The sequence below is a fragment of the Molothrus aeneus genome, chromosome 2 (genome assembly GCF_037042795.1).
Source record: "Molothrus aeneus isolate 106 chromosome 2, BPBGC_Maene_1.0, whole genome shotgun sequence".
NCBI classification, from domain to species: Eukaryota; Metazoa; Chordata; class Aves; order Passeriformes; family Icteridae; genus Molothrus; species Molothrus aeneus.
Window position 1 is genome coordinate 114,804,912 of NC_089647.1, and position 112,210 is coordinate 114,917,121.

At 41.0% G+C, this 112,210-nt stretch overlaps 3 protein-coding genes across 4 annotated transcripts; 2 read left to right on the forward strand and 1 right to left on the reverse strand.

Moving 5' to 3' along the window:
- The first annotated feature begins 7,467 nt into the window (after positions 1 to 7,467).
- VPS26C (VPS26 endosomal protein sorting factor C) lies at positions 7,468 to 26,376 on the forward strand. Of its 2 annotated transcripts, none has more exons than XM_066545562.1 (8): positions 7,468 to 7,575; positions 11,463 to 11,606; positions 13,121 to 13,270; positions 15,986 to 16,066; positions 17,864 to 17,938; positions 18,747 to 18,897; positions 20,844 to 20,996; positions 23,306 to 26,376. In XM_066545562.1, the coding sequence occupies exons 1-8, from the start codon at positions 7,519 to 7,521 to the stop codon at positions 23,386 to 23,388; spliced, it is 894 nt and encodes a 297-aa protein (XP_066401659.1). In that variant the 5' UTR covers positions 7,468 to 7,518; the 3' UTR covers positions 23,389 to 26,376. The 2 variants fall into 2 exon arrangements, with proteins under 2 accessions (XP_066401659.1, XP_066401660.1); XM_066545563.1 differs by having other exon boundaries at positions 7,489 to 7,542.
- TTC3 (tetratricopeptide repeat domain 3) lies at positions 24,467 to 102,760 on the reverse strand. Its single transcript, XM_066545561.1, has 47 exons — positions 102,690 to 102,760; positions 101,627 to 101,715; positions 98,105 to 98,150; positions 94,901 to 95,033; positions 88,557 to 88,641; positions 87,152 to 87,205; positions 86,379 to 86,502; positions 82,931 to 83,016; positions 82,323 to 82,417; positions 79,569 to 79,631; positions 78,016 to 78,070; positions 77,230 to 77,392; positions 77,092 to 77,137; positions 74,561 to 74,687; positions 70,947 to 71,004; positions 59,807 to 59,867; positions 57,997 to 58,063; positions 56,292 to 56,408; positions 55,883 to 56,020; positions 54,229 to 54,318; positions 53,319 to 53,431; positions 48,974 to 49,100; positions 47,343 to 47,465; positions 47,104 to 47,205; positions 46,660 to 46,752; positions 46,210 to 46,274; positions 45,480 to 45,616; positions 43,074 to 43,385; positions 41,694 to 41,957; positions 41,434 to 41,480; positions 40,182 to 40,238; positions 39,078 to 39,154; positions 38,819 to 38,968; positions 37,827 to 38,655; positions 36,540 to 36,605; positions 35,393 to 35,542; positions 34,264 to 34,403; positions 33,508 to 33,576; positions 33,126 to 33,222; positions 32,222 to 32,322; positions 29,829 to 29,922; positions 29,192 to 29,290; positions 27,283 to 27,695; positions 26,735 to 26,846; positions 26,435 to 26,647; positions 26,145 to 26,234; positions 24,467 to 25,591 (listed from the first exon to the last, which is right to left on the reverse strand). Exons 2-47 carry the CDS (start codon positions 101,702 to 101,704, stop codon positions 25,481 to 25,483), a joined length of 5,937 nt encoding a protein of 1,978 aa, XP_066401658.1. The 5' UTR covers positions 101,705 to 101,715; positions 102,690 to 102,760; the 3' UTR covers positions 24,467 to 25,480.
- A 191-nt stretch (positions 102,761 to 102,951) lies between these two features.
- On the forward strand, positions 102,952 to 105,559 carry PIGP (phosphatidylinositol glycan anchor biosynthesis class P). Its single transcript, XM_066571703.1, has 4 exons — positions 102,952 to 103,185; positions 104,413 to 104,485; positions 104,942 to 105,060; positions 105,334 to 105,559. The coding sequence occupies exons 1-4, from the start codon at positions 103,104 to 103,106 to the stop codon at positions 105,462 to 105,464; spliced, it is 405 nt and encodes a 134-aa protein (XP_066427800.1). The 5' UTR covers positions 102,952 to 103,103; the 3' UTR covers positions 105,465 to 105,559.
- The last annotated feature ends 6,651 nt before the right edge of the window (positions 105,560 to 112,210 follow it).

Genomic DNA, 112,210 nt, shown 5'->3' on the forward strand with positions numbered 1-112,210 from the left:
GCAGGGAACGGAGCTGGGCAGGGGCTGGAGAATCCCTGAGGGAGCTGGGCAGGGGCTGGAGAATCCCTGAGGGAGCTGGGCAGGGGCTGGGGCTGGAGCAAAGGAGGCTCAGGGGCCCTTGTGGCTCTGCACAAGTCCCTGCCAGGAGGGCACAGCCGGGGGGGTCGGGCTCTGCTCCCAGGGAACAGGGACAGGAGCAGAGGGAACGGCCTCAGGCTGGGCCAGGGCAGGCTCAGCTTGGACAGCAGCAGCAATTTGCCCATGGAAAGGGAGCTCAGGCCTTGGCAGGGGCTGCCCAGGGAGCTTTGCAGTGCCCAGCCCTGCAGGTGTCCCCTGCAGGTGGCACTGAGTGCTCTGGGCTGGGGACAAGGTGCCCATGGGGCACAGCTGGCACTCCATGGGCTGGCAGGGCTGTGCCAGCCTAAATGATTCTACAATTAGGACTAAATTCAAAGAGATCTTACAGCTCATCCAGTCCCACCCCTGTGGGAACTCAGCACATCGCTCCCGATGTCCAGAGATGCCAGGAGAACCCTTGGGGGTCTCGAAAATCCTGGAATGTTGCCAAGAGTGTTTGGTGGCTTGATTTTGATCCATCCACAGAAGTGACAGCAGTTTGAGGACATGAGAATCACTTTAGAGTGAAGGGTGTAAAAGGGACACATTTAGAGGGTGAAATATAGACTTTAAGGTTTTTGGTACAGGGGGGTTATGGAGACAAGATGGAGGGATCAGGGCGTGTCTCGTCCTTCTTCTTTCTTCTTCTTGTCTTCCATCTTCTCTGGTGATGTTGGCACTTGGGGATTGGTTTATGATGAAAGTGTACTTGCCAACATGGGTGAAAAGTATTGGAAAATAAAAGTAAATATCATGTATGTAGATTTTAGTATAAAAAGACATGACCGCCCCGTGGGCGGTCAGAGTGCCCTTGGCTGCCTTGCAGATCAGACCTCTGTTGGGCAGACAGAAAATTTTGTAGATAAGAAACAATAAACAATCTGAAGATCGAAAAGCTGAAGAGTCCAGACTCGTCCTTTGAAAGGCGTGCCACCCAAGAACCACCCTACCCGTGTCGGGGCAGAGACAGACAGCCGGACCCGACACACGTCCAAGGCCATGGACGCCTTCCACTATCCCAGGCTGCTCCAAGCCCCAGCCTGGCCTTGGGCACTGCCAGCCACAGCTGTGCCAGCCCCAGGGATTTGGGGTTCTGTGGAACTCTGGCACTGTGAACTCAGAGGCAAGAACAGGAATTTTGATTTCTCTGTGATTTTGCTTTCTCTGTGTGTTCCTTTAACACCTTGATGCTCTTTGGGCCCTGCCCACTCTGCTCCTGATCCTGACAGAAAGGATTTGGCTTTGGGAGCCACCCCAAGCTCAGCTCAGAATTCACAGAGCCATGGAATGGTTTGGGTTGGGAGGGACCTTAAAGCCCATCCAGTGCCACCCCTGCCTTGGCAGGGACCCCTCCCACTGTCCCAGGCTGCTCCAAACCCTGTCCAGCCTTCTATGAAAGTTAAAAATAATTTCCATACTGTCCCTTACTCCAATATAAAATACTGAAAACATATCATTAAAAACATTAAATCAACAGTTTTGCTTGGTGTGCCCTATCTATAATGGAAAAATCTCTTTAAAGGGCTGAGTTACACAGTTTTCCTCCTATTTGACAAGAAAAAGCCTAAAAAAAAAATGTGTTCACTGCCTGAGGAAGCTCCAACCACCTGAGCAGGGAGGGTGGAAATACCCTGCCATTAGCAGCCCAGTTACACACTCCTTACAACCAGGAGGAAAAACTGAGCCATGAATTGTAACCTTACACTTGGAGTTTCAAAAGCTATTTATGTCACAAGGAAATGTAAACAGCTGAGGGTGTGCAGATCACTCCCTGGTACAATTTTTTTCCCCTGGTATCAAACCAATATTTAAAAATAAAAATTAAAAAGTTATTTTTCCATTCCAGTCCCCTTTGAGGTCACTACAAAACTTTGCTTCCACATAAATGTTGGGCACCACAATTTTTGTTTAATACACCTGCCGATGTTTTCAATATCTGCATAAATCCCAAATTCTTTTTCAAGGGCTATCAGCACTCAAAGAGTCAGTCAATTTTAATTTTTCATTCAACTTTTCATTATTATTTTAATATTATTTGAAAACACAAACACCTTTTTTTAACACTGTATACTATAATTCATTGCTGCTGGCAGAATATACAAGTTTTAGTTGGAATGTGCACTTATTTTGTATTTATTTGTGGTTTTATTCTCCATACCTGTATCCTGACATGGATTATTTAAAAAATATATCAATAAATACAAATTATAAAGATAAATATAATTATATAAATAAAAATATATATTATTTTATATATTAAAAATATAGATATTATTTTATATATTTATATATTTATAAATACATATAATATCTTTATATTTATAATTATATTTATATTTATATTTATATTTATATATTAAAATATAGATATTATTTTATATATTTATATATTAAAAATATAGATATTATTTTATATATTATATATAAATAAAATATATATTATATAAATATATATATTTATAATATATATATTTTTAATATAAAATATAAAAATAAATATGAATTCCCAAACGATTTCTCCGTATCCATCAGTTCTCACACACAAGCCTGCAAAATTCACTATTTTGTATAGAGTTTATTTTACCACGACATTTTTAAAGATATCAGCTTGCCCATCATCATTCAGAATCTCTCAACATCCAGTAACAACCTTTTACTAGGAAAAATTACCTAATTAATACCTAATTATTTAATTCTTTAATATTTTTTTCTGATTTCTAAGTACTTTTTATTCAGGATATTCAGTCATTATTTTCTTTCCCTGCCAAATATACTTTTTCTTTAATGTCTAAACCACTTGTTTTACCCACTGTTTTTGTCACCCCTGCACGTTTTATAACATTATTTTCCTTATTTGCTAATTCTCCTGAGTGGCAAGTGAAGCTCAGTGCAATTTTCAGTCAGTCCAAGCCCTTTTTAAAGTATGTAATGACAGTTCCTCTGAGGGAATTCCCTTCTGTAAATCTCTGTATTTTGGCTGGAAAATTAGTTCATTATTAAATACCTTTAAAAATCCTTCACCAATATCATTATAATTTATGGGTTTTTTTCCTTTTATTGTACCTCTCTCCATTTAAACAGTTTCTTTAGACTTTTTTTCATGCATGTTCCCCCAGCTTTGTTTCATCCCAATCAGCTTTTCTCACCTTGCTATGTGAATAATTAAGTTTATTTTGCTGCCTTCTTCAGTATTTTCTTACTAGATCTTTGAAGTCTGATCGACTTTAAAACATCATTTTTAAAGAACAGGAAATTTCTGTGCAGTGGGGAAACATTTTAGAAAATATTGGTGAGATTTAATGTGTGTGCAGTCCCTCTATGTGGTGCAGAGATTTTAATTTCTTTTTTTATTACCTTTCTTCTTTCTTCTTTCACTTGTGTGGTGCAGAATTTGTGGGATTTGCTGATTTCTCCACCAAAAAGAATAGATTTCCATTTATTTCCTGTTCTTCAGGGCATCACTTTTCTTCTCCCCTCTCCTTGGTGTAAAAACAATTTGTCAAATGTGCTTACAGAAACCATGGAATGATCTCAAAATTGTCCAACACATCAACAAGATTTGAAATTACTTTTTTATTAGACTTAATAATCTCTGAGCTCCTTAAAAGTGTAGTTTTGAAATGATTTTGTATAAACTGTAGAACTTCTCCCACTGAATTCCTGCAGTTAAATCCCTTCCAATCCAAACCATTCTGTGATTCCACACCACTGTCCTCTGAGCAAAGATTTCAAAACTTTCAAAAAAACCCCAAAACCAAGGAAAATAGGTTCTGGGTACCCAAAAAAAGTTTGGGTAACCCCAGCTTCCCTAGGTTATCCCAAATGGGGAATGCTGTCATTCCAAACCAATTAATCCATCCATTTCAGCTCTGGGTTGAGACAAATACAGAAATGGAATTATTCCAAATAATTTAAATCTATTTCTTAAATGATGCCCCAGAAACAATCAGGTAGAAAAGTGGAAGGGTTTGGAACTGGATGGTCTTTAAAGTGTCTTCCAACCCAAACCATTCCATGAGGATTCTGTGATAATCAGGAATAAAAACAAATGTATGGATGGTTCTAGGTCAATACATATTTTCCCTTGGCTTTCAGTTTAGGTTCATTTGTTACTGGAGTTCTTTTATTCAGTTCTGCCTCACCAAAACTGAAAACAACAAATGAAGATCCAAGTCAAGTTTGGATCTGGTTGACTCCACGAGTGCAGTTACATCCAAAATGGATTTGAGCAAATTCTGTACCCTCCTGGTTAACTCTTTGTGACAAAGTCAGGAGTAACCAGAATATATTTATTTAATCCTGCTCTTGCAGCTGAACACAGGAATGAATGCAGGAACCAACAGCAGTAACAGTTGGAGAAATGAAGTGATTAAGAGCTGCCAACCATTTCTTCATTAATCCAGAGCTCCTCATCACAGAATCCCAGAGTGGTTTGGGTTGGAAGGACCTGAAATCCCATCCAGTGCCACCCCTGCCCTGGCAGGGACACCTCCCACTGTCCCAGGGTCCAGCCTGGCCTTGGGCACTGCCAGGGATCCAGGGGCAGCCCCAGCTGCTCTGGGAATTCCATCCCAGCCCTGCCCACCCTGCCAGGGAAGGATTTTTAATTCCCAAGATCCCATCCAGCCCTGCCCTCTGTCCATTTAAAACCATTGCCCATGGCCTTACAAAAATGTCCTGCCCAGTAACAGGATTTCTTTTCTAAATTTGCAGGGTATCCACCTCCCACTGAATTATTTTGGAAGATTTCAGTGAAATCAGTGGAAGAGTTTGAGCATCAGAGCAAAAGCTGGAATTGTTGGCACTGAGCCCTCTCATTGTCAGGAGCCTGCTGCATTTGTCCACTTAGAAAATCCACCCCAAATTTGGGCAATTTGAGACTGACAAATTTAGCTTGGTTTGGGAATGGCAGAAAATCAAAAATAAAGAGGGAAGGGACTTCTCAGGGGAATACTGGTGCCCCCAGCCTGGAGGTGGGAAGGGAATTCACCTGTCACTGCATCTGGGCTGACACTGATCACCTGTCCCACATGGGGATACTTCTCTCCTTGAAGGACATGTATTATTCCTCCTGCTTTCTGGGTTTAGGGGTTTTTTTGTGTATATGTTTTTTAATTTTGGGTGGGTTTTTTGTTTTTGTTTGGTTTTTTGTGTTTTGGTTGGTTGGTTGGTTGGGGGGGGTTGTTGTTTTGCTTATTTGGGTTTTTAGTTGTTGTTTTTGGTTGGGTTTTTATTTTTGGAGGGTTTCTTTGGTGTGTTTTTAATTTTTGGGGGGGGGTTAGTTGTTGTTGGTTGGGTTTTTATTTTTGGAGGGTTTCTTTTGTGGTTTTTGTTTGTTTGTTTTTTGGTTTTGTGGCTTTTGGTTTTTGTTGGTTTTTTTTTTTTTTTAATAATTTTATTTCCTGCACCTGCAGAGCTGCCCCAGGCCTGGGCCCAGCCCAGGGAGGAGCTGGAGCTGCTGCAGAGAGCCCAGAGGAGGCTCCAGGATGGGCAGAGGGATGGAGCAGCTCTGCTGGGAGGAAAGGCTGGCACAGCTGGGATTGTTCACCTGCACAGGAGAAGCTTTGGGCTGAGCTCAGGGTGGCCTTGCAGGGCCTGGAGGAGGTTTTAAAAAGGAGGAAGATGGACTTTTTATATGCAGGACAAGGGGGAATGGTTTTAAACTGCCAGAGGGCAGGGCTGGGTGGGATCTTGGCAATGAGGAATTGTTCCCTGGCAGGGCGGGCAGGGGCTGGCATGGAATTCCATCCCTGGCAGTGCCCAAGGCCAGGCTGGACACTGGGGCTGGAGCAGCCTGGGACAGTGGGAGGTGTCCCTGCCATGGCAGGGGTGGCACTGGGTGAACTTTAAGTCCCTTCCCACCCAAACCACTCTGGGATTGTTTCTGCAGAAGAGGCACCCAGGGGGTGCTGAGCTCTCTGGGTCCCTGGGTTGGGACACAGGTTCCCTGTGTGCTCCCTGGTTTGTTTGTGGGATCTCTGTTGCCAGGCACAGGGGCAGCTCCTGCCTGCTCCAACAGGAGCTTTTCCTGGACACGAGGTTCCAGTTCCTAGAAATGAGTAACTCAAGTATCTTGGAAAAAGTTTCCCAAGAAAAACAGGTGATTGTGAAAGTGATGGCAAAACAAATCTTCACACTCAGAAGCAGCTGTGCTGTCCAGGCTTTTATTTTCCTCTGTTCCTTGAATGGGGTAAAACGTAAAACAAACAAACAAAAAAAAAACCTCTTTATCTGCCCCACACTAATTAATGACAGTAATTACCTACCTCAGCTACTTAGCTGAGGTACCTGAGTCCTGCCATTAATATTCAGTGATCCCGGTTAAATGCTCCTTTGGTTTTACAGTGACCACTTTCCTTTCTCTCTCTTCCCTGAAATGTGGGACAATTTGAGATCTCAGTTTTTCCCCCAAAACAGGAGCTTGCAGTGGGTTTTGCCAAGTTTTCCATAAGCACAGCAGAGGAAAGGACAGGGATGGGTTTGGGTACTGAGGGCTGAGGAGGAAGAGGACAGAACCATCCTCCAGGAACTCCCACCACTGACAAGGTTCTGTTTATTTTAACCATGTAAATCTGAATAAAATCTAATTTAGTGAACAATGTGTGAAGAATAAGTGAAAATAATGCCTCAGGAAATCAATAACATTCAGAACTCGACTCCTGCTGTGGAGATTTCCTTCAGGACTTGCAATTCCACCGATGGACGAGTCCCGGTTCCGCTGAAATCACGGGAATTCCGGCTGAGGCCACACCTGGAGGAGAAGGCAGCATTTCCCTCAGCCCTCGGGCATTCCCACACCGAGCATTTCCCTGCTCCGGCTTTTCAAGGGGGAATTCCTCGCTGCGTGCTTTGCAAAGCTTTGCCTTCCTGAATTTATCGGACAGGCTGGGGGAGCTCTGGGCACCGCGGCCGGGCCGGGTTTGGGAACTCAAAGCGATGAATCCCGGTGGAATTAGAACGGAGACAAGTTCGCTCCTCGTTTATATGGGTGCTTGCGGCTGTGCAAGACACTCAGAGGGAAACATTTCAGGACAGCGAAGCCTTTCCCGGGCTCCCATTGTCACCGCCCCACAGTCGCGACAGGCGACATTCGCGGGCCTCGTGAGACGGCGGCGGCCTCGCCTACAACTCCCATCAGCCCACGCGGCGCCCTGGGCCGCAGCGGGCGCTGTCGGCGCGCAGAGCACGCCGGGATCTGTAGTTCCCCGAGGGTGACGGCGTTGCGTCACTCACCCCGCCCGTGCGTTGCTAATGACAACCGGGGGCAGTGGGCGGGGCCGCGCGGGAAGCGGCGTCAGCGGCTGGGAAGTGACGACAGCGAGGACCCGGATGTGGAGGAGGCGGGGCTCCCGCGCACCCCCGCCCGCGGGTCACGTGAGGCGGCGGTCACGTGACGGAGCGATGGGGACGGCGCTGGATGTGAGGGTGAAACGCGCCGGGAAAGTCTATCGGGATGGGGTGCGTGTGTCGCGACAGAGCCACCGCGGACAGCGGGGGACAGCGGCCAGGGAGGGCAGGGCAGGGCTGTCCTGGGTGCATCGGGATGGGCATTGCCAGCAGGTCAGGGCTGATGCTACCCCTGTGCCCAGCCCTGGGGGCACCTCTGGCTGCTGTGTCCAGCTCTGGCTCCTCAGCACAGCAGGGCCAGGAGCTCCTGGAGCTGAGCAAGGGCCTGGAGCAGCTCCGTGCCCAGGAAAGGCTGAGGGAGCTGGGGCTGCTCAGCCTGGAGAGGAGCCCCAGGGAGAGAGAGGGGCCTCAGCCCTGCCTGGCCCTGGGTCTGTCCCTGTGTCTGTCCCTGTGTCTGTCCCGGTGTCTGTCTCTGTCCCTGTGTCCGTCCCTGTGTCCGTCCCCGGCTGTCTGTCCCTGTCTTAACCTGGAGGTTCCTGGGGGTCCCTGTGTCTGTCCCTGTGTCTGTCCCTGTGTCTGTCCCTGTGTGCAGAGGTCAGAGCAGGCCCAGGCTCTGCTCCAGGCCCAGCAATGGCCCCAGAGCCACGGGCAGGGCCTGAGCCCAGCAATTGCCCTGCACAGGAGGCAGCGCCCTGGCACAGCTCTCAGATCTCCTTCCTGGGGACATTCCAGACCCCCCTGGACGCGTTCCTGTCACCTGCTCCAGGTGCCCCTGCCTTGGGGAGCTCCCAGATCATCTCCCGCGGTCCCTTCCCAGCCCAGCTGTTCCGGGCTTCCCTGAGCCTGTCGGGGACACCTCGGGGTCCGGGCTGGGCTCCGGGCTCGGCCCTGGCAGCGGGGACTCCTCGGCGGGCGGAGCCGATCGCCCTCTCCTGTCGGTGCTGCCGCGGTGTCGGCGTCTGGCCGTGTGTCCCTGTCCGTGTGTCCCGGAGCTTTCCCTGTCCGTGTGTCCCTGTCCGTGTGTCCCTGTCCGTGTGTCCCTGTCCGTGTGTCCGTGTCCGTGTGTCCCGGAGCTTTCCCTGTCCGTGTGTCCCTGTCCGTGTGTCCCTGTCCGTGTGTCCCGGAGCTTTCCCTGTCCGTGTGTCCCTGTCCGTGTGTCCCTGTCCGTGTGTCCCGGAGCTTTCCCTGTCCGTGTGTCCCTGTCCGTGTGTCCCTTTCCCCCGCTCCCAGCTCTTCCCCCGTCCCTGCGGGAGCTGTCCCGATCCCGGGGGTTTCCCGGTGCTCTCTCCGGGATTCGGGCATTGCCTTAGAGCGCTGCTTTTTGTCCTTCTCCATTTCCTGGGTACCGCGGGAAGATCCTGACCAGCTCTGCAGAGCCCGATGTGCCTTGAAAGGGAAGGAATATTTTTAACTTTTATCGTTTTTTACCTAGAAATCCCGAGTTGCTCAGCAGCAATGTTCAGGCCTCTCTTTTTCCTGCACTTGTATCCTAAAAATCCTTTCCATCCACCGGAATTCCATTTATTGCATGATTTTAATCCTGGAAAACTGGATTTGAAAGGAAGGGTGTGTAGCATCTGTCCTGCAATTGTCAGATTATCTAGAGAATGGCTTTGGCAGAGCTGAATTATTCCCTTTAGGAATGTCTCCAGAGGGCTAAATACCGTCTGTGTGTCACTTTCACATCATTTGTGCATTATAAAATTATAAATTATTAGCATTTTGTTTACTTATCTATTTCAGTTTCTCAGTGCTGTGTCCATTTTTAATTCGACTGATCTTGACTTGCTTTATATCATTTTTAAATGGATTTTTTTAATAGAAAGGAATATTCCCTCTGTTTTAAGCTGAAATTAGGATATTTCTGGTCACTCAATCTGTCAGTTTTGTTTTTGCCTTTCACTTTAACTCCACATGGAAAGGTTTGTAATTTTAGTTCCTTAACTGGGCCTGGAATGAAAACACAATGATGGGAGAGCTCTGCACCAGGGATACAACATGGATTTTTAGTAGGAATCTCCTAGGGAGAGAAAGGAGATGCAAACTTAATTATGCATGGAAGGGACCCTAAAATCATCCATGGCAGGGACACCTCCCACTGTCCCAGGCTGCTCCAATGTCCCCAGTGTCCAGCCTGGCCTGGGCACTGCCAGGGATCCAGGGATGGAATTCCATCCCAGCCCTGCCCACCCTGCCAGGGAACAATTCCTCATTGCCAAGATCCCACCCAGCCCTGCCCTCTGGCACTGGCAGCCATTCCCTGGGTGCTGTCCCTGCATCCCCTGGAAATTGTCTCTCTCCAGCTTTCCTGAGGCTCCTGCAGGCCCTGCAAGGCCACCCTGAGCTCAGCCCAAAGCTTCTCCTGTGCAGGTGAACAATCCCAGCTGTGCCAGCCTTTCCTCCCAGCAGAGCTGCTCCATCCCTCTGCTCATCCTGGAGCCTCCTCTGGGCTCTCTGCAGCAGCTCCAGCTCCTCCCTGGGCTGGGCCCAGGCCTGGGCAGCTCTGCAGGTGCAGGAAATCAGAATTTTGAGCTGTTTATTGCATTTCTGAAGAAATATGGAAAGAAAATTTGATATTGAACTTCCAGTCATCCTTCCCCTTCCTGCCCCCAGGCCGTGCCCCCTTCCCACGTGCAGGCAGCAGCTCTGAAGGGGTTTGTGCTGTGTGACAGGAAACATCTCCTTGGTTAAAGCAGTTCACGTCTTCAGGGTTGTCCTTGCTTCTCAGAGCTGAGCTGGACTCATTTTTGAAAGCAATAACCTAATTGCTTGTGCTAATTAAGGCCCCTTAGCAGAGCAGTGCAGAATTGAGGTCAGCTTTTCTTTGCTGTCCCTTTGTGCTCCCGTTCCAGCATTTCCCACTTGCTGCACTTCCTCTTCCCAGGCTCTCAGGATGCCACCCTTGCTTGGATGTGGATGATTTCCTGCTACCTCAACTCCCCTGACCCATTTTTGCCATCCTGCACCACCAGGAAAGACAAAAAATCTGCCAAAATTCCCATTCTGCTGGAGAGATCCTGGCCTGGAGAGGTGGGGTGCAGAGTGAGAGTTGGGATTGTCCCATGGCTGGAGGGAGCTGTTCCTTGGGGCCAGTTGGTCTGGGGCAGGAGCTCAGGGAATTCTGCAGTTCTCAGTCCTTTCCAGCTGGGAATATTTCAGGACTGAAGGAGGTTCTGCAGTGTGGGAGAAGGGAAGGATAAAGCATGGAGTGTGTGGAGGGAGCTGTGTGCTGCTCTCCTGCAGTTCACCAGCTTTTCAGTGTTAAAAAGCCTGAGCTGGCACTTTGAGGATGAAGCATTTTTGTGCAAAGGGTTTTTTGTGGGCAGCACATCCTCCATGGGATGAGTGACACCTCCCTGGAGTCACACAGCTCCTGCCTTTCATTCAGATTCACTTCAAAGCTGTTTCTTTGTGTTCATTTTTTCTAGTTTAAATCTCTTCTGCTCCCCTCTGGAGGTGAATCTCACCCTCAGCTTGGCCATCCCTCTTCCATCTGTGCCTTTTCTTCCCCTCTCCTGTGGCTGACCATCCCAGTTTTCATGCAGCAATTCCTCCTGGCAGGTTCTTCCCACACCAACACAACCTGGCTGTTCCAGCTGACCCAAAAGAAAGGGTTTTCATCTTCCTGGACAGGAAAACCTTGAAACTGTGGGAAGAAGTTGAAGCTCAGGTTAATACTTCAGCCAAGAGGAGAATGGTGTTTTTAAGGAAAAATCAAAAGTGCAGAGCTCTCATCCTGAGCTTTGGATTCTGATCCTGAGCCCTGGGATTCTGCAAATCCAGGAATTCTGATAGAGTTGAAATGTTGTTGTTTCTCTGTCTCATCCTAAATCCCTTCATCAGGAAGGAAGGAATTTTTTCTGTTTGTCTGTCCTGACAAAGTGACACCATTCTTTGGGCACAGGATTTTCTTGGAGTTTGGAGATCAGTTCCAGGCTGTTTAGATAACAGCTATGAAAAAAATGGACTTAAACAAATGTTTTCCTCGTTCCTCTTAGGAAATTCTCTCTGGAGTGGTGGTCATAACCAGCAAGGACACGGTGCAGCACCAGGGAATCTCCTTAACCATGGAGGGCTCAGTGAATCTGCAGCTCAGTGCCAAAAATGTGGGGGTGTTTGAGGCCTTCTGCAACACTGTCAAGGTAAGGCCTGCCCAGGTGAATGTTTTCAGCACAAAAAACTCTTTTCTCAAATGCAACCTTTCCTTCAAGGCCTTCAGGTGTCAGAGCTGCTCGTGCTGTGGGAGTGATGGAAAGCAGGGAAAGGCTCAGCTTTGTGTGGAGATCACAGAATGCCAGGGTGGGTCAGGCTGGAAGGGAGCACTGAGGGTCACTGGTGCCACCTCCCTGCTCCAGCAGGGCCATCCCAGAGCACAGGGCTGGGTCCAGAACACTCTGGAATATCCCAGGGAGGGATATATGAGGACATTCTGGGGAAGTAAATCACACTGGTAGGAGATTTTTATTTCAGGCTGAAATGCAGGGCCATAAATAGGTAAAAAGGGTTCCTGGATGATGCACTGAATCTGTGATTTAAAGAAAAATAATTCTTGTGGGATGTTATTTTATTTTTGTTGAAGTGACTGGGTTGAACTGGACTCTGTCACTGTCTGTGGGGGCCATGGAGGGGTCCCTGGGTGTGAGGGACAAGCCTTGTCAGATGGCTCTGGGGAGAGTGGCACCTGTGGAGCTCCTGGAGGGGCTCTGAGCTGCTCCCCAGGGACAGGGCTGGGCTGGGGCAAAGGCTTTGGTTAAGTGAGGATGGCCTTGAATCAGGGAATCACAGAAAGGTTGGGGCAGAAGGGACCTTAAAGCCCACCCAGTGCCACCCCTGCCATGGCAGGGACACCTCCCACTGTCCCAGGCTGCTCCAATGTCCCCAGTGTCCAGCCTGGCCTTGGGCACTGCCAGGGATCCAGGGGTGGAATTCCATGCCAGCCCTGCCCACCCTGCCAGGGAACAATTCCTCATTGCCAAGATCCCATCAGATCCTACTCTGAAGCCATTCCCTGGCTCCTGTCCCTCCATCCTTGTCCCCAGTCCCTCTGAGCTCTCCTGGAGCCCCTTCAGGCCCTGCCAGGGGCTCTGAGCTCTGCCTGGAGTTCTGGAGTTTTCCCTTCTCCAGGTGAGCACCCCCAGCTCTCCCAGCCTGGCTCCAGCCCTGGGATCAGTTTAGGGGCCTCCTCTGGGCTCACCAGCAGCTCCACCTCCTTCTTGTATTTGGAGCTCAAGAGCTGGGGACAAGAGTGGCAAAACTGCAGAGAGAAAAGAAATGTCCTGTCCAAGGCAGCCCCTCACAGTTAACTCTCTCTGTGGTGAGAGACCTTCCCCAAACAACAACAAATTCAGAGGCCGGGGGGTGGCTCAGTGTCAGATGGCTTGGACAGCCCTGCTGCTTTCCAGGGTCATAATTTAGGAAATGAAGCTCCTCTTCCAAAGCTGGAGCTGCTCCTGGTGAGCTCCCTTGAATTCTTTGGTCATTAATGTGATGCACCCTTAAAACAGAAATTGTTTTCTTGAGCAAAATATTAATGTTTCTATCCATTGTAAAAAAATATCCCAGCACTTTGTGTCCTGAAGAGGTCCCTGGGATTGTGGAAATCCAGGAATTCTGCTGGAATTCTCAACCCAAACCTCTGTGATATTTCTCCTTGCAGCCTATCCAGATTATCAACAGCACCATTGAGATGGTGAAACCAGGGAAGCTCCCCAGTGGCAAGACAGAAATTCCCTTTGAATTCCCACTGCAAATGAAGGGCAACAAGGTTCTGTATGAGACATACCACGGAGTCTTTGTCAACATCCAGGTGAGGAAGTCCTGTCTGGAGAGAAAACAGGAAATTTCATCTGCACCATGTCTGCTGAAGCAGCTCTTAATCCATGGAAACTGAGGGTGAAGTTTGGTGGCGTTTTCCTTTCCCACTGGCTGAGCTTTCCACCCTTCATGCAGTAAATCTTTAAGGAATTATGGCACAAATAAGATGTTTTACCTGAAACACCTCAGCAGAACATCTCTAACCTAAATTTGATCCATGGAAAAAGGCAGCTCTTAATCCATAGGAATTGAGGGTGAAGTTTGGTAGTGTTTTCCTTTCACACTGACTGAGCCTTCCACCCTTTATCCAGTAAATCTTTAAGGAATGATGGCACAAATAAGATGTTTTACCTGAAACACCTCAGCAGAACACCTGTAACCTAAATTTGACCCATCCTGATATTGTGGGAAACTGTTTCCATTCCCTTTCTAAAAACAAACAGCACCCCAGTGTGGTTGTATTCCAAATAAATGAGTAATTTCACGTGGTGTTGAGAGCAGCACAGATCAGGAATTGTTTGGGATGAGGAGGAATGACATTCCCTGCCCAAATCTGGGTGGAATACCTGCTTGGACACAGTCTTGTGGAAGTGCAGTTCTGAAATTTGATCTTTTTTGGTTAAAACTTGCCTTACCATAGGTGGGTTGGGTTGTTTGGGTGATTTTTGGTGTTTTTTAGGGGGAAAGTCTTTTTTCAGCCATCTCTTGAAGGTAAAATCTGTGTTAGACAATGAAGTTTGATATCCCTGGAATGAAAAAAACAACCTAATAAACCAAATCACCCCCCAGCAGCCTATCAGAAGTAACTAAAAGAAAAAAATCCTTTGGTTTTTTTTATCTGTTTGGATGTTTTTTAAATCTTTCAATTTATTGGCTCAGTTTTGGCTTCTTCCCTCATGCAACAGCTGTTGTTTGTGGTAGGGATGTTAAAAATGGTGCAGCACTGGTTGAGTTGCTTCCCATACCCCAAATAACTCGCTGTGATCAGTCAGTTTGAGCTGCACTTTAATGAGGAATATTTGTTTTATTTTGTCATTCCTTCTCTCCTGTGTGGAGCTTTTCTTGAGTAAAATACCATTAAAATTTAATGATTTAAATTTCAGCCAAACTTTGAGAGTCCTGCTCTCCTGAGGAGGGAATTGTGACACTTCCTAAACCTCTGGGCAGTTTAATTGAGCCTCTGTCTCTTGATTTGGGGATGAATTGTGGGTTCAGTCTCAGTTTAACCTTTAATCAGACATTGCTGGCTGGTTGTGGCCATGAAGCAGAAGTAAGGAATGCAAATCTCTGATCTGAGGGAGGAATTAAAAATCAAACAAAATTAAATTAAAAAAAACCCATCCCAACAAGTTCCCTGTCCTGTAAGGACACTGAGAGGCTTTGTTGGAGATGAAGTCTAGGATTTCTGGGATAACCAAATTCTTACTAAGCAAATTCACTTTCTTGTCTGATTTTGGTGCTGCTCGGAGCTCATTTGTGTGGCTGAAGTTCCCCATGAAATGTCCCAACAACTGGGAATTCAATCCCACAATAAAACCAAAATTAGAGGGGCTGAAGACAAAAATACAAAATGCAAAGCACATCACACTGATAATCCCTTAACCAAAATGCTGAAAAATCACCCTGAAGTGCATTTAACAGCAACAGCACTGCACAGAGGCAGAAGGGGGGTGAAAAGTTGGGAAGGAGGGAGGAATTCCAAATTAAAGCTTTTCTTTTCCCCCCTTTTTCCCCCTTTTCCCCCCTTTTTCCCCCCTTTTTCCCCACTTTTTCCCCACTTTTTCCCCCCTTTTTCCCCCCTTCCCCCCCCTTTCCCCCCCCTTTCCCCCCCCTTTCCCCCCCCTTTTCCCCCCCTTTCCCCCCCTTTTCCCCCCCTTTTTCCCCTTTTTTCCCCTTTTTTCCCCTTTTTTCCCCTTTTTTCCCCTTTCCCCCCCTTTCCCCCCCTTTCCCCCCCTTTCCCCCCCTTCCCCCCCTTTTTCCCCCTTCCCCCCCTTTTTCCCCCTTCCCCCCCCTTCCCCCCCCTTCCCCCCCCCTTCCCCCCCCTTCCCCCCCCTTCCCCCCCCCTTCCCCCCCCCTTTTCCCCCCCTTTCCCCCCCTTTTCCCCCCCTTTTTTCCCCTTTTTTCCCCTTTTTTCCCCTTTTTTCCCCTTTTTTCCCCTTTTTTCCCCTTTTTCCCCTTTTTTCCTCTTTTTTCCTCTTTTTTCCCCTTTTTTCCCCTTTTTTCCCCTTTCCCCCCCTTTCCCCCCCTTTCCCCCCCTTTCCCCCCCTTTCCCCCCCTTTCCCCCCTTTCCCCCCCTTTCCCCCCCTTTCCCCCCCTTTCCCCCCCTTTCCCCCCCTTTCCCCCCCTTTTCCCCCCTTTTTCCCCCCTTTTTCCCCCCTTTCCCCCCCTTTTTTTCCCCCCTTTTTTCCCCCTTTTCCCCCCCTTTTTTCCCCCTTTTTTCCCCCTTTTTTCCCCCTTTTTTCCCCCTTTTTTCCCCCTTTTTTCCCCCTTTTTTCCCCCTTTTTTCCCCCTTTTTTCCCCCTTTTTTCCCCCTTTTTTCCCCCTTTTTTCCCCCTTTTTTCCCCCTTTTTTCCCCCTTTTTTCCCCCTTTTTTCCCCCTTTTTTCCCCCTTTTTTCCCCCTTTTTTCCCCCTTTTTTCCCCCTTTTTCCCCCTTTTTTCCCCCTTTTTTCCCCCTTTTTTCCCCCTTTTTTCCCCCTTTTTTCCCAGTACACCCTTCGTTGTGACATGAGACGTTCCCTGCTGGCAAAGGACCTGACCAAGACCTGTGAGTTCATTGTCCACTCCCTGGTGAGTGTGCTTTCTGGTCATTTTGCAATTAATTAATTTTTTAATTGATTTTTTTTTTTCTCCCCACTTCACTTTAAGGGGGAAAAAAACCCCAAGGATACCTGTGGAAATTGTGATAGTGACATAGGGATTACAGAAGCGTAGGTTCAGAATATCCTGAGTTGGAAGAAACCCCAAAAATCATCAAACCCAACTCCTGGTCTTGCACAGGACACCCCAAAATCCCACCCTGTGCCTTAGACCTTTGTCCAAAATGTAGGAGTAAAGGAAATCTGCCCCAAAACAAAACCACCCCAAAGATGTTGCTTGTGATTAGAAAAACCCATCCCTCTCTCAAAGAACAAAGAGGAGTTGGATTTTCAGATGTTTTTACAGTGCCCTGAGTTTATTCTCTTGTTCATCCTTGGAGTTCTGTCACAGTGGGGTGGCCACATTAATATGATGTCATTTTTCCAAACACTGCTTTGAATTATCCCAGCAGTTCTCAGCCAAAGCTTCCAGGCTCCCCCGGTGCTGGAAGTGGGAGTTGGGTGGTGAAAATCCCTGATTTCTGTTCTTCAGGAGTTCTCATTCAGAGCCCTGACTCCAAACTATCTCAGCTGGCTCTGCATCCTGCTGGAAATCCTGGAAATGTGGGGGAGAGACCTTCAGGATGACCCAGTCCCCTCCTCACCCCAAACCATGTCCCACATCCAGCACCTCCCTGAGCAGCTCATTCCAATGCCCGACACCCCTACAAGGGAAACAAGGGAAAACTTGGTTCTAATTTCTAATTCTAGAATTTCTAATCCTTGTTTCTAATCCTAATCCCTGTGGGAGGAGGTTGGACTCGCAGAAGATGCTTGGCTGGTTCTTGCAGAAGTTCCTGTGTTGGATTTGGGGTTGGTTAAATTGAGCTGAGCTGTCCAGAGCAGTGAGGACAGGCCACGCTGATGAAATGTCCCTTTTTCCATCTCTGACTTGCTGGAACACCCTGCTTCTATCATTCCTTTCAACTCTTAACAGGACAGGAAATATCAAAATCCTTTGTGTTACTCAGGACTTGTGGTGGAAATGTTATTTTACTTCTAAAGTAACTTTTAGAAAGGTGTAGTTTGGTGTTACAAACAAGTTTCCTGTTGGTAAGATTTCAATATTTTCTGCAATATCTGATGCTACATTTTATTGGTCCATTATTACATTTATGAGTGAGCCACACCTGTCAGAGGAGTGACAAATGACATCTCCTGCAGTTTTCCTGGGTTCCTTTCTTGTTCCCACTGCAGCACTTCTGAGCTCAGCAGTCAGTAAATCACGGATCTCTCAGTCAGGCTGAATTAATGAGGTTTTACTGAACAGATAATTCTCACTGTCAGTGCTCAATGTACCATTTCCCTTCAGCCTGTTCTGTGCCAGAATTTGTCATTTTGGGAAAAATGCAGCCAATCTTTTGCTAATCTCTTCCATCTTGCAGCTGGGCAGCAGCAGCTATTTTGGATTCTTGAGCAGTGAGGGCAGATCCTCACTCAGAGTTCCAGATCAGCCCCTTGCTGGTGGAGAACAAGAATTTATAAAGCAGATTCGACCCAAGTTCATTTAGAATCTCCACTCCCCAGATTTAATAATGAAAGGAAACTTTCCAAGGGACATGGACAATGAACATACAGAAATGGGAAATTGAACTTTTTTCCCTCTCTGCTTCAGATGGGGAGGGTATTCCTGCTTTTCCAGGTGGTTTAGGGCAGCCAGCTGTTGTGTTTAATGTTCTCTCTCTGTTTTGGGGATCAGATTTCAGTTTAACCCTTCCACTCCCTGCAGTCACAGAAAGGGAAGCTGCTGCCGAGCCCTGTGGACTTCACCATTACTCCTGAAACTCTGCAAAATGTTAAAGAGGTAAAAGGATTTTCTTATTATTTTATTTTAAATGTGACGTTTGTGTGTTTCTGAGTGAGACCAGAGTCATGATTAAGTTCTGCCTTGTAGATGATCAGGCAGATTATCTTGGTTTTCTTTTTCCATTTTCCTTTTCACTTTTATAAGCAATCAAATGATTCTGCCTCATCTCTTGCATTGTGGTGACCATTGAAGGTGGAATTTTGCTCAGGAGTGGTGAAATATTTTTGTTCCTTTCCTGAGTGAAAGATGGATGGGAGTGGAACAAAGGAAAACATTCTATACATGGACAGCCAAGAGCCTTTAAAAATGTTTTGAGCCTTGTTTGTGCCTTTTTTACAGGGCAGGCTTAGGTGGGGTATTGGGAATGAGGAATTGTTCCCTGGCAGGGTGGGCAGGGGCTGGGATGGAATTCCCAGAGCAGCTGGGGCTGCCCCTGGATCCCTGGCAGTGCCCAAGGTTGGACCCTGGGGCTGGGGCAGCCTGGGACAGTGGGAGGTGTCCCCTCCTCCCTCACCACACAGCTCCAGCTCCTGGATGAATTCTTACACCAAGTTCTGTCAGTTCTCCCCAGGAAATGCCCATCCATGGGTGGATGGAGGAGCAGGAAGGACACATGTCAAGAGAGAATACTGTAGGAGAAACCCTGATACAGAGTGCCAGAAATCAACTTGAGCTCCATCAGGAACTTCTGAACTCTTGCATTCCCAGCTTTGGAACCTTTGACTAATTCCCTACTTGTTTTAAGATTTTTTTTTTTCCTTAACCTGCTCTTCACGGTGCCATCCTTTTCCTCCAACTATTTCAGAGAGCCTCCCTGCCCAAATTCCTGATCAGAGGGCACCTGAACTCCACCAACTGTGTGATCACGCAGCCGCTGACGGGGGAGCTGGTGGTGGAGAGCGCTGAGGCGGCCGTCAAGAGCATCGAGCTGCAGCTCGTGCGTGTGGAGACCTGTGGTGAGCCCCTGGGCAGGCACCAGCCTGCAGGAACTCCCTCCATCCCTTCTGACTGGCTCTGGAAAGCCAGGTGTCTGCTAAGGAAGGGCAGGAGCCTCCCCTGAAATGGGAAATGTAAACGCCCTCCCTCTGAATTGTTATAAATTTGAAATTACGGGGCTCTCAGGGAAAGATATGGGAGCAGGAATGACAGTTCTTTATTAGGGAAGACAAAAAAAATAAAATTGTGGTGTTTGTGAGGGTCCCCAGGACGAGGTGAGAGATGAGAATCTGACTCCATGTTCTCAGAAGGCTGATTTATTATTTTATGATATTAAATTATAGAAAAGAATGCTATACTAAAACTATATTAAAGAGAGAGAAAGGACACAGACAGAAAGTTTAACAAGAATGAATAATAAAAACTCGTCACTGACTCCTCAGAGTCTGACACAGCTGATGGGGATTGGTCATTAAGTAAAAACAATTCACATGAAACCAATCAAACACTGACAAGTTGGTAAACAATCTCCAGCCACATTCCAAAGCAGCAAACACAGGAGAAGCAATCACATAATTCTTGTTTTCATTCCTCTCTGAGGCTTCTCAGCTTCCCAGGAGAAGAAATCCTGGTGAAGAGGATTTTTCAGAAAATGTGACAGTGACATAAAATGAACAATGCAGTATCCCAAACCAACACTGCCAGAGTCAGAGCAGTCCCTGTCCCCCTGTGTGTCAGGGGGTGGCACAGCCCCATCCCATGGGGGCTCAGCCCTCCTGCAGTGCCAGCTGTGGCTCTGCTGGAGCAGGGATCCTGCACAAGGGGGGAGTTTTCCTCTGCAGCTCCAGGGCTGCTGGAGATGGGCCTGGGCTCCCTCTGGCAATGCAGGGCAGCAGAAGCTGCTCCTCTGGCAATGCACTGGGCAAAGGCTGCTGGGCTGTCCCAGCACCTCAGATTGGATCCAGGTAGGAATGCTTGGCTCCTCCCCTGGGCGCAGCATCTCCCCATGGGATGATGGGATTGGATCAGCCCTGCAGGGACACTCAGTGGCCATGGACAGCAGAGATCTCCTGCAGGGAGGATTGGCTGTGGGAGAGAGAAAGAAAAAACTGCTCCATGGACAGCAGAGAACTGCCCCAGCTCTGACAGATGAGAACAGAACACATCTTGCCTTGCAATCTGGGACACCTTCCCAGGGAAACGGGCCAGCCTGAAGGAAAGGCCACAGCTCTGAGGCCTTGTAGGGTTTGCACTTTGGAGGAACAGCCCAAATATAATTTAAATTATCTCCACGATCCTTTACTCTGTGAAAACTTGCAGGGTGTTTTTCCCTTTAATCCTGGTGGATCTTTGCTGGTTCTTGGCTTCTTTTTTCTGCCTCTGTCAAGGTCAGGATTGAAGCTCTCAAGACAATGTTTCATGTTCAGACTCAGGTGTTTATTATTTCTTCTCTATATCACAGACTTAAAAGCCCTGAGTTCTGCAGTATTCTATTAACAAGGTACAGAATTGTTAATTGTTACCATCTTTCTGTACAAGGTCTTGTAAGGATAAACTGTGCAGTTAAGAAATGACACTTAAATTATTTTTACTTTTAACCCAATAACTGATCACTTAAGTCTGCAATGAGGACTTTTTTATCCAATTGCACAAAACCACCCCAACCCATGGAGAAGAAGGTGAAGAAGAAAAAAAAACCTCCATCTTGCTTTCTATCTATTCCTGTATTCTAAACCCTTAAACTCTGAGTTTCCCACTCTGTGATATCACACACTTCCATTCAAACTCCACACCTTTAATCTCAGTTTTATTCTTGAATTTTGGAATCTTCTCCATGGCCTCAGGTCAGTGCAGTGTTCTCCTGGGGGTCAGTGCCTGGAATTCTCAGTAAGCAGGGTTCCAGCACATTTCCATTGTGAATTTTGGCTGCTGCTTTCTCTCACCTCCTGCCATTTCCCTCCTTCAGGGTGTGCTGAGGGCTATGCCAGGGATGCCACGGAGATCCAGAACATCCAGATCGCCGACGGCGACGTCTGCAGGGGCCTCCCCATCCCCATCCACATGGTGTTCCCCAGGCTCTTCACCTGCCCCACCCTGGAAACAACCAACTTCAAAGTGGGTGAGTGGGGAGGCCTTTTCCTGGGGGAGGAGTGGCCACGTTCATTCCTTTTCCATGGGCAGTGGGGGGATAAACCCAGCAGCAGCTGCAGGAGGAGCCCAGGACATCCCCGAGCCCGAGTCCTGCTGCATTTCACACTGCAACACAAACTGCTAACAGAATTCCAGGAGGAGCAGTGGAATACAGGTCATGCCATTAAACACCTGAGGAATAGTCCCAGAATGAAATTCCCTCTTTTCCTTACCAGTGAGAACCCCCCCTTCCATTTCTTCTCCTTTTTGTTTGCCTCTCTCCTGCTGAAAGCCCTGGAAGGAACAAGCTTGGTCAGGGTGTGATTCTCTCACCTGCACCATGTGCTGGGCCCTGCTGATTGTTGTCAAAATCCAGTGTTTTTATCAACAAAACCAAGGATCAATCCACCAATCCTTAATTAACAAAAATTGAGTATTTTCCTCACTTGTTCAAATAAGTACTCCAAGAATCCACTTGGCTGGTTTGTATTTCTTCCCTCCATCCTGCTGGAAACTGTTGGCACAGAATGTGTGCAGTGATTTTCCCCAAAATAATTTGGTTTTGCCATTTTAAGCTTTTCACTAGCAATTTACAATGAGAATTTGAATTTATTTTGATTTCTGCTTCCCTTCATTTATTAACTCTGCCTGGCTTTTTGTTCTGTCTCTATTTAGGATTGATTTTTGATCTGATACTGATTTTTGGCTTTGAAGGACACAAAGAGCAGATTTTTTTGGAATTTTTGCTCCCCAGTTTGCAGGCCTGTTGTATTCCAGTATTTCATTTCCCAAGGCTGTTACATGCTGGAAACAGGCAATGGGGCTGTCCTGGAACTCTCCCATTCCATGCTTTAAGCACCATCCTGGTGGAGGTGTTTTTCCCAAAACATTTTATTCTGTCATGTCTGGATCTTCTTTTCCAGAGGATTGTTTGCCATAATTTATCAGCTATAAAACAATCCAGAGGAATCCCAAAGATTCCAACAAAGCAGGATTTTCTAGGAATGGTCCCAGGGCTGGCATGCCTGGGTGAGGTTCTGATGGAATCTTTCAGGAGCTCCTGCCTCATCCTGCTGCTAGGACTGAGCTTTCCTGTGGAACTGAAGCAGGATTGTTCCCAGGACTGAGCTTTCCTGTGGAACTGAAGCAGGATTGCTGCTAGGATTCAGCTTTCCTGTGGAACTGAAGCAGGATTGTTCCCAGGACTGAGCTTTCCTGTGGAATTGAGGCAGGATTGCTGCTAGGACTGAGCTTTCCTGTGGAACTGAAGCAGGATTGTTCCTAGGACTGAGCTTTCCTGTGGAATTGAAGCAGGATTGTTCCTAGGACTGAGCTTTCCTGTGGAACTGAAGCAGGATTGTTCCTAGGACTGAGCTTTCCTGTGGAACTGAAGCAGGATTGTTCCTAGGACTGAGCTTTCCTGTGGAACTGAAGCAGGATTGTTCCCAGGATTGAGCTTTCCTGTGGAATTAAAGCAGGATTGCTGCTAGGATTCAGCTTTTCTATGGAGTTCAAGTAGGATTGCTCCTGGGATTCACTTTCCTGTGGAATTAAAGCAAGATTGCTTCTAGGATTCAGTTTCCTGTGGAATTGAGGTAGGATTGCTCCTGGGATTCAGTTTCTTGTGGAATTGAAGCAGGATTGCTGCTAGGATTCAGCTTTTCTATGGAGTTCAAGCAGGATTGCTGCTGGGATTGAGCTTTCCTGTGGAATTGAGGTAGGATTGCTGCTAGGATTCAGTTTCCTGTGGAACTGAAGCAGGATTGCTGATATTATTCAGTTTCCCATGGAATTGAAGCAGGATTGCTGATATTATTCAGTTTCCCGTGGAATTGAAGCAGGATTGCTGATATTATTCAGTTTCCCGTGGAATTGAAGCAGGATTGCTGATATTATTCAGTTTCCCGTGGAATTGAAGCAGGATTGCTGATATTATTCAGTTTCCCGTGGAATTGAAGCAGGATTGCTGATATTATTCAGTTTCCCATGGAACTGAAGCAGGATTGCTGATATTATTCAGTTTCCCATGGAATTGAAGCAGGGTTGCTGATATTATTCAGTTTCCCATGGAATTGAAGCAGGATTGCTGATATTATTCAGTTTCCCATGGAACTGAAGCAGGATTGCTGATATTATTCAGTTTCCCATGGAATTGAAGCAGGGTTGCTGATATTATTCAGTTTCCCATGGAATTGAAGCAGGATTGCTGATATTATTCAGTTTCCCATGGAACTGAAGCAGGATTGCTGATATTATTCAGTTTCCCATGGAATTCTCTCTCTTTTTCCCCTCTCCCAGAGTTTGAGGTGAACATTGTGGTGCTCCTGCACGACGACCATCTCATCACAGAGAACTTCCCCCTGAAGCTCTGCAGGATGTGAACATCCACAGGAGAAGCAGGGAAGGATTTTCTGGGAATTCCTCAGAGGGAAAGTGGAACTTTATCCATGCCTGACTTCAGCTGGAGCCACCACACTCCCTTCCTCCTGTGGGCCCTTCTTGTGCTTCCACTTCCCTGTTAACCTGGCCAAGACTTTGCCTCTCTGCATTTCCCAATCCTGCTGCCTTCAACAATCATGTTTTTCCCAATTTTTCTCAGGCAGAACCTGAAGGAATCATTCTGTAGCTTTCTACAGCTTGTAGCAAGTTCCTCTCTCGGTTTAATTTTGTAATATTTGTTCCAAAGTCCTTTGAAGACCCCTTAAAACTCATAAATCCCATTCCAGCCACCCTGGGAGGGTATGGGAATTGTGACAGAATGAGAAATAAGGTCTTTGAAGGTCTAAAAAATGGTGCTACAACTCTGGAAGGGGGTGCTGTGGGATCTGGCCCAAGGTGGATGGGAAATGAGTGATTTCAAATCACACCAAGGAAATTTAGGTCAAATTGGGAGCAGGAGGAATTAATTGGAGGAATTAATTAATGTGTTTGTGACTGTACAGCCTAAAGGAAGATTAATTCAGTAAGAAATAACCTTCCCAGCACAAACAGGCTGTGGCTTTTCATGTTGTTTTCATGGAAGAGCCACAACTCGTGGATTTTCCATTCATTTTCCATGTGGGGCAGAGGCAGGCTCAGGCTACATTATGGACATTGGAAGTGTAAAGATCAGGACCTAAAAATGCACAATTAAGAAAACGAAGAAAAATCATTTCCTTTGGTTTGTCCAGCAGCAGTGCCAAGCAGGAGAATGTAATTCCAGCTTGGGCCCTGCTGTTTTAGGAAGAAAAAGCTGAAAATTTCATTTCAGTGTCTGGGAAGGGGGAGGAAAATGGTATTTACTGCAACTCAGCACTTCTCCCTGAGACCAGGGGGGTTTGGGGAAGAGCTGAGGCCCCCCCAGAATACAGGAAGCTGAAAAGGATTCCAGTGCTGGGATTTGAGGCCTTAATGCTACAGCAGAGTAGTTACTCAGCCCTAACTCAGAGTGAGCAGAAATACTACACAGAAACAACATGGTTGGCTGCAGAAGCAATTTTATTGTTTATTCAAGTGGTAATTAATAGACTGATGAATGAGAGAGGAGTTAAACACTTCAGCTGGAGGAGGCCAAGCAGTGTGGGGAACAAGGGATCCCTGGAATTAGCCAAGAGCTCCTAATCCATGTGATGCTCCCTGGACTCAGAATATTGGGTTTAATTTCAAGATTCTCAGGCTCTGGTCCTCACCTTTGGCTGTTTGGGACGAATTTGTCTGTGTTGAAAGTTCTCTGGCCACCTCAGACTCAGAAAACAGTGGGAGAAAATTCCCTGAGTTGTTGGAATTCTGCCCCTCCTGCTACTGGTGACCATCCCTGCACAAAATACAGATGAAGCGTGGCTTAAAAAACCTTTTAAAATCCTTTAAAAAAATCCTTCCCAGTTAAACAGACCAGCTTTTCAGCAAGGAGGGAAATTCAAATTTCAACCTTGAGATTTAAAAATGGATCCAAATGAAGAATTTAAAATTCTTGCTTCAAAATGTGACTAAAAGCCATTATTTAAACAATTTGAATTCTCAGCTGCAGATTTATGCAGAGAGAGGAGCTGCAAAGACCACACCAGGCTTGAATCCTGGACTGTCCATGCCAGAGGCAGGGAATGTTTTGATTTCCAACTCTCTTGGTCCATCCTTTGGGTCACCTACTTGTTTTGATACTGCAATAAATCTGAGGGAAAAGCCCCCTCTCTTCACAGGAATTATGCGCTGGTAACAAAAATTTGGTACTTTCAGTGTCCCTTAGCCAAAAATGCAGCAGTTTTGTGTGCTGCCAGCCCTGGAGTGCACAGCTTCAGGCAGGAGCCAGGAGAAACCCTGGATCTTGGAGTGAAACCCCAAAGCTGTTCCCATGGCCAATGAACCCAGGGGTCTGCCCCGTCCCCCAGACCTGGCTCGGGCTCCAGCCCCTTGACAGCTCCAGTTCTGCAGGGAGGGAGGGAGAGCAGGGGAGAGCAGGGGAGCAGAGGAGAGGAGGAGGAGAGCAGGAGAGCGGGCTCAGCTGGGCTTGTTCCAGGCAGGAAGCTCCGGGAAGTCCTCGGGCAGCAGAGCGTGGACGCGGCACATGGGGCAGGTGCTGGAATGCTGCTTGAGCCACGTCCGGATGCACTGCGGGGACAGGGACAGGGACAGGGACAGGTCAGACACAACGGGAACAGGGAACCAACAGGGAACCAACAGGGAACCAGCTCCAGTGTCCAGCTGGAGGCTGGAAGCGATTGGCACTGCTGGGGAAGCTCTTCAATGAGTTGCACAGCCCCAGGTCTCAGTGGTGTGGAACTGTGCTCCCGCTCTGATCACATTGATTAAATCAGCATTAAAAAGGTAAAGGGGGAAATGTGGAGTTATTCCAACACAACCCTGGCTTTTTACTTCGTGGATTTCCACTAGCAGGAGGCAAATACAGAGTTTTCAGGGATAACCCATTCCCTGAGTGTGCTGCCAGCAATCCCAACCAAACCCATTCTCTGAAGCATCATCAGAAATCCACTCTGATGAATCATTTTATTTTAAAAACACCTGAAGCTTTCTGCCAGGCTGCTTGTGGTCCAGTCTGGGGGGCAAAGGCTGGAAAAGGGGACTGTGCCCTTGTTGTTTCAGGGTAAGGGGAGGCAGTGGGGTTGTTTCTGGGGTGCAGATGAGGAACAGGAGCAGAGCTCACCTCTCTGTGGAAGCGATGGCCACACTCGAGCTCACAGCAGTCTCTGCTCAGCTCATCGTGACAGATGCTGCAGGGATCCTCACTGCAGGCCTGGCCACGACAGGAACACTCAGATATTTCAAAATCAGCAATTAACCAGCACGTTCTACTCTATTAACAAGGTCATTAACTTTAGCCAAGTCTATTGAAGCTTTTGTACACAAAATAAACGAGGTATTTTTTTTTTCCAGGATTATTTTGTGTCTTGTACAAAGCACATGGAAACAACTGCACTGAAACAGCAAACTTACAGCACTGTCCTGCTTCCTCCATCTGGCTTTAGGTGCAGCTCCAGCCTTGCCCCAGGGCTGCAGGTTTGGCTGGGAGGGGTTTTTACTGCTGGAGGCGTTAGGGGCGGGCGCTGCCCGGGGGGAGCCGGGGCCGATTCCATCCACGGGCGCTTCCCTGGCCCGTGCTGGGGGAGCAGGGCCTGGGGAATGCAGGGCTCTGCCTGCTGCAGGGGCCTGCACAGAGCAGAAAGGAGCTGTGTTCCTGGGGCTGCGCTGCTCCAGCTGCCACGGCAGGAGCAGGAGCAGCTGCAGCCCCAGTACCTTGAGCTGCTGGTCCAGGATCAGCTCCGTGGCCCTGCTGAGGATTTCATCGGGGCTCAGGCTGCTCCCGTTCCTCCTCTGCAACTCCCTGATGGAGCCCATGAGCTCTGAGCTGCAGGGACAGGAGAGGCAGGGTCAGGGTGGCCCTGGAGAGCACTGCAGGATCAAAGCAGCTTCCCCAAGGATCTGCTCCCAGTGACCCTCGGTATCCAGGATGAAACCCCGAACCACCACCACAATTATGGAATGGGAAAGACCTGAAAGCTCATCCCATCCCACCCCTGCCATGGCAGGGACACCTCCCAGTGTCCAGCCTGGCCTTGGGCACTGCCAGGGATCCAGGGCTGGAATTCCATGCCAGCCCTGCCCACCCTGCCAGGGAACAATTCCCAATTGCCAAGGTCCCCTCCAGCCCTGCCCTCTGGCAGTTTAAACCATCCCCCTTGTCCTGTCACTCCATCCCTTGTCAGCAGAACAAAATCAATTCTTGCTGCCCTTCATCCCTGGCTGTTGAGCCCCTGTTTCCCAGCACTCCTCCCATCCAGTACCTGCTGCAGTTTGGGAAGATACTCTGGAGCTGGGCTAAAATATTTTCAATTCTTTTTGGAAGCTTTTTGTTGGTTGGAATTCTAGAAGGCCTCGGCTGCAGAGCTGAGGGATCCTGGTGGGTCTGGTTGGGCTGGACATGCTGGGAGTTACTTCCAGAAGTGCCTGATGGGCAGGAGGGTGAGGTTTGAGTGGAATGTGATCCCTCTGGAGCTTTGGGCTGTGCTTTCCCAGGTGCAGGAGAAGCCTCAGAGGTGGCAGGGGCTGCCTTGGCTCCGGTCTGTGCTTGCAGAGGAGGCTGGGCTGGAGCTTTTCCGTCAGAGCTGGAAAATGCAGGGAGGGCACAGGGAAGTGCAGGTGCTGAGGAATAGGTGACAATGGCAGGGTCACACACTGGAGGTCTGCCTGGCATTGTCTAGGAAACAAACACATTTCACAGGAAACAGTGATTAAAACAGATTCAGCATTTGCAGTGGGAATTGGGGCAGGTTTGCTCGTGCCCAGGACCTCAAAGGTGACACCAGCTTATCTCAAAAACTCCCTGGCATCAGGGCAGTTGTTTGATCTCATGGCTATTGCTCTTCTAAAGGGTCAATCTGGTCTTACTGCAGAAAAAATAAATTCCAAATGCAGAACAAGAGGCACAAAAGTTGCTCTTTCCCAGAAAATTGGTGGTGATTAAGTTGTCTTCATATTCTGTGTCAATAAATAGAAAGGACAGACCTAAAACATAAGTGGGGAATCATGCAGGAGAGCAGGAGTGGAACTTGCAGAAGCCCAGAAAAAGTGAAATAACCATCTCAAAGATTAGACCAGAGCCTGGAATCTAAATTACACCCAGACCAAAAAAAAAGAAAAAAAAAAAGAAAAAGAAAAAGCAAACAAACAACAAATCACAAACCAAGATTTTCCACAGAGAGAAAAAAAAACAACTTAAAAAGGAGCAATTAGAGGGGTGACAAGAAACTGCTTTGGCTTGAAGGAAGCTGGAGGAGGAGCTGTTGGGCCATGAGAAATGTGGATGTTCCATCTGTGGATGGAATTTCTGGGGCTGTGCTCATTCCAGGTGCATTCCCAGAAATGGCTCAGCTCCTGCTGCCACACCTGGCTGGGAGCTGAGCTTGGTGTCTGCAATCAGTGGCACAAGAGCTGCAGGAATTCCTTTGGGAAAGCTTCCCATGGAAAGGGAGCTCAGGCCTTGGCAGGGGCTGCCCAGGGAGCTTTGCAGTGCCCAGCCCTGCAGGTGTCCCCTGCAGGTGGCACTGAGTGCTCTGGGCTGGGGACAAGGTGCCCATGGGGCACAGCTGGCACTGCATGGGCTGGCAGGGCTGGGCCAGCCCCGGGGATTTGGGGATTCTGCACAATGGGGCTCATCCCAAGGATTTTGGGGCTGTTCAACCTGGAGAGGGCTCCAGAGAGCCCCTTCAGTGCCTAAAGAGGCTCCAGGAGAGCTGGGGACATACTGGGGACAAGGGATGGAGGGACAGCACCCAGGGAATGGCTGCCAGTGCCAGAGGGCAGGGCTGGGTGGGATCTTGGCAATGAGGAATTGTTCCCTGGCAGGGTGGGCAGGGCTGGGGTGGAATTCCATCCCTGGATCCCTGGCAGGGCCCAAGGCCAGTGGGAGGTGTCAGGGCTGGCACTGGATGTTTGAAGGTCCCCTCCAAGGCAGACCATGCTGGAATTGCAGGATTCTGGAGCTGCAGGAAGCCTCCAATGAACAGAGCCATCAGGGAGCCCCTTCCAGCTTTGGGCAGCTGGAGCCTCTCCAGGAAGGTGCTGGGAATTTGCTGCTCCCTGAGCTCCCCAGCTCCATCTCCTGCTCCTCTGGAGGCTGCAGGGCCAGCGTGGAGTGTCCCAGTCCAGCCCCCAGAGCCCTCCCGCAGCAGGGCAGTGCCGGGGGACACTCACAGCAGAGCCCTGGGGCCAAGGCAAATCCACGACTTCCACTCTGCTGAGGCAGCCGCGCGCCCCTCGCTTCACCTGCTCAATCTTCTCTTCATACTCAGCCTGCAGAAGGAACAACAACCATCAGCCTCCACTGAGCTCCCTCCTCATCTAAAAGCACATTCTACACTCAGCTTCTCCCTGGATATTTTATTTTTATTTTTGTTTTTAAGAAGTTCCACAGATTTTGAAAAATAATACACTTTTTAATGTGGTGTAGTGGTTTGGAATAGGAGGAAATCTAGGGAAGTGATGGAAAAATCTTAAATTGAAATGAAATTAAAATGAAATTAAAAATTTTTTAATAAAATTAAATAAAATATTAAAATTTGTAAAATCTCAGATTAACAAACCAAAACCACTACATTTGGAGACCCAATTTTGCAGCAAGTGTACAAAGGGCAGATTGTGCCTTTAAAAAAATTAATATATCCACTAGAAATTATCATCCTGACTCCAAACTGCATCTTTCTTTTGTAATTGAAAAAATTCCCCTCAGCACGTGGAGGACCAGCTGCTGGCGTGTTAAAAACCAAAGGCATTGAATGCTTTCATTTCCCAAGTGCAACTGAGAAGCCGGTGGACAGAAATGAAGTTTTACCTCGACTTTTTCCAATTGTTTCTTGACATCTGAAATAAATATTTCCCAGGAATCAATCTGGGACTTCAACACAGGAGGTGCAGAAGCTGAGCTGCTGGAATATTGAGGATTCACAGTTAAAAATAATGGGAATGTTGGAGTGCAAGACCAGTTCCTCCCTCAACAATTAATCCCAGTTCAAGTGTCCAAGGGATTTCAGGTTAAAATCAGTTACACTGCAGCCCTTTTCCAGGGGTGCTGGGCAGGAATTACTGGAATTATCATTATTATCATTATTATTATTATTATTATTATTATTATTATTATTATTATTACCCAGATAATCTGATTTTCCCAGCTCAGAAAGACACGAGGATAAGGATGAGACTCAATTTTCAGCTGAATTTTGTTTGGGGCATTATTTACCCCCAGCTCTGTGCACTTATTATTATTATTAGTAGTAGTAGTAGTAGTATATTTCATATAAGTACTATATATCCACTACAACTACATAAAATAAAAACTACAGTTGATGTAATGATAGAATATAAAATAAATATTATATAGTAACTAATTAACAATTAATCCCAGTTCAAGTGTTCAAGGGATTTCAGGTTAAAATCAGTTACACTGCAGCCCTTTTCCAGGGATACTGGGTAGGAATTACTGATATTATTGATATTATTGATATTATTGATATTATTATTATTATTATTATTATTATTATTATTATTATTATTATTATTATTATTATTATTATTATTATTATTATTATTATTATTATTATTATTATTATTATTATTACCCAGATAATCTGATTTTCGCAGCTCAGAAAGACACAAGACAAGGATGAGACTCAATTTGCAGCTGAATTTTGTTGGGGCAATATTATTTACCCCCAGCTCTGTGCACTCTTATACTCCTACTGCTATTATTAATATTATTGTTCTATTTCATATAAATGCTATATATTCAATATAACTACAGAAAATAAAAGCTATAGTTGATATAATTATAGAATATAAAATTAATATTATGTAAATTAATAAATAGTAAATAATTAACAATTAATCCCAGTTCAAGTTTTCAAGTATAGTAAATACTATATAGTAAATAATAAATATATAAATATAGATTAAAAATAAATCTATAAATATATATAGTAACTAATTAAGAGTTAATCCCAGTTCAAGTTTTCAAGGGATTTCAGGTTAAAATCAGTTACACTGCAGCGCTTTTCCAGGGATATTGGCAGGAATTAAAGAAATTATTGATATTATTGATATTATCGATATTATTATTATTAGTAGTAGTAGTAGTAGTAGTAGTAGCAGTATTATATTTCATATAAGTACTATATATCCACTACAACTACATAAAATAAAAACTACAGTTGATGTAATGATAGAATATAAAATAAATATTATATAGTAACTAATTAACAATTAATCCCAGTTCAAGTGTTCAAGGGATTTCAGGTTAAAATCAGTTACACTGCAGCCCTTTTCCAGGAATACTGGGTAGGAATTACTGATATTATCGATATTATTATTATTATTATTATTATTATTATTATTATTATTATTATTATTATTATTATTATTATTATTATTATTACCCAGATAATCTGATTTTCGCAGCTCAGAAAGACACAAGACAAGGATGAGACTCAATTTGCAGCTGAATTTTGTTGGGGCAATATTATTTACCCCCAGCTCTGTGCACTCTTATACTCCTACTGCTATTATTAATATTGTTCTCTTTCATAGAAATGCTGTATATTCAATATAACTACAGAAAATAAAAGCTAAAGTTGATATAATTATAGAATATAAAATTAATATAATGTAAATTAATAAATAGTAAATAATTAACAATTAATCCCAGTTCAAGTTTTCAAGTATAGTAAATAATAAATATATAAATATAGATTAAAAATAAATCTATAAATATATATAGTAACTAATTAAGAGTTAATCCCAGTTCAAGTGTTCAAGGGATTTTAGGTTAAAATCACTGCAGCCCTTTTCCAGGGATACTGGGCAGGAATTACTGATATTATCGATATTATTATTATTATTATTATTATTATTATTATTATTATTATTATTATTATTATTATTATTATTATTATTATTATTATTACCCAGATAATCTGATTTTCCCAGCTCAGAAAGACACAAGGTCAAGGACGAGACTCAATTTGCAGCTGAATTTTGTTGGGGCAATATTATTTACCCCCAGCTCTGTGCACTCTTATACCCCTACTGCTATTATTAATGTTGTTCTCTTTCATAGAAATGCTGTATATTCAATATAACTACAGGGAGCAGGAAGCTCAGCTGGTGCAATTGCAGAAAATGCAAGGAAGGTGGTGCAGCGCATCGTTCTCAAGCAGGAGCAGCTCCCAGTACCTGCCCAGCGTCCTCAGCACCCTGAGGTTTCCCTCTGCCTTGGCAAGGGCCCCTCTGAGCTTCCAGCTCTCCGTCTCCTTCCAGCTCTGCAGCACTGACACCTGGGACAAGAAAGAAGAAAAATAAACAAAACAAACAAGCCAAACAAACCCAAACAAACAAACAAACAAAAAAGCCAAAAACCCCCCCCAAAAAAACCCCACAAAAAACCAAACCAAAAAAAACCCAAAAAAAAAAACAAACCAAAAAACAAAAAAAACCCCCCAAAAACAAAAAAAAACCCCAAAAAACAAAACAGAAAAAACCCAAAAAATCAAACAGAAAACAAAACAAAAAGCAAAAAAAAAACAAAACAAAAAAAAACACCCCAAGAACAAAACAGAAAAAACCCCCCAAACTCCCCAAAAACAAAAAAAACCCCAAAAAACAAAACAGAAAAAACCCAAAAAATCAAACAGAAATCAAAACAAAAAACAAAACAAAAAAAACAAAACCAAAAAAAACCCCAAAGAACAAAACAGAAAAAACCCCCCAACCTCCCCAAAAACAAACAAACAAAAAACCCCAAAAAACCAAAACAAAAACAACAAACAAACAAACAAAAAAACCACAAAAAAAAAACACAAAACCCCCCAAAAAACCCCCACCAAGACCAAGTTAAAAAAAACCAACCAAGAAAAAAGGGATAAAGCCTTAAACCAGGTTTTAATAAGAATTTAAACGAGTTTGAGGACACAAAGTGCACACACACTTCCTGCACTGAGGAGTTTTCAAGTGGAATTTCCACCCCTGGCATTTCCAATATTTAATCCAAACCTTTGATATCATTTCCCCACCTGCAATCAGCACAACCCCAGCTGTAAATAAAAGGGTTTTTTAAGGATATTTTTGGGGTTTTTGGTACCTCTGCTTTAACAGCTCTTTTCTCACACTCCTGGCTGTCATCTTGACTTTTTTTTATCAGCTCTTCCAATTTGCCTTTCTCACTGGCAAATTTATTACTGTGGAAGGAAAAGAAATGAAATGTTTGAGTAACACTCACAGCAAAGCAGTATTTAAAATTTATGCTATTTTAGGGGTTTTTTTTTATAGCTACTCAGTGTCATGTAATCAAGGGAAATGTATGAGAGAATGATTTTATTTATTCTAAATATTAATATTTACTCCTGGCAAGTAAAAGCAAACTAAGAGTAAGAAATTTGGGGTAAAGTGCTGATTTCCCCCTAAGCCTTTCCCAAAGTGAGGCAGAAAAATGGAAATATTGCTGGAAGGGACACGAGTTTTACCTGGTCTCCAGAAATGTATTTAAACTTGCATTATATTGCTTTTCCTTCTCATCAATGGCCTTCAAATACCTACAGGAATGAAACATTGACTGAGTTTATTGTGGAAAAGTTTATTGGCAAATTTGGGACCTGCTCCTCTATAACAATCTGTAGGGTTTAGATCCTGTTCAATCCCTGAGGAATTATGGAATTCCCAGCCCTGGCAGTGCCCCTGGGACAGTGGGAGGAGTGGAAATAAATGGTTTTTAAGGTCCTTCCCAAGCCAAACTATTCTAAATACATTTAAATGGATTTAAATGGATTCTATTCTAAATACATTTCAATTTATTGCTAATAAAGCAGTGATTAGGATAAAACCAGGCTGATGATTTTGCAGGAGAGGTTTGGCCCAAACTATTTAAAGAAAAAATGTTAAAGTAAGATAAAACAAAGATAAAACTATTAAAGATAAAACAAAGGCATTCAAGGACCAAAGTCAGGGCTCTATAAACTGAGAGAGGACATACAGCAGGAATTGTCAAATCTGATGAGGAGAATTGCTGCTGAATCAGGTTCATCAGTTATCCAAAAGCTGATTTAGATTTTACCTGCAATTTCCCAAAAATTCCCAGTAAGGAAGTGGCCATGTCCACATTCCAGCCTAACACTGGCAGGAAATGCCTGGCTGGTTTCACAGCCAAGGACCCAATTTCCTTGGAAAGTTCTGAGCCTCTCAGGCTGCCAGAAAGAGGGGGGTGAATCTGTTCACAGCCCTACCTCTCATTGCTGTCCGAGTGCTTTTTAACTGTGCCCCTCAGCGCTTTCAAATTCTCGCGGTTTTCCTTCTTCTCCTGCTGCCATTTCTTCATTTGTGCTTCTGAGTCCTGGTGGAACCAATGCAGCTCATTCTGGGACACCTGAAGGCAGAAAGGAAAACTCCAGCTCTGGAAATTGTGGCTCATTCAGATAAAACTTGGAGCAGACTGAGGATATTTGCCTCTTACTTAAAATACTCCAATAGGAACTCAACCCAAAGCAACAGTAACTCTTGATATTGCATTACCAATAAATATAAATAAACAAGATACATATAAAAAATACCTTTTAAGGGTTTTAAGCCAATACTTACTATCCTTTAGAGAAAAAATATCAATAATAAACAACACATCTGAGTAAAACAGCTTCATATTACAAGTATAGAAAAGACAAAAACAAACATCACTCTGATTTCTCACACGTTTTAACCAAACAATTCAAATTTACTAACACCCATAAGTACTCTCCCAAGAATTAGAAGAACTACCTTATATCTATACAAAATACCTTAGATACCTTATATCTATACAAAATAAACTCCTAATTACTGTTCCAAATCCTAAATCAGGGATCAGGGATATTAATTTTTATCTACAATAAATTAATAATTGATAATACATTAATAATTGCTGAATCATTAGCAATAATTGATATATTGAATAAATTGATAATTGCTGTTAAAAATCCCAAATCAGGGATCAGTCAGGGAATGCTGGAATGGCTGGGGTGAGGAGGACAAAAACATGTCAATTATAGATATAAACATACCAACAATAGATATAAAGATATCAACAATAAACAATATAACACACCTCAGTAAAACAGTTCATAGTGCAAGTACACTAGACACAAGAACAAACATCACTCTGATTTCTCACCCATTTTAACCAAGCAATTCAAATTGACTAACACCCATAAGTACTCTTCCCCCAAAAAACTAGAAGAACTACATTTTATCTACAAAATAAATTGATAATTGCTGTTAAAAAGCCCAAATCAGGGAATGCTGGAATGGCTGGGAAGGGGAGGACACTTGGACACTGCAGGGACCCCAGGGATTCCACAGCCCTGACCATGGGCAAAGCTTTACCTCGGTCTCTTCAATACTTTTTTTCAGGAGCTCTTCCAGAGCAGCAATTTCCTCCAAGCTCCTGCTCTGTGACTGCTTGAACTTCTCCTGTGCCTCTCTGAGCTGTTCCTGCAGCACCTGGTGCTCCTTCTCCACACGCAGAATATCGCCCTGCAAACGAAGTGGGCACAAAAACCGCTCTGGCTGCTGCCTGCTCCCCGTCCAAAGGGGACTCTTTCTCACTTTGATCTCCTGCCACAGGCACAAACCTGCCCTGAACACCCTCTGAACTGTCCCTGTGCCCAAATGGAACATGGAAATCCAGGTTTTGAGAGGGGAAACACCTCAAACATTCGGCATCTGCACAGCTCGGAATGAAACTGTCACTGTCACATTTTCCTCCCAGGATTTCTTCGCCTGGGACGCTGAGAAGCCTCAGAGAGAAATTAAAACAAGAATTATCTGATTGCTTCTCTCTGTTTGGCTGTTTTGGAACGTGGTCTGGAGATTGTTTGATTGGTTTAATGTGAATTGGTTTTAATTAATGACCAATCCCCATCAGCTGTGCTGGACTCTGAGGAGGCAGTCAGGAGTTTTTCATTCTCATTCTTGTTAAGCCTTCTGATGTATCCTTTTTCTTTAGTACAGTTTTAGTACAATAATACAATAATATAATATAATAAAATATATAATAAAATAATATAAATAATATAATATAAATAATATAATATAAATAATATAATATAAATAATATAAATAATATAATATATAATATAAATAAAATAATATAAGTAATATAATATATGATATAATGTATGATATAATGTATGATGTAATGTAATGTAATATAATAATATATATCAGCCTTCTGAGAACGTGGAGTCAGATTCTCAATTCCTCCTTGGTCCTGGGGACTCCTCACAAACTCAACATAAAACAATCAGAACAAATATCAAATAATCAGAGCAAAGCTCAAAAACCATTTCCTTGTGAGGCTGGGTGATGTTTCCAAGAACATCACAGAACACAAAAACAGCCAAACAACCCAAAATACAAAATATCTGTTAAAACCTGTTTTTTTGGAAGAACTTTCATTTGACTATTCAGTTTTTGAGCATTCCTTTAACCTTCCTCATGAGAAATGTACACCAGGCTGTAGGGGACTTACTTGTTGATTTTCAAATGGGTGGAAAGGCAAAGTATTGGTTTCCCTATTAGCAACTTCCTGATTTACCTAGAACACAAAAAAAAAAAAAAAAAAATTAGAATTTGATTAAAAATCTTCTTGGTTCATAGATGAGCTGCTCTGGTTTGGAGCTTTTGTACCTCGTCCTTACAAATCCAACTCTAATCCAGGCCCATAAATGTTGTAGGAAAGCACTGGGGAGGTGTTTCTGAAAGGGATTTATTGTTTCTTTCTTTGGTTTCATTGACCACAGGCAATTCCAGGGAGTTCTGTGAGTCTTTAAACAAAGCCATGCTCTAAGAGTCTGAAAAGTGAAGTTTTGCAGGAAGTGTCTCGCCCTCCTAGAGAGTGAGAAGGACCCCCTGAGCCTCCTCTTCTCCACAAATCCAAATGCTCAAATGTGGAAGTGAAAATAAATCCCTGAACTCATCACAAAAGGAAAAAAATAACAACACAGAATGACTTTGCTTCATCTCTAAAGTGAAGGTGAAACTTTTGTGCAGCAGCTCCCTGTGTGACACCCAGGGGAAAAAAAGAGCTGCAAAAACTTCAGGAACAACGAAATTCAGTGAGCAGCTCTGAAGAATTACAAATGAAAAGTGAGTGACCACAGAAACTGAAAGCTCTCAGGAATCATGGAATGGTTTGGGTGGGAAGGGACTAAGGCTCAGCCAGTGCCACCCCTGCCACGTGGAAAGGTTTAATTTCAGTTCATTCACTGGGCCTGGAATCTGTTAGTCTGGGATGAAAACACAACAATGGGAGAGCTCTGCACCAGGGATACAACAGGGATTTTTAGTAGGAATCTCCTAGGGAGAGAAAAGATGCAAACTTAATTATGCATGGAAGGGACCCTAAAATCATCCATGGCAGGGACCCCTCCCACTGTCCCAGGCTGCTCCAATGTCCCCAGTGTCCAGCCTGGCCTTGGGCACTGCCAGGGATCCAGGGCTGGAATTCCATCCCAGCCCTGCCCACCCTGCCAGGGAGGAAATTGTTCCTAATATCTGATCTAAACCTGTAATTTTTCAGTCTGAAGCCATTCCCTGGGTGCTGTCCCTGCATGCCCTGGAAATTGTCTCTCTCCAGCTTTCCTGGGGCTCCTGCAGGCCCTGCAAGGCCACCCTGAGCTCAGCCCAAAGCTTCTCCTGTGCAGGTGAACAATCCCAGCTGTGCCAGCCTTTCCTCCCAGCAGAGCTGCTCCATCCCTCTGCCCATCCTATCCAATGTAGGCTGTAAAACCTCCCCAGCATTTTCCCCACTCCTTACCTGAACAGCCACCATCTTTGTGTGAGGATTGCTCTTCACCCTGGCTTTATTTTCCTTTCCTTTTTCCTTTTTAACACATTTATCACCCTCAGCTTCATCTGAACCATTTGGAAAAGCAGAATCCTTTCTATCCAAGTTCTCCAAGCAGCCCCAAGGGCCTTTGTGCTCCTGGATTTCAGGTGGCACAAAAGCCCCAGGGCTGCATTTCCCAGCTGGAATTGCTGAGTGCAGATTTTCCTGAGGAGCTGCAGGATCAGCATAAATAAACCCAGCCGGTGCCAGGGGCACTATTCCATACTGATAACCCCAGGAGCTCTGAGGTAAAAACACAGCGGGGCCTGCAGGCTCGAATCCCTTCAGTAAAACACCTGAGAATGGAATCTGGTTTTCCATGGAATCAATATTTGCATTTTCCAGAGGATTGCCAGCAGGGAAGGAGTAGGGGAAATATTGTTGGGTGTGATACTCTGGTAAATCAGGAGCTGCTGCCAAAGGGGCGTCCACGGGGTACGAGAGAGGCTTGAACTCCTGGGCATAGGGATTCAAGGGCAGCTTGCTGTGGGAAGGGTTCCCCTGCAATTCCCCAGGTGGATTTTCGGGTTTATTCTCATTTCTGCTTGGATTTCCTTCAAAAAGGACCGAGTGCTTCCTCAGGCCAATCAGATTATCCACCACGATGAACCGAAGGGATTTCAGCAGGAAGGGCTCCAGGCCGCCCTCATCCTCCACCACCTTCCGAGTCTCCTCCGGGAAATTTTCATATTCCCCAACCAGTAATTTATTATTAATTTCCAGAGGGCCATGTTCTTCCAAGATTTGAGAGAAATAACTTTAAAAAACAAACAGAATTATTATAATTAATTCAAGTTTTTCATCCATTCCTTCACAGACACGCCACACCCACCAAGATTCCAATTAATCCAAAAAATTATTAAAATTACAAAGTAAAATTCAACCCCCTGAAGCTCCCAAATACAGAAATTTATACTCACTCATATAAATTCTCAGAGATTGGATCTGGATTATTATTCATTTGATAATTGTTACTATTTGCAATATTATAGTTGGCTTCGAATTCCTCCAGTTGCTCCTGGAGATATTCTGGGATTACAAAGGGATTTTCATTTGGAAAATCTCTGTACCTTAAAAATCAGAAAAAATAAAATCAAGTTAAGCCAGCCTTGGTATTTTTAAGGGATTCTTCTGCAGCAGTTTGGAGTTTGGGCAATAAAAGCAGAATCAAATACTCACAAATTATTTTCTTCTATAAATATCTTCTCTTCTTCTCGTGGTGCTGTACTAACTCCACTGGATAATACTAAAATAGACTAATTAAAAACAGATTTCTTTTAGTTTTTACCTCACAAAAGCTCATGTAACATAATCCACTGCAAAGACCAGGACTAACTTATTTACACTGAATTTTGTTCTTTAAATTCATCGTGTTCGTTATGAACTGCAAAATTTCCAGGTAAAATTATCAGTGCTAAGACACAGCTTAATTAATTCTTAATTTAAAGATATTAATTCATTCTTCAGAATGTACTTGGGAAAAAGAAACTGGGATATTCAGCCCCAAATCCCTCCTTTTTTACCAATTTCATCAAAATTTAATTAAACTTTCTTTTAGATTTGAGGCTGTAACAAATTTACCACAAGCAGGAGCTATCCCTAATTCCACATGTGACTCTGGTTATTATTATTATATCTGTCTACACCATTACACACATTTTAGTTGTCTTTATTTTTATTATCAAATAATTTAAAAATTCACAAATAAATGCACCCTAGTCATAAAAATAAATCCTGAGGAAAAAATCTGAAGTTTACTAAAAATGACAAAAAGGTGAGGGCATGAGGTTTTCAATAAAGCAAAATCCTCCAAAAGGCAGCAGAAAATTCAGGCAGAATAATATTCCAATAAAATCTATAAAATAATGAATAATTAATAACATTTCTGAGCATGAAATGGAGTTTCTGAACCGAATTCCCATCTTTCCACATAGAAAATTAAAATCACAGCAATAATTCAGATTGAAGCCAGTGGAAGGTGACTCCAGGCAGAGCCAAAGTCAGTCATAAACAAATTTTAAAATAGCTTTTATACTGATAAATGTTACAAAAAATGTATCCTTTACATCTTAACAGCTTAATTTCACTTCAGGAAAAGCTACTTGAGTAAGGAGTCTCCTCAAGATATTTACAGAAAATTTTTACAGATATTTACAGAAACAGCTCCCATCCACCCACATGGCAGAAATTCTAAGAGAATCTCAATTTTCAGGGGGGTTTTTAGCAGTAAATCAACGGCCCCTGCTTGGTAAAAGCTGCTTTAGCACTCCCAAAGTTACTGACCTTTGAATCTTTCAAATTCTTCTTCCTGTTTTTGTTTTTAACTTTGATTTCATTATTCTGAAACAGAAAAGAAAACGAAGGCACAGGATTGGCAAATGTTGCTTCAGTTTTCCAAGAAAGACAAAGATGAAGGAACTGAAATTTGAATTATTCTCTAAAAGGATTGAGATTACACAAGAACAGAATAATTACAGGTTATTTTAACACTGAAGTCAAAGCAGTTTTTCATTCTTGGATTTCCCAATTCATGAAATGAAAAAGCAAAAAAAAAAAAAAAAAATCTGCATTTTATTTATGTGTACATTTAAAAATATGGATTTTATTTATGTGTACATTAAAAATTCTGCATGTAATTAATGTGTAGACTTTTAAAAATCACCATTTCATTAACATGTACATTAAAATTCTGCATGTAATAATTGTGTAGATTTTTAAAAAAGCTGCATTTCCTTAGGATGTACATTAAAAAATCTGCATTTTATTAACAAGTACATTTAAAATTCTGCATGTAATTAATGTGTAGAGTTTTAAAAAATCTGCATTTCCTTAAGATGTACATTAAAAATTCTGCATTTCATTAACATGCACATTTGAAGTTCTTCATTTTATTAGTGTACACTTTAAAATTCTGCATTTTGTTAATGTTCACATGTAAAATTCTGCATTTTATTAATGTGTAAATTTAAAAATCTGCATTTTATTAATGCAGAATTTTTATTATTATTTTAAACTGCATTTATTAATGTTCACATTAAAAATTCTGAGTTTTATTAATGTGTGCATTAAAAACTGCATTTAATTAATGTGTACATTTAAAATTCTTCATTTTATTAAAGTGCAAATTAAAAATTCTGCATTTTATTAATGTGCACATTTAAAAATCTGCATTTTCTTGATATGTACATTCATTAACTCTAAAGCTTTATCCTGAATCAAAAGTAAATCTTGGATTTGTAAAGGTAAATTTAACTGCAGACAAGAACTTCAGTGAGGTTGCCTCAAACACAGAATTAACTGAAATCCAAATTCTATTTCTGCCCATCAGGATGGATTTTAATGATGACACCAATCAAAAAGAGATTCAGAATGAGGCACACTTGGAAAATTATTATTAAATAATTCAAATATCAAATCATTTAAGAAAAGGGAGCTAAAGCAAGAGATGAAATCTCCAATTAGTCTGAAGGACCAGGCTGCAAAATATTTCCTTTTCTTTGTGAGCTGAGGCTAAACAGAAATAAAATTCACTTACTGATAAATTCTCATTTCCCTGCTTCTTTAATATAATGGTTGGATCATCTGTGGAAAGGATAAAATTCATGGTGATTGATGGAAATAACAGTATTTTAATTAATTTACAGTTTAACTGTGAATTCACAGGAATTATTGCTCTGTTCCTTCACCCAACACCACCAAAGCAGCTCCAAACCTGCAGCTGCACAACTTTAACGCTAAAAATTCGCAATAAAAATCAATTTTTACAGGAAATGTTTGCTCCCTTTGGCTACTCACCCATTTTATCAAAGAATTCATCTAAAGCTTGGTGGAGCTCTGGGAAATGTTCTCTGTTTTCTTCTAAAAGCCATATAAAACAACGGGATTTCTCTAGGGGAGGGGTGAGAAAATAATCACTAATTTCTTGCTTTTCACCATCAGCTGCCACGTTACCAAATTTACTGCCATATCTCTGGTTCCACAGGGGGGTTAATAGAGAAAGGTCAAGCTCTTGCAGAACTTGGCCATATTGAAGGAGAAAGTTTTTTGTAGCTGTCAGACCTGAAAAAGACGAAAAAAAGTCCCAATGTTTCATTCCAGCTTTAAATTTTCAATGCTTAAAATGGGATATTCCTCTTCAAAGGGCAAGAGTTTGGTCTAGAAATTCAATGTACAGGTGGTGTGAGAGCTTTTGTGTCCTGGAAATGCAAACAAAAAATGAGCAATGGGGTTGATATAAATTCTAATCTCACCAATTATTGTTTGTATCATAATAACAACAAGATGGAAAGGAAAGGAAAGGAAAGGAAAAGGAAAAGGAAAAGGAAAAGGAAAAGGAAAAGGAAAAGGAAAAGGAAAGGAAAAGAAAAAAGAAAAGAAAAGAAAAGAAAAGAAAAGAAAAGAAAAGAAAAGAAAAGAAAAGAAAAGAAAAGAAAAGAAAAGAATTCTAGGAATTCTTGGAAGGACATGGATGTGGTAAAGCAAAATTAACAACCCCAAAATCCCAGGGTTTTTTTTCCATTATAAACCCAACAGGAAACTGCACAGCACCAACATGAAATTATTTCCAAGTTCCATGGCAAAACCCCACCGTTATTTACTCTCCAAAAGCAGATTATTGCTACAAATACCAGCATTTAAACCCATTCTGGAATTTGAGGACCACTTAAAAATTGCTGAATTTTCTCTGCTGAGCTCCTGGGTCACCCAGGCTGTGTTCCCCTCTGGAGATCAGGGAAAAGACAAAGAGGACAACTTCTACTTTGCTGTTTCAAATAAGGAAAAAGAGAATTTTTTGTCCTGTGCTGCTCTCAGAACCCACCCAGGTGATCGAGGTGCTGCAGCCACTTGTGCACTTTGGGATCCACCTCTCCAGGCTGGAGAATTGTAAACCCAACAGGAAACTGCACAGCACCAACATGAAATTATTTCCAAGTTCCATGGCAAAACCCCACCGTTATTTACTCTCCAAAAGCAGATTATTGCTACAAATACCAGCATTTAAACCCATTCTGGAATTTGAGGACCACATAAAAATTGCTGAATTTTCTCTGCTGAGCTCCTGGGTCACCCAGGCTGTGTTCCCCTCTGGAGATCAGGGACAAGACAAAGAGGAGAAGTTTCACTTGGCAGTTTCAAAGGAGGGAAAAGAGACTTTTCTGTGCTCTCAGAACCCACCCAGGTGATCCAGGTGCTGCAGCCACTTGTGCACTTTGGGATCCACCTCTCCCAGCTGGCTCAGCACGTGCAGGAAGCCCCTGCTCCGCACCCGGCTTTTCTCCTGGACCAAGGAGCTCAGGAGCTGCTCCAGCACCTCCTGGGCAGTGCTAATTTGGGAATAAGAGCTGAAATCCTCCTCTCTGATCACTCCCCAGGCCAGCAATTCCTTTAATAATTTGGCAGTGTCAGGGACAGCAGCTTTGATCTGCTCGGAATTGCGCCGGATGTGCTGCAGGATTTGGTCCCCAGAGTATAAATCATGGCCAGGACCTGGAAAAGTCAAAATATTCCAATGAAAAAAAAGCACAAAACCAGCAAGATTTCATGTCCTTACCACAATTCCAACTTAAAAAAAGCTACTTTAAAAAACTTAAAAACTTGAAAAAGCTCAAAAACCTTTAAAAACCTCAAAAACAACTTAAAAAGCAGGTAATTTGGGTTAGTGGTGTTTCTAATTGTTTTACACTGAGAATTACAGGATTTAAAGAATGATTTCTTTTTTCCATACAACCTGAGCCTTAGGAATTTGATCCAATTTGATTTGATTTAAATTTCTGTCTAAAGAAACAAAGTCCTTGCCCAGATTGAAGGATGAGGTCACAGTGACCTGCAGTGGCTCCAAGGATCACAAGATGAGCCAGAGAAGAGGAGAGAGCAAAGACTTAAAACAAAACCAACAGGAAATAAATGAAGCTATAATAATAAATGATTTTACAAATCCACAGGGAAGCCAAAATCTCCACAATTTTCAGGATATGCCATTGAGCAGGGAACAGGCACCCAGAGAACACCAAGCATGGGATTAAAACAAATACACCCAGAGTATTTGACAGGGAATCCTAGGCAATGATAAATTAATTATATCCCTAATTGGTAATACAGACAAAAAAATAAATTTTCCAACATCCCCCTTTTTCTTTGCCCTGAGAAGCTGCAGGGGAAGTTCCCAGCTCTGGAATGTGGAGCAGCCAACATCCAGCAAGGAAAAGCTGAAGCTTTAAATGCCTACAAAGTCACAGGCTGAAGTATTTTTATTTTCCTCAGTCATCTGGAATGTCCTTTTCGAGATCACTCTGTCTTTATTTGAGATTTTTTTTTTGTCTAACAGGGTCCCCAGGTGCTTTTCCTGAAATCCCTTTCCAATGGGCTCACTCAGAATTGGAGCCTTTCCCCTCTCCAGGCTGATTCTGCAGGAACCAGCCAAGGGAAAATTGAGGTTTCCTACAAGGAGTGAAACCACACAGGAGTGAAACCACACAGCTCTCACTGTGATACTTCATGAAAAACCCCTTCACCAGGATTTTTCTCCTGAGAAGCCTCAGAAAAGAAATGCAAACAATAATTATGTGATTGCTTGGAATGTGGTGTGGAGATCATTCACCAACAGCTGCAGCTTGGATTGGTTCCATGTGAATTGTTTTTAATTAATGCCCAATCCCAGTCCAGCTGTGTCAGGACTGTGGTCAGTCAGGAGTTTTTATTATTCATTCTTGATCAACCTTCTGATGTCTCCTTTCTCTTTCTTTTGTATAGTTTTAGTGTATCATTTTCTTATAATATAATAAATATAATAAATATAATAGATGTAATGTAATAAATATAATAAATGTAATGTAATAAATATAATAAATGTAATGTAATAAATATAATAGATGTAATAGATGTAATAGATATAATATAATAAATGTAATAGATATAATAAATGTAATAAATAGAATATAATAAATGTAATAAGTAGAATATAATAAATGTAATAAATATAATAAAATAAAAATTAAATAAAATATAATAAATGCAATATGATAAATATAATATAATATAATATAATATAATATAATATAATATAATATAATATAATATAATATAATATAATATAATATAATATAATATAATATAATATAATATAATATAATATAATATAATATCAGCCTTCTGAGAACCTGGAGTCAGATTCTCATCTCTCACCTCAAGCTGGCACCCCCAACACCCCAACAATTAATAACCAATAACCACACACAGGAACATCCCCCAGCAATAGAAACAGAAGTGAAATAAAACCTGTCTGAAGTAAAAACACCAATTTTTCACAGGGGTTGATGCTCAGTATTAGGATTTTGCTGGGATTGAGCTGGGGATGCTCAGAATGCTGATCCCAGTGCTTTGTGCTGACTCAGAATCCCAGAATCCCAGGAAAAGTGAGGCTGGAAAAGCCCCCCAGGATCATCAAACCCAGCTTTGATCCCTCCCTGTCCCAGCCCAGAGCTCCTTCCTTGGACACCCCAGGGATGGGGCCCCCAAACCTCCCACTCCCGTTCTCACCCTTCCCGTGGAGAAACCAGCCCCAAAATCCCCATTTTCACCCACCCCTGTGCTGGCTGAACTGGGATTGCTCATTGCCCTCCTGCTTTTCCTCAGCTTTTTTCCTGGCAGAATTCCTGGCCTCTTCTCGCGCTCGTTTTCGCCACTGTTTCTTTTCTTGCTTCATTTTTATCTTCCTAAGACTGCAAAAAGCAATTCAGCAGCCAGCCAAAGGTTAATTGAGGTGCAAATATCACACTGGAAAGTACAAATGGAATAAAAGTGGTCTTCATTTAGGAGCAGAGACCACAAAAATTCATACAAATATTGCTTTCCTCAAGGTGGAACAACTTTTACTCCCATTAAAGATGTTTAAATTAGGATTGGTTTCAATACTCTTATTCTTAATTTATAACTCAGCATTTTCAACCAAATATTATCATTTTATTCCTTTCCTTTTTAAAAATCTGTTTTGTTTGTCCTCTCAGCTTTATTCCTCATTATTTAAAGGTTACTTGACTAAAAAGTTGCCAGCTCAGTTAAGTGAAATATCTGAGCATCAGTAACTACAGCAGCAGCATAAAATACATTTATATTTACACTTTCTAAACATGCACACAAAATAAATTCTGTGGAACAATTTAAGTGCTTTTACCATTGGATTATAATGGATTTTGCCAGATATTTTTGGTTGATCAGGCAAAGGGCAAGGGTAACCCTCCCAAAATATTTGTAAAAAGGCAGGAAAATCCCTCCTGCTTTGCTCTAAAATCGATTCAAAGAGGACAAATCTTACCTTGAACATTTCTGTTTTATACAGGCCCTTGGTGGTTCCTTGAGCTTTGGGATTTTTTGTTCAAACTACCAAAGCAAGGGATAGGACAGGAATTAAATTTGGGTTATGACACAACAAACCCCATAATCATTTCTGCTTCTCTCAGGTCAATATTGCCCTGGGCAGAATTCTCGATTTTCCTGTGTCTCTGGGAGTTACTCCTGAAGGAATTAGGATTATTGAATTCAATATGATTCAAGGATTATTGAATTCCTTGAATTCCATTCCCATCCCTGACAATGTGACCAACACCAAGGCAATTCCTGCTCCACTAAACAGGAAATCCATATTCCTAAATAATCCTCACAATCTCTTAAGGCAGTAATTTTTTTTTTTGCAGTTACATTCTCAATTTCACTTTATCCCCCTTAACATTCCAATTAATTTCATATAAAACATAACCATACTTACTTCACATTTTACCAGCCCAGAAGAACTGAAAATAACTATTTTTGAAATAAGGCCTTTACAATCAGGAGTAAAACACCTTTCCTTAAGGAAATCCTGCAGGAGAAAAGGACACACACAACAAAGGATTTAAACCCACACATGATTTATACCCTTGCACAAATTAATTCCTCAATTTGAGGTAACCAAAGCAATCAAAGGAAACACAATCCCAAACTCTTCCTGGGATGGGCTGAAAAATCAAAAATCATGGAAAATCTGTGCCATCTTTTATTCTTTTATTCCCTCCTCCAACTTCACACCCAAAATTCAACTTCCAGAATAATTTTAGGAGCTCCAGATTTCCCTTCATTTTATCCTGGCTGCTGAATTTGGTGGAATTTCTTGACATATCTCAATGCTATCATCTTAAAAAAATTAAAAATCCCAGTGTGGCAAAGGCCTCACCTTATCATTTTTATCACTGTAGCTTGTTGTTTTCAGCTTTTTCCAGCAGCTGATGTGGAATTCCACTCTGCACTGCTGACAGCAAATAACTCGCATAAAACCCTAAAAATGGCAAAAAATGGAACATTTTTAAATAAAACCACAACAAAAAGCAGTGCTCAGCTTTCCAGACCATATAAAAAAGGGGCAGAAAATACATCAAGTTTTACTTCTCAAACCTTTCTCAACTGAAAATTTACCTTAAAGTCTGGGTCTGTAAAATATATTTGGATTTTGGAGTAGCCATGGCACTGCTGATACCGACAAACAGCATCTGGCTCTGGAGGGAATTTACATTCCTCAATATAATTCCTTAAAGCCATCTGGAAAACACAGAATGATCAGAGGTAAAGTGCACAGAACCAGGAAAAGATTCAACTTCTACTCACAAACTCCTGGGGACTGCAGGGAAACACATCCCTCCAGGCAGAGCAGTGACCAATCCCAAAATACAATAAACTCTTTTCTAGTCAAAGCCAGGCAAGATTGGCCTTTTATGGCCAAAATATTCCAGGGGTTGCTTGAAGCGCTGGCAGCTGAGTGCTCAAACACCCAGAAAAATGCAGGTTTGTCCTGAGCCAGTGTCCCAAATCCTGCCCCATTCCAGAGTTTTGTCACTGTCTAAATGGTTTTATCATTGTCCAAATGATTAAAGAGATTATGGGGCGAAAAATGGGGTTTTTTTGGTCATTTCTGAAGATTCCCAGCATTCGCAGAGGGTCTCACCTGGCCCCTGGGCTAAGGCCCAAGCTCAGAGCTGGCCCTGGGGAACCAGGGAGGTGTCCCAGGGCCATTTCTGAGGGAAAGACTTCATGTGAGATCAGGGCAGGGCTGGAATGAGCCTCAGGTCTGAGCATTTTTATATTTCAGACTCTGGGCTGCTTTAGTGTGTGGGGCTGGCCTTCATATTATGGGATGCTGAGCCCAGAACACCCCAAGAACAGAGCCCTGCTGAAGCCTGGCAGGGAATCTGCATTGTCCAGAGGCCCCTGACCGTGGCTGGAGGGATCCACAGCCTCTCTGAGCAATCCTGAGGGTGGTTTTTGAGAGCAAAAAGCCCAAAACCAGAGTTTCTGGGGATCTGGCCAAGTGAAAAACCCTCCCAGTTCAGCTGTGCTAGAAATGCCCCTGTGCAGGGCAGCTCCTGGTGCCAGATCTTTCCAGTCAAACAGGGAATTTTACCACATAAATCCCAATGTTTTATCCAGGAGCCATGTGGTCAAAGTCTCCTGGTTTGCTTTTAAATTATCAAATTCTTGGTTTTGCCAGCTCAGATGTTGAACTGGTTCTCCCCAGAATTCTGCTGTGTGTTCACACCTGAAAATTTGGGAGCGTGCAAGGAAAAGAATCAAATAATATCCAAAATCACTGGGGCTGGAAAAGAGCTCCAAAATCCAACCTGGGACACATCCCCAGCTTGTCACTGAGTGCCACACACAGGCCCTGCCTGGCCAATTCTGATAAAGGGTAAATAAAAAAAACGAGAAATGAAAAATATGGTAAATGGAAAAATGAGAAAAAATAATAAACAAAAAATGATAAACAAAAAGTGATGGAAAATGATAAATAAAAAATGATAAAATGGAAAAATGATAAATGGCTACACCTTGTGAGCTCAAACAAAGCTTCCTCTCCAAGCCCACTGGCCTGTGGAAACTGCACAATTCCCACTGTGGAAAAAGGAGAACTGGAATTTCCCCAACAGGAATTTCAGCTTCAGTGCCCTGCCTGCTGCTCCCCATCCTTCCTGTATCCCCCATCACCCTGGACCTTGGCAGGGAGGAGCAGGACAATTTTCTATTTGTAGTTTTTTTAATTTATTTAAACATACCTGTAAATTCTCTATTCGTGTCTCCTCGATGACCTGACTTGTTCCTGGCCAGGTTAAAACTCCAGGGACAATCTTGAAATCAATCATCAGCTTTGACTTCAGGAATTGGTCGAGGGCATGAACAAACCTGGAGTTTGGAACAGGTCAAACACACTCAGATCCCCTGGGAGCAAAAAATTTCCTAAAATTTCCACCATCAATTTTATCCTGCCAGGAGCAAACAGTGGTGACTGAGAGGATGGGGAAGGAGAGATCAGCTGGCTCATTAAATGCTGGGTTTTGGGGTTTTTTTATTTTTGTGAAAGTTGGGATTGAATGTTTGAGATGGTATTTTATGTTATATTTAGATATTTATTATTTTTATTTATAGTTTCATAAGTTGTGAGATCTATAGTATTACATGAATAAGTTACAAAATGGTTAATTTTTTTTCCTATAAGCTCTTTTAAGGTTAAATTATCTAATTAAGAAATGACACTTAAATTGTTTTTACTTTTAACTTAATAACTAATTATTCCTGTCTCGTAATGTGGACATTTGTGTCTAAGTATAGAACACTACTTAAACTGGAGGAGGAGGAGGAGGAGGTAAAGAAGAGGGATCAGCTTCTGCTTTAAAACTTTTCTCTTGTTCTATATATATTATTATATTCTAAAACTTTAAATTCTAGGTTTTCTACCTTGTGACATTACACACTTCTAATTAAACTCCACACTTGTAATTATAGTGTGTTATTAATTAATTCTGGAAGTCTTCACTATGGCTTTAGGTTAAATGCAGTGCTCTCCTGAGGGTCTGTGTCTTCCAGCACAGGAAGTTTCAAATTCTCAGCACCCAGGGTTCCAGCATTTCCATTTTCTGGTCGTTTGGAGGGGTGAGGCAGGCAGGGACGAGCCTGTGATCCCCAGGGATGCAGGGATGTGGGAATTCAGGACACAGCACTCTGCCTTGGCTTTCCCCTGAGCTCAGACATGGGAATGGCTCTGCCTGGCCACAGCTGGGAAATGGATTTGTGGAAAATGTTTAAAACTTGACAGAAGGTTTATATAGCATGGATTTGTATGTAAGGTTTGAGGTAAGAGATGCTGGCTTAGAAATGTTATGGAATTGGATAGATACTGTTGAGAGAGAAATGGAATTAGAAATGAATAAATAAATAAATTTCTGTAAATAAAACTAGATGTTTTGGAGAAATTGAACAATGAAAAATGGATTGTAGTAAGATTTATGAGGGGTAATTTTAGATAATTGTTTTTTAGTTGGCTTCTGACTGTGATGGTGTGCATTATAACACTTAGGTTGTCTCAGCCTTCACATGAGCCTGAAAGTGGAATAGAAGTTTTTTAAACACCTCTCATTTGCCCCACCTGTGGGTCAGGAAAGGGCTTTATCCAAGAGCCAGAGGTGCTGTCACCTGTGCAGGGCCTTTTCTGGCAGTCAAGGCTGCCAGGGAAATGAGCCACGAGCACAGGGCTGGGAAGCAGCTCCCAGGCAGGAGGAATTCCCTCAGAGCAGCCACCAGCCCTGAGCAGGTGCTTGGAGCCAGCCCCAGCAGGAGAGGAGAAGGGTCAGCACCAAAACTCCTTTATTTGGCATTGCTTTGGCATGGCAAGGGGGGCAGGGAGAAGGGGCAGGAGAGGAGAAGGGTCAGCACCAAAACTCCTTTATTTGGCACTGTTTTGGCAGGGGATGGGGGGCAGGAAGAAGGAGCAGGAGAGGAGAAGGGTCAGCACCAAAACTCCTTTATTTGGCACTGTTTTGGCATGGCAAGGGGGGCAGGGGATGGGGGGATGGCAGAGCTCCAGGCCCAGCTGTGCTTTATTCCCTGCAGGATAAAGGGAAAAACACCCTGCACAAAACCTCCTCTCATGGTTTTGGAGGGTTCTCATTCTGAGTTCTGTGTGTTTCTTTTATATATTGGAAATTATTAAGGTTTTTTCTTTGCTCTATCTCTGATCACACCTCACAGTGGGCACCAGGGAGAGTCATTGTCATGGGGGCACCGAGGAGCAGTGAGAAAACCTCCCCCCTTCCCCATCCCTGCAGGCAGCACAGAGTCAGGAATGAGGGAGTGAATTCCAGCCTGGGATAAAGGAGGGCAAGAGAAAGGTGATTTCAGTTGTTTTACTCTGTTTCCCACTCTCCAGTTCTGTTTCAATGGACAAGAAATTATTTTAAATTATTTTTCCTGACTTTGAGTGTTTCCTGTGAGTCATTAGGAAATGCTCTCCCTGTCTTTCCCTCCACCCTGGAGCTTTTCCATGGAATTTCTCCCCTCTCTCCCAGAGGAGCAGGATCACAGCTGGGTAAGGAGCTCCAGGGATACCCCAAAATCCCCCCACCAGCTTCCCACAGCCAGGATTCCACGAGGGAGAAACTCCAGCAGGAAACCCTGGATGGGTGGGAGCAGCTCCAGCTCTTTGCTCCCAGTTTCTTTCTTGTCCTGGCCCTGCATTCCAGGCTCTCCCTGTCCCTCTGGGATGTGCCAGCTCAGGAACACATCCCTGCTTATCAGCTCCAGGGAATTTGTGACTCACTGGAGCCTTGTCCCAGCCCAAGGCCACCCTCAGCTCCCCTCAGGCAGGAGATAAAGCCAGATTTCTTTAGGATGCATTTTTCCCTCAGAACAAAGAGGGTTTGTTCTTTCCCCCTGAGCTCTCCCCCACTGCAGGGCTGTGATCCCTGAATCCCAAATATTCCCTCAAATCCGCTCTGCTCAGCAGCTCCCATCAGTTCTTCAGCAGGAATAAAATTCCACTTGCATTAAATCCATTGGATTAAATTTATTGGATTAAACCCACTGGATTAAACCTATTTTACTGAATCCATTGGATTATACCCATGGGATTAAACCCACTGGATTAAATCCATGGGATTAAACTAATTTTATTAAACCCATTGGATTAAACCCACTAGATTAAATCCATTTTATTAAATCTATTGGATTAAACCCACTTGAATTAAATCCATTTGATTAAACCCATTGGATTAAACCCACTTGGATTAAATCCACTGGGTTAAATCCATTGTATCAAATCCATTTTATTAAACCCATTGGACTAAACCCATTTGATTAAATCCATAGTATTAAATCCATTGGATTAAACCCACTGGATTAAATTTATTGTATTAAATCCATTGGATTAAACCCACTGGATTGAATTTATATATATAAATTTAATTATCAATTATATATATATATATATATAATTTAATTAATAATTATATTAAATTTTAAACCTATTGTACTGAATCCATTGGATTAAACCCACTTGGATTAAATCCATTGGATTAAACACATTTGATTTAATTTATTGTATTTAAACCCACTGTACTGAATCCATTGGATTAAACCCACTTGGATTAAATCCACTGGATTAAACACATTTGATTTAATTTATTGTATTAAACCCATTGTACTGAATCCATTGGAGTAAACCCATTAGATTAAATCCATTTTATTAAATCCATTGTATTAAACCCACTGGATTAAATTTATTGTATTAAATCTATTGGATTAAACCCACTGGATTAAATTTATTGTATTAAATCCATTGGATTAAACCCACTGGATTGAATTTATATATATAAATTTAATTAACAATTATATATATATATAATTTAATTAATAATTACATTAAATTTTAAACCTATTGTACTGAATCCATTGGATTAAACCCACTTGGATTAAATCCACTGGATTAAACACATTTGATTTAATTTATTGTATTTAAACCCATTGTACTGAATCCATTGGATAAAACTCATTAGATTAAATCCATTTTATTAAATCCATTGGATTAAACCCACTGGATTGAATTTATTGTATTAAATCCATTGTATTAAACCCACTGGATTAAATTTATTGTATTAAATCCATTGTATTAAACCCACTGGATTGAATTTATATATATAAATTTAATTAACAATTATATATATATATATATAATTATATTGAATTTTAAACCTATTGTACTGAATCCATTGGATTAAACCCACTTGGATTAAATCCATTAGATTAAACACATTTGATTTAATTTATTGTATTTAAACCCATTGTACTGAATCCATTGGATTAAACCCACTTGGATTAAATCCATTGTATCAAACCCATTTTATTAAACACACTAGATTAAACCCATTTTATTTAACCTATTGGATTAAACCCATTTTATTAAATCCACTGATTAAACCCACCTGACAGATGAATTTAATGATTAACACAGCAAAATTAAAGCCCCACCACGCTTCAAATAAAAAATTTTTTCTTCAAATAAAAAATTTTCAAATTCTTCAAATAAAAAATTTTTTCCCAGCAAACCCTGAAATTCTCCATCAGACCAACCTGTTTTGCCTGAGGTAAACCCTTCCAATTCCATAGTGTGCCAAACAAAAACAACTTTCTTCTGGATAGTCCTCAATTATTTTCTTAAACTGAACTTCAGCTTTTGCCAATGCCTTCAAAAGAAATGTGAGACACAAATAAGGGAGTTTTGCCAGAATATTTTCACTTTTCCTGGGTTTTTTCCTCCTTTGGACTGGGTCAGTGTGCCCTATTCCTTGATCAGTCTTAGGAACAGTAAATGGAATTACACACCTTTGTGATCACAGGCAAAACTTCCCTTTCTTTTTAAAAAAAAATCCCAATTTATTCTGTAAACATGGAGTTGCTGTAACCCAAAGGAATGAAATTCCTGAGCTCAGCTATTTTTAAATTCATTTTAAGACACTGAATATTACCAAACACTGAAGGAAGAAACATCCCAAAAAAACCCGACCCCCACTTCTGGTTTGGCATTTTCCAGAACCCAAAGCAATTCCTGGCTCTTGTTTTAGGAGCAGGATATTTCTGTCCAAAACACCAGCTCAGGGCAGAAATCAAAGTTATTGACTGTCAATTTTTGATATTCAGATGCTCATTTGAAGACTTACAAAGAAATTTTATTTGATAGCCCAATTCCAAAACTATCAAGGATTTAGTCCCAAATATTCAATTTGGACAATTCCAAAATGTGTCCAGAGGTTTCCCCCCCCTCTCATCTTCCCAGTTAGGAAAATACAAAAAAAGGATGGGAAACTGCCTGAGCTAGAAATTGGAATTAAGGGAATATTTATATGTAAAATAAATTTTAGAAAATATATACATTAAATATACATAAATTGGAATTAAGACAGTATTTAAGTACAAAATAAATAATTAAAAATATTTAAATAAGTATCAAAATAAATGAAAATACAAATAAATTACATCCTACCTCAGGATGTCCCAGTCCCAGGAGGGCAGTGGCATGTCCATAGAGGAATATAACATAATTTATATTAAGAATATTCACACTATTCACATGCTAAAAAAAAAGAAAAAAGAAAGTTAAATTATAGTCACAGCACAACAAAGACACATGGTAAAAAGGTAAAAATACTGTAAATTAATGAAGAGAAATCCAGGATGACTTTTGGGTCAGTGGCTGATTGGGTAAGGCTACACAGACAGCAAATTTCACAGAATTTGCCCTCAAAATCCTTTTTACCCTTTGTTCTTATAAAATCTTTTTTACCCTTTGCTCTTATAAATCAAAGTTGATTTGACAATCACAGAAGAGACCTTTAAGATCATCAAAAGTCCAACCAACAAGAGGGTTTTGATTTAAAAAACCACAATGTTTGATGCAAATATTTGAGGAAGGGGGAAAGGAAAAGGCGAAAGGAAATTTCAAGGAAAGGAAAGGAAACTTGAAGGAAATTTCAAGGGAAGGTTTGGGAAGGGAAAGGGGAAAAGGGGGAAAGGGGGAAGGGGGAAGGGGGAAGGGGGAAGGGGGAAGGGGGAAGGGAAAGGGGAAGGGAAAGGGGGAAGGGAAAGGGGAAGGAATATTTTGGAACCACAGCTCTGTGTGTGTGTGTGTGTGTGTGTGTGTAACACTCCTAAAATCTTTCCCTCGGCAGCCACCAATCCAATCCAGTCCAATGCAATGCAATGCAATGCAATGCAATCCAATGCAGTCCAATCCAGTCCAATGCAATGCAATGCAATCCAATGCAATCCAATGCAATGCAATGCAATGCAATGCAATGCAATCCAGTCCAATGCAATGCAATGCAATGCAGTGCAATCCAATGCAGTCCAATCCAGTCCAATGCAATCCAATCCAGTCCAATGCAATGCAATGCAATCCAATGCAGTCCAATCCAGTCCAATGCAATCCAATCCAGTCCAATGCAATGCAATGCAATCCAATGCAATCCATTGCAATGCAATGCAATGCAGTGCAATCCAATGCAATGCAGGGCAATCCAATGCAATCCATTGCAATGCAATGCAATCCAATGCAATGCAATGCAATCCAATCCAATGCAATCCATTGCAATGCAATCCAATGCAATCCAATGCAATGCAATGCAATGCAATGCAATCCAATGCAATGCAATGCAGTGCAATCCAATGCAATGCAGTGCAATCCAATGCAATCCATTGCAATGCAATGCAATCCAATGCAATGCAATCCAATGCAATGCAATGCAATGCAATGCAATGCAATGCAATCCAATGCAATCCAATGCAATGCAATCCAATGCAATCCAATGCAATGCAATCCAATGCAATGCAATCCAATGCAATCCAATGCAATGCAATGCAATCCAATGCAATGCAATCCAATGCAATGCAATCCAATGCAATGCAATGCAATGCAATCCAATGCAATGCAATGCAATGCAATCCAATGCAATCCAATGCAATGCAATGCAATCCAATGCAATGCAATCCAATGCAATGCAATCCAATGCAATGCAATGCAATGCAATGCAATGCAATCCAATGCAATCCAATGCAATGCCATGCAACCCATGATGACCATTCTGGGGCAGGGAGCGGGGCCCAGGGTGGCGCAGAGGAGGGAGCTGTGCTGCCTTTACCGCGAGGCTGGTGCTGTAGAGGAGGTGCAGCAGCGAGGAGAAGGCTCGCTCGGCCCCGTGGCACTGCTGCTCCTGCAGGGCCCTGCAGCCGTCCCGCGCCAGCGCCTTCACCTCCTCGGGCAGGGCGCTGAAATCCACCTGCAACGCGCAGCAAAGCCAGTCAGTCCAACAGAAAACTGCATTTTCCTCCTTCTTTAATTGAATTCTATTTTTTAAATTAAATATGAATATTTTGGCTTTTTTTTTTCCTTCTTTCTCACATTGCACCTTCAAATTTTTTTTACGCTCAACCCAGTGTGGTTGGGTTGTTTTTCCACACAAGAGTCAGGATTGTTTTGGGGGAAGGAAGGTGTTGAAGGCATAAATTTGAATTTCTGGGATAAAAACCAGGTTATTTCTCCGAGTTTACCTTGAATTCTGGAGCATTCAAGGCTTTCAGCAGGGGTAATAGAATGGGTTTATCCCTGGCCAGCAAGGCTCCATCACCCTCCAGCCCAAGGGATTTTCCATCAGCACTGAAATCCCCCTGAAATGGTGAACAGACAGCAAGCTCAAAAAAACCCAACATTTTCTTTTTTTATTTATTTTTAATATAATTTATAATTATATAAATAATATATATATAATTATATATATATTATAATATATATTATATATAATTATATAATTTTTAATATATAATTTATTTATATTTTTTTTTTTTTGTTTGCTTTCAAAAGCAAGCAAAAGATTTAATTCAGAAAATAAATATTTGCTAGAACACTTCTGAGACAGCCAAGTGGAAATTCTGCAGCCTCCTGAACTGTGTCACCACAATTTCACTTTTCAAGCAGCAAACCAGGTGCATTTTTATAAAACTCCTGCATTAGATTTTCATGGAGCTGCCAATCTCTTAAAAATCTCATTTTTATTCTAAATTTCTAACTTACTTTTATTTTTATTTCTAATTTCTAATCTCATTTTTATTCTAAATGTCTCTCCAGAAAGCTGCAACTTTAGTTCAAGCACCATTTAAATTTTTCTCACATATAAAAAAAACCCAAGAGCACCACCCAGACTTCTGCATTTCCTCACTTTTTGTATCCAAATGTTTTTGGAAGAGCTGAGAATTATTTCATTTTTCATTTGTGTCCAGCTCAGCTCATGCTGGAAGGTTTCACAGTCCATTATTTTACTATTTGTTATTATGTCATGCTAAAATTATATTTTGTTTTCACTACTGGTACTTCCTCAAAGCTGCAGGAATTTACATTATTATGTAAATAATTAAGATTTATTTTCATTTCCTGCAACTCCTGGGTTAATGCTGTCCCAACAGATCAGAATAAATGATATTATTTTAATGCTAAATGACATCCAAAGCAGATCAAAGGACTGAAAATGTCCCTTTCAACACCAGCAATGAATTAGCAAAACAAAGAGAAGTGTTTGATAGGAAATAAGGGGCAGAACCTGCACTTTCTCCTAAATTCAGTTTTATCCTGTGAGGCATTTAATGTATTTAATCTGAATAAAGATTTTTGGTATCCACATCCCCCAATTAACAGGGATGAAAGAATTACTTATTGAATTAATTAATACAATAATTTAACTAATTAGTTAAGCATTGCCATTATTTCCTTCAGGAATTTATTGGTGCTTGACCAGAGAGGGAGAATTTTCCCCCCAGTGTATGAATTTTATAAAATTTGTATGAATTTTACAGCGTTTCCAACAGCCAATCCATACAATTGGTTATTTCCAAATGTATCCAACACTGGAAAAAAAAATTTAGGCAGAAATTTGGGAAGGGCTTTTTAAATTCCTGAATGATCCCAGCCAGGTTTTAAATTTTTGATTAAAAATTTAATTAAAAATTTAATTTAAAATTTAATTTAAAATTTAATTTAAAATTTAATTTAAAATTATCCCAGCCAGGTTTTACAGCAGGAGAAGAAAGAGAAACCAGAAGAAAATCAGGATAAATCAGAATAAATCAGAGTAACCACAGAATTCCTGCCTCTGATCAAAGCCACACAGAGCACAGAGAGTTAAATTTTGGAATCAACCAAGATTTTGTGCAATGTTCCTAAAAATGAGAAATCATTTCCAGTTTAAGGCTGGATTCCCATTACCTGTGGCACAGCACAGAAACCTTTATCCTCCATGGCTTTAGATTCCCTCTTCAAATCCACATGGTCCCTACAACAAACAGCACAGGGGCACCAAGGGTTTCTAAAGGTGCTTTCAATCTCAATTTATTTCCAATAAATGTGGTTTTCTTAGCTCTGCTCATCTCCCCCCAGCAGAGAAGCAATTTTGGAGCTGGTTCAGCTGCTTTACAGAGGATCTGTTCCACAATAAATGAAAATATCACCCCTCCTTGAAGTGATAGGAAAAGGAAGCCACTGATAATTCCATTTAATGACCTCTCCTGGGGCAAAATTTCAATTTTTCTACCTACACTGGTGCTCAAAAAAATTACAGGAAAACAACAGGATTGTACTGAAATAAATATTGATTTAAAGAAATTTGGGGGTATGGTCACACTTAGATTAGGACTGGGAACAATCAGGTTTCCTAAAGAAACCTGAAATCTGCCTCGGAAAAATTCTCTTGAATGGAAACCTCCCTATTTCCATACAATAAAAATCCTGTTTTGTGGGATTTTTTCCATGTTTTGAGCCATCCTAAACACAACAAAAATCCCCAGAGCGTGGTGCCCCCAGCACCACTGGAAATATTCAATGATTTCCTCTGATAAATTCTGTTTTAAGTGGAACAATAAATATATTGTTAATATATTATATTAATAATCATTAATATAATATAATAAATAAATATACTATATATTTAATATAGAATTAAATATATTAAAGTATACTAAAAATTAAATATAATTTTAATATAGACTTATATATTTAATAAATATTTAAAATATAAATATTTAATATGATAAAATCTATAGTTTTACCTGAATTTATTGAATTTTAGCCCCAAGTACAACCAATAATTAACATATTATAACATATAATAAATAAATATATAAAATAATACATTTAATATAGAATTAAATATATTAAAATATACTAAAAAGTAAATACAATTTTTAATATAGAATTATATAGCTAATAAATATTTAAAATAGAAATATTTAATATGATAAAATCTATAGTTTTACCTGAATTCATTGAATTTTAGCCCCAAGTACAACCAATAATTAACATATTATAACATATAATAAATAAATAAATAAATAAAATAATACATTTAATATAGAATTAAATATATTAAAATATACTAAAAAGTAAATACAATTTTTAATATAGAATTATATTTAATAGATATTTAAAATAGAAATATTTAATATGATAAAATCTATAGTTTTACCTGAATTCATTGAATTTTAGCCCCAAGTACAACCATTCACACTCCTGTTCTACAGGAGCATCCTTGGCCTTAAAATCAGACTTTTGATTGGAAATTGGAGCCAACAAACAACTGAAGGACTCCAAGTAAAGTTCTTTCATAAAATAAAAACCACAAAACCAGATTTCATTGTTTTTCCTGAGCTCAGGGAGTGGCAGAGGAGTTTGAACAATTATTTGGTGCAAGGGAGACCTTGGAAAGGAGGTAAGAGTTACAATTATTGCTGTGACTTTGGATGTAACAACTGCAACAAAACTCCTGTCCCCCCTCTCTGCTTCAACAGCAAATATTCCAATTATGCCTTCATGCACTAAAACTCAGCTGGGCATGGAAGATTTTCAGATTTCAAGCAGTAACTGTGGAAAAATTGTAATTTTGGGGAATTTATCCACTATCAGGATGTAAAAAATTACACAAAGCCATTAGCAGGGAGCAAGCAGCGAATCCCAGTTGTATTAATTTTACCTAAAATAGCTCAAAATAGGAATAAATTTAAAAATAAATAGTATTTCTTACCTCATTTTTTCATAGTCACAAGTTTTGGTTTTTGGCTTTCGTTTGTTTTGCTGACTTTGGTCTGTAAAGAGGAAAAGGATTTTAAACAAAATGAACATTACCTGAAACAAGCAAACAAAAAAATGCACTTGGAACTCACATTTGGCTCTGTAACTCGTAGATCTTAAAAACTGACAAGGTCAAAAGTAACACAACCAAAAAGTGAATTTGAATTTAGTTTTGTTCTATGGTAGATAGGAATAAAAAAAAATGCTAAAAGGGAAAGATTTTAAACAAATAGAAGAACCTTAAACTCCTGCAGGATTGCAGGATTTTAATCTCAAAATTGTGATTAAATAATCACAAAATTGTGATTATTAAAGTGGACTCCAGCCTGAAGAAATCAGTCTGTCCTATAAAAGAGTAATTTATATATATATATATAATATAGATATAAACATATAAACAGTTTATATATGATATATTTTATGTAGGATATATTATATATGCATAAAATATATAAAACCAGTTTATATTTATATATTGTAGATATTAGAAATTATATATATATATTTCCAATTCTTATATAATTATGTATTGTGTATTAGAATGCATACATTGTATGTTAGGTAATGCATTATAAAATGACATTATGCAATATTTTATATTCAAATTGTTTGGGTTTTTTTTTCCTTATACTATTATTGACCAATCAGAATTTTCAAAGGGAATAACAGATCCCTATGCAAGTCCAAGTTTCTCTGGAAAAAATCATGAGGATGAATTTTTTTGCTTCAAAAGCCCTGAGGTAAAGCGAAGTTCAAGCCTTGTCAGTGTCAAATGGAAATAAAAAGAGGCAGACAACTCAAAGTGGAAACACTGGATGCCAAGGCCAAGGAAGGATTAATCAGGTGAGAGCAATTCACATTTAACTCCCAAATTTCACATCAAAGACCTCACGTGGAACTCACTGGAGCACTCCAAACCCCCAGAGCTCCCGCCCTGCTGTGGAACAGCACTGAGGAAACAATTCCTGGGCACCACGGAAGGAGAAAATGAAAAGCACTGAACATGTGCTTTAATGCTTTGTTGTTATGACAAACCCAGGAATTCCTGCCATTAACTGCAAAAATCATCTTTTTTTTTTTTATTGGACACACCCACAGGGAAACAATGCAGCACCTGGATTGAAACTCTTGGGCACTGGGTTATTGTTCTGCTGAGCTGCCAGAAAATCAGATTTGAATACAGGAGAAGTTATTCACGTTACAGGTGAAATTTTAGCAAGGATCTGTGCTTAAAAATACTCCTCAGAGTATTTTAAACAGGAAATACTGAAAGGCACCGAGTGTGTAAAAACCCAGCTGAGCCCTGAGTGCTCTCCCTGCAGGCAGGGGAGGTGGCCCATGGACATTCCTGTGCTAAATCCCACCCGGGGGCAATTAAAGCCTTGGGCCAGGAGCAATTTCTCATTAGGAGCTGCTTAATGACCTGAAACTTAAATGAGTCAGCACAAAAATCAGGAGTCACCACCGGGACTGAACATGTTCAGAATTATTTCATGGACCACTCCTTGAGTGGATGGCGGCTGGAACTCATGGGAACCCCAAAGCTGCACTAAAAATCCCCACCAATTCCTCTAAATGGAGACCTTGGAATGATGGAAAACCAGAATTCTCCTGAAAGCCTGGAAACACCTCCAGCACATCATCCTTTAACCATCCTGAGACTGAGATATTTCACTTTCTCTTCATTTCATGTGTTGCTTTCCCTAAAGGAACCAATCTAACAACAAAACAAAATCTTAGTGAAGAGAAGAGAAACCATCTCAGCATGGAAGGAAGAAATCAATCTGCATTATTTTGCTCCAATTTCAAAAGCCATTCAACAAAAATTACTGCAGCAACAATTCCCATAGAAACAACTCCTCCCCTACAACACCCAACTTTAAATGCTGCTTCCAGATGAAATAAAAAAGCTTCTAAAACAAGGTAACAAGCAAAACCAGCTGATTTACTTAACTGATTTAATTAAAATACTTAAGTCAATGTATTAATTCCACAGAAATCATCATTTACTTACCCAACAAACACTTAAAAATGTTAGGAGAAGGGAAATGACTTTTCTTAGCACTTTCCATTAGGAGTGACCAAAGATATTTAATAAAAACATACAGGAGCTCAAAGAAACAGTACATGAAGACCAAAAATAGGAAGTAGCAAGAAAAATAAATCAAAAAGGCCAACGATTTTACAATAATATAATGTGGCATTAAGTTCTTTTCCATTAAAACTCCTGCAAGTTCAGTGAACAAAGGCAAAGGAGAAAAAAAAAAGGCTCTTCCTCCCCCACCCACAGCAAACTGGGGCCAGCCAGTCACTGGGAGCCTCCTCCTCCCTCCAAATCAAATATTTTGCTCTACAGAACCAGGGGAGGAGGAAGGGAGAACAGAAAGTGAAAATAAAGCAGAGCAAATAAAGCAGAAACATGGGATGAGCACGGGGCTGGTGAAATGACTGCGCCCAACGCGTTCCGTGGTGCTTGGCCAAGCATTGTCAGATCTCTCCCAGAATTTCCCCTCTTCCTTCCTCAGCTCCTCCAAGAATCAGCCACCCTGCCCCTTCTCCAGCCTCTCTGTGCCTCCCCACCCTGCCAGGGAAGAATTTCTAATTGAATGCCCAATTTCATCCTCGGTAATTTGGCGCCTGTGCTCTGGCACGCAGCAGGGAGAAGGGGAAATTTTCAGTCCCCCCTGAAGTTGGGTGATAAGAGCTCAGAGCCCAACTTGCAAAGGAGATAAAAGAATGTCAGAGAGGCACAGAGGATGCTGAGCACAGCTGGGAACAGATAATGAGGAATACAGAGGGGCTGGGGCAAAATTACCGACCCAGAAACACCAGCACACGCCCAAAGAGGAGCTCAGGGAAAGGCAACTCCAAACACTGGGGGCTCTCAGTGAGCAGAGCCCCAGAGAAAGCTTCAAATGACTCAGAGAAACCTTCAAATGATTCTCCAGGGCCATGAAAGAGGTGGATGCCTGGAAATGTGCTGGAATGCAAACATCCCTGGGCTCCTCTGACAGAGAAATGGATGCAGGGGCTGAATTAAAGCCTTTAGAGAAATTAGGATCTATTAAGCCACTTAAAAGCTAAGTTCAAATTTTAAGTCAATAGAAGTGTAAGATATAGTTTTAAGTAAGTAGAAATATATCTCAAGTGCCCTAAGAAACTAGCAGTAAAGTTTCTTAAACTTGCTACTTACTTCACTTAGTAGTAAAGTTCTTAAGTGCCTCAAGAAATCAACTAGTAAAGGCCCTAAAGACTAGTTTAAAGCTCAGTTTAAACTTAATCCCAGACATAACAAAAACAGAGCAGAACCTTGCTTGCTTCTCTAGACAGAATTATTAATGTAAATAGATAAAGCTATATGTGTAAATAGATAAAACTAATTTAGATAAGAACTAAAACTACTTCCCCATCACTTTTGTACATTAGAATCAAGTTCAGGTTGTGAATGGTTTAGATTTGTGGTTTTAGCTGATTGGTTGTTTTATGTATAAAAATCCCTGTACTGGTGTCATGGTTTGACACTGCACAATGCCAGTGCCCCCATGAGGATTCCCTCTCCCTGGTTCCTGCTGTGAGATGGGACCAGGAATAAGCACAGCAGGCTCCCACTTAGGAAAGAAAAAATTTATTAACTAAACTACAAGGGAAAGGAAAAAAAAAAGAAACACACAAGGAAAATGAAAACTTCACAAATACATCTCATCCCCACCAAATTCCCAATACAATACATCCCCCAAATCATCAACTCTCGGTTTGGCACCACCCTTCAGAATACTCAATCCTCAGTTCATCAAGAGGACAAGGAGTCCTTCTTGTGCCAGTGGTGACCTCTTCCTTTCCTGTCCAGCGCTCTCACCACTGAACACGGACCAGAGCTGCTGCTAGGGTCGACTTTTAAGGATGCTTCATCCCACACTAAAAAGGCACAGTCTCAACTTTCGGACATCTGTCCCCCCCATATTTTTCACCCCCTGGGGCCGAGGGGTACCCACACCGAACCCTCTTGGTCCTGAGGCATTGCCTCCCCCTAGAATGCAGTCCCTGTATCACAAGGAAACACGGCTCTGTCCATGGCTACACACAAAGAGTCCAGCAAAAGCCACTCCCTCATCTCTTCCACCTGAGTTCTTCTCTATTTCTCTCGTGGCCCATTTCCTCTTATCACGATCTCTCTTCTCATTCAGCTCCAGGAGGATTAGCATTTGTAAAGTTTCCATCATCCAAGGAAAGGGTTAAAAATCTGAGGCTCTGTCTGTCCAGAACTCCCAGCCGGGCACCTTCTTGCCGCCCCCCGCTTCTCCTTCTCGGCCGGCCACTATTAAATTCCAAGGTGGCACAAGCACAGGCACAGGCACCAGTCTCTGTCTCTCCTGGGGGTGGGGTGGCTGCCCGATGCCTCTCAGTGCTCCTCCACCCTTCCATCCTGCAGGGGCCTTCACCTCCCTTCTGGCCAGGCCCGGCCTACCTCACCCGGCCCCATGGCTTCTTCCCCTGGGCCTACCTCACCCGGCCCCATGGCTTCTTCCCCTGGGCCTACCTCACCCGGCCCCATGGCTTCTTCCCCTGGGCCTACCTCACCCGGCCCCATGGCTTCTTCCCCTGGGCCTACCTCACCCGGCCCCATGGCTTCCCCTGGGCCTACCTCACCCGGCCCCATGGCTTCCCCTGGGCCTACCTCACCCGGCCCCATGGCTTCCCCTGGGCCTACCTCACCCGGCCCCATGGCTTCCCCTGGGCCTACCTCACCCGGCCCCATGGCTTCCCCTGGGCCTACCTCACCCGGCCCCATGGCTTCTTCCCCTGGGCCTACCTCACCCGGCCCCATGGCTTCTTCCCCTGGGCCTACCTCACCCGGCCCCATGGCTTCTTCCCCTGGGCCTACCTCACCCGGCCCCATGGCTTCTTCCCCTGGGCCTACCTCACCCGGCCCCATGGCTTCTTCCCCTGAGCCTACCTCACTGTGCCCCATGGCTTCTTCCCCTGGGCCTACCTCACCCGGCCCCATGGCTTCTTCCCCTGGGCCTACCTCACCCGGCCCCATGGCTTCTTCCCCTGGGCCTACCTCACCCGGCCCCATGGCTTCCCCTGGGCCTACCTCACCCTGCCCCATGGCTTCCCCTGGGCCTACCTCACCCGGCCCCATGGCTTCTTCCCCTGGGCCTACCTCACCCGGCCCCATGGCTTCCCCTGGGCCTACCTCACCCGGCCCCATGGCTTCTTCCCCTGGGCCTACCTCACCCGGCCCCATGGCTTCTTCCCCTGGGCCTACCTCACGCAGCCACATGGCTTCTTCCCCTGGGCCTACCTCACTGTGCCCCATGGCTTCTTCCCCTGGGCCTACCTCACCCTGCCCCATGGCTTCCCCTGGGCCTACCTCACTGGGCTGCATGGCTTCCCCTGGGCCTACCTCACCTGGCCCCATGGCTTCCCCTGGGCCTACCTCACGCAGCCACATGGCTTCCCCTGGGCCTACCTCACCTGGCCCCATGGCTTCCCCTGCCCCGCCCAGCCCGCAGCAGCCAGGCAGGGGAGCTCTGAACCTTTCCCTGACCAGAACCCAGGAGAGCCTGCCAGGGGAGAGCCCTGCTTTAACCCCGTGTTCTCAGAGGCAGATCCCATGTCCCAATGGCCACATTAGGTGCCAATATTGAAATCTGAACATCCATTGGCCTAAGCACAGCATCCCAGAAAACACATTTCCTGTCAAACCACCACAACTGGGGTGGGGACAACCACCAACAAAAAGAAGAACAAGAGGACAACAAGAAGAAGAAAGTGATGCCTCGGGTTTGAGCTTTTCTATTTTTCAGATTCTGTGCTGATTTAGTATGTGGGTCTGAGCTTCGTATTATGGGATGCTGAGCTCTGTGCACAGAGCAGGGAGACAAAACAATTCCTGCTCCAGCTGGGCACCAAGGACAAATGATCCAAATCTCAGCCCCAGAGCACAAACCCCGTGGGCTGGAGAGAGAAAAACAAGCAGGGGGGGACTGCAGGGGCTAAAGCTGGAATGGGACAATGAACTGCAAGATGCAAATGGAGCAGAACTGATCCCAGGGACAGAGCCCGTGCCCGGCCGTGCATTTTGGGGCCATTTTGGTTCATCTTGGGTGCAGCCCTGGCTGGGCTCTGGTGCTGCCCAAGGTGCATCCATGGAGGCCTTTGAATCAATCCCTGCTTTATTCTGTAGCTCTGCCCAGCCTCTGCTCTGGGGCAGCCTGCACAAGGCATCAGAAGCAGAAAATGCTGTTCCTGCCTGCTCTTCCCTGCTCTCTTTTTCATGTGAAATACAAAGCTGAGTTTGGTGCCAGGTACACACAGGCCATGCGTGATATGTCTGGAAACCGACCAAGGGACAGTTATAAAGACGAGTTCTAATAATAACTGAGGAAAGTAAAGCATGGAAGAAGGCCTTTGAACCTACCCTTTGTTTGCAATTAACCTTTATAAGTCTTAAGTTGATTTAGGAGCATTTGAATTAAAGCTTTAAGGATGTTGCTTTTTGACAGGAACTTTCTGCTTGCAGCAAAGATTTAAAGAGTTTTGCAATAATAACCTTTTGAAGTATAATTTTAGAATATTGCTTGTAGAAAGGATCTTTGAAACTATAGCTTTAGAATATATAAAAAGGAAACATGCTTATCTCATGCCTTAACAAAACAGTGAAAAGCAGCTTGAGAAAGGAAGGTGAACATCACCTCAAGGATTTATAGTTTTGAGCAAGGGAAGCTGGACATCACTGTTATGAGATTTATAGGACTTGCAATTAAAAGGTGGACCCACATCTGGAGAGCTGCACTCCACCAGATGGGAGACTCCTTTTGGGATACATCCTGAGAAAAACTAAATCACAATAGTGTATAGAATTGTGATGTAAAAATTTGGAAGAGAAACTGCTGAGAAAGCTGATGAGTACCCCTGTAAATACCTGTAAGCCTCAACTATGGGTGTGCAGTTGGAGGGAAACTTCCCCCACTGTACCCAGCACTGTATGGCTCATACTTTACCAAATTAATTAATAAATTGATTGCTGCTTGAATGTTGGCCTAGTCAAGCTTCTCATTTATAACATTCATCATCACCATCAAGAAGAAGAAAGAGTAAAGGTGTGGGGTTGTTGCTGCTGCTGCTTTGGCCTGGGACTCTGTGGGAGCTTTTACTTCTGCCTCTGCTTGGGACTCCATGCCAGAAAGCTTTAGCACAGACTTTACACTTAGTTTGAAAAGCCAGGTGTCTGCTAAGGAAGGCAGGAGCTTCCCCTAAAATGGAGAATGTAAACCTCCTCTTTCCAAATTATTGTAATTTTGAAATTAAGGAGCTCTCAGGCAAAGCTGTGGGAGCAGGAATAACAGTTTTCTACTAGGGAAGAAAATAAAAATAAAATTTAAAATGCAGTAATACAAAACAGCACTAAGAATTCAAACCTGATACCTTATCAGTCAAAGTGTCAGCAGCAGTCTGATTAAACAGGAGCTGCAGTTTTCTTAGAGTGACAGATGGAGCTCTCTTAAAGCACTGATCTTGTAGAAAAGTGAAGTTTTCTTCTGAAGATCTAGTAGTGCTGGGAATCCAGTAGAGACAAAAGCTGCTCTTCTATTTAGAATTGAGTAAGAAAAGGCTGACTGTGGTGTTCTAAATCCCTGATTATATTTAAATAAAAATCCTTTGTTCCTCCCTCTGGGCAGAGCATCTCACAATAAGATGATGTAACTTTATCAGTTGTACAGTGAAGCCCAACAGCCTATTAAGAAAAGACACCTTTCTAAAAAGAGGGTTAGTTGTAGAAAAGCTAAAGAAAACTGCTCAATTAACAGAAAACAAGTGCCTTACCTTCAACAAATAGTAACAGAATACACACTGCCAGCTGCATCTCCTAACTGCAGAACTCTCAACAACTCACTTAGAACTCTCTGCCTTCAAGACTCATGCAAAAAACAACTTTACCACAACCAGCAGCTGCTCCCGTCTCTCTGAAGACCCAAGAGCCACAGCAAAGTGGACAGAAATGAACTCCAGGAAAGTGGAGTTGAGTTCTCTGGGTGTGTTCAGCACCGAGGATGAGAATGGCTGAATTTTACTGCTTCAGGTTGGGTTGGAAAGTTGGGTTTGGCATCACCTCCTGCAGCTCAAGGCCATTCCCTGGCTCCTGTCCCTCCATCCCTTGTCCCCAGTCCCTCTCAGCTCTCCTGGAGCCCCTTTAGGCCCTGGAAAGGGATTTAAGGTCTCCCTGGAGCCTTCTTCTCTCCAGGCTAAAAAATAACCATTATAAAAGTATTGCTTGAACAAACAATACACTGCAGTATCGGTTATAACCACTTCCATTGGTAATAGATGGATTAAAATCCCTTGCTGTAATCATTATCTCCACCATCTGAAATCCAGGATTTATAATAGATTGATTAAAATCCCTTGCTGTAATCATTATCTCCATCATCATCTGAAATCCAGGATTTATAATAGATGGATTAAAATCCCTTTTCTCTAATCATTATCTCCATCATCATCTGAAATCCAGGATCTATAACAGATGGATTAAAACCCCTTTTCTCTAATCATTATCTCCATCATCATCTGAAATCCAGGATCTATAATAGATGGATTAAAACCCCTTTTCTCTAATCATTATCTCCATCATCATCTGAAATCCAGGATCTATAATAGATGGATTAAAACCCCTTTTCTCTAATCATTATCTCCATCATCATCTGAAATCCAGGATCTATAATAGATTGATTAAAACCCCTTTTCTCTAATCATTATCTCCATCATCATCTGAAATCCAGGATTTATAATAGATGGATTAAAATCCCTTTTCTCTAATCATTATCTCCATCATCATCTGAAATCCAGGATCTATAACAGATGGATTAAAACCCCTTTTCTCTAATCATTATCTCCATCATCATCTGAAATCCAGGATTTATAATAGATTGATTAAAATCCCTTTTCTCTAATCATTATCTCCACCATCTGAAATCCAGGATCTATAATAGATTGATTAAAATCCCTTTTCTCTAATCATTATCTCCATCATCATCTGAAATCCAGGATCTATAATAGATGGATTAAAACCCCTTTTCTCTAATCATTATCTCCATCATCTGAAATCCAGGATCTACAATAGATGGATTAAAGTCCCTTTTCTCTAATCATTATCTCCATCATCTGAAATCCAGGATTTCAGATTTTACTTCTATTTTATTTCTATTTCACTGTTGGAATGCTGGGGGACACAAGGCAGATGATGGACTTTGGGCCTGGTTAACATCAGAGATTTGATAAGGGGATGCCTTGGCAAAAGCAAAGGGAACTTTGAAAATTAGACCTGGACTGCAAGAAGATTCAATCAGACAGGTTCACTGGAAAAAGAAAATCTCAATAAACTCTGCAAGCAAGAGATGCTGTTATATGCATAAATTTGTGTGTGTGATTGTAACCTAATCATTGTAGCACATATTGCTAGTCTCCCTAAAATAGAATATAAGTGTTTGTATCCCACAATAAAATCAGATCCTGATCACCAGCAGGCTCCTCATCTCTCTCCATCACCAACATTTTACCTGTACCCATATTTATTGGTTTATTGGTTAAAAACTCCTTAAAAGGTCTTGTGACCTGAGCCATGCAGTGAAGATGTGAGCTGAACTCACCCTTCCTGCCTGTGCAGAAAATAAGAAAAATAAACCACATCATCAAAAACAATTCAGAGGTCCCATCTTGAATTCATTCAAAAATTCCTCACAACTCACAACCACTTCCATTGTGTAACAGATTGATTAAAATCCCTTTCTCTAATCGTTATCTCCATCATCTGAAATCCAGGATTTATTTTAGCTGGATCAATACCTTGGGTTTGCCATCCTTAATCCTGAGGGACAAACTCCCAGGAAGGATCAGTCCCATCCCTACAAACCTTGGGCACAAACCAGAGCTCAGGTCTGTCACTAAACCTGGCTCCAGTCACACCCAGACTCCTCCTGGAGAAGGGATTTGGGAACCCAGGAGTTCCTCACCCTCCAGGGGACAATTCCTGCCCAAAATCCCATCAAATCCTGCTCTGGAGCCATTCCCTGGGTGCTGTCCCCCCATCCCCAGACCCTCTCCCAGAGCCCCTTTAGGGACTCTGAGCTCTCCCCAAAACCTTTCCAGGCTGAACAATCCCAACTCTCCCAGCCTGTCTTCAGAAAAGAATCAAATTTTCATTTTTGCCTCCATTACCACCTGACATCTTTCCAATAAAAACATCTTGGGATTTCCTGTGCAACCTTCCCCACGTTTTCCCCCTCCCAAGAAATCCTTTAATCCTGCAAGGTGTTCACAAAGCTCTCAAGATCAGGATCCTCCTCCTGCTCATTCAAAAATAATATTTCCTAACACACCTTCAGTGCTTTCCTAAAATCCAATTTTCAGGTGCTCTGTGCTTTAAAATTATTTGAAATATTCCAGGAATGGGGCACCAAAAGCTTCAGACAAGTGAGAGCAGGTGGTAAAAACCCCCAGGAAAAATGAGGGAAGGATTTCCCTTTGAAGCTCAGAACTGCCTGAGCTTCACTTGCAGTGCAGAAAAGGAGCTCTGGCACTGGGGGAGCTTTGGGGAGTGGGAGTTCTCTCTAAAAAATGATTTATTCATTAAAAAAAACCCCAAACACGAACAAGAAACCACACAACTCTGCAAGTCTGCAGCTAAAAATCCACTCTGCTGAATATTTTGTGGCCTCTTCCCTCTTAACCTGCAGAATTATTTTTTGATGGAGCATTTGTTAACCACAAATTAATTGTAAATACTGAAATGCAGAATTCCTGTTTAATTTAAAGCCTGGCTTAGGAGGAGGGAAAGCATTTCCAGCCTGTGGCTCAGACTTTACTCTTTAATTCCAGTTTCAGTTCTGAATTCAGTCAAGGAGATCCAAATCGCAAAAGCATCGAGACAGAAATAGAGAAGTGTCAAAGGAAGAAGTCAAAGTTGATTTGCTTATTGTTGTGGAAATGACAGGAAATTAACTTCTGGTCATTAATTATGGCACAGCAGAGGAAGAAGTGGCTCAGACTTGATAAAAAGCAAAAAAAAAAGCAAAAAAAAAAACCCCACTCACTTGGAGGCTGCTCCAGCGTGGAACCTTTGCCTTCTGCTCTCTGGGGCTCAGTCACCTGCTGGCAAAAACATCAGATTACAAAAGCCAAATCCATCTCCCTGACTGCATTTCAACAAAGCCAAAAAGCCCCAAACCCCTCAGCAAGCACAGCCATGACAAGGTGCTGCATTACCTTCCTCATCAAGAGGCAAAGAAAACCATTTCATTACAAGGGCTTTTCTAATGATTTTCCTCCCAAGTTTGCCTCAACCTCCATTATCCACAAATCTGGCACGGAAACATCGCCCTGAGGAAGCCAAACTCACAGAGAGATTTGCAGCAGACAAGAAAAGCAAAGCCCTGAGCCCATCTGGGGCTTTCCCCAGCCTGTTTTTCTCTGCCAGAAAAGTCCAAAATTTCCATTTCCTGCCCTGCTGCTCTGGTTTCGTTTTTCCCAGGGCCACGTCACAGCCCAGGGCCCTCCCCCTGCTCGGACAGACAAACAGCAGACAAACAGCGCAGCTGGGGCTGCCCTGCTCTGGCTCAAAATCCCAATTATCCACCAGCATCTTCTGCATTCCGCAGCTTCTTTAGAGTGCAATTCATGGGCTAAATTAGAATATGTAAATATGTTATAAATATTTTTATAAGAATAAGAATATATAATATCTATATAATATATTATATATTTATATATTTTTATATTTTATAAACATATAAATATTTTATAAATATATATTTATATAACATAAATATATAAATATATAAATATTTATGTAAATATATATTTACATAATATATTTATATAAATATATAATAATATATTTATAAGAATATATATATAAAAGAATATAGATATATTCTTATACATTTATAGTATATATCTATATAGATGACATATTCATATATCCATATTTAATAGATAATAAATTTAAATGCAATATATTTCTAATCTATAATAATTATAATATGTCTCTAATATATTTATAAGTAATATAATTTATTATAATAGCTTAATGAATATATAAATATATATTTATATATCTATATCATACATGATAATATATATTATAATATAAATGAATAGAATATAATATATTTATAAATAGATTCATAAAATATATTCATAAACTCATTAATACTCAATATATTATAACTATATTATAAAATATTAAATATTAAAATATAATTGAATATTATATCTATATTATATGAATATAACATAATATAATATTATTATATTATAATATATTCATATATTATATTATACGAATATAATATAATATATTCATATAATGTATCTATAATATTATATGTATTTTATAATACAATATAGTATATTGTATAATATTATAATTTTTATAAATGTAAATATATTTATAGTATATTATATTTAAATATATATATATTATATTTATAATACATTATATATATTATAAATACATCCTATAGGATATAAATTGCAATTGATTATCTTACCGTAACGACAGCCAAGACAACAAAAATGCCACAAATATCTCTTTAAATTAATAATGACTTATTACTGATTTTAAATTGAAAAACTTCAAAATAAAATCTAAAAAAATAAAAATAAAAAAAAAAAAAAAGACAACTCTTCCTCCAAGCAACCAACTGAAAATCCCAAATTCTGTGGTGGCTTTGGAAGGAAATATCCCAGGAAAATGCACAATTGCTGAAAGAATTGCAGAGCTGCAGGCACAGCACTGCAGGTGGAATTCCTGCAGTTCCAGCTGAAATTCCTGATATTCTAGATGGAATTCCTGCAATCCTGGATCGAATTCCTGCAGTTCCAGCTGGAATGCCTGTAGTTCCAGGTGGAATTCCTGAAATTCCAGATGGAATTCTTCCTGCAATTCCAGGTGGAATTCCTGCAATTGGAATTCCTGCAGTTCCAGGTGGAATTCCTGCAATCCCAGATGCAATTCCAGATGGAATTCCTGCAGTTCCAGTTGGAATTCCTGATATTCTAGATGCAATTCCTGCAGTTCCAACTGGAATTCCTGATATTCTAGATGGAATTCCTGCAGTTCCAGGTGGAATTCCTGATATTCTAGATGGAATTCCTGCATTTCCAGGTGGAATTCCTGAAGCTCCAGGTGGAATTCCTGCAGTTCCAGCTGGAATTCCTGTAGGAATTCCTGCAATTCCAGGTGCAATTCCTGTAATTTCAGATGCAATTCCTGCAGTTCCAGGTGCAATTCCTGCAATCCTGGATTGAATTCCTGCAATTGGAATTCCTGCAGTTCCAGGTGGAATTCCTGTAGGAACTCCTGCAATTCCAGGTGCAATTCCTGCAATCCTGGATCGAATTCCTGCAGTTCCAGGTGGAATTCCTGCATTTCCAAGTGGAATTCCTGAAGCTCCAGAGGGAATTCCTGCAATTGGAATTCCTGCAGTTCCAGGTGGAATTCCTGTAGGAATTCCTGATATTCCAGATGGAATTCCTGCAGTTCCAGGTGCAATTCCTGATATTCTACATGGAATTCCTGCATTTCCAGGTGGAATTCCTGAAGCTCCAGGTGGAATTCCAGAATTTCCAGATGGAATTCCTGCAGTTCCAGCTGGAATTCCTGTAGGAATTCCTGCAATCCCAGGTGCAATTCCTGCAATCCTGGATCGAATTCCTGCAATTGGAATTCCTGCAGTTCCAGGTGGAATTCCTGTAGGAATTCCTGCAATCCCAGGTGCAATTCCTGCAATCCTGGATCGAATTCCTGCAGTTCCAGGTGGAATTCCTGCATTTCCAAGTGGAATTCCTGAAGCTCCAGGGGGAATTCCTGCAATTGGAATTCCTGCATTTCCAGGTGGAATTCCTGTAGGAATTCCTGATATTCCAGATGGAATTCCTGCAGTTCCAGGTGCAATTCCTGATATTCTAGATGGAATTCCTGCAGTTCCAGGTGGAATTCCTGAAGCTCCAGGTGGAATTCCAGAATTTCCAGATGGAATTCCTGCAGTTCCAGCTGGAATTCCTGTAGGAATTCCTGCAATCCCAGGTGCAATTCCTGTAATTTCAGATGCAATTCCTGCAGTTCCAGGTGCAATTCCTGCAATCCTGGATCGAATTCCTGCAATTGGAATTCCTGCAGTTCCAGGTGGAATTCCTGTAGGAATTCCTGCAATTCCAGGTGCAATTCCTGCAATCCTGGAGCAAATTCCTGCAGTTCCAGGTGCAATTCCTGCATTTCCAGGTGGAATTCCTGAAGCTCCAGAGGGAATTCCTGCAATTGGAATTCCTGCAGTTCCAGGTGCAATTCCTGATATTCTAGATGGAATTCCTGCAGTTCCAGGTGGAATTCCTGAAGCTCCAGGTGGAATTCCAGAATTTCCAGATGGAATTCCTGCAGTTCCAGCTGGAATTCCTGTAGGAATTCCTGCAATCCCAGGTGCAATTCCTGCAATCCTGGATCGAATTCCTGCAATTGGAATTCCTGCAGTTCCAGGTGGAATTCCTGTAGGAATTCCTGCAATCCCAGGTGCAATTCCTGCAATCCTGGATCGAATTCCTGCAATTGGAATTCCTGCAGTTCCAGGTGGAATTCCTGTAGGAATTCCTGATATTCCAGATGGAATTCCTGCAGTTCCAGGTGCAATTCCCGCGTTTCCAGCTGTACCTTGTCTGTCTCCTGGTTTTCAGCCCCCTGGGGCTGTTTGGGCTCATCCTGGCTCCTCTTCCTCTCCTTTTCTGCCCCTTTCTGCTCCTGGGAAGTTCCTGGAGCAGATTTTGAGGAAGTGCAGTCCCTGATGTGGAAAAACAGAGAATTCCTGGGTTTTTCCCCATGTTTTAGACAAATATACCATGAAAAAACCGGATTAATAAAAATTAATCTCACCCCTCTTGGAGGAGTGTAATCCCATAAATATATAACATATATTCATTTATATAGAATATAAAATAATAATTTATATCTATTATAAATATAGAAACGTAAAGGATTTCATCAGGCTTTTTTTACAGCTCCAAACTTGTGCAAAGATGCAGCAACAGCAAAAAAAAATCCACAAATAAAACCATTTAATAAAATAATAAGATAATAAAATAATTTTAAAAAACACCTCAATTTTCTACAAAAATTGGAACTGAATGACTAAATTTATATATTTAGAAGTTAAATAATAATGGGAATTAATTGTTAAAAATGCCCTGGCCCCACACTGCTTTGGATGCTGAAGTTTATAGAGTTCATAGAAATCCTCAGCACTTCTGATCAATTTATTAATTCTGGTTTTATTTCCTGATGGACAACAAAATTTATGCAATATCTGCATGATGTAGCACTTAATCATAATTTTAAAAAAATCTATTTTAAAATCTATTAAAAATCTATTAAAAATCAGTTAGAAATCAATGAATTAAATCAATGAATTAAATCAATGAACTAAATCAATGAATTAAATCAATGAACTAAATCAATGAATTAAATCCACAAGAAATCAATTTAAAATGAACCAAAAAAATTGCTAATTTTTTTAAAGAATCACTTAAAAATCAGTAAAAAATCAACTAAAAAATCAACAAAAAAATCAAGGAAAAAATCAAGGAAAAAAATCAACGAAAAAAATCAAGGAAAAAAATCAACGAAAAAAATCAATTTAAAACAAACAAACAAACAAAAAATTGCCATTTTTTTTAAATCAACGAAAAAGCAACAAAAAAATCAATGAAAAATCAATTTCAAATGAAGCAAAAAACATTGCTCATTTTTTAAAGAATCAACGAAAAATCAACGAAATTCAACCAAAAATCAACCAAAAAAATCAATGAAAAACCAATTAAAAACGAACCAAAAAACATTGCCAATTTTTTAAAAGATCAATGAAAAATCAATTTTAAAAATCAATGAAAAAGGAACAAAAAATGAACAGAAAAAAATCAATGAAAAATCAATGAAAAATCAATTTAGAATGAATGAGAAAAAATCACTAATTTTTAAAAAATCAACGAAAAATCAACGAAAAATCAACGAAAAATCTACCAAAAATCAACAAAAAAATCAACCAAAATTCAATCAACCAAAAATCAACCAAAATTCAACCGAAATTCAACCGAAATTCAACCGAAATTCAACCAAAAAATCAACCGAAAATCAACGGAAAATCAACCAAAAATCAACCAAAACTCAACCGAAAAATCAACCGAAAATCAACCAAAATTCAACCAAAAAATCAACCTAAAATCAACCAAAATTCAACCAAAAAATCAACCAAAAAATCAACCGAAAAATCAACCAAAAAATCAACCAAAAAATCAACCAAAAATCAACCAAAAATCAACCGAAAATCAACCGAAATTCAACCAAAAAACAACCGAAAATCAACCGAAAATCAACCGAAATTCAACCAAAATTCAACCAAAAAATCAACCAAAAATTCAACCAAAAATCTACCAAAAAATCAACCAAAAATCAACGAAAAATCAACCAAAAATTCAACCAAAAAATCAACCAAAAATTCAACCAAAAATCAACCTAAAATTCAACCAAAAAAATCAACTAAAAATTCAACCGAAATTCAACCGAAATTCAACCGAAAATCAACCAAAAAATCAACCAAAAATCAACCCAAAAATCAATTGAAAATCAACCGAAAATCAACCGAAAATCAGCCGAAAATCAGCCGAAAATCAACAAAAAATCAACCAAAAATCAACCAAAAATCAACCAAAAATCAACCGAAAATCAACCGAAATTCAACCGAAATTCAACCGAAATTCAACCGAAATTCAACCGAAATTCAACCGAAAATCAACCGAAAATCAACCGAAAATCAACCGAAAATCAACCAAAAACTCAACCAAAATCTCAACCAAAATCTCAACCAAAAATCAACCAAAAATCAACCAAAATTCAACCAAAATTCAACCAAAATTCAACCAAAATTCAACCAAAAATCAACCGAAAAAGCAACCCAAATTCAACCAAAATTCAACCGAAAAAGCAACCCAAATTCAACCAAAATTCAACCCAAATTCAACCCAAATTCAACCCAAATTCAACCCAAATTCAACCCAATTTCAACCCAATTTCAACCCAATTTCAACCCAATTTCAACCCAATTTCAACCCAATTTCAACCCAATTTCAACCCAAATTCAACCCAAATTCAACCCAAATTCAACCCAAATTCACCCCAAACGACCCCCTTACTTTTTCTCTTGCAGAGGCTTCCTCGCCCTGTGTTTCTGTTCCGCCCCTACAGTAAAAGCCAGAACAGGAGGAATTAAAAGCCACCCCGAGCTCCCTGAGCACAGGGGCGCAGCTGAGCCCTCAGCAGGGAGGGATTACCCTGCGTGTCCTGGGAGCTCTTCCTCAGTTTCTCGTTCTGCTGGATGAGCTCCTTGATCCCCTCGGCGCTGTTCTGGCACAGCTTCTGCGCCTTCTCGTTGGCCACCAGGGCCAGCTCAGCCTTGCCCAGCAGGGCCAGGGCTTTGCAGTAGTGGTAGTGACCCTAGGACAAAAGAAAGAATAATAAAAAAGTAAATGAAATCAGGATTTTAAGGTTTTAGCCACACTAAGGAGAGGAGGATTTAATAGGAAATCTTGCTGCAGTAGCAGCAAAAAAGGTGAATTTTGTGTAATCCAGCGAGTGAGCTGCTGTCAGCTGATGAAAAATCAGATTTGAACTGCAACAGGGATAAGTCATTGGGAAAAAAGGAAATTTGGGTGGTTTTTTTTTTTGCTTTCTCTGCTTTGGAAAAGAGCAAATTTGCTTTTTCTTCTCTAATCTCAGTCACTTTCAATGTTGTAAGTATCTGTTGTTTATTCTCCTTCAGGCCAGGAATATTGGCAAATACCTGTTGGCCATTAACCAGGAGTTTTCTATGTATCTAAATGCACTTTTTGAAGTATTCTGATAACGCCCAGCATAATAAACATTTTGTTCTGTCTTGACACATGCCAAGCACCTCAAAATAACATTTTAAACCTAAAAACCCAAGCAAAATGCACTTGGCAGAATCCTCAGCCCACAAAGCTCTGTGTCCATTCATTAAAAATCAGCTCTGGGTTCTCCTCTTGCTCTAAAATGCCAAAAAAAATAAAATAAAATTTTGGAATGTGCAAGAAACCAACCTTTGGCCAGTCAGGCTTGAGAACTATGGCTCTTTTTCCATCAAGGACAGCTCTCCTGAGAGAAAGGGAGGGGAAAGAAGAGGAATTTGTAATTTATAGCTTTATACGTTATATATATATAAAATAATAATATAATATTATATATATATATAATTATATATAATTAAATATAATTATATTCTATATATATTATATAAATATATAATATATAAACATACAATATATAAAATAAATATTTATAATATATAGCATATATATAAAATATGTATATATGATATATAAGATATGTATAATATATAAGATATATATGTATGTATATTTTTATATATATATGTACGTATGTATATTTTATATATATATATATATTTATATATATATATTAAAAAAAAAAAATATATATATATATATATATATTTAAAAATCTCCAGGCTGGTGTAAAAATAAATAAAATAAATATACAAATAACATAAATTTAAAAAAAAAACCAAAATAATAAAAATACAAATAAATACAAAAAACCCATCATAAACAGAAATCTAATATATGAGAATATAAAAATTAAAAATCGATTAAAATAAATAAATAAATAAATATTTGTTAATTAATTAATGAAATAAATAAATAAAATAAAAATGGAACAGCAGCTCATATGGAAATTATGAAATGGTTTGGGTTTTTTTCCCAAACTATGGAAAGGTTTGGGTTTTTTTCCCAAACTATGGAATGGTTTGGGGTTTTTTCGAAACTATGGAATGGTTTGGGGTTTTTTTCCCAAACTATGGAATGGTCTGGGGTTTTTTTCCCAAACTATGGAATGGTTTGGGATTTTTTTTCCAAACTATGGAATGGTTTGGGGTTTTTTTCCCAAACTATGGAATGGTTTGGGATTTTTTTTCCAAACTATGGAATGGTTTGGGGTTTTTTTCCCAAACTATGGAATGGTTTGGGATTTTTTTTCCAAACTATGGAATGGTTTGGGGTTTTTTCCCAAACTATGGAATGGTTTGGGATTTTTTTTCCAAACTATGGAATGGTTTGGGGTTTTTTTCCCAAACTATGGAATGGTTTGGGATTTTTTTTCCAAACTATGGAATGGTTTGGGGTTTTTTTCCCAAACTATGGAATGGTTTGGGATTTTTTTTCCAAACTATGGAATGGTTTGGGGTTTTTTCCCAAACTATGGAATGGTTTGGGGTTTTTTCCCAAACTATGGAATGGTTTGGGTTTTTTTTCCCCAAACTATGGAATGGTTTGGGTTTTTTTTCCCCGAGTATGAAATGGTTTGGGGTTTTTCTCCAAACTATGGAATGGTTTGGGGTTTCAAAGGGCCTCAAATCCCCCCCAGTTCCACCCCAAAATGAGCGGGGCCACCTTGCACCACCCCCAGGCTGCTCCAAGAACAAACCCAAAGTGGCCATAAACCCTTCCAGGGATCCATAACCACACCCAACTGCAGCCACACAACCAGAAACAACGTTTAGGGCTTTAGAAAATGGAATTTATTCCAAATGCATTCCCTTTTCTGCAAGCAGCTCAGCCCAGGGCTCACTCACCCGTATTGCCTGGTGAGAATGAAGCACAGAGCTCGGTTCCCATACAGCAGGTGGTTGGTAGGGCTGGGAAAAATAACATTATCAAGGGTTAATAATGGTTATTGCTACTGGAATCACCAGGGAGAAGGGAGAAAATGGGATTTTCACCAGATCTGCCTGCAAAAAACTCCACGCAGAAAACCCCGTGGGTTTATTTGTTCATTAGAACTGGGGGATCATTTCTACGGTTTGGGGCCATCAATGCAACTTCCAATTGGTTAATCATGGCTATTCCTATTGAAAACCTTAGGGAGAAGGAAAAAAAATTGAATTTTCATCAGATTTGCCTGCAAAAATTCCACACAGAAACTCCCATGGGTTTATATGGGAATGTTCATTGTAATTGTGGGATCATTTGTAAGTTTTGGGGCCATCAATGCAACTTCCAATCAATTCAAATTATTCTCAGCCAGCTCAGAGTTAATAGTGGCTATTCCTATTGAAAACCTTAAGGAGAAGGAAAAAAATGGGATCTTCACAAGATTTGCTTGCAAAAGAGAAGAAAAAATTGAATTTTCATCAGATTTGCCTGCAAAAACTCCACACAGAAAACCCCATGGGTTTATATGGGAATGTTCATTGTAATTGTGGGATCATTTGCAAGTTTTGGGGCCATTCATGCAACTTCAAAATAATTCAAATTATTCTGAGCCAGCTCAGACTTAATCATGGCTATTCCTACTGAAAACCTTAAGGAGAAGGAAAAAATTTGAATTTTCACCAGATTTCCTTGCAAATGAGAAGAAAAAATTGAATTTTCACCAGATTTGCCTGCAAAAACTCCACACAGAAAACCCCATGGGTTTAAATGGGAATGTCCATTAGAATTGTGGGATCATTTGTAAGTTTTGGGGCCATCAATGCAACTTCCTATTAATTCAAATTATTCTCAGCCAGCTCAGAGTTACTGAAAACCTTAAGGAGAAGGAAAAAATTTGAATTTTCACCAGATTTGCTTGCAAAGAAGAAGAAGAAAAAATTGAATTTTTCACCAGATTTGCCTGCAAAAACTCCACACAGAAACTCCCATGGGTTTATATGGGAATGTTCATTAGAATTGTGGGATCATTTGCAAGTTTTGGGGCCATCAATGCAACTTCCAATTAGTTAATAAAAACTATTCCTACTAAAATCCCTAAGAAGGAAAATATAAAAAGGGATTTTCACCAGATTTGCCTGCAAGAACTCCACACAGAAAACCCCATGGGTTTACAAGTTGTCACTGGGAATATTCATTAGAATTGGGGAATCTTAGATAAGATTGGGGGCCATCAATGCAACTTCCAATTAGTTAATAATGGCTGCTCCTCCTGAAATCCCTAAGGAGATGGAAAAAAATTGGATTTTTACCAGATCTGCCTGAAAAAATTCCAGACAGAAAACCCCATTGGTTTGCATGGCAATGCTCATTGTAATTGTGGGATCATTGGTAAGTTTTGGGGCCATCAATGCAACTTCCTATTAATTTGAATTATTCTCAGCCAGTTCAGAGTTAATCATGGCTATTCCTACTGAAAACCTTAAGGAGAAGGAAAAAATTTGAATTTTCACCAGATTTCCTTGCAAATGAGAAGAAAAAATTGAATTTTTCACCAGATTTGCCTGCAAAAACTCCACACAGAAACTCCCAGGGGTTTAAATGGGAATGTCCATTAGAATTGTGGGATCATTTGCAAGTTTTGGGGCCATTAATTCCAATTATTCTCATCCTGCTGTTAAAAGCAGCCCAGCCCTGCAGCTCCTGGAAACCACACGACCTCCTCTGCACCAGCCCCAGGATTTCCTGTTTTTCTACCCAGTTCTGCTTTTCCCTTCCTGGCCTTGCCACAATTTTGCAAGAAGGGTGAAATCAGCTCAAATGTGGGACCAAAACCCCTCCTGCCATGTGGCATTTATGGGGATTCAAATGGATTTATTCCCAGAATATTGGAAATTAATTGATTAAAATGAATTGTACATGATGAGATGTTGGTGTAGATAAAAGGGAGGGGAAATAAATCAAAAATCCTGATCCTTTGCAGGGCATAATTGTAAAGCTACAGAGTTCAAAAAATGAAAAAAATCCAACTCTTGGCACAAGGGGGTTTTGTGGAAAGTGGGATTTTATCAATTTTCCTGCATTTTAGGGACACCTGGATGAGTAAAATCAGCATTTTCATGAGCACAGCCCCAATGGTGAACACACCAACCCTGCTGACACTCCAAGGGAAGGGGAAAAATGCCCTAAAAATTCCCATTTCATCCCTTTCTCCCTTCTCCAGAGCCTTTCAGGAAGAAACTGAACAAAGGTTTCACAAAGCCTGAGAGCTGCCAAGAACAGGCAGTGAAATATTGGCTCTTTGCTCCTTTTGCATCATGGGAATAAAGAGAAATAATGATAAATATTGGCAACATTTGCAAGAGCATTTCGAGGGCAAACACCCAAAGTGCCTGCTCTTGGTTGTCCACACCAAAGAATTAAAAGAATTTTTAAATTATTGGAAGAATTGATTTAAAATAATTTATTTTTCTTGCAGGCTTGCTCCTCTTCTTCTTGGCCATTTGAAGCCCTAAAAGGACTTTTGGAGCAGAAAAAAAACAACTAAAAAAATAGAATTAAAATGGGTTAGAGGGCTTTTTTTAAAAATTAGGCATCATTTGGCCTCTAATTCAAGTGGCTGATGCAAAATTGCACAAAATGAGGAGAAATGGGAAGAAGTTGAGCTCAGTTCTTACCAAAACTCGATGGCTTTGGTGTAGGACATGATGGCAGAGCCCAGGGCTCCCTGGGAAAATTCTGTATTTCCTCTCTGCTTCATGGCTTCACTCTTCTGTGGGACCAGGAAAAAAACAATTTATGCACCAAATTCATTCAATTCAGCAGTGTAAAAGTCATCATTTCATCTAAGTGGGACAGGCAAAAACAATTTGTGCACTAAACTCCTTAAATTCAGCAGTATAAAGATCATTATTTCATGCAAGTGGGACCAGAACAGAAAATTTATGCACTAAACTCCTTAAATTCAGCAATGCAAAGGTCATTATTTCATGTAAGTGGGACCAGGAACAGAGAATTTATCCACCACATTTTCTCCACCACATTTTCTGTCCTGGCCCCACTTACATGAAATAATGACCTTGACACTGCTGAATTTAAGGAGTTTAGTGGATAAACTCCTTGAATCCAGCAGTGTAAAAGTCATTATTTCATGTAGTAAAGGGAATTTTTGATGTCAGAATTAAACACTTGAGCTTTTGAAATATTTCTCTTCAATAATTGGGTTTTTTTAACAGTCAGAACCCCCCTAAAAATGCCCCAAACAAACCCTGAGAGCTTCTCTCACCTTCCTGGAGCTCTCACAGGTCCGAGCTCGGAGTTCTGCCACTAAATCATAATCCTCCAGTGCCACCTTGGTGATGTAACGTTTCCCTGGGGAGGAAATTCAGGGGAGCACGGAGGGTGAAGAAATTCCCACTAAAAAAATTCCCACTAAAAAAAATTCCCACTAAAAAAAATTCCCACTAAAAAAAAATTCCCACTAAAAAAAAAAATCCCACTAAAAAAAAAATCCCGCTAAAAAAAATCCCGCTAAAAAAAATCCCACTAAAAAAATCCCACTAAAAAAAAAATTCCACTAAAAAAAAATCCCGCTAAAAAAAATTCCCACTAAAAAAAATTCCCACTAAAAAAAATCCCACTAAAAAAATCCCGCTAAAAAAAATCCCGCTAAAAAAATCCCGCTAAAAAAAATTCCCACTAAAAAAAATCCCACTAAAATAATCCCGCTAAAAAAAAATCCCACTAAAAAAAATCCCGCTTAAAAAAAATCCCACTAAAAAAAAATCCCACTAAAAAAAATCCCACTAAAAAAATCCCACTAAAAAAATCCCACTAAAAAAATTCCACTAAAAAAAAATCCCGCTAAAAAAAATTCCCACTAAAAAAAATTCCCACTAAAAAAAATCCCACTAAAAAAATCCCGCTAAAAAAAATCCCGCTAAAAAAATCCCGCTAAAAAAAATTCCCACTAAAAAAAATCCCACTAAAATAATCCCGCTAAAAAAAAATCCCACTAAAAAAAATCCCGCTTAAAAAAAATCCCACTAAAAAAAAATCCCACTAAAAAAAATCCCACTAAAAAAATCCCACTAAAAAAATCCCACTAAAAAAAAATCTCACTAAAAAAAAATCCCACTAAAAAAAATCCCACTAAAAAAAAAATCCCGCTAAAAAAATTCCCACTAAAAAAAAAAATTCCCACAAAAAAAATCCCACTAAAAAAAAATTCCCACTAAAAAAAATCCCACTAAAAAAAAATTCCCACTAAAAAAAAATCCCACTAAAAAAAAATTCCCATTAAAAAAAATCGCACTAAAAAAAATCCCACTAAAAAAAAATCCCACTAAAAAAAAATTCCCACAAAAAAAAATTCCCACAAAAAAAAATTCCCACAAAAAAAAAATTCCCACAAAAAAAAATTCCCACAAAAAAAAATTCCCGCTAAAAAAAAATTCCCACAAAAAAAAATTCCCGCTAAAAAAAAATCCCACTAAAGAAATTCCCACTAAAAAAAAATTCCCGCTAAAAAAAATCCCGCTAAAAAAAAAATCCCACTAAATAAAATCCCACTAAAAAAATCTCACTAAAAAAAAATCCCACTAAAAAAAAAAATCCCACTAAAAAAAAAATCCCGCTAAAAAAAAATCCCACTAAAAAAATCCCGCTAAAAAAAATTCCACTAAAAAAATTCCCACTAAAAAAAAATTCCCACTAAAAAAAATCCCACTAAAAAAATCCCGCTAAAAAAAAATCCCACTAAAAAAATCCCGCTAAAAAAAATCCCGCTAAAAAAATCCCGCTAAAAAAAATTCCCACTAAAAAAAATCCCACTAAAATAATCCCGCTAAAAAAAAATCCCACTAAAAAAAATCCCGCTTAAAAAAAATCCCACTAAAAAAAATCCCACTAAAAAAATCTCACTAAAAAAAAAATCTCACTAAAAAAAATCCCACTAAAAAAAATCCCACTAAAAAAAATCCCGCTTAAAAAAAATCCCGCTTAAAAAAAATCCCACTAAAAAAAATCCCACTAAAAAAAATCCCGCTAAAAAAATCCCGCTAAAAAAATCCCGCTAAAAAAATCCCGCTAAAAAAAATCCCACTAAAAAAATTCCCACTAAAAAAAAATTCCCACTAAAAAAAAAAAAATCCCACTAAAAAATTCCCACTAAAAATCCTGCTCTGCTCCTGCCTGCTCCCAAAACCTGCAACAAATTCAGCAACAGGAGCAACCCAAATCATCATCATTGTTATTATTATTATTACTATTATTATTGTTGTTATTATTATTATATTATCATTATTTTTATTATTATTATTGTTATTGTTATTATTATATTATCATTATTATTATCATCACTATTATTATTGTCATTGTTATTATTATATTATAAATTATATCTAATTGCCATAATTACATAAAAATATATAAAAACTTATATATAATATATAAATACATTATATATAAAATAAATATATAAATATAAATATAATATATATTTACATATCATACATAATATACAATATGTAACATATTATATATTATATAATTTTATAATCTACATTATATATATTGTATAAATTACAATATATAATAAATTTGATATGAATTATATATATGATATATAATTACATAAAATTATAATAAGATTATAATTTTATATAAGTATATATAATTATATCATTACATAAAAGAATAATAAAATTATACTTTGATATAATTATATATAATACTATAATTACATAGAATTATAACAAAATTCTATTTTATATAATTATATATAATACTATAATTACATAAAATTATAATAAAATTGTATTTCTATATAATTATATATTATATACAATATATATTAATAATCACTATTATTGATATCTATTCTATAATTATATACAATTATAGAACATATATTGTAAATTATAATTATATATAATTATAAAATATATATTATATAATTATATATTATATAATTACATATTATATAATTACATATTATATAATATATATTATGTAATATGTATAATATAATATATATTATATTATATATATAATATAATATAATATCATATAATATCATATTATATCGTATTATATTGTATCGTATTGTATTATATTGTATCGTATTGTATCATATTATATAATATAATATTATATTATATTATATTATATATATTATATTATATCATATTATATATATTATATATATTATATCATATTATATATATTATATATTATATTATATTATATTATATTATATTATATTATATTATATTATATTATATTATATTATATTATATTATATTGTATCATATTGTATCGTATTGTATTATATTGTATCGTATTGTATCATATTATATTATATTATATTATATTATATTATATTATATTATATTATATTATATTATATTATATTATATTATATTATATTATATTATATTATATTATATTATATATATTATATATTATATATTATATATTATATTATATATATATTATATATATTATATATTATCTCACTATCTTATATATATTATCTAATCATAATGACTTATATATTATATATTAACATATGATACAATATAATAATGATAACGATAATTATAATGACGATAAAAATAATTTCCGAGTGGAGAGGCCCGGGATGGAAATAAAAGCAGCAATGATTTCATGATTTTGAGAAGAGAGCAGTGATTTTTCCCCCATTTTTGGCCCTCTGGAGGGTCCAGACTCACACTCAGAGAAGAACATGGCCAGGATGACCCTGCCGAAGTCCCCCATCTGCTCCAGGTCCTGCAGCATGCTGGAGTCCCCCACACACCTGACCCAGTCCAGCGCCTCTCCGAGGTGGAACTGACCCTGGTGCAATGGGAAACCACAGAGAATCGAGGAAAAGTCATCAACTGGCACAGCAAAGCCTTGGAGCTCTGCTCTCTGCCTCTGTTCACAGAAATCGAGGAAAAGTCACCAACTGGCACAGCAAAGCCTTGGAGCTCTGCTCTCTGCCTCTGTTCAGCTGATTTTCAAACGGACAGCAGCAAATAAACACAAATATTTGAATTATCCCGAGAGCTCCAGCACAGCACAGCCACAAAATCAGAGCAGACTTGCAACAGGAAGAATTCAAATGGTGGAATTTCATTTAGAAGCTTCTGAAATGATTGAAAAATAACAAAAAACCCCCCCAAAAAATTGCTTAGAAACAATTGTAATGATTGTAATTATTGTAATAACTGAAATTATTACAATAAAAATTATTGAAATGAAATATATGAAATTATTGTAATGACTGAAATTATTAAAAAATAAAACCCCTGAAAATTTGATTTAGAAACTTTCTTGTGATGATTGAACTTACTAAAGAAAATAATAAAAACCCCCTCGAATTTGGTTTAGAAATTTCCCTTTCTCCCTTCTCCAGAGCCCAGAAATTCCTTGTGATGCCCATTCATTCCTTGTGATGACTGAAATTAATGAAAGAATCTCCCAAACCATTCCAGAAACTCACATTTTCTATCCCAGTGCCAATCCTCAGGATGCCACTGATGAAATGGGGGATGTTCTGCAACAAGGATAAAAAAAACAAACAAAAAAACCAAATTAAAAATCAATTTTTGAGAGGAGATAATTGGAATTTCTGCCTGCTCGGGTGCAGCTCAGTGACATTTCCTGTTCTGCTGGAATCCACCATCCCTGGGGCAGCTGCATTCCTGATTTTTGTTGAAAAATAAATGAGCAGAGAGGATTCCTGTGAGATCTGCTGAGGAAATTCTGCCCCTTTGAGCCCTTGTGCAGCTCCCAAAATCCCAAAGAACCCCAAAGCTGAGACACCCCAAAATCTGCTCCTCCAAGTCTACCCTACTCTTGGATCTACAACCCAGAAAATGAAGAGAAATTAAATAAGAAATATGTTATAGCTATATTCATAAAATAAAATACACCTAAATTCATAAATACACCTAAATTTATAAAATAAAATACACCTATATTCATAAAATAAAATACGCCTAAATTAATAAAATAAAATACACCTAAATTTATAAAATAAATACACCTAAATTCATAAAATAAAATACACCTATATTCATAAAATAAAATACACCTATATTCATAAAATAAAATACACCTAAATTAATAAAATAAAATACACCTAAATTTATAAAATAAAATACACCTAAATTTATAAAATAAATACACCTAAATTCATAAAATAAAATACACCTAAATTCATAAAATACATCTAAATTAATAAAATAAAATACGCCTAAATTAATAAAATAAAATACACCTAAATTCATAAAATAAAATACACCTAAATCTATAAAAGAAAATACACCTAAATTCATAAAATAAAATACGCCTAAATTTATAAAATAAATACACCTATATTCATAAAATAAAATACACCTAAATCTGTAACATAAAATACACCTAAATTCATAAAATAAAATATGTAGCTTGGGGTTGGACACACAATTTCAAGAAATAAAGTAAGAAATGTTTTATTACCGAAATTTAAAATAAACCCCACAACAAATGGAACAAATTCCTCACGTCCTCCTCTCCATTATTCTGTTTCTAAGTCAGCAAAAGCAAATTTAAAATATTGTTTGTTGAAATAAGGGGAAAATAAATTATTTAAGTCATTCATCCACCAACTTCATTTCTGACTGCAAATATTTCCTACATGATCCCATCTGGAATAAAGCCTAGGCCACAATTTCCTAATTATCAAATAATTGATAATTATGTCTTCACTTCAGCAAAAGGAAATGTCTAATTCAGGATTAGATGATGCTTAAGGGACAGATTTAATTAATTGTAATTAATTTAAAATTAAATTTGAAAAAAAAAATTAATCTTTAATTAAATTTGAAAATTTAGAAATTTGAAATTTAAAATCCAGGACTTACAACAACTTTTTTAATTAAATCAGCAAGGTCTTCCATAACATTGAACTCATAAACTTTCTTCATGTTCCAGTCCAGGAACATCAAACTGTTGGAAAACAGAAGGAATTATTATTTAACAGAAGGAATTGTTATTTAGACAAACACCAAGCTGTTACAGGGTCTGAATTACGAATATTTAGAGGGATTAGATCTGAAAATGTTTAAAAATTCACGTCCAGCCCTTCAGAGGAGGAAGGAGAAAAATAATAATTAAAAGAAGAAGAGATGGAAAATTTTGCTGCTTTTGAAATGTCAGCATCTACAAAAATACTGAAATACTCCCCAAATTTCAGCTTCCCAGACTCCCAAAGGTCCCAAAACTCCAAAATCCCCAAGGTTCCCAAACTCCGGAATCCCCAAAGGTTCCCAAACTCCAAAATCCCCAAAGGTCCCAAACTCCAAAATCCCCAAAGGTCCCAAAACTCCAGAATCCCCAAAGGTTCCCAAACTCCAGGATCCCCAAAGGTTCCCAAACTCCAGAATCCCCAAAGGTTCCCAAACTCCGGAATCCCCAAAGGTTCCCAAACTCCGGAATCCCCAAAGGTTCCCAAACTCCAAAATCCCCAAAGGTTCCCAAACTCCACAATCCCCAAAGGTTCCCAAACTCCACAATCCCCAAAGGTCCCAAACTCCAAAATCCCCAAAGGTTCCCAAACACTGGAATCCCCAAAGGTTCCCAAACTCCAGGATCCCCAAAGGTTCCAAAACTCAAAAATCCCCAAAGGTCCCAAAACTCAAAAATCCCCAAAGGTCCCAAAACTCAAAAATCCCCAAAGGTCCCAAACACAAAAATCCCCAAAGGTCCCAAACACAAAAATCCCCAAAGGTCCCAAACTCCAGGATCCCCAAAGGTTCCCAAACTCCAGGATCCCCAAAGGTTCCCAAACTCCAGGATCCCCAAAGGTTCCCAAACTCCAAAGTCCCCAAAGTTCCAAAATCCCCAAGATTCCAAACCCCAAAATCCCCAAGATTCCAAACCCCAAAATCCCCAAAGGTCCCAAACTCCAGATCCCCAAAGGTCCCAAAACTCAAAAATCCCCAAAGGTCCTAAACTCCCAAGTCCCAAAGATCCCAAACTCCAGGATCCCCAAAGGTTCCGAACTCCAGGATCCCCAAAGGTTCCAAACTCCAGGATCCCCAAAGGTTCCCAAACTCCAAAATCCCCAAAGGTTCCCAAACTCCAAAATCCCCAAAGGTCCCAAACTCCGGAATCCCCAAAGGTTCCCAAAGTCCAGAATCCCCAAAGGTTCCCAAACTCCAGAATCCCCAAAGGTTCCCAAACTCCGGAATCCCCAAAGGTTCCAAAACTCAAAAATCCCCAAAGGTCCCAAAACTCCCCAAAGGTCCCAAAAATCCCCAAAGGTCCCAAAACTCAAAAATCCCCAAAGGTCCCAAACTCAAAAATCCCCAAAGGTCCCAAAACTCAAAAATCCCCAAAGGTTCCTAAACTCAAAAATCCCCAAAGGTCCCAAACTCCAGAATCCCCAAAGGTTCCCAAACTCCACAATCCCCAAAGGTTCCCAAACTCCGGAATCCCCAAAGGTTCCCAAACTCCAAAATCCCCAAAGGTTCCCAAATTCCGGAATCCCCAAAGGTTCCCAAACTCCGGAATCCCCAAAGGTTCCCAAACTCCAAAATCCCCAAAGGTCCCAAACTCCGGAATCCCCAAAGGTTCCCAAACTCCGGAATCCCCAAAGGTTCCCAAACTCCGGAATCCCCAAAGGTTCCCAAACTCCAGGATCCCCAAAGGTTCCAAAACTCCAGGATCCCCAAAGGTCCCAAAACTCAAAAATCCCCAAAGGTCCCAAAACTCAAAAATCCCCAAAGGTCCCAAAACTCAAAAATCCCCAAAGGTCCCAAAACTCAAAAATCCCCAAAGGTCCCAAAACTCAAAAATCCCCAAAGGTCCAAAACTCAAAAATCCCCAAAGGTTCCCAAACTCCAGGATCCCCAAAGGTTCCCAAACTCCAGGATCCCCAAAGGTTCCCAAACTCCAAAGTCCCCAAAGTTCCAAAATCCCCAAGATTCCAAACCCCAAAATCCCCAAGATTCCAAACCCCAAAATCCCCAAAGGTCCCAAACTCCAGATCCCCAAAGGTCCCAAAACTCAAAAATCCCCAAAGGTCCTAAACTCCCAAGTCCCAAAGATCCCAAACTCCAGGATCCCCAAAGGTTCCGAACTCCAGGATCCCCAAAGGTTCCAAACTCCAGGATCCCCAAAGGTCCCAAACTCCAAAATCCCCAAAGGTTCCCAAACTCCAAAATCCCCAAAGGTCCCAAACTCCGGAATCCCCAAAGGTTCCCAAACTCCAGAATCCCCAAAGGTTCCCAAACTCCGGAATCCCCAAAGGTTCCGAAACTCCGGAATCCCCAAAGGTCCCAAAACTCAAAAATCCCCAAAGGTCCCAAAACTCAAAAATCCCCAAAGGTCCCAAACTCAAAAATCCCCAAAGGTCCCAAAACTCAAAAATCCCCAAAGGTCCCAAACTCAAAAATCCCCAAAGGTCCCAAACTCCGGAATCCCCAAAGGTCCCAAAACTCAAAAATCCCCAAAGGTTCCTAAACTCAAAAATCCCCAAAGGTTCCTAAACTCCAGAATCCCCAAAGGTTCCCAAACTCCACAATCCCCAAAGGTTCCCAAACTCCACAATCCCCAAAGGTCCCAAACTCCACAATCCCCAAAGGTTCCCAAACTCCGGAATCCCCAAAGGTTCCCAAACTCCAAAATCCCCAAAGGTTCCCAAATTCCGGAATCCCCAAAGGTTCCCAAACTCCGGAATCCCCAAAGGTTCCCAAACTCCAAAATCCCCAAAGGTCCCAAACTCCAAAATCCCCAAAGGTCCCAAACTCCGGAATCCCCAAAGGTTCCCAAACTCCGGAATCCCCAAAGGTCCCAAACTCCGGAATCCCCAAAGGTCCCAAACTCCAAAATCCCCAAAGGTTCCCAAACTCCGGAATCCCCAAAGGTTCCCAAACTCCGGAATCCCCAAAGGTTCCCAAACTCCAGGATCCCCAAAGGTTCCAAAACTCCAGGATCCCCAAAGGTCCCAAAACTCAAAAATCCCCAAAGGTCCCAAAACTCAAAAATCCCCAAAGGTCCCAAAACTCAAAAGTCCCCAAAGGTCCCAAAACTCAAAAATCCCCAAAGGTCCCAAACTCAAAAATCCCCAAAGGTCCAAAACTCCAGGATCCCCAAAGGTTCCCAAACTCCAGGATCCCCAAAGGTTCCCAAACTCCAAAGTCCCCAAAGTTCCAAAATCCCCAAGATTCCAAACCCCAAAATCCCCAAAGGTCCCAACCTCCAGATCCCCAAAGGTCCCAAAACTCAAAAATCCCCAAAGGTGCCAAAACTCAAAAATCCCCAAAGGTCCCAAACTCAAAAATCCCCAAAGGTCCAAAACTCCAGGATCCCCAAAGGTTCCCAAACTCCAGGATCCCCAAAGGTTCCCAAACTCCAAAATCCCCAAAGGTTCCCAAACTCCGGAATCCCCAAAGGTTCCCAAACTCCAAAATCCCCAAAGGTCCCAAACTCCAAAATCCCCAAAGGTCCCAAACTCCGGAATCCCCAAAGGTTCCCAAACTCCAGAATCCCCAAAGGTTCCCAAACTCCAGAATCCCCAAAGGTCCCAAACTCCGGAATCCCCAAAGGTCCCAAACTCAAAAATCCCCAAAGGTTCCCAAACTCCAGAATCCCCAAAGGTTCCCAAACTCCGGAATCCCCAAAGGTTCCCAAACTCCAGGATCCCCAAAGGTTCCAAAACTCCAGGATCCCCAAAGGTCCCAAAACTCAAAAATCCCCAAAGGTCCCAAAACTCAAAAATCCCCAAAGGTCCCAAAACTCAAAAGTCCCCAAAGGTCCCAAAACTCAAAAATCCCCAAAGGTCCCAAACTCAAAAATCCCCAAAGGTCCAAAACTCCAGGATCCCCAAAGGTTCCCAAACTCCAGGATCCCCAAAGGTTCCCAAACTCCAAAGTCCCCAAAGTTCCAAAATCCCCAAGATTCCAAACCCCAAAATCCCCAAAGGTCCCAAACTCCAGATCCCCAAAGGTCCCAAAACTCAAAAATCCCCAAAGGTCCCAAAACTCAAAAATCCCCAAAGGTCCCAAAACTCAAAAATCCCAAAAGGTCCCAAAACTCAAAAATCCCAAAAGGTCCCAAAACTCAAAAATCCCAAAAGGTCCCAAAACTCAAAAATCCCCAAAGGTCCCAAACTCAAAAATCCCCAAAGGTCCCAAACTCCACAATCCCCAAAGATCCCAAACTCCAGGATCCCCAAAGGTTCCCAAACTCCAGGATCCCCAAAGGTTCCCAAACTCCAAAGTCCCCAAAGTTCCAAAATCCCCAAGATTCCAAACCCCAAAATCCCCAAGATTCCAAACCCCAAAATCCCCAAAGGTCCCAAACTCCAGATCCCCAAAGGTCCCAAAACTCAAAAATCCCCAAAGGTCCTAAACTCCCAAGTCCCAAAGATCCCAAACTCCAGGATCCCCAAAGGTTCCGAACTCCAGGATCCCCAAAGTTTCCAAACTCCAGGATCCCCAAAGGTTCCCAAACTCCAGAATCCCCAAAGGTTCCCAAACTCCAGAATCCCCAAAGGTTCCCAAACTCCAAAATCCCCAAAGGTCCCAAACTCAAAAATCCCCAAAGGTCCCAAACTCCAGGATCCCAAATGGTTCCAAACTCCACGATCCCCAATGGTTCCAAAACTCAAAAATCCCCAAAGATCCCAAAACTCAAAAATCCCCAAAGGTTCCAAAAGGTTCGAATAGTCCAAAGTCTCAAAGATCCCAAACTCCAGGATCCCCAAAGGTTCCAAAACTCCAGGATCCCCAAAGGTCCCGAACTCCAAAGTCCCCAAAGTTCCAAAATCCCAAAAATTGCAAACTCCAAAATCCCAAGGATGCCAAAATCCCCAAGATTCCAAACTCCAAAATATCCCCAAGATTCCAAACTCCAAAATCCCCAAGATTCCAAACTCCAAAATCCCCAAAGATCCCAAACTCCCAAGTCCCAAAGATCCCAAACTCCAGGTTCCCCAAAGGTCCCAAACTCCAGGATCCCCAAAGGTTCCAAAACTCCAGGATCCCAAAGGTTCTAAACTTCAAAGTCACAAAGATCCCAAACTCCCAAGTCCCAAAGGTTCCAAACTCCAAAATCCCAAAGATTCCAAACTCCAAAATCCCAAGGATTTGAAAATCCCAAAGATTCCAAACTTCAGAAAATCCATCTTAATTTTTTAATTTTTTTCCTGTGGATTCAAGAATTTCTGACCTCAACCCAGTCCAACATTTCTGCACCAGTTGGAGCCTCACTGGAAGCACCCATGGAATTTTCCCAGGAACAAGGAAAAGTGGGAGGATTGGGAGGGAAATGTCCTTGGAAAAGTGGAGGATTGGGAGGGAAATGCCCTTGGAAAAGTGGGAGGGTTTGGAGGGAAATGCCCTTGGAAAAGTGGGAGGGTTTGGAGGGAAATGCCCTTGGAAAAGTGGGAGGGTTGGAGGGAAACACCCTTGGAAAAGTGGAGGATTGGGAGGGAAATGCCCTTGGAAAAGTGGGAGGATTGGGAGGGAAATGCCCTTGGAAAAGTGGAGGATTGGGAGGGAAATGCCCTTGGAAAAGTGGAGGATTGGGAGGGAAATGCCCTTGGAAAAGTGGGAGGGTTTGGTGGGAAATGCCCTTGGAAAAGTGGGAGGGTTTGGAGGGAAATGCCCTTGGAAAAGTGGGAGGGTTTGGAGGGAAATGCCCTTGGAAAAGTGGGAGGGTTTGGAGGGAAATGCCCTTGGAAAAGTGGGAGGGTTTGGAGGGAAATGCCCTTGGAAAAGTGGGAGGGTTTGGAGGGAAATGCCCTTGGAAAAGTGGAGGATTGGGAGGGAAATGCCCTTGGAAAAGTGGGAGGGTTTGGAGGGAAATGCCCTTGGAAAAGTGGGAGGGTTTGGAGGGAAACGCCCTTGGAAAAGTGGGAGGGTTTGGAGGGAAATGCCCTTGGAAAAGTGGGAGGGTTTGGAGGGAAATGCCCTTGGAAAAGTGGAGGGTTTGGTGGGAAATGCCCTTGGAAAAGTGGAGGATTGGGAGGGAAATGCCCTTGGAAAAGTGGAGGGTTGGGAGGGAAACACCCTTGGAAAAGTGGGAGGATTGGGAGGGAAATGCCCTTGGAAAAGTGGGAGGGTTTGGAGGGAAATGCCCTTGGAAAAGTGGGAGGGTTTGGAGGGAAATGCCCTTGGAAAAGTGGAGGGTTGGGAGGGAAATGCCCTTGGAAAAGTGGAGGGTTGGGAGAGAAATGCCCTTGGAAAATGAGGATTCTCACCAGAAAGTATCCACAAAGGAAGTGCTTTCCCTGGTGAAGAGAGCACACCAGAAAATCCTGATTTTGATCACGTTGCAAATTTCCCTCAATTTTTCCACGGGCTTGCTGCACCACACCTCACAGGGATCGACTCCTGGAAGGGCAAAAATAAAACAAATGGCAATTCCAGGGCACAATTCAGGCATTCCAAAGTGCCAGTAAATACCAAAATCAATCATTATTGCAGGCATTATAAATACCAATAAATACAAAAATAAATAAATAAATAAATAGATTATAAATATATTTCATAAAATTTAATATATTGGTATATAAATACCAATAAATAATAAAATAATGGATTAATTCAGGCATTCCAAAGTGCCAATAAATATTAAAATCAATCATTATTTCAGGCATTATAAATACCAATAAATATAAAAATAAATAAATAAATAAATAAATAAATATATTTCATAAAATTTAATATATTGGTATATAAATGCCAATAAATAATAAAATAATGGATTAATTCAGGCATTCCAAAGTGCCAATAAATATTAAAATCAATCATTATTTCAGGCATTATAAATACCAATAAATATAAAAATAAATAAATAAATAAATAAATAAATATATTTCATAAAATTTAATATATTGGTATATAAATACCAATAAATAATAAAATAATGGATTAATTCAGACATTCCAAAGTGCCAATAAATATTAAAATCAATCATTATTTCAGGCATTATAAATACCAATAAATATAAAAATAAATAAATAAATAAATAAATAAATATATTTCATAAAATTTAATATATTGGTATATAAATGCCAATAAATAATAAAATAATGGATTAATTCAGGCATTCCAAAGTGCCAATAAATATTAAAATCAATCATTATTTCAGGCATTATAAATACCAATAAATATAAAAATAAATAAATAAATAAATAAATAAATATATTTCATAAAATTTAATATATTGGTATATAAATGCCAATAAATAATAAAATAATGGATTAATTCAGGCATTCCAAAGTGCCAATAAATATTAAAATCAATCATTATTTCAGGCATTATAAATACCAATAAATATAAAAATAAATAAATAAATAAATAAATAAATATATTTCATAAAATTTAATATATTGGTATATAAATACCAATAAATAATAAAATAATGGATTAATTCAGGCATTCCAAAGTGCCAATAAACATTAAAATCAATCATGATTTCAGGCATTATAAAGTACCAATAAATATTAAAATAAATCATTATTTCAGGCATTATAAAGTACCAATAATTTTAAAATCAACCATTATTTCAGAAATTCCAAAGGAAAAAAAAACAACAGGAAAAAAAAAATAGGAAAAAAACCAGGAAAAAAACCAGGAAAAAAAAAACAGGAGAAAAAAAAAAGGAGAAAAAAAAAAGGAGAAAAAAAAACCAGGAAAAAAAAAAACAGGAAAAAAAACAGGAAAAAAAACAAGGAAAAAAAAACAGGAAAAAAAAACAGGGAAAAAAAAAAACAGGGAAAAAACCAAGGAAAAAAACCAAGGAAAAAAAAAAACAGGAAAAAAACCAGGAAAAAAAACCAGGAAAAAAAAACCAGGAAAAAAAACAAGGAAAAAAAAACAAGGAAAAAAAACAAGGAAAAAAAACAAGGAAAAAAAACAAGGAAAAAAAACAAGGAAAAAAAACAAGGAAAAAAAACAAGGAAAAAAAACAAGAAAAAAAACAGGAAAAAAAAACAGGAAAAAAAAACAGGAAAAAAAAAACAGGAAAAAAAAACAAGGAAAAAAAAAACAGGAAAAAAAAAAAAAACAGGAAAAAAAATGGGAAAAAAAAACAGGAAAAAAAAACAGGAAAAAAAAAACCAGGAAAAAAAAACAGGAAAAAAAAACAGGGTAAAAAAAAACAGGGAAAAAAAAAAACAGGGAAAAAAAAAAACAGAAAAAAAACAGAAAAAAAAAACAGGAAAAAAACCAAGGAACAAAAATAGGAAAAAAAACAAGGAAAAAAAACAGGAAAAAACCAGGAAAAAAAAAAAAAAAAGAAAAAAAACCAGGGAAAAAAAACAGGAAAAAAAAACAGGAAAAAAACAGGAAAAAAAAACAAGGAAAAAAAACAAGGAAAAAAACAAGGAAAAAAACAAGGAAAAAAACAAGGAAAAAAACAAGGAAAAAAACAAGGAAAAAAACAAGGAAAAAAAACAAGGAAAAAGTACAGGGGAAGAAAGAGGGGAAAGGACAGGAAAAAAAAAACGGGGAAAAAAAACGGGGGAAAAAAAGGGGAAAAAAAAAAGGGGGAAAAAACCCCAGGGATAACAGACGGGAAAAAGATGGGAAAAGGAGACGGAAAAATAGGGAGAAAGGGCAGGAAAAGGGCAGGGGATAGACAGGGGAAAAACAGGAAAAAATGGGGAAAAAGAGAGGAAAAAACCAGGGGAAAAGACAGGAAAAAATGGGGAAAAAGAGAGGAAAAAACCAGGGGAAATAACAGGAAAAAATGGGGAAAAAGAGAGGAAAAAACCAGGGGAAAAGACAGGAAAAAATGGGGAAAAAGAGAGGAAAAAACCAGGGGAAAAGACAAGGCAGGGAAAAGAGAGGGGGAAAAAGGTGAGAAAGGGGAAAAAGACACGGGGGGAAAACTCACAAAAATACACAAAAAAATTACGCAAAAAATTACGCAAAAGAAAATACACCAAAAAAACACCCAAAAAAACCCCACACCAAAAAAAAAAAAACCACAAAAAATACACAAAATGCCCCATAAAAAAAACCACACCCAAAAATTTCCCTTCCACAGCTGTTTATCTGCTTATTCCCACAAATTAGGGGGTGGTGCAGAAAATAAAATTTCGAATTTGAGCCATCTGTTTTTCTGCAACTGGGAATTTTTGGTGAATTGTTACTGCAAAACATTCCCTGCAAAAAAATACCCCAAAAAATGGAAATTGTTTTTAGACCTACACAGCTGAAACCACCAGCCTTGCATCTCCACCCTCTCAGCATTCATTGCCTGCATTTCTGTAAATATTACTGAATATTTAATGTACATTAGGAGAAACAGATGAGAATTGTTCCAGGGTAACAGAATATAACAATGCTTCTGCTAAAAAATAATAATGAACCAATTTTCAGGCAAAATAAGGAAAAATAAAATTAAATAGCAATCCAAAGATCCAAGAAATGAAGAACTGGTTTTGTTTCCATACCTGTTTTAGGATTAGGTGGCACTGTCTGTCCAAAGCTTCCATGATCCTAAAGATAAACACATTATTTACATATTTATATATACATATTTATATATTTACCATTTATTACATATTTACCATTTATTACATATTTACCATTTATTACATTGCACAGCCAATAGCAAACAAAGCCAGGAGCAAAGAAAGCATTTTGTTTGGAGGAAAAAAGAATATTTACCTGCATCCCCATTAAAAAAATGGCCACAGGTTAATGGTTGTGAATGGACAGGAAAAGCTTTACTCATTTAAACAATATTTTCAGTCACACCAGAAGAAGATTCTAGGAATTCATAATTCAAAAAATCAGGCAGCAAAATCATGTTCAAGAGGACCTAACTAAACTCAAAGTTTTAAGAAGGTAACACAGGTTTTAAAAAAAAAAATCAAAAATAATAATTACATTTTGAATGTGTATTTAAATAAAACCACCTAGAGGAAAATAAAGGGAGTTAATTTAGTATTTCATGTTACTTTTAAGGGGTTTAACCCCATTTGAGCACCTCAAGCTGAAAAAGAAATTATTTATTCCTATTTATAGATCCCTACAAAGTCTGTAATTTTAGCAAACATCCTAAATGAGTGATTTAATGAACACTCTCTATCACAGGAAGTGCTGCACTATCATTTCATAGAAATGCAGAAATTATAAAATTCATGGATTTAACAGGCCAGGACACACAATAACAAAGAGGAGGAAAAAAATCAACTGTGATTTAAAAATCAGCTCATCTTGAAAGACAACTGAGAGCTCCTAAAGATTTTGCTTTGGCAGCAGCAAGCACCCAAAAAATTTTTCACTGGTGCAAATAAATTCTGAATGGAATCAGAGGCATTAAAAATTCACACCAAACCCTTCAGAGGAGGAAGGACAAAAATAATAATAATTAAAAGAGCTGAAATCCCAGGAAATAAAAGTTGAAACCCACAGGCCAAGAGCTGAAATCCCACAGGAGCCCAGAGCTGAAATCCCAAAGGGAAAGAGCTGAAATCCCAGGAACCCAAAGGGGAAATCCCAGGGGCCAAGAGCTGAAATTCCAGGACCCCAGAATTGGAATCCCAGGAACCAAGAGCTGAAATCCCACAGGAACCCAGAGCTGAAATCCCACAGGAGCCCAGAGCTGAAATCCCACAGGGCCCGAGAGCTCAAATCCCACAGGGCCCGAGAGCTCAAATCCCACAGGGCCCGAGAGCTCAAATCCCACAGGAGCCCAGAGCTGAAATCCCACAGGGCAAGAGCTGAAATCCCACAGGAGCCCAGAGCTCAAATCCCACAGGGCCCAAGAGCTCAAATCCCACAGGAGCCAAGAGCTCAAATCCCACAGGGCCCAAGAGCTCAAATCCCAGGAACCCAGCACTGCAATCCCACAGGGCAAGAGCTGAAATCCCAGGGGACAAGAGCTGAAATCCCTGGAACCCAAAGATGAAATCCCAGGATCTCAGAGCTCAAATCCCAGGAACCCAAAGGGGAAATCCCAGGGGCTAAGAGCTGAAATCCCACAGGGCCCAAGAGCTGAAATCCCACAGGGCCCAAGAGCTCAAATCCCACAGGGCCCAAGAGCTCAAATCCCACAGGGCCCAAGAGCTCAAATCCCACAGGGCCCAAGGGCTCAAATCCCACAGGGCCCAAGAGTTCAAATCCCACAGGGCCCAAGAGCTCAAATCCCACAGGGCCCAAGAGCTCAAATCCCACAGGGCCCAAGAGCTCAAATCCCACAGGGCCCAAGAGCTCAAATCCCAGGACCCCAGAATTAGAATCCCAGATACCAAGAGCTGAAATCCCAGGAGCCAAGAGCTGAAATCCCAAAGGCCAAGAGCTGAAATCCCAGGAGCGCAGAGCTGAAATCCCACAGGGCAAGAGCTGAAATCCCACAGGAGCCAAGAGCTGAAATCCCACAGGGCCCAAGAGCTCAAATCCCACAGGGCCCAAGAGCTCAAATCCCACAGGGCCCAAGAGCTCAAATCCCACAGGGCCCAAGAGCTGAAATCCCACAGGGCCCAAGAGCTGAAATCCCACAGGGCCCAAGAGCTCAAATCCCACAGGGCCCAAGGGCTCAAATCCCACAGGGCCCAAGGGCTCAAATCCCACAGGGCCCAAGAGCTCAAATCCCACAGGGCCCAAGAGCTCAAATCCCACAGGGCCCAAGAGCTCAAATCCCACAGGGCCCAAGAGCTCAAATCCCAGGACCCCAGAATTAGAATCCCAGATACCAAGAGCTGAAATCCCAGGAGCCAAGAGCTGAAATCCCAAAGGCCAAGAGCTGAAATCCCACAGGGCCAAGAGCTGAAATCCCTGGAACCCAAAGATGAAATTCCAGGAACCCAGCACTGAAATCCCAGGAACCCAAAGGGGAAATCCCAGGGGCTAAGAGCTGAAATTCCACAAGCCAAGAGCTGAAATCCCAGGGGGAAAGAGGTGAAATCCCAGGAACCCAGAGCTGAAATCCCAAAGGCCAAGAGCTGAAATCCCACAGGGCCCAAGAGCTCAAATCCCACAGGGCCCAAGAGCTCAAATCCCAGGAACCCAGCACTGCAATCCCACAGGGCAAGAGCTGAAATCCCTGGAACCCAAAGATGAAATCCCAGGATCTCAGAGCTCAAATCCCGGGAAACAACAGCTCAAATCCCAGGAACCCAAAGGGGAAATCCCAGGGGCTAAGAACTGAAATTCCACAAGCCAAGAGCTGAAATCCCAGGAACCCAGAGTTTAAACCCCAGGGCCCCAGAGCTGAATGCCCTGCAGGGACAGGCACTGAGTGTCAGGCTGAGCTGCAGCAGCCCGGGAATGGCCACAGGACCAACAGGTTGGGCAGGTTGTGTGACAGGAGCTGCACTCAGCAATGTCCCCCTGCTGCTGGCAGGGGACACAGGCTCTGGCTCTGCCCCAGTTTTGGGGTTTTTGTAAGGGAATCGTGGCCAGACAGCAGCTTGAGTTCATCAGCACTGGGAGTGACTCTGGAGATCTGATCAGAGAATCCCAGAATCATTTTGATTGGAAGGGAATTTAAATATAATCCCATCCCTGCCATGGCAGGGACAGCTCCCACTGTGCCAGGCTGCTCCATCCCCAATATCCAACTGGCCTTGGACATTCCAGGGATCCAGGGGCAGCCCCAGCTGCTCTGGGCACCCTGTGCCAGGGCCAGATCTGGGTAAAATCCCCCCTGGAACATCCTGCAAGTTTCCTGTCACTACAGGACACAAAATAACTTGCCGCTCTTTTCAGGGTAAACAAGGACTTTTTAATTTCTGGCTCCAACATTTACAGATTTCCAAAAGTGGCAGAGGATTGGAGGGTGACAGTGCCACCTCTCCAATGACACTGGACAAAACAAATTTCTCCTCCTCCATTAAAGAATGCCACACAATAAGTTATTTGCCTAAAGCATGTGAGAAAGTTCCTTACAAGAATGTAAACATCAGAAGGCTTAGGAAAACTTCAAAAATCAGGGTTACAGCTTCCCATCGAGCTCCAACCCCACTTACCAGCTGAAAATAGGTTGGATCACCAGCAAAGAGAGCCAAGGCTGAAACGAGGTCGGACTTGGAGAGAGGATCGGCCATGGCACATCACCCTGAGAGAAAAGGAGGGTGAGAAACACCAGAAACACAAAAACCAGGAGCTGCCAACGCTTCCAAGGATCTCACTGCTAAACTTCACTTGGCTGGGTTTTGGAAAACTGTGCAGCACTTCGGCAGAGCTTAATGCTGAGCACGGCCAGCCTAAACCCGGCTGGAAGCGTGGGACAGAGACTAACTCTGATCGGCACGGCAACAGAGCTGAAGCACGTTATCCCTGCCGGGACAATGGGAGCAGCAGCCCGGGAATCACGGCAGCATCCCGGGAATCCCGGCTGCACCTCGGGAATCACAGCCGAATCCCCGGGAATCGTGGCTGAACCCCAGGAATTGCAGCTGCATCCCGGGAATCACCACGGCTGAACCCTGGGAATCTCGGCTACATCCCGGGAATCGCGGCTACATCCCGGCTACACCCCGGGAATCGCGGCTGCATCCCCGGGAATCACCACGGCTGAACCCTGGGAATCACGGCTACATCCCGGGAATCACGGCTGAACCCCCCGGGAATCACGGCTGAACCCCCCGGGAATCACAGCGGCAGCCCCACAACCACAGCTCCATCCCGGGCATCGCGGAGGAAACGTAGGAGTCGTGGCTGTATGCCCGGGAATCACGGCTGAAACGTGGGAATCACGGCGACGCCCCGGGATGCCGAACACTCCGCCCCGTCCCGGCAGCTCCCAGGCTCCCCCCCCGCCATCCGATCCCGGAACGGCCCGGGCCGGCCGCTCACGTGCCTTATCCCGCCGGCACGGACTGCCAGAGCCCGGGGAGGCGCACGGCACCGCGCTCCGCCCCGGGCGGGCCGGGAGCGCCCGTCACGGTACCGGGCGCAGACCGGGCAGCGAGCGGCGGCTCCGGGCCGGGCGGGGCGAGGCGTGGGGGAAGGCGGCCGAGCAGCCACCGCTCGCTCCCTCCCTCCTTCCTTCCCTCCATTCCTGCATTCATCCCCGCATGGCGCACGCACCGCTCCGGCTCACGGCTCCGATCCCGATCCGCCGCCGCCGCTCCCGCTCCCGCCGCCTCAGCGCGCCCCGCCCACCGGATGCACCGCCCATTGGTCGCCCGCCCTCTGACGTCACGGGCAGCGGCCAATCCGCGGGCCGCGCGCCTGCGCGAGTGGCCGGATGCGGGCGGCGCGGAGGCGGGAGCGGGGGGTAGGGAGAGCCTTCCTCCCTCCCTTCCTTCCTTCCTCCCTTCCTCCCTTCCTCCTCCTCCTCCTCCTCCTCCTCCTCCTCCTCCTCCTCCTCCTCCTCCTCCTCCTCCTGCTGTCCCAGGGAGGGAGAGAGGGAGGGGTGCGGTCCCCGCAGCCGGGGGTCCCCCCGAGGAGCTGCCCAGGAAATCTCCGCCCTCCCCGCGAAGTTAAAGGGAACAGCCCGGGATGGTTGAGAACTCTCCGGCCCCGCTGCCAGAAAGGGCAATTTATGGATTTGCGCTTTTTTTGGGCTCGTGGTTTGGCTTCAGTGAGTATCCCACAGCCGGATCCGTCACCCCGCGCTGCTGCTTTGCAGCGTTCACGTTTTATTCCGTTTTTGCCCCGAATCGCGCACGTTTTCACATTCACCAAGCGCTGGAGGTTGTTGTGGTGTTACTTTGGGATGGTCTGGACAATGCTTTAGAGAACAGCCAAAGTTTATCTGCTTAACTCAAGGGAAATCATGGAATGGTTTGGGTTGGAAGGGACCTTAAAGTTCATCCCGTGGGCAGGGACACCTCCCACTGTCCCAGGCTGCTCCAGCCCCAGTGTCCAACCTGGCCTTGGGCACTGCCAGGGATCCAGGGGTGGAATTGCATCCCAGCCCCTGCCCACCCTGCCAGGGAAGGATTTTTCCCCACCATCCCACCTAAACCTGTAATTTTTCAGTGTGAAGCCATTCCCTGGGTGCTGTCCCTGCATGCCCTGGAAATTGTCTCTCTCCAGCTTTCCTGGGGCTCCTGCAGGCCCTGCAAGGCCACCCTGAGCTCAGCCCAAAGCTTCTCCTGTGCAGGTGAACAATCCCAGCTGTGCCAGCCTTTCCTCCCAGCAGAGCTGGGTGTTTGTTACCTTCCCCACCAAAAACCTGAAATAAATAAATAAATAAATAAATAAAAATTAAGTCAATCTGGCCAACAGCGGAGGAAAATATTTTAGGTTCCATCAGCTTTTCTGTGCTGATTTCACTGAGGATCCAAGGTTTGGGAGGGTGGAAAACGCTTTTCTAACCCAAAAAAAGGTGCTGCAAATATCCTTCAGTGCAGGATCCTGCTGTGGGTCTTTGGCACCCTTGGGGAGTTGGGCTCAGCTCCTCTCCCAGGAAAAATCAGGAAGGATTTTCAATAATTTTTCATTACAGCTGCAATTCCATCCGGTTTTCTTCCCATTTAATGTCCTCTGCGAGATCATTTTCTGCTTTAATGTTATTTCTGTTCAGGTTCCTTTGGCTTCTTTTTATTGAGGTGTTTGGGAGTGGTTTTGTTGGTTTTTTCTTTATTGTTCTGCAGTTTAAATTGGAATAAATTCTTGTCTGCCTTCAGAGGAAATCAGAAATTAAATGTTAAATATAAAATGGATCCCAGGGACTGGGCAGGATTTGTGTCTGAGAGGCAAATTCTGCAATCTCTTGGGAGAGATATTTTAGTTTAAATAAAAGCAAAATGTACAAGTCTAAAACACCATCAGTCTTATTGTGACTTTTTAATTTTTTGTGCAGTTTTGTACCTTATCTGGGCTTATGTTCCTGAGACTTGGCTCTTCTCCCTGGGACTGACATACTGGCCTCAAAAGTAAGTTCAGCCAATTAAACTCCTCAATCCTAATTATTTTCAAATAAAAAACCTTTTATTTTTAAGTAATGGCCTTGCATTAAATCCATTTTTCCCTGATGATAAAGGGCTGGAATGTTTCTGAAGCATTTTTTGATGTAACTATAGTGAAAGTGTTTTGTTGTGCCATGCAATAAATAATATTGGGATGTTTTAGGATAAATGTGACATTTTGCTTTTAGGAAGTTTGCTGGTGGAAATGCACTAAACTTTGGGCCATAATTAAGAAATAAACACCTTTTTAAAGGAATTTATCTGATGGTTTGTCAGCAGCTCCAGTGGAGTCAGGATCCATCACCAGAGGTGTTGTTTCTTTTCCTCTCGGAGAAACTCATCAGAGATAAAAAACCAACATTAAAACTGAGTTGTTATTAAGCATTTGTTACTAAATGTCAAATTTGAAATCCTTTTTCTCAGGTACTGGGCAGTTGCTCTGCCAGTTTATCTCCTGGTGTCTGTGGGAATTGGTTACATTTTGCTTTTTGGGATTAACATGATGAGCACAGCTCCACTCAACTCCACTCACACCATCACAGGTAATTTTATTGCTTTTTGAAAAGTTTGATTCTTCACTGAGAATTCTGGAAATCTCTAGAGAATAAACCCCAAATTTTAAGCCTTTAAATAAAACCTAAATTTTAAGCCTTTAAGCCTTTTTTTAAACTCAAATATTTGATTTTTTCGGAACTCCCGGTGGGGTTTTCATCCTTCAAAGTAGCTAAGTTTGTAGTGTTGCACTATAAAATTACATAATATTCTGGGAAGAAAAGGACCTGGAAGCCATGAAATGCTCTCCTTATCTTTTGTAGATAACTTTGCAAGAAAGCAGCAGCAGAAGAAATTCCAGGAGGAGGCAATTCCAGCCCTGAGAGATATTCCCATCAGCGAAGTCAACAGGATGTTCTTCCTCCCTGAAAGAGGCACCTGCAACAGCAGATAGCTGCTATTAAAACCTGCTTGGACAAAAGATTAATAAGTTTTATTAATTAAAACCTCTCCAAGCTAAAAAGAAAAACTCCTCCAGCTTTTTTTTTTTTTTGGCCAGAATTTCTAATTAAATTATTATTATTATTATTATTATTATTATTATTATTATTATTACGCACTTTAATAACCTGAATTGCTCTGAAAATTATGCTCCAATAATTTATCTGGTTATTCTTTAAAAATTAAAAAAAAAAAAAAAAAGTAGTTTGAAAAGTGTTCTGTTGCTTGCAGCTTTCTGCTTGGAATTCCCCTCTGAGAGGGAAACAAAGCAGCTTTTAGGCTGAGTTTAATTCCTAAATTAATTCAATTTCTCTTTGAATTCAGGGGGAAAAAATGTGTTTTGCCAGCCAAACACTTGAGGATCTCTTTTAATTATTAACTGGAAGTGTTTGCATTGTAAATATGTCATTTGCCTTTGTAAATATTAATAGAATGTGGCTGGTTTTTCCATCTTCACCTTTTTCCTGTGGTTCTGGGAGGTTTCTCCTGGGCTGAGGTGATAAATGCTCCATTTCCCTTCACAAAATTCTTTATTCAGCCAAATCTGCTGGTTCCCCCACCCCCCAAAATATCAGATTTACTGAGTTACCAAAAATAAAGGTGGGTTGAGAAGATTTGCTCAAACAAGTGTTGAATTTACTTTTTAAAACTTAATTTTAAGAAATTACTGACAACAAAGTTCAAAGGAATAGCTGGAAATAGAGGAACTGACGGGTCCATGCTGTTAATACCCAAGGTTAAGTGACTCAGATGTTTTATAAACAGTGAATTTTAAGGGGTTTTTTTGTTTATTTCCTTTCTCCCAAGTGTCACAAATTCAGTTATCTCCAGGACTCAGTGTTATTTAGGTCTATTTTAAAACCCAGTGAATTTATTAATTTATAATTAATAAATTAATAATCATAATTTATTAAGCCTGTAACCAACCTCAGCAGAGAATTGAGTTGAAAGTGTTATTATTTCATTAAAAGATGAATAAATGGTTGAGAATTTGCCTGGAAAATCTCATGTCAGTTCTTTAGAAATCTGTCAAAATGATCATCAGCTGCTCTGGTAAAAATCACTTTGGTGTAAATATAAATCTGTGGTTGGTTGGCTTTTCTGCCTGAATTTGGAGGAAAAATCTCCTTGTTCAGCATTCCAGGTAGGATTAAAACACCTCCTTACTGAAGGGCAAAAAAGCTTTTCAACATTTCACTTTGAAACACTGAATTTTAGCTGGATTGGCACTGTATAAAAATGAATTTGTGTCTAAAGTAGAACAGCATTGATTTGTGTGGTAATTTAAAGTTATTTATGAAGTTTTGGGGTTTTATTTGCTGTTGTTTCTTGGCCCTGCCACGATCCTGTCCTTTTATTAATTCATTTTAATTAATGATTTCATTTCTTTAAATCGTGATTTGATAACCAGTTTTAAGTTATTTATGAAGTTTTGGGGCTTTGTTGCTGTAGTTTCCCAACCCTGCCATTATCCTGTCCTTTTATTAATTAATTTTCATTAATGATTTAATTTAAATTAACAATTTAATTCCCATTAAATCACGATTTGATGACCAGCAGCCACAAAGATGTGTTTGCCCTTTTGTCACTCCCCTCATCCATCCCAGACATTGAAGTAGTGACTTCAATCTTTTTGTTTTTTCCTGTGTATTTTCCACCCTTTTTGCTTCCTGAGAGCAATTTCATCTGGAATTCCAGCTGCCACCGAGTGCAGGCCACATTTGGGATCATCTGATGGAAGGATTAATTCAGTGCCTTGCCAAGGGTGCCCAAATCCCTTCAGGACCAAGGAAAACCCCTGGAAAATGCCCTGAGAAGCACAAATTGAAGGATAAGAAAACCTTGGGCAAAGACTGGATGAGTTTCATTTCTCTGCAGACCCCACAATTACGGGGAGGCCAAGGCGGGGGGCTGGATGAAAATGAACTTTACTTTCCATTTTTCATACAAGAGGAATCCTAATTGTTTGCTCAAGGAAAACTTGCAGGGGTCAAACTCAATTTTGGCTTTTCTGTCGCTGCTGCTTCACCCTGGGGACCTTTCCTTCAGCTTGGGAACAAAATCAAACCAGGCAGTAGTGAGGTTTTGGGGCTGAAATGTGGATTTTGGGGAGTTGGGGATGCACAGGTCTTGCCTGTGACTGTGATGAGAAGATCCACAGCTCTGCAAAGAGGAGAGGGGGTTTGTAATGGAGATTTATTTAAATTTTGCTTCAGGTGTTGAGGAAAAAAAAAGAATCCCCACATGATTGAACAGCAGTGGCTTTCCTTACAAAACATCCCTGGATATCAGGTGTCCATTCTTCTCAGAAACTAAGTGAATAAAAGGCAAAAAAAACCCTGAATTTGCCCTCATTTTCACCCTTCTGCCTTATTGGTAGAGTTCAATCCACTGCATTGGCCCTGCTGGAATAAAACCAGGGATGAAAATTCAGTTTTGAATTAAATTTCATGTAAATGCACCCTTTTGAGTTGTCCTGCAGGTTTTATCCTGGAAGGGAAGGGAAGGGAAGGGAAGGGAAGGGAAGGGAAGGGAAGGGAAGGAAAGGAAAGGAAAGGAAAGGAAAGGAAAGGAAAGGAAAGGAAAGGAAAGGAAAGGAAAGGAAAGGAAAGGAAAGGAAAGGAAAAGGGGAAAGGAAAGGAAAAGGGGAAAGGAAAGGAAAAGGGGAAAGGAAAGGAAAAGGGGAAAGGAAAGGAAAAGGGGAAAGGAAAGGAAAAGGGGAAAGGAAAGGAAAAGGGGAAAGGAAAGGAAAGGAAAGGAAAGGAAAGGAAAGGAAAGGAAAGGAAAGGAAAGGAAAGGAAAGGAAAGGAAAGGAAAGGAAAGGAAAGGAAAGGAAAGGAAAGGAAAGGAAAGGAAAGGGTCACCGTGAAATAATGGAGGTGTCTGGGTTCCCATGGAATGGGGCTGTGCCAAAGGAGCTGGGGCTGCCAAATTTATGTCTCTGTCTTGTTTCCATCTTGGCAGGAAAGGGAAGGATGATAAAAACAAGGACTGTGAGGATGCTCCAAGGGCTGGAGCAGCTCTGCTGGGAGGAAAGGCTGGCACAGCTGGGATTGTTCACCTGCACAGGAGAAGCTTTGGGCTGAGCTCAGGGTGGCCTTGCAGGGCCTGCAGGAGCCCCAGGAAAGCTGGAGAGAGACAATTTCCAGGGGATGCAGGGACAGCACACAGGGAATGGCTTCACACTGAAACATTACAGGTTTAGGTGGGATGGTGGGGAAAAATCCTTCCCTGGCAGGGTGGGCAGGGGCTGGGATGCAATTCCATCCCTGGATCCCTGGCAGTGCCCAAGGCCAGGTTGGACACTGGGGCTGGAGCAGCCTGGGACAGTGGGAGGTGTCCCTGCCATGGATGAGATTTGAGGTCCTTCCCAACCCAAACCATTCCATGATTTCCCTTGAGTTAAGCAGATAAACTTTGGCTGTTCCCTAAAGCATTATCCAGAGCATCCCAAAATTATTCTGTAATTCCATATTCCATAAGGAATTCTGTCAGCTCCACTGGATCATCTCAAACTCTCCCTGTGGTTGGGCAGGGGGAGAACAGGAGCAAGGACAACCCAAGACCCCCTGATCTAAAATAAAAAGCTCTAATATTAATATTAAATGTTCATCCTGGGACACATCTGTGCTAGGGGTCTATAAACAAAAAGCTTAAATATTAATATTAAATGTTCATCCTGGGACACATCTGCGCTTGGGGTCTATAAACACTAAAAATGCAACAAGTTTCTCTGAACTTCAGCTTCATTTATGGGGGGAAACATCATAAAATGTTTCTGCCTTACAAACAAAATACTTGATCTTGTGTGAATATATTTTGTTCGCCTTTCTTGTGGGCCTGAGTGGGTAAAATGTTCCATTTTAAGGGTCCTGTTGAATTTCCAGGCAGCTTTCACCCAGCTGGGATGAATGGGGGGTTTTGTATCTCTCCATTCAGGAACTTTCTCCTTTTCTGAGGAAAAAGTTTCGGAAAGATTCAGTTTTGTTCTGCCAGTTCCCTTCCAGAGGGGCTGCCAAAGTCAATTTTGTTGGGATGCTGTGCTGTGGATGAAAAGCAGCTGAGAGACGAAGGCAGTGCAGAATAAATAACATTAAAAAGGAATAAATAACAATAAGTAGGAATAAATAACAATAAATAGGAAATGTTTCAGTGAATTGGCTGGATTTTGTCTCTGCAGCTCAGAAAGCTGCTCTTGGGAATATTGTTGTCATTCTCCCTGCATAAATGTAATTTAGGAGAGGAAAATCCTGTTGTAGTCCTTTTTCTCTTAATTTAAATTAATCCTGCATCATATTTAGAAAAAACCACATTTCTGTGGCATGCAAGAATTTGCTTCCCTTGGATGTTTTTATCCTTCAGAGCTTGTCTTAAAAGCTCCTGGAAGCAGAATTCAAAGCTGCTGCATGAAAATCAACTTTAATTATGATTTTTCCTACAAGAGGAATCTGAAATTGTAGAAGTTTTCTGGAGGCATCTCTGTAGCAGCGAATAAAAAGTTGCTTTTTGCTGCCATCATTTTTAGGATTTTTCCTACAAGAGGAATCTGAAATTGTGCAGGTTTTGTGGAGGCACCCCTGTACCAGGGCCCAGCAATAAAAAGTTGCTTTTTGGTGCCAATATTTTTTAGGATTTTTCATCTAAGAGGAATCTGAAATTGTGCAGGTTTTGTGGAGGCACCCCTGTACCAAGGAATTAAAAGTTGCTTTTTGTTGCCAATTATTTTTAGGATTTTTCATCTAAGAGGAATCTGAAATTGTGCAGGTTTTGTGGAGCCATCCCTGTACCAGGGACCAGCAACAAAAAGCTGCTTTTTGCTGCCATCATTCATAGGATTTTTCATACAAGAGGAATCTGAAATTGTGCAGGTTTTGTGGAGGCACCCCTGTACCAGGGACCAGCAACAAAAAGTTGGTTTTGCTGCCATCATTCATAGGATTTTTCATACAAGAGGAATCTGAAATTGTAGAGGTTTTCTGGAGGCATCTCTGTAGCAGGGAATAAAAAGTTGCTTTTTGCTGCCATTATTTTTAGGATTTTTCATCTAAGAGGAATCTGAAATTGTGCAGCTTTTGTGGAGGCACCCCTGTACCAGGGAATTAAAAACTGCTTTTTGTTGCCAATTATTTTTAGGATTTTTCATACAAGAGGAATCTGAAATTGCAGAGGTTTTTCTGGAGGCACCCCTGTACCAGGGACCAGCAACAAAAAGTTGGTTTTGCTGCCATCATTCATAGGGTTTAGGAATCTGAAATTGTAGAAGTTTTCTGGAGGCATCTAAGAGGAATCTGAAATTGTAGAAGTTTTCTGGAGGCATCTCTGTAGCAGGGAATAAAAAGTTGCTTTTTGCTACCAATTATTTTTAGGATTTTTCCTACAAGAAGAATCTGAAATTGTGCAGGTTTTGTGGAGGCATCCCTGTACCAGGGAATTAAAAACTGCTTTCTGCTACGCATTATTTCTAGGATTTTTCATCCAAGAGGAATCTGGAATTGCAGAAGTTTTGTGGAGCCATCCCTGTACCAGGGAATAAAAAGTTGCTTTTTGCTGCCATCATTTTTAGGATTTTTCCTAGAAGAGGAATCTGGAATTGCAGAACTTTTGTGGAGCCATCCCTGTACCAGGGAATAAGAACCTGCTTTTTTTTTTTTTGCTGCCATCATTTTAAGGAATGGAAAATGAAAGCAGCGCTGACTGGCAATGCTGCAGCTGTGGAATTCCCAAGGGAGGATTTCTGGCACCCAGACCTGAGCCAAGAATTCCACCCGCTGCCAGCGCTGCCTTTGAAGGGCTGCGCTGCCCCGAATCCTCCTGGGGAGGCTTTGCCACCTCGTTCCTGTAAAGGATGGAGGGAGCCCAGGCCACTCCGCCTCTGCAGGGCGGGACTGCAGACGAGGCAAAAAAGCACAAGTGGGAAGTGGAGTAAAAAATCAGAAGTGGAAACCGAAAGTTGCCGGCAGCTGAATGAATGCCAGAGGTGCTGCCCCAGGCCACTCTGGGGCTGCTCTTAATCATTAACCAGGGAAGGGACCTCAGGGCATTTTTGGGTCATCTCAGAGCAGTGAAATCATTCTGGGGGCTCTTCTGTTTGCTTTTGCTGCAGATTAAATAATGAGGAAGCTGGAGCATTAGTAAATAATTTTTTTAAAAAATTAAAATAATATTTAAATTTATTTATTTTTATTATTTTAAATATTTTAAAATAATATTTTTAAATATTTATAAATAAATAGTAAATAATATTCTAAAATAAAAATTAAAATAAATTAAATTAATATCATTAAATAAAATTAATTGTTTTGCTGCAGATTAAATAATGAGGAAGCTGGAGCATTAGTAAATAAATTTTAAAAAAATTTAAATAATATTTATATTTATTTATTTTTATTATTTTAAATATTTTAAAATAGTATTTTTAAATATTTATAAATAAATAAATAGTAAATAAAAATATTTAAAAAATTAAAATAAATTAAATTAAAATCATTAAATAATTTTTTTGCTGCAGATTAAATAATGAGGAAGCTGGAGCATTAGTAAATAAATTTTTTTAAAAATTTAAAATAATATTTAAATTTATTTATGTTTATAATTTTAAACATTTTAAAATAATATTTTTAAATATTGATAAATAAATAGTAAATAATATTTTAAAATAAAAATTAAAATAAATTAAATTAAATTAATATCATTAAATAA

Bases quoted from the DNA above. Each gene is read 5' to 3' on its own strand.
- VPS26C (XM_066545562.1), top strand. From the start codon at position 7,519: ATGGGGACGGCGCTGGATGTGAGGGTGAAACGCGCCGGGAAAGTCTAT. The intron at 17,939-18,746 runs GTAAAAGGATTT...CAACTATTTCAG, and splicing joins CTCTGCAAAATGTTAAAGAG to AGAGCCTCCCTGCCCAAATT. The intron at 18,898-20,843 runs GTGAGCCCCTGG...TCCCTCCTTCAG, and splicing joins CGTGCGTGTGGAGACCTGTG to GGTGTGCTGAGGGCTATGCC.
- TTC3 (XM_066545561.1), bottom strand. From the start codon at position 101,704: ATGGCCGATCCTCTCTCCAAGTCCGACCTCGTTTCAGCCTTGGCTCTC. The intron at 71,005-74,560 runs GTACAGCTGGAA...TGTTTTTGCCAG, and splicing joins AAAACCAGGAGACAGACAAG to CAGGTGACTGAGCCCCAGAG. The intron at 49,101-53,318 runs GTTGGTCTGATG...TCCAAACTCCAG, and splicing joins GTTTACCTCAGGCAAAACAG to GTTTGTTCATGCCCTCGACC.
- PIGP (XM_066571703.1), top strand. From the start codon at position 103,104: ATGGTTGAGAACTCTCCGGCCCCGCTGCCAGAAAGGGCAATTTATGGA. The intron at 103,186-104,412 runs GTGAGTATCCCA...TTTTTTGTGCAG, and splicing joins GGGCTCGTGGTTTGGCTTCA to TTTTGTACCTTATCTGGGCT. The intron at 104,486-104,941 runs GTAAGTTCAGCC...CCTTTTTCTCAG, and splicing joins CTGACATACTGGCCTCAAAA to GTACTGGGCAGTTGCTCTGC.